Source organism: Oryctolagus cuniculus, chromosome 18 (assembly GCF_964237555.1).
Source record: "Oryctolagus cuniculus chromosome 18, mOryCun1.1, whole genome shotgun sequence".
Taxonomy (NCBI): domain Eukaryota; kingdom Metazoa; phylum Chordata; class Mammalia; order Lagomorpha; family Leporidae; genus Oryctolagus; species Oryctolagus cuniculus.
The window spans coordinates 65,979,586-66,115,609 of NC_091449.1; the positions used below are offsets into that span (position 1 = coordinate 65,979,586).

Consider the following 136,024-nt stretch of genomic DNA (forward strand, 5'->3'; position numbering starts at 1 on the left):
CCGGGAACCAGGCAGCGCCCTGTCTCCCTTTATCGCCTGGGGCAGAGGCCAGGAAGCAGGAGGAATTCGCCCGGGACAGCCCAGGGACAGCCCAGGCACACCTCGGAGCCCTGCGCCGCAGGTCCTGCTCTCTGCACGGGGTCCTCCGGCTGCTGCGTGGGGAGGGAGGCAGGGGAGGCCCCGTAAGCAAGGCCTCCCTGGTGCCCAGGAGGGCCACGCTAGAAATGACTGAGCCACGGGTCCCGGGGGCAGAGGGGTCTGGGGCTGAGTTCAGAACGCAGGGAGCGGAGACCACCCGCATCCCCGCTGCTGGAGGGGCTGCGCATGCGCAGCTATGGACACTGTTCTGCAGCCTCCCCCACGGGACAGTGGACCCTGTTCCAGGCAGGAATCCCTAGAGAGCGCGTGACCCACGGGGGGTGGAGGGGGCTGCACTGGCTGGAGTCCAGGGTGGGTTTCTGGGTGGTCTGGCCCTGCTCAGCTCGCCCTGGGGGCGGGAGCGCCCTGGCGGAGTGGGGGAGGGCGCGGAGTGAGCTCAGCGCCCCGCGGAGGCGGGGGCGCGGGCGCCAGGGCGAAGTCTGGCTCTCAGGAACCAGTGGGCCCAGGGGACGCCCATGCCGCTTCCAGCCTGGAACAGGGCCGCCCCCCCCCGGGGGGGGGAGGGACACAGGAGGAGAGGGAAGGCCCGGCAATCCCCCCCCCATCCGCAGGAAGTCGCGCTGTGTCCCCCAGGGCACGGCCCCTCCACGGGGGCCGGCTCAGGTTGCGGAGCTCACGCGAGCAGGAAGGGCCTCCGCGGCCTGGGACGCCAAGTTCCAAGCCCCGCTGACGCCGGACGCGCCCTGGTCTTGGCCGGCGGCCCAGGCTGCTGGGAGCCTCCAGCCTGGCCGTGTCCCCAAGCATAGCAGAGTGGCCCGAGCTGCTTGTCCTGTTTGTTTCTCCACTCAGGGCCTCCAGCCCCCAGCGCTGACCCTCTGCATCCTGAGGATTTGAGGGTCCTCTTGGAACCTAACATTTGCGAGAACTTGACTGGGGTCTCCGTGGTCCAGATGAGGCCGTGGCGCTCGGGTCTCACGCCAGAGCGACTGCTGCGTGCCTGACTGTGCTGAGCTGATGCGGTCGCCGCGGTTCGCTGGGCTGGGGAGGTGCACCTGCCCTTGACCGCCGTCTGCAAGCTGTGCTGACCGCTGACCAGCAGCCTTCTGGGCCGTCACTCCTGGGTGCCGGCGGGATTCGGGCACAGTGCCGCCGGTGCAGACACCTGCCCGGGCAGACTCTCTGTCTCGCTTGGGGGTGTCTGGCCTGCCCGGTGCAGCTGTGGCCATGAACTTGCCGACTTATGCACAGTCTTGCAGACGGGAGCCCAGCCAGCGTCTCCCTGGGCTGAGCGGGGGCTCCGGGGGCTCCGGGGCTCCTGCTGCTTTGCTTTTCCAGCTCCTGCAGGCACCCCCAGCCCTGGGCTCACGGCTCCATCCTCCCTCTGCAGGACCTCGGCGGAGCAGCGCCCTCAGCCGCTCCCCACCCCAGCCCGGCCTCGTCTTCCCTTCCCGTTCTCTGACCCTGCCCCCTGCGCCTCTTGTAAGGACCCAGGGACTGGGAGGGGGCATCGCCCAGGAGGTCGTTGTCCTGCCCGCCGCAGGGAGAGACGCAGCCAGGAGTGACCAGTGATAAGTAGCCCCCACGCTGAGCTGGGTGACAGGAAGCTCTGGCAACGCACAGTCGAAAGGGGGTTGAGACTCGGGGTGACAGTAAAGCTGCGGGTTGTGCCCCTCGCTGAGAACCTGACGTTTGGAGAAAGGAAGGGGCCAGCTAAGCAGATTCCTGGGGAGGGGGCACGGCCCGTGCAAAGGCCCTGAGGCGGGCGCTATGAGGAAGAAGCCTGCGGAGAAGGAGAGGAGAAGTGGGCGGCGCTGGCGGGGGGCAGCGCTGTGCGTGGCACAGAGCAAACGCTCAGCGGAGGTGGGCCCGGGCCACGTGCCAGGGGAGACCCGGGTCCTCGGCAGAGCTCCGCCTGTGAGGGCACAGGTGCCGGTCTCCTTCAACCTGTGGGGCAGCCAGGCGAGGCAGGTGAGTCGTTGCTCCCATTTGACAGATGAGAAGATCCACACAGAGAGGGTTTGTGACCTGCCCCGGGACACACAGCTGGGAGGGCACACAGAAGAGCTCAAGTGTGCATGTTTTATTTTTTTAAATTTTCTTTTATATTTGAAAGACAGAGACAGATCTTCCATTCCCTGGTCCACTCCCAGATGCCTGCAACAGCCAAGGCAGGGCCAGGCCAAAGCCGGGAGCCCAGGGCCCCATCCAGGTCTCCCGTGTTGGGGGCAGGGACCCAAGGACTTGAGCCATCACTGGTGCCTCCCGGGGTGGGCGTTAGCAGGAAGCTGGGATGGCGAGCGGAGCCAGGGCGCGGAGCCAGGCGCTTGGGTACAGGAGTCAGTGTCCTCGGCACCCCGGCGCTGCCCTCGGCTTGACGGGGGCTCGGCCTTGCCGTCTGCCGTGTCTCATACTCACACCTGGGCTACCTCCGGATGCTGATATGGGACGCAGGTGTTTATCTCTAGTCTTTCCTCTACTTTCCAAATCCTCTGCCAATGAGCACGGGCCACGGAGCAGGTCGCCTTGGTTAAAAGCGGAACGAGGGGCCAGGTGCGCAGGTGGGGGGGAGGGGTGGCGCTCAGGCGAGGTTCAGGTTTGGATGAGGGGGTTCCCGTGGAGGGGTGGGAGTGTTACAGGGGCTGCGTCCTAGACCAGCGCGGAGGTGACTCGAGCAGCCTGCGTGTGTGGGACTTCCGGCGGCCACGTAAAGCAGCGAGGAGAGGCGGTGCCGTCGGTGCGGTGCAGCCCCAACACAAGCGGGCCCCGGTGTGCATTCCGGCCGAGAATTCCTGGTGAAGCATGCGCCTTCCGGCTCCCCTGTAGGTGTTTGGCAGCCACGGTGGCGTTTGCCCCGGTATTCCGGGCCTGGGGGACGTGGGGAGATCTGAGCCCATCGGGCACTGGAGATTCCTGAGGGGACAGAAGCAAAAGCTGCCCTGTGGGACAGACGGGTGATAAAGGATCAGAAGCAGCAAAACAGGCCAAGGATAGGGCGGGGACTGCGGCCAGCGAGGGCCCTGGGGTCTCCTGGGGTCAGAGACGAGCACGTGCGCAAAGTGACATCTGCACGGAGGGCAGAGCGGGGCGCGGGCGAATGGCGCCATTGAGGGCAGCGGGCACGGCCGGGGTAGAAGTCGGACGACCGGCAGGGCCAGCCGGGGAGGGGAGGGGACAGCGGGGGAGGCAGCCCCCCGGGAGCCGTCCTGGGCTCAGGATGTAACAGGACAGGGATGCGTTCTGAAGGGGAGGGGCCGGGAAGTGAGCTCTGCCTCCCGGAGCCCAGGGCGGCGGGAGTTTCTGGAAGGGAGGCTGGTGGGGGAGACCTCCGTGCCCTGGGTGCTTCCTGACTTCTGAGTGCGCAGCCTTGGCCAAATGGGTTGGGGCTGGCATCAGCCCCTCAAAGCCTGAAAGAGCAGAGGGAGTGACCGGCCCGGCCTGGCCCCAGGGGCACTTGGGAGATACTTTCAGGAGGCAGGAATGTTCTAGAATCCAGGCTAAGGTAGCAACCGGAGCTGGGACTGGGTGGGGCCAGGGAGGTTCCGGGAACGACACTCTCACAGGTGGGCCCACAGCGGTACACGGCCCCCAACCCCGGAGTTCGTGTTGTTGGGGAGGATGACCGGGCAAGGCCTTCGCCTCCCTGGGCATGAGTGTCACATCCATGCTGTCCATGGGGCTGACACGAGACCCCAGTGCAGCCAAGGCACCACACACAGCCTGCATACACCCCTGTGGTCACCCACCGAGAGGCCGGGAGCCGCCCACGCACGCCCCCAGCACCCCGAGGGCAGGTGGCAGTGGGGCCCCAGGGAGGGAGGAGCCGACCTCTGCAAGCCAGCGAGGCCTGGGCAGGAAGGTGCTCTTGCGCCCATTTCCTTGGGCGCAGGGAGCCTTCCCAGCTGCGCCCTGACGCTCAGACACGGAGGTGGGCTTGAACCAGGTGCGTCTGTGTCTGGAGCTTGCGTCCTCCAGCTGCCCCTGCAGGAGCACCCCAGGGGTCAGACCCCTCCCTGCTACAGTGGTGCGACCCTGGGTCTGTGCGCTGGGCTGGGATACGGTGTCCGTGCAGAGTGGAGCAGAGCCAGTCGCATCCTGGTGCCGGATGCCTGCCCCCCACCCCCCAGCCCTCGCTCTCAGCACACTCAGGTCGGGTAGGAAGCGCAAGGTCACTTCCGTTCCACAAGAGAAACCCGCGGCGAGGACAAAAGCAGGGTGCCGGGTCAGGGGTCGCCCTGTGGCCGGCCGCACGCCCCCCACCCTGGGGGGGGGGCAGGAGCACCTGTGGCCCAGCCCCTAGCTCGTAGGAGGCAGCAGCTGAGCTCCGGGCAGGCTCGCACCTCCCGGGAAGGGGGACGGCCCAAGCGCGCCAGGAAGTGCTCACTGGAGGGGGGGGTGAGGGTGGCAGGGCCACTCCCGGCCACGTCCCCAAGCAGGCCCGGTGCCCCCTCCTCCTGCGGCCGCCGGGGGCTGCTCCGCCCTGGTCGGAGTCTCCGCCAGATGTGGTAGGGCCAGCTAAAAATAACTGCGGCGGCAGGAGGGGGCATGTGCCGGGCGCGGACACATGATCCCTGGGACCCCGCTGGGTGGAAGCTGGTTTGGCGTTGGCCAAGGCCCCGGCGCGCACTCGCTGGCCCGGGCGACAGGGGTCTGAGCTCCAGGCACACCCGTCCCCGGCCCTGCCATGAGCAGCTGCCTCGGGAGGAAGGGCCTCCGGGCTCTGTGCTTCCTGCTGCTTCTCCAAGCCGCCTTTGCCAACACCCTGTGGAAACGGGCGCTGCACGCACGCCTGGCTGAGCAATCCCGCGTGAGTGCCGGGCGGGGCGTGCGGGGCCGGCGGCTTCTGTCTGGTTGGGTCAGGGGCATGGGGAAGGCTCCCGGGCGGCAGGCAGGACCCCGCGCGCACGTGTGCAGGAGCCGGGAGCGTTTGCTGCCCGGGTCCCTGCGGGAGATGGAGCCCGGAGGCTCGGCCCCGCGGTCGCTAACCAGGCGTTCACGCGGTTGGGTTAGGGGCTCCATGAAGGAAGAGGGAGCCCGCTCTGGGGGAGGCGTCCCGGGGGTCCTGCAGGTCCCACATGAAGGGGACCCTAGCTGGGCGCCCCTCCGTGGCTGTGCCCAGCCAGGGCGAGAAGCAGGGGCCCTGGGGCCAGGTGTGTGGCCGGAGCCCGGCTCTGCTCCTGGCCTGCTCTGTGGCTCAGGGATCTTGTTTGACGTCTCTGAGCACCAATCATCTCTTCCACAAGCAGTGATGGAGGCGTTCCTTTCTTCTTTTAAGAATAACTTTTAAGTTTTAAGCCAGATCATGTTTTTTGCTGTTCTTTTATTTCTTTTCTTTTTTAAAAAGATTTACTTAAAAAATTAACTGGCGCTGTGGCGTAGGGGGTGAAGCTGCCGCCTGCAGTGCCCCATCCCCTCTGGGCTCCACTTTGAGTCCCAGAGCCCACATCCGATCCAGCGCCCTGCTGATGGCCTGGGAAAGCAGCGGAGGACGGCCCAGGGCCTTGGGCCCCTGTGCCCACTGGGAGACCCAGAAGAAGCTCCTGCTCCTGGCTTCAGCCTGGCCCAGCTCCGGCCCAGCCATCTGGGGGGAGAACCAGTGGAGAGAAGATTTTCTCTCTTGCTCAGTAATTCTATCAAATACATAAAATGTATCTTTAAAAAGTTTTTAAAAATGTTTATTTACTTGAAAGTGTTACACAGAACAAGGAGAGGCAGGGAGAGAGTCTTCCATCCACGGGTTCACTCCCCAGTTGGCCACAACGGCTGGAGCTGAGCCGAATCAAAGCCAGGAGCCAGGAGCCTCTTCCAGGTCTTCCATGTGGGTGCCGGAGCCCAAGCGCTTGGGCCGTCTGCTGCTGCTTTCCCAGGCCACAGCAGAGAGCTGGATCGGAAGTGGAGCAGCCGGGACTCAAACTGGCGCCCACATGGGATGCCAGCACTGCAGGCAGTGGCTTCACCCGCTACACCACAGTGCCGGCCCCAAATGGAGCTTTTTTAAAAAAGGTTTATTTATTTACTTGAAAGAGTTAGAGGGAGGCAAAGAGATCTTCAATCCGCTGGTTTGCTCCCCAAATGGCCACAACAGCCGGGATTGGGCCAGGCCAAAGCCAGGAACCAGGAGCTCCATCCGGGTCTCCCATGTGGGTGGCAGGGGTCCAAGCATTGGGCCATCCCGCACGGCTTTTCCCTGGCCGTTAGCAGGGCGCTGGGCTGGAAGTGGAGCAGCCAGGATGTGAACGGGCGCCCGTACTGGACGCCGGTGTCACCAGTGGTGCCGATACCAGGCACTGCCCTGGGCCATGGGGACGCAGACGTCGGGTCCTGGCCAGGGAGTTTGTGTTCCAGAGAGGGAGGCAGAGAGTGAGCGAGAAATGAGCGAGGACAGAGCCTGTTTGTTTTTGAGTGCCACAGGGAGGAAGCAGGGCGGGGAGGAGGAGACAGGGTGGGGGGGGCGACAGGTGCCCCCTACGCAAGGAGCACAGATCCCCAGGGAGGGGGCGCCCAGAGTGGGTGTGGACACTGGGCCACAGTGTCGCGGTCCAGGGGGCGCGGAGGCCTGGCTCGGTTTGCACAGGGCGCGCTGCGCACGTGCACGGCACACGGGCACGTCTGAGCCTCCCAGTGGCTTTTACTCAGAACTGTGAGCTCCCTGGCGCTGGCCTCCCTGGGGCCTTCTGTCTGTCCTAGCGCAAATCCCGGCGGCCAGCGCGTTCCCCTGGGTGGGCGGCGGGCAGATGTGGAAGCACAGAGGGATGCGTGCAGGTGCAGCCCTGCCCCAGGAGCAGCAGCCAGCTTCTCCCAGAGTTAGGGCTTTGAAGGATGAATAGGAGTCCGCCCAGTGGCTGAAGGAGGGGGTAATGGTGAGGACTCCAGGTAGGGTGGGGGGCAAGAGCCTGCACTGAGGCAGCCTGAGCTTCCGGGATGCAGCGGCGGCTGGGCAGGTGGAGGCCACAGGGGAGTGGGAACTGCAGGAGGTGATGGAGGCAGGAATGGCATCTCACAGGAGATGGGGCAGTCACCAAAGGCTTCCTGGAGGAGGCAGAGACCCTGCCTGGAGAGCTGAGGCCCAGAGGCAGAAGCCAGCTGGTCCTGGCCACAGGGGAGGGCTTGTGTGCGAGCGGAGGGGTCTTCCTGCTCTAGGTCCTCGCTGGTCACGAGGCAGGAGGCTGCGCCTGCACTCGCTGAACGAGAACTTGCCCCGTCTGCCGTCAGCACACACAAGGGGGGTGTGCAGGCAGAGGTGCCGCGGAGGAGCCTGGCCGGGCGCTGGGGCGGGGCGGGGCGCATCACCAGAGCAGCACCTCCTGTGGGCTGTGCTGCCCTGGCTGCCCGCTGCCCCTCTCTGGGCCTCATCGGGAAGTGAAGGCGGGACGGGGATCTTCAGGGTCCCGGTCAGCAAGGCAGGACTCCCAAGGGGAGCCCGGGGAGCCTCGGCCCTGGCCGCGGAGGGGCGTGGGGCTGGCCAGGCCGAGGGGGACTGTTAGTCGTCCCAGGAACCTGCCACTTCACAATGGAGCCGGTGTCCTTGGCAGACGGCTCCCTGCCCAGAGCTGCCGCCGCCGCCGTCCTCAGGGCCCCGGCCACCTCCGTGTCGGCTAGGGCAGCGCAGCCTCGCCTGGCCCTGGCTCCTGGTCCAGCGTCTCGCGGCGAAGGCCTGGACTCAGCCACGGTGCACTGATCGAGCGAGCGGCCCCGTGGAGAGCAGCCGCGGCTGCAGGTGGAGAGCGGGGCTGCCTGCATCCGGCCGCCGGCCCCTCCCTTCCCAAGCCCCCTCGCGGGCAGGGCTTTGTTTAGGGGTCCGGCCCCTGGGTCAGAGCGCGCTGGTTCATTTCCTGAGCACTGTTTATGCTTCACTGTCCAAGCCGCTGGGGACAGTGCCAGAGAGGGACGCCCTGCGGGGACTTCCCACGAGAGACCCCGGCCTGCCGCCGCGGCTCCGTGACCTCCAGCTGCTTCCTCTCACTGGGGCACCTGGCGCAGCGTCTGCTGCTTGGCTCCACCCTGCAGACAGGGAAGACGGCAGCCCCACCCCAAGGCGGCCAAAGGCAGCAGGGCAGGGCCCTTCGCCACCTCCCCCGGGGCTGGGGCCGGGGGCCGGGGTCAGGGTCAGGGTCAGGGTCAGGCTTCTGAGTTGAGCTTACCCATGAGAACCACGACTTAGCACCCACTGAGGCCAGATGCTGGCCAGGCCCACTCTGGGGAGCCCCTGGACAAACTGTGGGACCCCTGGGAGCTTGCGTGCCGGACTGGGGTCCCGGTTCTGTCCCCCGAGCGCCCAAGCAGCTTTCCCCCGACGTGAGCGGCCTCACGGGCAGCGTTGACCCCACTGCCCACTGCTCTGCGGGCGGCCTTGGCACACGCTGTTTGTCATCCGGGAAGCACCACGTATTCCAGCCAGCTCAGTCCCACAGCGGGCCGGGGCCCAAGACCTCGGAGGCCCCGCACGACAAATTTGGGGATGCGGAACAAATACACAGCAAACGCCTGCTGGAACCGCGGAGGGGGGGTGGAAGTTTCCAGAAGACTTTCAGGTGCACTGACGGCAGGAGGTGGTGGGGTCCGCGTTCCTGTGAGGTTCAGGGTGCCGGGCACCCGCAGGGGGCGCCCCGAGGTGCCTGTGGGGCAGGGCTCAGGAACAGGCAGCCATCAGCGGGCCGAGCCCAGTGCAGGCTGCTCCAGGGAGAGCTGTATTCTTAGACTTTTCACGTGGACGTAAGAGCGAGCGGGGCTCCGAGGGAAGTCGGCCTTCCTCCTCCATCCGGCAAGCCGGCCCTGGGCGCGTTGTCAGCGGCTGGGCCGCGGAGTCCCAGAACATTCCAGGCAAGGGTGAAGCGGGGCTGGCGGCGAGCGCCGGGGAGGGCCGCGGGGGAGGGGGCAGCGCACTGGATTCTTCTCCCCTACATGGGAGCAGCGTCAGTTGCTGCTGGCCATGAAAATAGTGATGTTTTCGGACCACACAGTAAGTCAGAGCCGAGGGCGAAGCGTGGGCGTCTGGCAAGGGGGAGCTCGGGCGGCACGCTGCGTGTGGCGTGTTCTGTGCTGCGTGTGGGGTTCCAGACTTTTCCACGAGGCGGTTATACACGGCGCTGTCATTCCTGCTGGTTAAACTGTTTTTATTGAATGGAGGTGAAATTATCGAGATAGAAGTGAGCTGTTTTAAGCAGACAGCTGGGTGGCACTGGGTCGTGCACAGCCCCCGCCTCTGTTTGCACAGGATCAACCCGAAAAGCCCCCCAGGCTGTGAGGCAGCTGCGCCCCACTCTCCTCTCCCCGCCCCGTCCCTGGTTTGCCTGTTGCCAACATTGCGTGGAAACGGAATCATGCGACGTCACGGCGCTCTGCGTCTGGCTTCTGCACGCCTGGGGCAGCGGGGGCTTGTGTGTCATCACGTGTGACAAGATGTTTCTCCGCAGGCTGCGTGATGCACCCGCGCCCGCCGTGCCTCCATGTGCGTGTCCGGCCCCCGGTGGCTGGAGAGCCAGGCTGGTAGGCTTGGGCGAGTCGGGACTCGGACCTGCAGACGTGGCGTCCCCCTGGCCGACCCCAGAGCTGGCGGTTCCGGATCCGGCTTCCTGAGGATGGCTCGCGCGGCGTTGCCAGTCCATGGGGGCCTCCAGAGAGCTGGCCCCGGGGGCATCATTTTTTCCCGGGGGAGGTCCGTGTGAGCTGCGCCACAAGGTCAAGGTGGCGGGCGGCTGCCCCGAGGCGGCTGCCCGCAGGCTTGGGGCAGGGACGGTGCCCCGGGGTGCTGAGCGGCCGCCCCTGGGGGTGAGCTGCGGGGCAGTTTCTCAGCGGGAGCAGGGCAGAGGGTGGTCATGTGTGTTGGGGGAGGGCCTGGGGGGGCTGAGCCTGGAGGAACAGGGGAGCCCCACAGGCTCGCCCTGGAGAAGCCAGAGAGACCCGCGTTCAGATCTGGCCCTCTGCTGCCGATGAGCTCGGACAAGTGTCTTCCATATTTCTGGGCCTCAATTTCCCCATCTGTAAAGTGGGCGGGGAGGGCCACAGTGGGACAAAGTGCCAGCGGGGTGGGGGTGCTCTGGCCTTTAGGCCAAGGCCCAGGGACTGTGACCATTCACCCCCTTACCCTGCAGCGGCTGGGAAGGCCATGACAGGTGACGGTTCTAACGCCAGCCCCTTCTCAGACCCAGGCCAGCCCCTCGGTGAAGCCCCACACGAGCCTCCCCTCGCCAGACATCCGGTTTCTCCCCCACGCTGCCGTCGGGGCTGGGGGAACCTGGTCATCACCCCGGCCATCTTCGTTCGGCCGTGCGTGGGAAATAACTCGGGAGGTTCAGCTTCTAAGGTGCTTCTCTCTTTTTGAGCTCTCCAAATTCAGAGCTGTGTCTGGCTGCCTCGCGTCTGATTCTCACCCCGCCCGCTCGGCCGGGGCTACCGCGGGGTGGGGGTCTCCGGGTGGGAGGCGGCGACGGCGTTCGCTTCTGATCTCCAGCGCCCATTAAATCCCATAAACGAGGCCCAGCGTGAATCAGGCTGAGCGGAAAATCGGCGGTGCCGTCTCCTGCCGCGGCGCCTCCTTAATCACCTCCCAGCCCAGCAGCTGTCGCGGCAGATTAGGGGTGCGAATGGCGGCCCCGGCCTGGGCCCAGCTTAGTTCATTCTGCAGGAAATGAGCGAAGAGCGGGTGGCGTGGGACTCGGCCCCCTGCTGCAGCTCCAAAGCTGAGGAATTTGGGGGGACTGGGGGGGGGTAACCGACATGGACCCCTGCCTCCTTGAATCCAGGGGAAACCACCCGCCTCTGCCTCCGCACCCACCTCCCGCCTCCGCACCCGCACCCACCTCCCGCCCCGCACCCACCTCCCACACCCGCCTCCGCCTCCGCACCCGCCTCCACACCCGCACCCGCCTCCCACACCCGCCTCCACACCCGCACCCGCCTCCCACACCCGCACCCACCTCCCACTTCGGCACCCGCCTCCGCACCTGCTTCTCCTTATCCCCCCACTCGGCCTTGGTGCCTGTTTCTCCTTTCCTGGACGCCATGATTGGCATACAAGAGGGAGAGATGAGTTCGCCAGGTGTCAGGGGCATAGGACAGGGGCCCACCCGCCTCAGGCCACCCCTCGCCCCATCCTGCCCCCAGGCTCCCCGGACCGGGGCTGAGCGCTGGCGCCCCCAGTCCGGAGTTCCCTGGTCGGGATCGGTTCCCGGTGACTCGGCTCCCCCTACTGGGCATGGGCAGCAGTGCATGGAGCTCCCAGCCAAGGCCCTGGGCGTCCCCGGGAAGGCGGCCTGGGAGAGGTCACTGATTCTGAGACTGAAGAGGGGGAGGGGGCATGAGGGGCAGGGTCTTCGGGCCCAGGGAGTGGCGGGGGCCGGGGCCAGGCACGTCCTGGCGGCTGCTGTCACGCTCTTTTCGGCCGCACAGAGCTCGCGGAAGGCGGTGCCGTTTGTCACCCGCATCTTAAGGACTGAGGTCCTGATGCTCGCCGGCGGCCCGCGGCGGTTCCCCCTCCACTGCGGGGTCTGAGGGTCTGAGGGAGGAAGGCAATGCCGTGAGCTGGCGGTCGGATGGTGCAGTAGGGGAGGGCCTCTCGGCGGAGGGGAGGTCTGGAGAGGGAGGGTGCTCCCCGCCAAGGCAGAGGCCTTCAGGTGGGACTCCTTGGAGGGCTTGGGGAGAGGAAGACAGGGTGCTGGCGCCCAGTGATGGGCGCTGGGGAGACGAGCGGTGAGGCGGGGCTGGCACAGACCTCGCAGGTCACGGCGGGGCTGGGGCGGGTTCTGGCCTAAGCTGCTGGAATCCACCGAGGGCTCAGCACAGAAGTGCCCGGGTCCACGGGTGCCTTCGAACACTCACACATGTGTGCACCCGGTGTGCAGACACGGATACACCCAGCATGTGTGCACACACTTGTGTACACCCAGCATGTGCACACAGATGTGCACCCAGAGTGCAGACACACACATGTAAGCCCCCTGTGCACATGCTCACGTATGCCCAGCATGCACACAAACACGTAAACCCATTGTGCATACACGTGTGCGAAGGCACACACCTGCACACCCAGTGCACACACTGTGGACACTCATCATGCGATACACTCGTAAACCCACCGTGTACACATGTGTGCACCCACTGTGTACACCCACGTGTGTACACCCAGCATGCACGGACACTCGCGTGTGCATCGAGGCAGACCCTGAGACGGACGGTGCACGCACACACGCAGAGGCGCTGGGCTCCGCTGTCTGGGACGTTCTGTGCCGTGCCATCTTTCACCCTCGGGGCGCCCCAGGGCGTCTCCCGGGTTCGGAGCGCGCAGCTCCAGCTCTGTGCAGTCCCAGAGCACTGACACTGCCCTCTGCCTCCTCTCTGCAGACCGAGGAGGGGGGTGCTGGCGGCCTCCGGCAGCCCCGTGCCGACCGCTGTCCCCCGCCGCCGCGGACACTGCCCCCTGGTGCCTGCCAGGCCGCGCGCTGCCAGGCTGACTCCGAGTGCCCACGGCACCGACGCTGTTGCTACAACGGCTGCGCCTATGCCTGCCTGGAGGCCGTGCCGCCCCCACCAGGTAGGCGCCCGGGGCCCCAGGGTGGTGGGAAGAGGGACCTGGGCGACCCCCACCAGGGCCACAGAGCGGCGTGTTGGGTGGCGCCCTGCTGGGTGCACTGAGGGGAGATGGTGGGCTGCCTGAGCTCTCTCCTGAGTCCATGTCAGCTTCCGCCCGTGGGTGCAGCCCCTGCGTCTCCTGGGTCTCCCAGGCCTCTCCACTGGTGGTGCCTGGCTCTGTACGGGGCTCTGGGTGCAAGTCCCTGTCCAGCCGGGTGTGCCCGGGTCCGCAGGGCAGGGCTGAGCGGCAGCGGCTGAGCAGTGCCAGGTGCAGAGGTCGCGGTGCGCAGCCGGCCGAGGGCGGAGCTGGCGGAAGGAGGCGCAGAGTCCTCCTGGGGAGGTCTGGCTGTGGCCAGGGCTGGGGCAGGGACAGGCTCCGCCCTGGGTGGGCACGAGGTGGGGCAGTGAGCCCCACCCCCCTCAGCTGTACCCGAGACTGAGCCGGCCGCTAACACAAGCCCCTGCGGCAGGCTGCGGCTTCCCAGGCTGCAGCCTTAACTCCCAGAGGGACCCAAGGCGGTGGCCTCCACCCCTGGAGGTGGGGGTGGCCGTGAGGTCACAGTGGTGCCAGGGCCCCAGCACCCTCCATAGGCTCCTTATGGCAGCCGGAGGACCAGCTCTGGGCAGCGCAGGGGCAGGCCGCCTCCCGCCAGCGTCCATGAGAAGGAGCGACCCTGCGTTCTGCCGGAGGAGCGGTGCAGGCACCCGCCTGGCTGGCCGATCGGAAGTGTGCCCCTTCCTCCACGGGACACAGCCTTCCCGGTGGTAGCTTTCTGTGCGTCTCCTGTTCACGCTTGCACAGTTCCATGGGGAGAGCCTGCCAGCTGCGGCACTTCACAGCTGAGACCGGGGGAGCTCAGAGAAGCCCAGTTGCTTGTCCTTGGTCGCCCAGCAGGCAGAGCTGCCAGGGGGTCCTGAGGTCTGACCATAGACAAGTGTGTGTGCGTGCTCCCAGTGTGGGGTTGGGGACCCTGCTGCCCCTGGGCCAGTGTTGGGGGGCCCTCATTGTCTGGAACACCCCCCCACACACACACACACACAGGGCTCACTTCCTGCCTCCCTCACGCCCCTGTGCCACTCTCTTGGTGGCAGCCCCTCCCCTGGCCACTCCCCACTGTCCTCGCTCTCTGGAGCCCCGATCCCGAATGTCTGTGTCCTGGGACCATTCTCCCTGCCCTTTGTCCCTCCCAGCCCCGCACAGGAGGTGAGAGAGCGGCCAGCAGGGGGAGCTGTCTGGCCGTGCAGCCGTCCGACCATTAGTAACACCAGGGACAGCACCGAAGACGCCCCGCGGGGGTCCCCCAGCCTTGACGCTGCCACCTGGGGGTTGGGCAGGGTGGGGGCGCGTGGGGGTCCCGTGCACTATGACGTGTTGACTGGAGGCCAGGAGGAAAATCCCACTCCCTAAGCTGGGACAGCGACACTGCCTGTAGGCTGTGCCCCGTGCTCACTCGGGGACCAATCTCCACTCCAGAGCCGCGGGTCCCGGGCGAGGCGACAGCTGGCAGTGTGCCGGGCTGCCCAGAGCTCCTGGCCGTCCTCACTGCCATCCTGCCCGAAGTCTTAGCTCCAAAGCGGGCCCCAGAGGGCATGGGGGAGGGGCGCCCACGTGGTTCCCGGGAAAGCAGGTGGGTGAGGCCCTGGGTGAGGCAGGGACAAAGAGAGGCCGGGGGCAGGGGCGGTGCTGTGACTACGCTCTGTTAGTTTTAGATTGGCTGGTGCAGCCGAAACCCCGATGGCTTGGTGGCAACGGCTGGCTCCTGGACGGCCCCGAGGAGGTGCTCCAAGGTAAAGGCCAGGCCCCACGGCACCGCCGTGCCTGCCTGTCCAGCCACGGCCGGGGGGCTGGCGGCTCTCGGGTTCTCCAGGACGGGAGGCGGGCTGGACTCTGGCCAGCAGCAAGTTGGCCTCTGCTGGTGGGGATGGGAAGAAAGGGGCGTGGGGCTGGTTTGCAGAGCCCTGAGTTTGTAACTGGGTTTGCTGCTGCCTGGTGACGAGGCCACCTTCCTGGAGGAGGGGCGGAGAGAAGTTTCTGGAATGAGCACCCGTGGGGTGCGGCTGTGTCTCTGCCCTCGTGGCTGGATGTGTGGCTGCACGTGTCAGCTTTGTGGGTGTGTATGCGTGTGACTGCAGGCCTGGGTGTGTGTTCTGGGTGGAGTTGGGGGTCACACTGCTGCCTGCCTGTGCACCTGTGAGGTGGGCCGCCCCTTGAGACCCCCATGCGTCCCTCCCCCAGCTGAGGCCTGCAGTACCACGGAGGACGGCGCGGAGCCACTGCTCTGTCCCTCGGGCTACGAGTGCCACATCCTGAGCCCGGGGGACGTGGCCGAGGGGATCCCCAACCGCGGGCAGTGCGTCAAGCAGCGCAGGCCGGCAGGTGAGTGTGGGCGCCCAGAGCCCGTGCCCACCCACTCTCCCCACAGCCCCGCCCCAGGGAGCACCTCCACATACACCCTGAGCCGGGCCTGATCCTGCCCCTCTGTGTCCTGTAGATCCCGGCTCTGCGCCTCCTGGGGGGGCCACGTTTGGTTCCATTCGTTCACATCTGAGCCTCAGTTTTCTCATCCGTAAGATGGGGCTACTCCATGCTGTTCCACGGATCCACTGACGTCATACGTGTGTGGCCCGCAGTACAGGGCAGGCCACAGGGGGTCAGCAGGCAGTGGCGACCTGACCTCCATGTCACACAGCCCGAGTCCCCCAGAGAGCTTCAGTCCCAGGACGCCTGCCGGGACTGGAGTTGGCAGACCAGGGCTGACGGGTTCTGCTTTGCACAGTTGTCCCCGGGATGGAGAGGGTGCAGCAGGGATTCCGGTAGCTTCTAAAACCCACCGCTCGTGGCTCGTGGAGCGGGAGAGGTCCGGCGGGTCGGGGCCTGAGCCTGCGTTTGGGCGCCTGCCCACATCGGGCACGTGCCAGGACTCTCGGTTCGCCTGGTCAGAGGCAGGCTTCTGCTGGTTTGGGGCTGCGCGTCCGAGGCCTGGTCCCACCTCTGCGAGTCGCAGCCCTGGCAGCTCCAGGAAGCCCCCGGTGCAGTCGGTGCCTGCAGTGACCGCGTGGGGCGAAAGGACACGGCAGGGAGCGTGGCCCGCCACCGCCCTCCCCGACCCCACCTCGGGCTGATAACTCCCTTCTCTGCGATGTTTCGGGAAAGGCACCGTGGTAGGTGATGGGGGTCCGTGGGCTGAGCCCCTGCCACCCACGTGGCAGACCTGGATTGCGGTGCTGGCTCCTGGCTTTGGCCAGCTCAGCCCCAGTGGCTGAGAGCTCTGTCTGTCTGTCCGTCCATCTGTCAGATAAGCAAAGAGTGCTTCCCCAGGTGCATTAGCAGGAAGCTGGATCAGAAGTGGAGCAGCCGGGACTGGAACAGGCACCCATGGAGGATGCTGGCACCCCAGGTTGTGGCTTAACCCGCTGCACCGCAGTGCCGGCCCCTAGACACATCTTGAATTCCAACAGCTTCCTTTAGAGTGAAAATCCCAGAGGGGAAGTGGAGTCCTCTTGTCCCAGCTTTGCCAAGGACGAGGCCTTTCTTTTATTATGATTTTATTTGTTTTAGAGGCAGAAAAAGAGGGAGAGCGCTCTCATCTGCTGCTTCCCTCCCCAAATGCCCACAACATCCAGGACTGGGCCAGGCCGCAGCTGGGAGCCAGGAGTTGCCTATGGGTCTCCCCCAAGGGTGGCCATCACCACTGCCTCCCGGCTCAGTGGTAGCAGGCAGCTGGGGTCGGGAGCTGGAGCCGGGTATTGAACCCAGGTACCCTAACATGGAACGCAAGCGTCTTAACCAGTAGGCTAAATGCCAGCCCCTACATTTTATTAGCTTTTTCTCTACATATTTGAAATAATTTCAGATTTAAGAAAAGTTGCACGAACTTGCTGTGCGTGCTTTGCTCCCTGTCTCCCCTCGTCCTGTCCCCACGCCACCGGAGCCCGCAGGTGCATCTCTGGGACTGTGAGAACCAGGTGCAGCCCCTGTGCCCACACCTAAGGTGCAGGGCTCCCCGGGAGAGGCCTCTGGGGTGCCGATGGTTGCTGGGGGTCGCTGTCCGGCAGCTGGCACAGGATGCGCGAGGATCTGGCTCTTCTCTGAGCGGGGAACAGACGCCGACTCGTGTGGCAAAGCTGGTTCTTTGGAGAGTGGGTTCAAGGGCATCAGTGCCTTTCTCTGTTGGGGTTGGGGTCTCTCCGATGTGGAAGGGAGGGAGTCTGTGCCCTTCCGGGCCGTGGCGGGATGCTGGGCAGGAAGAATCAAGTGGAATTCACGAAGCTCAGAGCCCAGGAAGTTCGTTTGCTAAAACCCCCACGAGATCACCTGGGGTAATAAATGATACTCAGCCAGGGGAGGAGGGCTCCCTTGGAAAACATCCCAGAGTCTCTCCGGGGGGCTCTCCCTTCTCGTGGTCATGGCCATGGGTGGTTACGCTGCTGGAGGTAAAGCTGAGGCAGTAAGATGCATGTGCACTTGTCACTTAAAATTAGCAGCCGGGGGCAGGCGTTCAGCCTCCTGGTGAAGACGCCGTGTCCACATGCCAGGGCCTGGGTTCGAGTCCCACTTCTGGCTCCCGAGTCCGCTTTTCTGCGATGCAGCCCCTGGGAGACAGCAGTGAGCGCTCAAGTACCTGGGTGCCTGCTGCCCGTGTGGGAGGCCTGGGCTGTTTCCAGCTCCTGGCCCCGGCACAGCCCTGGCTGTTGTGAAGGGAAACGCGTTGGCTCTCTCACTCTGTGTCTGTATCTCACGAATAAGTTTAAAAGGCATACAAACAGATATTAAACAGAAATAACATTTTTCCTAAAATAACCGTGTTTTCCCAAAGCAGGCACACAGGAGGAGGAGCATGGTGTTGCCCCCTCCTGAGAGTTTTCCCCTCTCGCGTGTTTTTCAGATGGGCGATTCCTGCGCCACAAATCCTACAAGGAGTATCCAGGTGAGGAGGTGGCCCCCTCGCCCTGCAGAGGGCGCTGACGAGGGGAGGGCGCGTTTCTTGGGGGAGGAAGAACCGTTCTGGCCCAGCACCGAGACACGCCACGCGGCGTGGACGCTGGGAGCGAGCAGTTCACAGAGCCCTGCGGTCTGCTGCTGGGCGGGGGAGGTCCGAGCCACAGAGGGGCTCTCGGTACACACAGCCTCACACCAGCGGCCGGACACGCTTAATCTCCTGCTGTCATCCAGGGAACTGGGAAACGTGGCCGGCACCATCTTTCCACCGCCCATCCGTTCACCATCTTTCCACCGCCCATCCGTTCACCGATCCATGCACCCATCCACCCTCCTGCCCATCCACCTACCACCCACCAGGCACCCAGAAACCTCTCCATCCACCCACCCAGGCACCCATCCATTCACTGACCCATCTGTCCATCCACACACCCCCCCCACTCACCCATCCTTCCTCCTTCCCTCCCCCCCAATCTGTCCTCACCTGTCCTCGCCATGGACTCACAGCACACACTGAGCGAGCGTGACTCCGTACCCTCTGCCAGAGGCCGCGACAGGCCCCGCCCCGTTACGGGGCTCACACCCAGCAGGAAAGCCAAGCGCTCCTAAAGTCACATGGCTGTCTCACGACACCCCGCGGTGACGTCCCGCCATGGGTGACACCGAGACCCCTTAGACACACAGACAGGATGGCTCGGACTGAGGACAAGGACGGCAGGCGGGAGACCCCCACTAGGCAGTGATGCGGGCTGTGCAGGACCAGGGCCACGTGTGGAGGAGGGGCTGAACAGCCTGCTCTGGGGTCAGGCACAGGGCGGTCAGCAGGCCAGGCTGCCACTGGAGTGGACGTGACCATGGCCGGCGAGCGTCCATCTAAGCAGGAGCGGTCGCCTGCCCCAACAGAGCCTCCTCTTTTCGCAGAGGGCGACTCAAAGAACGTGGCGGAGGCTGGCGGGCGGCTGCTGAGGCGCTTCCAGTAAGCCAGCGACAGGCAGGTGAGGGGCCGTGGACGGCAGGGCTGGGGCCCGGGGGGCCAGCTGGCCCGGGCAGCTTTTATCAGCACGAGGCCTGGCAGAGGGGGAGGGGGGCCGCGCCCTGGAGGGATCCCCAGGGAACCTGGGAGAGCTCTGCACATGTCCGACAGCCCTGGGAGACCCGGGTCGCTGCCCTCTCCAGTCCTCCACCGCAATGCCCACTTCCCCACTCTGTCGGACGCTGCTGACCAGAGCAGTGACCCAGTGGCTGGTGCCGGGCACCCGGTCACCCAGCGGCAGGGACTAAACGTCTGGTGTGCCCCCCAGAGCGGCAGGCAGCCAGTCTGATGAAGCCCCTGCTGTCCTGTGCTCGTGTGCTGGGAGTGGGCCAGCAGGTGCAGGACTGTACCTATTGTCAGAAAGAGAAGGAACAGGTGCTGTGGCTAAGAGTGGCCAGGCAGGGGGCCCTTTGCCGGGATCTGAAGACCAGAAGGTTCTGTTGGGGGGTGGGGGTGGGGGTGGAGAAGGCACTGGTGCCAGGCAGAGGGAGCCGGAAGCACAGAGTCCCAGGTCAGGAGCTGAGGAAGCAGAGGTGCGCCACTGCGGGAAGGACAGAGGCCACAGGAGGCTGCGCACAGAGGTGACAGGTGGCCCAGGTGCTGCCCTCGGCGCTCTAGAGTGAGGACCTGGGCTCACAGCACCCAGGGGTCTCAGCCTGTGAACCCAGCCCCTGGGAAAGCTGCCATGCGGGGCAAAGGAAGCCTGGACAGCAGGTGCCGCCTGGGGTGCCCTGGACAGCCGGTGACTCCAGGGTGCCCTGGACAACGGGTGCCCCCCGGGATGCCCTGGATAATGGGTGACCCCCCAGGGTGCCCTGGACAGCAGGTGCCTCCCCCAGGGTACCCTGGACAGCAGGTGCCCCCCCCCGGGTACCCTGGACAGCAGGTGCCTCTCCCAGGGTGCCCTAGATAGCAGGTGCCTCTCCCGGGGTGCCCTAGACAGCAGGTGCCCCCCCGGGGTACCCTGGACAGCAGGTGACCCCCGGAGTGACCTGGACAGCAGGTGACCCCCGGAGAGCCCTGGACAGCAGGTGCCCCCCCCGGGGTACCCTGGACAGCAGGTGCCTCCCCCGGGGTACCCTGGACAGCAGGTGCCTCCCCCGGGGTACCCTGGACAGCAGGTGCCTCTCCCAGGGTGCCCTGGACAGCAGGTGCCCCCCCGGGGTACCCTGGACAGCAGGTGACCCCCGGAGTGACCTGGACAGCGGGTGACCCCCGGAGAGCCCTGGAAATGCAAATGTCAGCTTTCGGATTCCAGAATCTTCAGGGCCGAGACCTCCAGGAAGATCTGGAACCCATGGGGCGTGCAGCGGTCCTCTATCCGCTGACGGCGGGGCTTGGGCGAGTCTGCCGCAGCCCAGGACTCTGAACTCTGAGCGGGGCAGTCGGGGCCCGGGCATGAGAAAGAGAGCGCAGGCGGGGAGCCAGCAGGGCCTGGGGTCGGATTCTCGCTCGACCACCCGGTGACCCGAGCACGCGGTTCCACCCTCAAGCCTCGGTTTCCTCCTCTGTAAAGTGGGGGAGACAGCGGGGGAAATGTGGGGAACCAAGTGGGGTGACAGCCAGGCTGACGGCACAGGGATGCGGCATCTGACCGTGGCCAAAGCTGAGCTCCTCCTGGGAATTAGGGGAGGGGTGAGCATGAGCGGGGTCGTGACCCCACATCCTGCCCCAGAGCGGCTCCTGCTCACCCCTCCTTCGCTTCCTTTCCAGCCCGTTCCCAAGAACATTCTAGAAGCCTCGGAAGCAGCTGGGGAACGCTGACCCCCGGAGGTCCCCCTTTCTCTGCAGAGCGTGGCCGCAGGGTCCCCGAGACAGGCACTGCTCCCTCCCAGCTTGGCCCTGCCTGGCCTCGGGGCCCTGTCACCATCCCGGGCACATGGCCTGTGGCCCAGCCAGTCTCCACCCTGGAAGAAGCCAGCCCCTGGAGTGGGGTCTACAAGCCTTCTCCGAGTTTTAAGCAGATGTCTTCCAGGCCGGGCTCTGGGAGGCCTTGCCCCCCACCCCAGATGTTCTCTGAATAAACGCGTCCATCATCAGATGGACATGGATCACCCCCTACACACAGAGGTGCATGTTGTAGCCTTACCCCCCTCCACAGGTTCATGTTGTAGCCATGGACCCCCCCCACACGGGTGCATGTTGTAGCCATGAACCCCCCCCACAGGTACATGTTGTAGCCATGAACCCCCCCACAGGTGCATGTTGTAGCCATGAACCCCCCCACAGGTGCATGTTGTAGCCATGGACCCCCCCACTCACAGGTAGGTGCATGTTGTAGCCATGAACCCCCCCCACTCACACACAGGTAGGTGCATGTTGTAGCCATGAACCCCCCCCCCCACTCACACACAGGTAGGTGCATGTTGTAGCCATGAACCCCCCCCACACAGGTGCATGTTGTAGCCATGGACCCCCCCCACTCACACACACAGGTGCATGTTGTAGCCGTGAACCCCCCCCACACACACACACAGGTGCATGTTGTAGCCGTGGGTTATCTTCCCTCTCCGGAGACGCACCTGTCGTCGCCTGTCCTGGCCGTCACTGGTTAGCCCTGGGGTGGCTGTGGTGGGGTGAGGTGTGAGTGGCTCTGCTTCTGCATGCAGGGTTGTCTGGGGCACCTGGGTGGGGGTGGGGGTGGGGGGGTGTTTGCCAACAGTGCTTTGTTGGCGGGGCCCAGGGCGGGCTCCAGGCTGCAGCCTGTGCTGTTACTCACGAGGCTTCTCCTGGCTTCCCGACCTGCTGACCCCTTCCAGAAACCCTGTCACTGTCATACAGGGCCCCACCGTTCACTCCGCAAACCTGCGGGTGGCCACGTTGCACGGCGGGGTGGGGGGGGGCAGGCTCCTGGGAGGTGACGCTAGCTTCCCAGAGAACTCCATGGGGATTGAGAGAATCGCTGTCGGTCAGGATCCCGCCACCTTAAGTCCCGTGCGCCTGTGTGGAGACAAGGCCGAGAGCCCTTCGCTTAAGACCCAGCGCCTCTCCTGCACCCTGTGCCCTGCCACCCCGCCCCCAGGCTTCCCGCAGAAAATACCCCAGGATGATGGCTGCCGCCCCTCGGTGGGTTCTAGCCTCGGTGCGCACATAGTAGGAGTTGTTGTCTTGAGCTGTACGTGGTTGGGGGAGACAGAACAGCAGCCTAGTGGGGGGGGGGGTGACCCTCACTCTGATGGCAAAGGCAACTGTGGGGCAAACACAGGTGGGGGCGGTCCCTGGTGAGGGATGCCGAGCCCAGGCAGAGGGAGGAGCAGTCAGAGGCGGCTTTCCTGGAGGTGGTGATACGGATCTGGCCATGACTAACGTCCGGACAGTCCTGGAAACCTTTTTACTTTGAGGGGATCACAGTCCCTGTTTGGTGAAGCCAGCGTTTCTCAGCCTGGGTGTGGCTGGCATCGCAGGCAGGATGGGGGGCAGCACGCTGGCCCCCACCCCAGGACACCAGCAGCAGCTCCCTGAGCTGTGTCGCCGGAGCCCCCGGGGGTTTGGGCCGCGTCGGGGAGGCTCTGGTTTGTGTCCTCAGCAAGCTCCCCCGGGGGCAGCGCCCCGAGCTTCCAGGGCGAGAAGCTTCTCACTGCTCGGCCGCGTACTCTGGCGCCTGCCCGGGACCATCCCGCCCTCGCCAGAGGCACCTGCCTGTCTCACTGTCTGCGGCTGCCACATGGCTGCCCACGCTTGAGTGCATAGAAAGGCACAGGTCAGGTGCCGGCCGCGTGGAGGAAGCTTCCAGAAAGAACAGAGGCGCCGCCCTCCGGAAGTTCTCATCGCCAGCGCTCTCGGGACCCCGGAGTGGCTGGGGTCCGGGGGCAGGGGCGTTCTTGCTGACACCTGTCGTGTCTCTCGCCTTCTCTCCTCAGTGCACGCACGGGAGTGACTAACGGGGTCTTTGGGAAGGGCTGAAAGCGTCCCCTCGCTCCTCCGCGGCCTTTTCCTCTTCTTTAGTTCAAGGCTGGACCCGGGCCCAGGCTGAGGTGCTAAGGAGCAGCCCGGGGATGGCCCCAGCCCAGGGTGCCTGTGGCCTCGGGGAGGTGGGACGTGGGATGTGGGGGAGCGGGATCTGCCCTTGGCCTTGCCACGCCCCCATGCACGGCCCCCCCCCGCCCTGGCTTCTGTTCTGGAGGGGACACACACAGAGTTGGGCGAGTGTGGTGGCGGCTGTGTGCCCGGCTGGTCTGGGAGGCGGCCCCTTCGCAGCCAGCCTGGCCCTCCCTCGGGCTCGGCTCGTTTGGAGCCAGCAGCAGCGCCTGGGGGCTGAGCAAGTGCTGGAGTCCCGGGGCTCCCGAGGGCTGAGGTCCGGGCCGAGTCCCCGGCCGCGGGCCCGCTGAGAGAAGGCGGCTGAGGCTTCCTTAGAGGCAAAGAGACGGTGTGAACGTGGCTGGGAAGCTCTGGGCTCAGGTGCAAAGGCTGACGGCTCCCTGGGGACCCCAGACCCAACCTGGAGGGGCCACAGGCCAGGGTGGCCGCTGCTGGGACACAAAGCCAGCTGGAGCCGGCTGGGCAGCAGGGCTGCGGGGGTGGGGGCAGGAGCAATGGGCCGTGCCTCCCGCAGGGCTGGGGGGTGGCAGTCCTGGCTCCCGGAACACCCCGTGCCCCTCTTTGGTCTGCCTTTCGTTGTCGAAGTCAGGTTGTTTCCCACACTAAGGGCATCCACTGGGAGGTGTGTGTGTGTAATGATTTTCAAAAACTTCTGCGAGGAGGGCCCTGCTGCCTCCAGCCGTCCTGCGTGACGAACGCGCCGTGTGAGACCATCCATGGCCCGGCTCAGTCTCTGGTTCCACAGGCACACGTGTGTGTGTGTGCATTTTGCATGTGTGTGTATTTTGCGTATTTTGTGTATATGCATTTTGCCTGTGTTAGTGTGTGTGTTTTGTGTGTCTATGCACTTTGTGTGTGTGTGTTTTGTGTGTTTGCATTTTGCATGTATGTTAGTGTTTTGTGTATATGCATTTTGCCTGTGTTAGTGTGTTTTTGTGTGTTTTGTGTGTCTATGCACTTTGTGTGTGTTTTGTGTATTTGCATGTTGCATGTATGTTGGTGAGTGTTTTGTGTATATGCATTTTGCCTGTTAGTGTGTTTTGTGTGTATATGCACTTTGCACGTGTGTGTGTGTGTGTGTGTGTGTCTCTGTGATCATGCCCGTGAGTCCCAGGTCCCACCGCGAGACTCAGCCTGCACCCTCACCTCCCGGTCTTCCTGCCCTGCTCTGTGGATGAAGCAGAGGAGCTCAGGGCAGGGGTGAGGCTGGGAACCGGCCGGGCAGGATGTTGGGGTGCCTGAGCCCCGCCCCTCCCCGCTTCTCTGGGTCCTCCCTGGACTCCTCCCTCTGCCACACGAGTCTTCCCACCGAGGAGGGCACTGAAGCTGTGGCCCCTTCTCAGGCCCCGGGACCAACAGCGGGAGCGCCCTGGGCAGCCCAGCCTGGGGGGAGCAAACTCATTGAGCTGGCGTGCCGATGGCCGCATTCCTTCCTGGGGTTTTCCATCCCTACTGCCGTTTTTTTTTTTTTTTAAGATGTATTCATTTATTTGAAAGGCAGTTACACACAGGGAGAGACAGAGGGAAATCTGCCATCTATCTGCCAGCTCATTCCCCATGTGGCTGATTCAAAGCCAGGAGCCAGGAGCTTCTTCTGGGTCTCCCATGTGGGTGCAGGGCCCAAGCACTTGGGCCATCCTCCGCTGCTTTCCCAGGCCACAGCAGAGAGCTGGATGGGAAGTGGAGCAGCCGGGACTTGAACCAACGCCCATATGGGATGCCAGCACTGCAGGCGGCGGCTTTACCTGCTACGCCACAGCTCCAGCAGTGTTCACCCCGCCCCAGTGTCCAGTGTGCCTCCTCCAAGACCACTGTCCCAGACATCACCTCAGATGACCGTGGGCGGAACAGGGCAGGTCCTTCCCTCGATTACCCCTGCCGTGGGCGTGGCCCCTGGTGGCCCTCCTGCAGGAAGTCCCGCCCTGGCCGTCACTGTTGTTGACAGCCCCGAGGCCTGGCGGTGATGGTGGTCAGAGGTGAAGCTTGTGTCCCTGGCCTGGAGATCACATCCCGGAGCCCGGCTTGGGGACGTGGGGGGATGGGCCCCTGGTGAGGGGAGGTGCGATCCAGGCCTTGTGGCCGTCTTTCCGTCTGCCTCCGTGTCTGCAAATGCCCCTCCCCCCAGGCCAGGGACGCTGAATTCAGGGCCACCCGAGTCAGTCTCATCTCAAGGGCCTTCACTCCATCACGCTCAAAAAGCCAATTTCCAATCAAGTTCATGTGCAGAGGTTCAGGGGACGCAGTCATCAGCTCCCCTGGGTGGGAGGAGCCGGGGAACCCGGGCCTGGGGACGAAACAGGCAGAGGCGTGGAGCTCCTGGCAGCTGCGCACGGCCGAGCAAGGGGCCCTGGGTGCGGCAGGGTGCAGAGCTGGCCGGCTCACGTGCTGGGTTTGAACTTGGTCCTGAAGACAGTGGGGAGCCCCTGGAGGGCCTTACCAGGGTCAGCGTCTCACTGGACTCTCCCCACGCCCCCTGGCGGTCGGCATCGTGGCCCAAGAGCAGAGCACTGGGCAACTGGCAGGGGCGGGATTCAACTCCAGGCCTCGTCCACCCCCACTGTGGGAATCCAGATGCAGCAGGGCGTTGTGTGTCCATGGAAAGCAGGGTGGGGTTGGGATACCCAGGAGGGCGGAAGCTTGCCGGGACCAGGTGCCAGGCCTGCGGTCCACCCGAGAACTGGGCTGGGGGACACCATACTGCTCCTCTGAGACCCACCTGCTTGGCCACAGCCACTGGGCCAGCAATAGGCCACCTCGCTCGGCTGAGCCAATCCCATCTCCCTCCCCAGGGTGTTCTCTTGAGGTTTCATTCATTCATTCATTTGTATGCCAGAGCAAGCCACGCAGCCTGGCCCAGGGCAAAGCCTGCACCTGTCGGCAGGAGCAAGGCAGCCCGACCGCCAAGGCCGCCGTGGGGTGCAGCGAGGTCCTGACCGTGAAGCCCCTCCCAGGGGCCCTGGCACACAGGAAGCGTGGGGCTAACGTTCGGGCCCCGGGGAACGCATGAACAAAGCAGTTGCAGCTCGCAGCTGCGGGGAGGCCCCTGCTTGCCCAGGAGAGAAGCCAGCAGGCCCCCTAAGCCATCCCAGCCACTCTCCCTGTGCTGGGGCTCGAGGCAGCCCCCCGTGCTCCCCAGTAGTCGGCCACCCCCAGGCTTTGGTTTGGGCTGGTGCACATTGGTTTCTGTTATTTGCAACCGAAACAATGCAAAGCACTAAGTCAAAGCAAGACAATCAAAAGTCACCTTGACCGAGCGTGTTCGGCAAGCCGGAGGCACCGTGCGATGTGTGGCAACCACCTCGGCCAAGCTGCCGGGGAATTCCTGCCCCCTCCCGGTTCCCACGCACGTCGAAACTCGGCAGGCCCAGGCCTCCTCCGGGGCCTCCCTGTGACGGCCCGGAGTGTCGGTGACCCGGGAGCTCTCTCAGCCCACCCGCCCCGTGACCCGCACCCGCCTCCTGCTCCCGGAGGGGAGGCTTCCGGCAAGTTCCACGCTCAGCCAGGGAACTCGCCGAACAGGTGCCTTGTGCCCGGGCAGGGAGGGGCAGCCCAGCCTGGAGAGGCCTGGAGGACGTGGGGCTGAGTGGAGGCGGAGCGGGCGATGGCTCCACTGGGGAGGGCCCAGCCCAGCACCACGTGAGCCGCTCGGGCTGGAAGCTGTGTCCTGACCACTGCTGGCAGAAAGAACTGACCTCCATCCCGCGGGTGCCAGGCGGGGGAGCCGGGAGTTTGTTTTCTGCACGAAATAAGGTTTATGGCGAACGTTTTCAAACACAGAGGGTGGAGAGTGTGCGACGCATCCTTGTCCTCGTCACTGTCATTCCATCTGACCCCTGCTGTCTACAGGGGGCACTGGAGATGCGACAGCAAGCCCCCGCCCCACAGTGCCACCTGCACCTGCCTCAGATCACGCCTCCCGCGGACGGGAGCCGCCCGTCCACTTGTTTATTCGACCCACAAGGGTCATGGAGGCAGGACCGCTGGTTGGCAACGCTGGGGTCGGGACCCCCACACCCAGTGTCTGGGGAGGGGGCAGCCCAGGCCTGTTCTTCCCTGGAGGTCAAAGTCTCTAGAGCAGCGGTTCCCAGAGCGGGGTCCTGGGACCAGTACGTTCCCGTCACCAGGGAACCCACACAAAATGCAGGTTCCCAGGCCATCATTGTCGCACAGCCAGTCCACCTGCCACTTAGGACGCCGGCACCCCCAGAGGACCTGGTACCCACAATGGGGTCCAGTCCCGGCTCCGCAGCTTCCCTCCGGCTTCCTGCCAATGCAGGCGGCAGATGGTGGTTCAAGTGATGGGAGTCCCGCCACCCACACGGGAGACCTGGATGGAGCTCCTGGTTCCTGGCTTCCGCCTGGCCCAGTCCTGGCTGTTGCAGGCATTTGGGGAGTGAACCGGCTGTCTCTTTCTCTCCCAAAGTTCTGATCCCGGCTCCACTTTGAGAGCTGCTGCTGCAGAGACAGGCGGACCGCGCAGGCCTGGCCCCTCCCCTGAGGGCGCCGAGAGGCTGGCCTTGAGCAGCATCGTCTTCCGTCTTCCGGTTGGGAGCCGTCAGCCAGGTGGCCCCCGAGCCCAAGTCCCCTCCTGCACAAAATGTGCAGAGCACAGCACCGGCCCTGCAGCCGGCAGCTGAGGCAGAGGCGCAGCGTGGCGGGCTCCTGGGGGCGCAGCTGGTGCTGTGCAAGGATTCGCATAGCAAACAGGGCCCGGGCACGTGGCCTAAACTATCAGGGGACCCTCGACGGGAGGTCCCAGCTGGTCCCAGGAGTCTGGTGCGCAGGAGAGGGGCTGGGAGAGACGGGGACGGTCGGTCACACAGCAGCCGCTTCTGCAGCTTTAGGGAGTGCAGGGCAGAGAGGGTCAAAGGGCGCCCTGGGCTCGGGGGTTTGGAAGGGCAGGGGGAGCCCCCTCCCGGGCAGGTGGGGAGGCTGCAGGGCTGCACTGCCCCCAAGGCAAGGAGCTCACTGTTGCCCCCGGTGACACCCCGGGCCGTCTCCAGGGACCTGCCCCCAGTGTCCCAGAGAGACGCTGAGAGGGGCTCTGGGCTCGCTTCCGGAAGGCCCCGCCCCCCGGCAGGAGCCACAGGGATGGGGGCCTGGCCCCAGCAGGCAGAGGGCCCAGCAGGCCGGGGTGGCTCTGAGCACGCCCCAGAGCCGCAGCCACCTCCATCTGGTTGGCTCCCAGCCAGGAAGGGAGAGTCACATACGGGGATGTCTCGGCGACACAGGCTCTCTATGACGGCAGCATCAGCAGTGACAGAGACCCGGGGCCTCTGAGGGGACAGGGCCACAGCCCACGCAGTGACACCCAGAGGTGGCTGCGTCACAGACCCAGGAGGAAGTCACAGTTCCAGATGCATCCCAGTCAGCCGGCTCTGCGCCCAGCACCCCACCCCCACCCCGACCCCACCCCGTGCCTGGCAGGAGCACAAGGCTTGCTGGTGGGAGGGTGGTGGGAGGTGGTCTGTACCAGTGCAGCGTGATGGTGGGCAGCTGGGTCCTGTATCAGACGCAGGGCCACCGAGCCCGGCTTCTCCTCTCCCTCAGCTGTGGGCTGTGGGCTATGGTCAGCTTACTCAACTCTGTGCCCAGATTCTGTCCCAGGTCAGGTTCCTGGAAGCGGACTCTAGACAAAGACTCGTGTGTGCAAGTCCCGAAGGAAGTGCCCCCAGCAGAAACCGGAGAGGGCACCCAGGGGGCGGGCCGAGGAGCAGCCTGGCCCACAGGGACTTGGCAGGACCAGCTGCACCCGGGGCCGGCGCGCCTATCCCGGGGCGGGGGGGGGCTTTCCAGGAGCTTCGGGGCTTGCAGAGCCCAGCCTGGCTTCCGAGCGCTGTGGGTGCTGGGGACGGGAGGGGGCCTGCAGCACTTGGGGGGGGGGTGGTGTCAGTTGGGAGTAAGGGTCTAAGGGCACCTGACCGGGTTGTCGGCCTCGACGTTGTCTCCCAGCGACTGTGGACACCGCGTGCACAGCAGGGGTCGGGAGGACGGAGGGCAAAAGCCAGGGTGGAGCCTGGTGCCCGCTGGTGCTGCTGCCCTGGGCGCTCCCCGTCTGCTCTCTGCCGGCTGTCACCAAATCCGTGTGCACTGCATGAGCCAGGCCCACTGGTCAGACAGGGTCCCCGTGCCACGCCCTCAGGGCCCGCTCTGTCGCTCAGAGCTCTCTGTAGGTGCAGCCTGGCTGGTGAGCATCACAGCAGGGGCCGGCGCTGTGGTGTAGCCGGTAAAGCTGCCACCTGCAACACCAGCATCCCATACGGGCGCCAGTTCGAGTCCGGCTGTTCCACTCCCGATCCGGCTCTCTGCTAATGCGCCTGCGAAAAGCAGCAGAGGATGGCCCGGTGCTTGGGTGAAGCTCCTGGCCCCTGGCGTCGCCTGGCTGCTGCAGCCACCGGGGCAGGGAACCAGTGGATGGAAGATACCCCACCCTCTGGTAAAACTTTCAAATAAATCTTAGAAAAAAAAAGTCACAGCAGACTCCACGGGGGCAGAGCGGACTCTGCACAGGCAGCGGTGGCGCCCGGTCCTGCCGCCCTGGTGCCTGGATGTGGCCGTTGTCCCCGTCCTGGCACTCATTCGTTTGTTCCCTTAACCGCACGTGCAGGCGCTCTCGCAGGTGCGGGAATGGAGCAGGAACCCAGCAGGCAGAGCCCCCTCCCCGCCCCCTCAGGGAGCCACAGCGGAGGTAGGGGGCAGGCAGGGAAGCTGCAGGGAGAGCAGTGCCAGGAGTGCAGCGCGACAGCGCAACAGGCAGGCACCGATTCTCTGCAGCTTTGGCTCTGGGGTAACCACAGAGTCCCAGGGACCCCCAGGGGTTAGGTCCTGGGTGCGTCGCCATCACTGTAGCTGCAGGAAGTTCATGGAAAACACAGAAGTATGAATTTATTTGGGCGAAAGATTTCTGAAATTCACACAAAGCTCTTTTTTTTTTTTTTTTTAAGATTCATTTATTTTGCAGCCAGCGCTGCGGCTCACTAGGCTAATCCTCTGCCTTGTGGCGCCGACACACCGGGTTCTAGTCCCGGTCGGGGCGCCGGATTCTGTCCCAGTTGCCCCTCTTCCAGGCCAGCTCTCTGCTGTGGCCAGGGAGTGCAGTGGAGGATGGCCCAAGTGCTTGGGCCCTGCACCGCACGGGAGACCAGGAGAAGCACCTGGCTCCTGGCTTCAGATCAGCGTGGTGCGCCGGCCGCAGCGGCCATTGGAGGGTGAACCAACGGCAAAGGAAGACCTTTCTTTCTGTCTCTCTCTCTCACTGTCCACTCTGCCTGTCAAAAAAAAAAAAAAAAAAAAGATTTATTTATTTTGCTTCAAAGTCAGAGTTACACAGAGAGAGGAGGAGAGCGGTCTTCCATCCCGCTGGTTCACTCCCCAGTTGGCCACAATGGCTGGAGCTGCGCCGATCTGAAGCCAGCAGCCAGGAGCTTCTTCCGGGTCTCCCAGGTGGGTGCAGGGGTCCAAGCACTTGGGCCATCTTCAACTGCCTTCCCAGGCCATAGCAAAGAGCTGGATCAGAAGTGGAGCAGCTGGGACTCGAACCGGTGTCCTTATGGGACTGCAGGCGGCAGCTTTACCCACCACCACAGTGCCTGCCCCAACAAAGCTCTTTCTTAACGAGGGTTTTCCGTGAGCTGTTTGAGCGCCCTGGTACAAAGACTGTTTTTCCAAATCCAGTTGCCGTGTCAGTTTCTGTGGGTCAGGGCGTGGGCGCACCCTCGGCACCCCCTGCCCAACCCTGATTTGTCACAGCCTGTGTCACCCTCTGGGGGGTGAGACCACGAGGCGGGGCAGAGTTCGTGGTGTCCCCAGCTCTCTCCACTGCCACACGGCAGGGCCTGTGAACATATCTGTGTGTGGAAGGCATCGTAGTGAGACGGATTCAGCTGGCTCTTGGGGTGCCTGTGCCCCTACTGGACAGCTGGTTCAAGTCCCAGCTACGTGGCTTCCAACCCAGCGCCTGCTAATGTGCCCGGGAGGCAGCAGTTAATGGCCCAAGGGCTCGGGTGCCTGCACCCAAGTGTGGTGACCAGATGAGGGTCCTTGGCCCCCGGGTTTGGCATGGCCTAGCTCTGGCTACTGCAGGCATCTGGGGAGTGAACTGGCCAATGGGAGATCTCTCTTTCTCTCCCCCTCTCCCCCTCCCTCTCTTCCTCTCTCCCTCCCTCCCTCCCTCCCCCCTCTCTCTTCCTTTCTCCCTCCCTCTTTCTCTCTCCCTTTCTCCCTCTCTCTCTCTCCCTCTCTCCCTTCCTCTCTCCCTCCCTCTTTCCCCGTCTCCCTCCCTCCCCCTCTCTCTCTTCCTCTCTCCCTCCCTCTCACCCTCCATCCCTCCCTCTCTCTCTCTCCCTCTCTCCCTCTCTCCCTTTCTCCCTCCCTCTCTCCCTCTCTCCCTCCCTCTCTCCCCTCCTCTCCCTCTCTCCTTCCCTCTCCCCCTCCATCCCTCCCTCCCTCTCCCCCTCCATCCCTCCCTCCCTCTCTCCCTCTCTCCCTCCCTCTCACCCTCTCCCCCTCCCTCTCTTCCTCTCTTCCTCCTTCCCTCCCTCCCCCCCTCTCTTCCTCTCTCCTTCCCTCTCCCCCTCCCTCTCTCTCCCTCTCTCCCTCCCTCCTTCTCTCTCTCCCTCCCTCCCTCTCTCTCTCTCCCTCTTTCCCTTCCTCTCTCCCTCTCTACCTCACCCTCCCTCTCTCCCCCCTTTCTCCCTCTCTCCCTATCTCCCTCTCCCTCCCTCTCTCCCCCCTTTCTCCCTCCCTCCCTCTCTCCCTCTCCCTCCCTCTCTCCCCCCTCTCCCTCCCTCCCCCTCCTTCTCTCCCTCCCTCCCTCTCTCCCTCTCTCCCTCTCCCTCCCTTTCTCCCTTCCTCTCTGACTCTCCCTCTCCCTCCCTCTCTCCCCCCTCTCCCTCCCTCCCCCTCCCTCTCTCCCTCCCTCCCTCCCTCCCTCTCTCCCTCTCTCCCTCTCCCTCCCTTTCTCCCTCCCTCTCTGACTCTCCCTCTCTCTCCATCACTCCACCTTTCAAATAAATAAGTAAATCTTTTAACAATGAAATGGTCTTACCTCTTCAAGTCCCAACGACTTCATCTATAAAATGATTTTATTACTGCCGTGCGCACAGGCGTCACAAAGCGGAAGACAGCCCTGAGGGCTCACGCATGGAGCCTAATATTGAACAATTCTGCATGGAATGCACTCTGGTCCACTCTGCCCCTTCAAGAGTGGGTGCTGTCGGTGCCAACCCTGTAACGTGCGAGTGGCATTTCTCCCCAGGCCAATGTCAGGTCCCCGGAGGCTGTATCACGCTTCCCAGCAGGCTGTGTGGAGGGAGGTGGCTTATGGGTAAGGAGATGACTGCTTTCCTACAGAGAGCAAATGGGCGGGAACAGCCTGACCTCGCTGCTCAGGGGTGCAGAGCAAACGTTGCAAGACGGGCGGATGCTTCAGGCTGGGACTCGCCCTGCACCCACCTCTGCCGCGTCCCAGAGACCCCGGCTCTGGAACGCTCTGGGCTGAAGGCAGAAACCACTCCTGAGGCCAGCGGGGATGGGCAGGACCCAAAGAAGAACCGAGCTGAGACAGCGTGCGGAGAGCAAACACGAGTGGCAGGTGTCAGCGCTGGGCAGGTGGGCCCCACCCAGCAACAGAACCTGCTCCCCACACGAGGGCTCGAGTAGCTGAAGCGAACGACTTAGAAGGTGGAGAAAACAAAAAGGAGAATGAAAACCACAGAGCCCCTCAGACCTGTGAGAGGAAGCCCCACGAGGGGGCTCTGCTTCAGAACGGCTTTGCATTTTCCTGTTCGAACTCTGAAGGGGATGTCTGTGCTGAAATCAAAGTTACAGGAAACGAGGAAAAACGGACAGGAAAGCAAGGACGCCGAGGCATTCTGAGCCCTGCATCAGATCAAGGAGTCAAAAAGAAACAAGGATGTGAACTGCGTGACTCGAGAACGGACACGGAACCAGCCGACAAAGAACGCGCCTCACAGAGAATTCACCAGCTGTCCTGGCGCCGTGGCGATGGCGACACGAATCGCACACACACCGTCACGAAGGCTCAGTAAAGAAGGCACAGGGCCGGCCTGCTGCTCCCGCGCCCCAAAGCCAACACTTGACCCCGCTCAGCTGCGTCCAATCACAAGCCCGCCCTCAGCTGCTTTCTCTGGGGTCCTCTCGGGTTTCCTTCATCCCGGCAGGCCCAGAACCCACCATCCTCCAACACCTCTGTGCTGGAGCCGAGAACGGGGTGGTGGACCCCAGAGGCAGGGCCTGTGAGGAAAGGCATCTGCCCCCCCGCCCCCCGCACAGCTCCTGGACGCCGCCCGCCTGGAGGAACCTCTCCCACCGCCATGCAGACGCGTGGCCTTCTCCGTGGACAAAGTTCTTCCCTGCGGCCAGCGCTATCTTCCGTCTCCCAGGACCGGGGGAGGGACCTGAGACACCGAGTTCCCAGGGATGCGTTGGTAGCAATGGGGGCTCTGCCTGACGACCTGCCAGGCCAGGCGCTGCTTCCCGGAGCTGCCACGCACCGACCCACTAGCTCAGCCTGCACAAAGGGACATGAGGCTTGGTTCCGGAAGCTTCTCAGACTCTGGGCCAGGAGGCCGCACCCATGGCCGTGCTGTCCTCTGGCTTCTGCTCAGAGCCGTTTTGCCCACTGATGCCTCAGCTCCCTCTCCACCTGACCACTCTCCCCTCGTGCCCGTCACGCTGGGACAGTGGGACTCCTGCTATTTTATTTTATTTTATTTCCTTCAGAGACTGAACTCCCATCTGCTGGTTCAGCCCCCAAATGCCCCCAGCGGCCAGAGCAAGGCTGCGATGGGAGCGGGGACTCCCGGGCACCTGCTGCCTCCCACGGTGCCCATGAGCAGGAGGGTGGAGCCAGGGGCACGGCCAGGACTCAGCCTAGGACACGCCTGAGTGGTGGCACAGTCCCGTCCGGTTCCTCAATGCCGGTCCCCACCTGTGTAAATCGTCTGTTCTCAAACTCCCCTCCAGTCGCTCCACCGGGGGCGCCCTTTCCCGCCGGGACTCTGACACCCCCACATCACAGTGAGCAAGCCCAGGTGGAGGAGGGCAGAGAGGTGGAAAAGACCAGGTCAGGAATCAAACCTGGACTGAGCTTTGCCCTGGGCCTGGAGAAGCCGGGGCAGCGGCCATGCAGGCTGGGGGGGGGGGGTCCTCTGATCCCTTTGTTTATTTTAAAGATTTTATTTATTTATTTGAGAGGTAGAGTTATAGACAGCGAAAGGGACAGAGAGAAAGGTCTTCCATCTGCTGGTTCCCTCCGAAGCCAAGAGCCAGGAGCTTCTTCTGGGTCTCCCACGTGGATGCAGGGGCCAAGCACTTGGGTCATCTTCAGCTTTCCCAGGCCACAGCAGGCAGTTGGATCGGAAGTGGAGCAGCCGGGACTCGAACTGGCAGCTATGTGGTATGGCAGCACTGCAGGTGGAGGATTAACCTACTGGGCCACAGGGCCAGTCCCTCTAATGATGCAGGGGAGACTCGCAGGGGCCCAGGAGCTTCCCCGAGGCTTGAGTGGGGCTGGGGGGCCCTGCTGGGGCAGCTCAGGCGCCCATGGAGCCACAGCCTCTCCGGGGTTCCGGCAAACTGCCCCTGCAGAGGGGGAAGCCACGGCCTCTCCCACAGCGCCCTGCGTCGGGGCCTGGGTTCTAACCCCGCCCCTCTCCAGCAAAGCCCTCAGCCTCCCCTACACGCCCACGCGGGGCCGGATCCAGCCCACCTGCAATCACTCAGGCACTCTGGGAGCCCTCAGCCCAGACCCCGCCGCGCTCCACGCCCTGCCAGACACTGGACCCCTCCCATTTTCACAGCAAGGTGGCCTCCCGCGGAGGAGACCACGCCCAGGTCAAGGCCGCCCCTCCCTGGAGGGGGGGGGCTCAGCCTTCTCCCTGGGGGGAGGAGGCTGCCCCGGGTGCAAAGCACCAGGCAAGGGTCTGACCCGCTCACACCGGGCGCACTGCGCTCACAGAGCCGGGAGAACTTGTAAAATCCATCTCCCCGCCCCGGGGCCCAGGGGCTCGAGGCAGGGAGGGCCCAGGGGTCGCAGTTCAAACCCGCGTTTGGAGGCCCTGCCCCACCCAGGTGAGTCCTGCGATCTGGCGACTCCAGCCCACAGCCCAAGCTCTGAGCCCACGCAGCCGCCCCAGGGCCTCCTTCCTCGGCCGCCGCCGCCCGCAGGACCTGGGGTCCTCGGAGAGGGGGCGGGGCGGGGCGGGGCCAGGTGCGCGGCGCCCCGCCTCGGGGGCGGGGTCTCACCTGCGGCGGGCAGGTAGGTGGCTGCCTGGTAACCCGGCCTGGCCCGGGAGGCGCGCGCAGGCAGCCCCGCCGCGCTAGCGACCGAGGGACGCAGCAGGGCGGCCGCGAGCCCGAAGGAGGCCGTGGAGGTGCCCCCGGCCGCTCGCCATGGCCGACAGACGCTTCTCCAAGTTCCTGCAGAAACTCCCGTTCTTGGGCGCCGACCGCAAGTACCAGGTGCTGGAGAGGAGCGAGGAGGAGGCTTTGGTGAGTCCGGGCGGCCCCTGCCCTCCACCGTAATCCCCCAGGACCTCACCTGATCGGCCTGGGCGCGCCCCCCTGCCCGCAGAGCTGCAGGAGCTCGGATGTCCGCTGGCGCCGCGTTTAACCCTCGCTTACAGACGGGAAACTGAGGCCGGAAGCGGCGCTGGCTGGACGCTCCTTGGGCGGCCGGTAAGTGCCTGGCTGGGGATTTAGCCTGTTTCCCTGGCTGCAGCGGAGGTGAGAAAAACAGGGTTGCTCCAGCCTCTTGGGGTAGTAGCAGGAATCAAGGCTGGAGTCGAGGGGCCGTCAGCTTGGCTGCCCGCATCACCAGTGCGTGTTGAAAACCCATGCCGAGTAGTGGCCTGGGACGGCCGGGCAGGGCCCTCAGGAGTAAACCAGCAGGATTCCAGAGCCAGGAGTCTATCAGGGACAAGGAGAGGACGCCGACAGAACAGCCGCCCTGTTGCTCTGGGGAGCAGCCCGGGCAGGGGTGACCCCACCGCGTCCTCCCCCGCTTATTAACTCCGTCAGCACACAAGGGCAGGACGCCCCTTCTGCAGGGGCTCCGGCCCGAAGGGGGATCGCAGATAAATCAGTGGTTCACAAATGCACTGGTTGAGGTTGGGTCCTGGGGTTGCTCTGGGGACATGGCGCCCTGCCCCCTGCCGTGGCCCCTTGAGCAGCGAGGGCAAACTTTTTAGACTTGGGTTTTGTTTTTTTAAAATGCAAAACAAAAAGCCATTCAGAAAGACTTAGATTCTTGTTCTCACAGAGAACAGCAACAGTTGCCACACTTGAGTTGCATGGTTGGTAAATACTTGTCCCTGGAAGCAAGAGTGTTTTCTAAGTCGAGAGTTGGGGGTCGGGGCAGCAGGCGGCGGGCGCGTGGCACTCGCAGGTCCCAGGCCCTGTCTGTGTCGGCAGCGCCGTGTGTGACCACGCAGGGGCTGCAGCCGGCGTGGGTCGGGGGAGACCGGGGCACTGCCGCTGCTCTGCCCTCTACCCAGTGTTTGAAGTGACTTGGCCACCACCGGTCACCCTTCCTGCTTTGCCTGTTTTTTTTTTTTTTTTTTCCTCTTTCCATCTCTGGAGTTGTGCATCAGGCTGGATACTTTATAGTCGCTCCAGATGTGTCGTTGGTACAGCCAGGTTGTAGGCAGGTGCGCCGCTCAGGTGTGAGGGTGGCGGAACCGGTGGTCTGCCGTCGGCACAGGTGGAGCTCATTCCTGCAGCCTTCCCGGAGCGCTCTGAAGGTCTGAGATCTCCACCTGTCTGCAGGTACGCTCTTCCACCTGGCTGAGACATTCCCAGCAGCCCCCTGGAGGGCCAAGCAAGCCTTGGGCTGTGTGATGACTTAGTGTGGGAGGACGGCAGAATCAAGGTGTGCAGTCCTCAAGCCCAGGTGAATGTGGGGAGGGGGCAGCCCAGAGGGGCACCTGCTCCTGCCCGGTCAGCCCTCAGCCCAAACCCTTCCTTTGCATCCTCTGATTTGAGTCCTTTTAAAAACTGTTTCTGGAAAGTTCTAAAGAGAGGCAGTGTTGGAGGAGGGAGCTTCCCACCCACTTGCCCGGGGGGCCAGGCATGGCAGGCGGTATTCTGGAGAACTCTGGCTTATCTCACAGGGGAGCGTCGTTGGCCTTGTCTGAGAAGTGCGGGGCGGGGGCTCGCAGGTGGGGCTGCTTCCGTTAGCTCAGTGAGGGTTGGCGGCCAGGTGCTGAGGATACAGGAGTGTGTACCAAACAAAGTTCACTGGCAGCTAACAGTCATCAACAGGACACAGGTAGTTTTTTTTAAGGTTTATTTAATTTGAAAGGCAGAGTTATTTATAGAAGGGGAGAGACTGAAAGATCCGACTGCTGGTTCACTCCCCAAATGGCTGCGATGGTTGGAGCTGGGCCAGGCTGAAGCCGGGAGCCAGGAGCTCCATCTGGTTCTCTCACGTGGGTGGCAGAGGTCCAAGTGCTTGGGCCGTCCTCTGCTGCCTCTCCAGGGGCGGTGACACAGAGCGGGGTCAGAGCAGAATGAGCAGGACTTGAGCCAGCGCTCTGCTACTGGGCGCCAGAGTCACAGGTGGCAGCTTAGCCCGCTGGGCCACGTCACTGGCCCGGAGACATTTAATATGTGACATGGTGGTCTTCAGTGTGACACAGAATGAAGACCAGAGTGACCAGGCAGGAGACAGGCGGCCGGGGTGCAGATGGGCTGGCCCCCGAGGGCTCAGTGGGCATGCAGAGCTGGGGTACAGCAAGGATGCTGTCAAGAGTGGCAGATGAGGCAACAGGCAGGGGTCGGCAGAGAGCTCTAGGCAGACAGAGTGAGGTATGGGGGCTGCGGAGGTGGCCACAGCAGCTACTTCCCGAGTGTGGCTTAGCCGGGTGCTCCGAGCTCAGGGTCTCGGGAGGTTGCAGCCGGGTGATGCACTGGGGCTGTGGTCTCACCTGAAGGCTCGGGGGTGGGAGGGGACAGGTGCACCTGCAGCTTCACTCTGGGGGGTGCCCACAGGCCTGGGTCTCCGGCTGCGTGGGGGGTCTCTGCAGGGTGAACCATCCCAGAGAGACCCCGAGAGAGCTTGCCAGGGAAGACGGGGTGCCACGGGGTTTGAGTCCCCATCCCACGCAGTTGTCCATCAAAGCGGGGAGGCAGCCGACGCAAAGCCCACTCAGGGACCTCGGAGATCGGGCAGCATGCTCCGAGCCACCTGCTGGGGTCAGGCATGGAAAAGTGCAGCATTGGATGGTGGTCTGAGGGCTAGACACAGACGTGACCAAAAGGACGTGTCCAGTGTCGGGAGAGTCAGAGCGCTGCTTTACTTCCCAGGTGCCTGCGACAGCCAGGGCTGGGCCAGGCTGAAGTCACAGAAGTCGGAGCCTGGGTCCCCGGTGTGGGTAGCAGGAACCTGGCCGCCCGAGCCGCACCACTGCTCCCTGGGTCCTGCGTCGGCATAGACGGAGCCCAGGCAGCAGGGTATGGGACGTGGGCACGCAGCTGGCATCTCAACAGCCTACACGCTGGCTTCCTGAAGCAAGGATTTTCAAACTGGGAACGAGGCATTGGAAGAAGAACCGCCAGCGAGTACCTGTCGCTAGCGAAGGCGTCTCCACACCACAGGCTCCTGTGTGGGTCCTGTTCGCGTCCTACGCGTTTGTGGTCACCCAGTCGCGGCCCCCGGCGCGTTCCCGGAGGGTGTGGTTTATGAGAGTCCAGTGGACGGCCTGGGCTGCCCAGGTGCGAATTCTGGTTCTGCCACCTGCCAGCTGGGAGGCTGCGGGCGCTTCCTTGGTTTTCCCACACCTCTGTGTGCTCATCTGTACAATGGGCAGTGTGTGTGTGCCCAGGAGGTGGAGGCAGTGGGATGGACAGGTCGCGGGTGTGTGGAGCACGCGGCGCCTGGTCTCGGCCGTCCGTGCCCCTGGGTGGTCAGTGAGGAGCCTGTGCGCAGCATGGAGGTGGTGACGCTGTGGACATGCACGCGAGGACCCAGCCTGTGGCTTGGACTCCAGTGCTTTCCTGCCGGAAGCCATCGCACACGTGGCAGAGTCGAGGGGCTGCCCGGATTCCGCTGTTACCTTGCCCCCGCTGGCTTTGTGAGCCGCAGCATGAAGCAGGAGCCGGGGCTAGGAGTCTTCACAGCGTGCAAGGGAAAATTCCAGAAAGACGTCCTTTGTCAGCCACGCTTTTATTCTGGGAATACGTATTCCCACAGCGCCCGGTGCAGGAGGAGCCCTCGGCTGGCTCACTCCACAGACGCCCGCCAGGGCCGGGGCTGGGCCAGGCCGAAGATGGGCCCAGGAACTCCGTGCGGGTCTCCCAGTGGGTGACAGGGACCCAACCACTTGGGCCTAGCAGAGAACTGGATCGGAAGAGGAGCAGCCGGGACTTGAACCGGCGCCCACGTGGGATGCCGGCACCGCAGCCAGTGGCTTTATTCACTACACCACAGCTCTGGCCCCATAAGTGTGATTTTTTTTTTTTTTTTTAATTAAGAATCCAGCCCTGCCTAGTTTTCTGACCTTGGGTCATGTGCTGGGCTCTGTGGCCGCAGCCGGTGTTCAAGTGGTGGCTGCAGGGCTCGGGAGCAAGGCGGCCCCTTCTCGAAGCTCACCGAGAGCTCGGCAGTGCCAGCAGGCGCCGGCTGAGGCCCGGGGCCCATTTAAGCCAGCCCGGGAGGGGTCACTGCGGGGCAGTCCGTGGCTGGGGGGACGCCAAGGTCTTCCTTCCCGGGTTCTGTGCCCCTCCCTGTGGGCCAGGCCTCTGACCTTCAGGGACTTGGGCTGGTTCTTGGTTTAGAGCAGCCGCCTGCAGGGGCTCTGGGGACGTGTGACAGGGTTGCAGCAAGCTCCCAGGTGCACCTGCTGCTCTCCTGTCTGCCAGACCCTCCTGCAGGCACGGGAGAGTGTGCTGAGCACCCATCCTGCTGGGTGGAGCTTGCTGTCTGGGGGGGAGGCACACGTCCGCCATGTAATTAGCCCTGTGAGTTACAGTCACACACTGACGTAAGCCCCGTGTCGGAGAGGAGCTGTGCTCAGCCTGGGTTGGGGGACTGCTGGGTGACGGCCAGGTGCAGTCCGGGAAGCCTCCCTGGACGAGGTGGCAGGGCTTCGGAGAAGCGAGAGCCACTCAGCTGCAGCAGCTCCTGTGTTCGTTTTTGTGTTCTCCCTCAGTCACGTTTCACACATGCCCCGGAGCCCGCGGCAGGTTTCGGCAAGGATGAGCTGGCCGCCTCCCCTTGGCTCTGGGCGGCGCCCGTCTCCTGGGGGAATCTGTCGTCCCTTGGCAGTGCCCTGTCTGCACAGTTGCAGCCCCTCCCCCGGGCCCAGCAGAGCAGGCGTGGTGCCCCCCGCCACCGCCGGACCCTGCATCGCGCAAGGATTCCGTGCTTTTGGCGCGCTGAATTTGCTTCCGCTTCTGTCCTCGGCGTGTGTCGACTTTCCCAGAAACAGCCAGTAGTAAGTGCGCAGTACAGCGTTCCTCCTCCTGCCCCCAGCCTTGGACCCCGTTTTTTGTTTTGTTTTTCTTTTCCTGCTTGGCTGAGGTCCTGTTTGCGTCCTACACACTTGTGGTCACCCGGTCGTGGCCCCCGGCGCGTTCCCAGCCCCCTTCCTCTGCACCTTCCCGGAGGGTGTGGTTTATGAGAGTCCAGTGGACGGCCCGGGCTGCCCAGGTGCGAATTCTGGTTCTGCCACCTGCCAGCTGGGAGGCCGCGGGCACTTCCTTGGTTTTCCCACACCTCTGTGTGCTCATCTGTACAATGGGCAGTGTGTGTGTGCCCAGGAGGCGGAGGTGGTGGGATGGACAGGTCGCGGGTGTGTGGAGCACGCGGCACCTGGTCTCGGCCGTCCGTGCCCCTGGGTGGTCAGCGAGGATCCTGTGCACAGCTGGCCCCTGTGGGCCGTGTGGATCCAGCGCGTTCTTGAGTGGCTGCCTTGACGCTCCGTGCGTGTTCACCGCGGACAGGTTCAGGTGGCTCCTGTGTGAATCCTAGAGCTGTGTCCCAGCGGCCCTCTAGGGCGGACGGCGTCCTCGTGGATCCGTGAGATCCCCGGGAGGGCCGCGGCCTGGGGCGTTCAGGCCCTCGTGCACAGCTCCGCCGGGGCTCGGCCGGTCTGCTGAGTGCGCTCCCCCCTCGCTGCTGTTTGCTCGCTGTTGAAGTTGCAGTTAGCACTGTGCCACGTGCGTCTCCTACAGATAACTGCCTCCGCCTTGCTTATTGTTCATTTGCGTCTCTGTGGAAGGCAGGGGCGCGGAGAGGCGCAGAGAGCGCGTCCATCCACGGTGCACTCCCCAGATACCCGAGCAGCCGGGGCTGGGCCAGGCCGGCGCCAGGAGCGGGCCTGAGTCTGGGTCTCCGGTGTGGGTGGCAGGGACCCGCGTACTTGAGCCGTCGCCTGCTGTCCCCCCACGATGCACCTTTAAGAGAGCCAGGATTTGACCCAGGCACTGCCGCGGGCTGCGTGGCCGTCCCAGGAAGCAGCCTCCACGCAGTCCCCAGGCTCCTCCCTCCTGGCCTCGGGAGGGGCAGCCGGGAGCCTGCAGCCGGCACAGCACAAGGGCCCGACTCCAGGAGCACAGGGGTGGTGCTCCCTGGAGCTGCTGTCCCTGTCACCCTGAGCTCGGCTCAGGGACCCTCTGCTCCCCGCCCCCAGACCAAGCCCCGCTGCTGCCCAGCTCCATCTGAGAGGCGGCAAGGTGGACCATGGAGATAGCACCGCCCCACCTTGGAATCCTAAAGCTCTCAGCTCTCGGGCCTCAGTTTGTGCATCCAAGGAAATGGGCACAGCACCTGTCGAGTCAGGTTTTGGGTCAGATCGAGGAGCCGACGTCCACGGGAGGAGGAGCAGCGTGCCTGGGCCGTGTCTGGCGCTCAGCGAATACGGATGGAGCCTGCACGTAGCCGCGACCCTGAGAAAGGGTGCAGTGGAACCGCCTGGGAGAGCCTCACTCCACGCCGCCCCCAGCTGCTCGCGCTGCGCCGTCGGCGTGTTGGCGGCACCTGCTCTGTCACCCTGGGTGCTTCTGCATCTGGCTGGAGCTCAGGACAGCCCTTCCCAGCCGCAGCAGGGACCCCCACATCGAGAAAACAGTGCCCCCACCAATGTCACCATCACCCACGGCCTCCACTCAGAAGTCGCCCTCTGCCGGCTGCGGCCGCAATCAGGACACCCCGGCCTCTGGCACTCACGTGCCCCTTCTCCCTGTCTGTGGAGCCCCCAGCATTTTGGGGAACCCAGGCTCACAATTTACAGATGGTCCCTCTGCTTGTTTTGGGCCCAGGCTTCCTTCGGCTGCCGGGAACCTGGCGAAGTGACACCGTGTCCCCCCTGGGTGTCCTGGCGGGGCCCGGGGGCTGTCCTTGACCATGGAGCGTTGCTGCTGTGCTGGGAGGGGGAGCTTTCTTCTCCCTCCTATCACTGATTCGTTCTTCAGTGAACACGCGGCGTCCTGCTGCGGAGGTGTGTGGAGCTCCATGGCACCTGTGCTGACGCTGCTGCTCCGGTCGTCCCCTGCCACACGGGCAGCCTCTGAGCTGGCGCCGGCGTCCTGTTGGGTCCCGGCACCTGGGAGCACCCCCCAGCCTCGTCCCGTACTTTCCCTGCGGCCTCCCCAGGCAGGATCACCGGCAGAGCCGCATTCCCAAGCCAGGCGCTGGCGCTGGGTGTGCTCCTGGCTCCTGGGGTGCCATGGCTCCAGGCCCCTCGGGCCGGGGTGTGCACGCTGCGAGGTCTCCCCTGGGCCTGGTATCCGCCCCCCTCTGTGTGGGGATCTCTGGATTCCAGCGCAGTGACCCCCAGTGTCCCTAGCGTCCCATGTGGCTCCCTACACCGGCTGTGTGGCTCCAGGGTGTTTCCTTCTCGCCCAGCCCCCGTGAGCACCCAGGCTCCTGACTGCCAGCTGCCGCGGCCCCCACCCCGCCCAGCTGTCTGCTCTTGGCCCTGCCTGCCCGGGCCGCCCTGAATCACGCCCACACCCCGTGGACGGCTCTGTGCCCTGCCGTGCTTCTTTGTTCTGTGGTCACACGGCCGCACACATGGGGTCTTCGGAAAGTTCGTGGACTAAGTGGGCTCTGCGGAACTGTCCGTGGGTTTTAAAAATGTTGCACCCAAATAAACTTACCTCGTTTTTCCATTTTCCTGTGAACTTTTTAAAGTGCCCTTGTACACACACACAGACATACATGCATACACACATACTTAAACACAGACACACACAAAGACACACATGTACACACAGACACCCACTGACACATACGCACACACATGCACACAAATGCAGACACAGGAACACATGCGCACAGAGACACACAGACACTCACAGACCTGCACACGCAGACACCCCCAGGTGTGATTTCAGGGACTGGACAATGGCTTTGAAGCCCCCAGGCCTGAGGCTGGAGCCGTAGGTCCTCCTCCCAGCGCCCCTAGGGCCCAGACACAGGACCGCCCAAGGGCACACGGCTGGGATGGGGGCGTGGAGCAGAACCAGGGCCCAGCACCAGCGGACTGGGCCCGTGACGCCCTCTGTCTCCCAACACCTGCCTTTCGGATTTTCCTTTCGCATTTCAGAAACGCTGGGCGGGAATAGCACTGTGGTGCGGCAGGGTTAGCCGCTGCGCGGGGCGTCCGTGCCCTGGATCGGAAGTGCTGGTTCCGTTAGCTGGGAAGGTTTCATCGCCTGATGTTGTCGGGCGGGGTGACCTGTGTGGCGCTGAGCAGAGAGGATTCCCCCGCGAGCACTCCCTGGGGAGGCTGAGGCCGCCGTGAAGTCCCAGGTGCGGGCGGGGCTGCGTCCGAGGTGGGCGGGTCGTCCCCTGGCCCCCGGACACACACGGGCCGATTTCTGACTTCCTGCCTGGCAGCCCACGAGCCAGCTGCCCCTCCCAGTGCAGCTTCCTGCCAGTGCACATCCTGGGAGGCCCTGTGTGGCCGCCCGGGCTCTTGGGTCTCTGCCACCCACGCGGAGACCTGGACGGAGTTCCCGGCTGCTGGCTTGGCTGGCCCAGTGTTGGGCCATCTGGGGAGTGAACCAGTGGATGGAAGATATTTCTCTCTCTCTCTCTCTCTCTCTGCCTCTGTCTCTGTCTCTCTCTAACTCTTTCCAATCAATCAATCAGTCTTCAGAAAACCAAGCCCCACCGGGGGAGCCCCCTGACCACGTGCCCGTTCTTCCCCCTGCCTGCCCGTGGGGTCTTCAGCTGTCGGTGGGTGTGAATCCCCCAGGCCCCCACTGTGCTCGGAGCCGCAGTCCCCCCCACAGTGCCCTCCCAGCTCCCTGAACCCCGCTGCATTCTGGGCCTTTGGGGCTCCCTCCCTGGAGGATTGTCCTCCTCCGGACCAGTCCGCCGTGGTCCCCTTGGTCGGGACGCCGCTCCCCTTCCACGCTGGCCCGGCCCCAGCCTTGGCCAGGGCGGGGTCTCCCTGTGGCTCAGCAGCTCAGGCTCAGGATCCAGGCAGGCATCGCGTGGCTTCTCCCGCGGTCTCTGTCCTCAGCCACGCAGCTGCCGGCTGCCCAGTTTCTGGTGGGTGCTGCTCGAAGTGCACCTTGCCCCGGCGAGCGCGGCCACTGCCCTCCCTGTCGTGTTGCTTGTCCATTTGCTGGCCACAGTGGTCTCTTGTTTGTGATCCTGCCAGTGGGCTAACGGCCACACAGTGTCCACTGTCCCAGAACACGCGTGTGCCCCACGAGCCGGTGGGTCCACTCTGGGTAGGTATTGGCCTCACATCTGCTACAGGGCTGCACGGCACTGGCCATGGCCAAGGCCGACTGGCCACAGCCTCGGGCCAGCTGTGTGCGGACAGCTCACAGCACGTCGTGCAGCAGGTGCGGGATGCTAGGTGGCGAGGACGGATGGTGAAGTGTGGTCGCTCGTGTTTGAGACGTGAGTCTCCCTGAGGTGACACTGATCAGGTGGAACCAGACCCGAGCGTACGCACGCGCAACTTCACTCGTGCCGGCTCCTGTGCCGGGCAGACGGATCCGTGAGGGCAGAGTGGCAGTGACAGGGAGAGGCCACGCCGGAGTCAAAAGTCCTCTGGTTGGTGGCCACGCAGTGTCCACGGATGTCGCCGGGGACACACTCGGACATGTGCGCGTGTGTAGGTGGTTCCACGTATGAACGTGTTCCACGCAGGTGCAGAGAAAGCTTTCCCGCTCGCTCAGGGCAGCACGGCGCCCCGTGAATCCACGCCCCCTTTTGCAGTGGGCATGGGTATTCCCGGTGACTGCAATGGACGGCCTCAACAGATGGCTGCCGCAGCCAGCTCAGCTAGAAGTCGCTAGAACCGAGCGTTTGCAACTTGGGTGGCGGCAGATGGCCCGCAGCTGGGGTGGGGGTTACGGAGCAGGGGAGCCACCCCGGGAGGAAGGTGGAGTGGGGGCCTGAGGCCTCGGAAGAGCTCGTCTCCTGTTTAGGGTGCGTGTTCCTGCCTTCCGGCAGGTCCGAGTTACCGGCCGTTCCCTTTCCAGGAACTCCTGGTCCAAAGCCTCACTGACGATGTAGTTATTTAGAAAGACAGAGATCTCGCGCCTGCTGGTTCAGTCCCCCGATGCCGGCGGCCGCCGGGAGCCAGGAACTCCATCCAGGTCTTCCGTGTGGGCGGCGGGGACCCAGGTACTTCTGTCACCGCCGCCTCCTGGCGTGCGCATGACCAGGAAGCTGGGTCAGAGGTAGAGTCGGGACTTGAACCCGGGGACTCCGCTATGGGCTGCAGCCTGTGTCTTAACTGCTGCGCCCAACACCCAGCCCTGCCCGTTTCTTAAAAAGATGAGCTGGTAGCATTGTTCCGTCGTCGCGTGAAAGCCCTCGTTTATTTGGGACGTCCCCCGAGCACCCCCTATGGGGGCCGCAGGGGTTCTCCCGCTGTGGCTTTATCTGTGGACCCCACAGCCGGGGCCTCCTACCCCGCCTCAGCCGACCCCGTGCCATTTCAGGCTGTTGTCACCCTGTCTTGCCCTCCACGGCGTCTGGCTTCTGTCTTGCATTCAAAGTCCCTTCTCGCTCTAGACTTTGTTCAAACGTAGTCCGTGGTTCTAGAACCTCTGGTTTCTAGCGCGCTCTGTTCTTGGCAGAGACCTGCTGGTGGGATTTGCTGACGTGGGCGGGGCTGTGTCTGCTCCCCCAGGCAGCAGGCGCAGTTCTTGGCACAGGGGGAGGGGTTGTTTGGGGTGTGGGGGGATGGAGTGAACCAACATGGGGTTCGCTTCTGTGCAAGGGGGCCCTGCAGGCTTGGTCTGCACGTCTCTCCCAGGCCAGGCACCCTCAGCTCAGCTCTGGGTGAGCCTAATGCACACTCGCAGCTTCTTCAACTCCCGATGGCCGGGCCTAGCTCCTGGGCTTGTCTGGGAAGAAGCCGTAGCAGGTGCGTTTTTCCAAGAGGCCAGCAGCGGTGTTGGCTGCACGGGAACCCCTGGAGAACAGGCTAGAACAGGTCCCGGCCCCCTCGGGGCCTCTGACATGTGAGGACCATTTGTGGCCCGAGGATCTGCATTTCTGGACTCTTCTGGGCAGTGCTGGTCCGAGGACCACACTCCGAGACCCACCGGGCTGGGGTGACAGCAGACAGCTGGGAGGCCGTCCGTGGGGGGAGGGAGGGAGCAGGTGTACTGGTGGCCCTGGTCACCTGCGTTCTCAAACCTTCCCTCCTACGTGAAGGACACCAGGTTGCGCTTGTGTCGCTTTGAGTCTGGCATTGACCTGACCATGGCGCCTGCCGTTCCTAGAAAGTTCTAGGGAGGTCGGCGCTGCGTGGTCCACGCGGCCCCTGGCTTCCTCGCCGCCTCGTGTGCCCTGAAACCCGGGGCGTGCGGAGGTCTCAGGCGGGCGTGGTGGTGCTGCCTGCATCTCTCCTTGGTCTTGCCGGCAGGCCTGGCCTGCGCCCCTCCGGGTGCCCACCCAGTGCTGCCCTCAGCTGCTGGCTGCCTGCTCCTGGGGCCCCTGTGCTCTGAGCCGGGCCCCCCTCCCCTGGGGTTTGCTGCACCTGCTGGGGGTTCTGTTGCTTCAGATCACAAGGAGCAGCTTCCCAGAACACGTGAGTCGCACGCCACCTTGCACACTCCCGTGCCCCAGGAACCCGGTCGTTACCTGGAGTGCAGGGCACCTGTGTGTTTGCTCTTCAGGCCCCCAGGGGTCTCTGTGCTGGAGGACGAGGACCCCTCCCCTTAGCCACCCAAGCCTCTCAGCTCCTTGGCACATGTCTGGGGCTGGAGCGCCCCGGGCCCCCTCACCCCTGGGGCGTCTGTTGATCCTGGGAATGGGCCCCCCCCCCGCCGTGGTCTGGACTCCCAGAGGCAGGGGAGTGGCCCCATTGATGCTTTCTTCTTGCATTTTTTCAGTTGTGGTAAAACACGCGTAATAAAACCGAGCACTTGAGCCACTTCTAAGAGTTTCCAGGCACCGAGGACTTGCACCGCCGGCCTCTCGGGGGCGTCCACCTTCCCCGGCTGAAGCCTGCCTCCTGCAATGCTGATGCCTCCCCTCTGCCAACCCCTGGGGTCCCCCAGCCCCCTTGGTGTCTGGGGGCCTGGCCCTCACGGCACCTCCGGTAAGGGGGGTCCCGGAGGCCTGGGCTCGTGCTGAGGTGGTCACTTCACTTGGCCTGAGGTCACCTTCAGGTCCATCCATGCGGCGGCCTCTTCCCGTTCAGGGCTGTGTAGTATTCCGCCGCGCGTGCACTACGCGTGTTGCCTATCCATTCATCCGTGCACGGCTTTCTCTACAAAGCTGAAACGTAGAGAAGTTATTTGCAAATGCAGATCAAGGGAGGTTTTTAGAAAGGGTGTGCACACTTTCCCGCAGGCGCGTGGAGGTTTGGCGACACACCAAGGATACAAAGACTCTGGTGTCTTTAGGACTCGGTGGGAGGCCCACCCTCGGGGAACAGCCGGGGGGGGGGGCATGGGTCCCCAGCATGACCAGGCTGGAGGGTGGCTGGTGCTGCCTGGGTCTGCCTCCTTGTGGCTGCTGGTACTTTCTGGAACGTTTCCTGAACGCGCCTGCCGTGTGCAAGCTATAGGCACGCAGCCGCTTTTCTCTTAATCCTGAAACACCTGGGAGGCTGGGCTGCCGTGCCTGGCCCCAGCAGGATGGAGCCCAGGTCTGTGGCCCTGGCCCCTGGGCTCCTGGGCTCGCGCGCTGCACCTTCCTGCTCTGGAGTCTGAGCACGGCTCTCCCTCTCCCGTGACGGCACCCTCTCCCCGTGACGGCAGCCGAGGCTGGAGGCCTGGCCCAGCCGGCGCTGACTCCCCCTGGGTCTGCACCTCAACACGCACCAGGTCTCTCGGTCTGAGGTGGGCATCGCTGTCGCCACACGGGCATGCAGGTGGTGTGGCTGGGCTGGCTCTGGGCGGCGCTGGGGAGGGTGGGCTGAGGCCTGTGTGCGGAGTTTGTGGGGTGGCCGTGCTGAGAGCAATGGCGGGCCCTCCAGGGGGTTTCAGGCATGCATGTACGCATGTGCACACGTGCATGTGTGTTCATGTTACATGTGTGATGTGTGTATGCAAGTGTGCGTGTGCATACATGTGCCTTGTGTGTGCATGTGTGTGTGCGTGCTGGGGGGGGGCTGGCCCTACCTGTCTCAGACTTGGGTGTAGTCGTGCCCAGATGGGAGGCCCCGACCGTGAACCCCTCGGCGCTGGGCTGTCCCGGTGCCGTTTGTGGCCTTGGTCTGTGGTGTGAGCCACCGTCCAGTGCCGTATTGGAACAAGGGAGCCGGATCGTGGAAATGGGAAAAGGAGATCTGACTGTGTCCTGTGCTTCCTCCTTAAGTTGACAAAGCGTGTGGTGGCGTTGATTGAGGGAGCGCCCAGCAGACGGGATGGGCGAGCCTGGGGAGTGACCTGGGAGGGCGTGGGCACAGGGGGACCCAGCCTCGGGGGCAGCGGTGAGCAGAGCCTTGCTCAGCGCGGCGGAGGCGGCTGGCAGCTCCTCTGGGCCGGGGGCGTGGCTGGCGAGAGCAGGAGGGGGATTCGCTTTCCGCCTTCCAGCTAAAGGAAACCACTGAGCAACACCCGTGTCTCCTCGCGCTGCCCAGCAAGCTGCCGGAAACGAAGATGGTTATCAGTCCTGGTATCTGAGTACTGGGAAAAGCACCTGGAGTTCTCCTGGTGCCGAGGTCTCTGTGTTAGCTCAGCCTCTCGGAGCGTCCAGGTGTTTCGTGTGGCTTCCCTCCAGGTGTGTGGGGCTCGGCGAGGACGCCCTGCCTCGCACACAGGGCCGTGCCCTCTGCCCATGGGGCTCCTCCCTGCACCCACCTTGGTTATTTGAGATCTCCTAGAACGGGGGTGTGATACCACCTGTCGACAGCAGGAGGCGCTCTCCAAAGGTCAAGCCTCTTTCCCTAAGAATCCCTGAAGTGCAAGGTTCTGACTCCGTACAGCGCCGCCTGCTCCGTCCGCCTGGCAGGTTCCGGGTCTGTTCAGTGAGTTTGCTGCACAGCGAAGCGTCCACAGTAGCCCAGACTGGAAGCCGCCCGAGTGCCCTCCCGCAGGAGGACAGAGAAATTAGTTGCGAGGTGCTCGTGCAGGGGGCACTGGCAGCGCCCGTGGCAATTAGGGAGCCTTGCGCCTGCACCTCAGGCGTGGACCTCCCAGCAGTGAGCGGGACAAGAGGGAGATGCACAATCATCACCATCTTGGTCCCATTTAAACCTGACAGCAGTGGTGGGAACCACGCCCCTCAGAGCGCGGTGGCGCGGGGAGCTTGCCGGCAGTGTGAGGTCTCTCGGGCTACAGCGGCACGTCAGCTGCGACCGTGGGAGCTGTGCACCTCCCACGTGGCGCTTCCTGCGTGTCTTACGTCCCCAAGGTGCACCTGTTCCAAGCTCTGACTCGCCCCTCCCCTTTCCGCAGATCGATGGACACTCTGAGCTGCAAGCCGTTGAGAAGGCCGTGGTCGCCCTGCCACCCGGGGAGGCGTGCAAGTACCACCGAGAGGAGCTGGCCCGGGCGTTTGACGTGAGAATGCACACCTGCTGCCAGCGTGGCCGGGGTTGTAGGATCCGGAGGAAGCAATGCCCCGCCCCGAGGCTGCTTCACGCGTGTGCTGTGGCTTTGCTGTTGTCACCGGGAAACAGCGCTGACAGCGAAGTTTCTGATTCCCGGGGGGAATCTCCCTGCGCCGTTGTGCCTGCAGCCCCCCTCACGCCGCAGGAACCCCGCATCCACACGCGTGTGCCGTTCCTCGTGGCGAGGGCGTCGGAGCGCAGGCGCCCGCCGAGTTGGATCTGATTTCTGCATCCCACACTGGGCCATCCGCTGCCAGCGACTTCGCTTTTATGACTCCCAGCGTGGCAGTTACTGAAAATCAAATCCCCACCAATTTTTAACAATGTTTATTTTGTTTGTTTGAAAGGCAGAGTGGTGAGGCGGGGGCGGGGCCGGGGCCAGGAAGAGGGAGAGGGAGAGGGAGATCTTCCATCTGCTGGTTCACTCCGATGGCCGCAACAGCCAGGGCTGGGCCAGGCTGAAGCCTGAAGCCTGGAGCTCCATCCGGGTCTCCCACGTGGGTGGCGTGGCCTTGCACTTGGGCCATCTTCCCTGCTTCCCAGGTGCATTAGCGGGGAGCTGGGTCAGGATCGGAGCGGCTGGGACTGGAACTACTGGTGCCCCAGTGTGGCGCGCCAGCTCACAGGTGGCTGCTTAACCCGCTGCACCGCAACACCGGCCCTTCCAAAAAGGTTTGCAGGGAGTTTGAGTTCCCGGCAATGCAAGGGAAAAACCCCATCCCACGAAGCACCCGTGGACGGTGCCTGCTTTGATTTTAATTTACTTAGCAACCTGGACAGGTTGACCCGTGTGTGTGTGCCAGCACATGTGTGCACACGCGTGTGGGCACTCAGAACCCTCCAGGCTTAGGAGGAGCGAGTAGAAAGGCGGCGGCACCAGGATCTCGGGGAAGCTGGAGTCGGTGCCTCAGGCCGGTCTTGCCTGGAGAGTCCACGGAGTTGCTGTCCGACTTGTGGGCATTCAGAGACGGGGAGGGAACGCCTTTTCCCTGCCTGGGCGATGACTTGGTCTTGCTTCCCTGTTTGGAAGAGTCCGGAAGTCAGGTCGGCGTTCCCCGGCGCCTGCCGCTGACTTGGGGAAAGCCAGAGCCGCCGGTTCCAGATGGCGGCGCTTGTCTGGGGCGCCTGGCCCCGCACCGGCCCCGGTCACAGTGGCAGCCGCTGCGGTTTCTCAGCCCAGGCCTGCTCCGCCCTGCGACAGCCGGCTCTGACGGGCGCCTCCACATCTTCCCCTCCTGTAAAACCCAGCCCCCCGCCTCAGCCGGCCCTGAATGCCCTGGAAGTGGACTCGGACACACGCGTCCTCCTGTGGCTGTTGCACGTGACGTCCTGTGCCTAGCACGGCTCGGAATCTGCCTCCTCCTCGGGGCCGAGGGCCGTCCACGGCACCGATGCCCCCCGTGCACTCCCTGCCCGGGGCTTGCCTGGCGAGGTCTCAGAGCCCCACTTTCAGTCCCTAATGGTGCAGCCCCAGCGTTGTTCTCTGTTTAATTTCTTGAGGAGCTGCTGGACTGTTTTACATCCTCAAGGCCTAAGTAAATTAAAAAGAAAGGGGCTGACATTGTGGCGTAGCGGGTGAAGCCACCGCCTGCAGTGCCGCCATCCGTATGGGTGCTGGCTTGAGTCCCAGCTGCTCCACTTCCAGTCCAGCTCCCTGCTAACGCTCCTGGGAAAGCAGCGGGAGATGGCCCGTGCCTGGGCCCTGCCACTCACAAGGGAGACCCGGATAGAGCTCCAGGCTCCTGGCTTCAGCCTGGTCCAGCCCCAGCCAATCTGGCCACTGAGGAGTGACCCAGCGGATGGAAGATCTCTGACTGCCCTCCCTCCCTGCCTCCCTCTCCCTGCCTCCCTCTCCCTCCCTCCCTCCTCCTCCCTCCCTCCCCCTCCCTCCCTCCTCCTCCCTCCCTCTCCCTCCCTCCCTCCCTCTCTCTCCCTCTCCCCCTCCCCCTCCCTCCTTCCCTCTCCCCCCCCCCCCCTCTCTCTCTAACTCTGCCTTTCCAATAAGGTAATCTGGGGAGGGTGGGAAATGTGTGGTCCTGCATTCCCAGAATTCCGTACTATAGGTCCACATGGTGCGCCTCAGGCCGGGGCCGCCTTAGCGGCTGTGACTGTGGGGTGGCCCTGGGGTCCAAGTCAGAGCTGGCTGCTCCTTTCCCTCCCCACTGCCGCCATCTGCCCCCGGGATGTGACCCTGCCACACCGCGGTGGACGCGCCCTGTCCCCTGCAGTGGCTGCCTGAGTGGAATCGGCGACTCGGGCGCCTGCTCCTGGCAGGTGCACCCTGAGCTCGCGCCTGCCCGTGTCCCTCCAGGTGGACTTGCGTACCGGGCTGTCCGAGTCCTCAGTGACGCAGCGCAGGCTGGTCCACGGCTGGAACGAGTTTGTCGCCGACAACACCGAACCTGTGTGGAAGAAATACCTGGAGCAGGTAGGACCACAGGTGTTGTCGTTGGTATTACCCAGCGGCCGCCAGGAAGGGCAGGGCGGCACTCGCTCTTTCAATATTGACCGAGGGTGTCCCCCGGCAGGTCCCGCCCGTGTGGGACAGGTGCACTAGGGACAAAGAGGCTGCCTCCCGCTTCCTGCCAGCGAGAGGAGCCAGGCGCCGGCCGCGTAGCACCCAGGCAATCATGGTGACTCGGGGCACTCGCCATGCGCCCGGCACATTGCCGGGTGGTCAATCAGTGGGGAGGCGTTAACCTTGGCCGGCTCCTACTCCACGTCTGCCCGTGAAGAGGAAGCAGGGCATGGGAACGCCTCCCGGGTATCCCAGTGCTGCCTGGGCTCCTGATGCCAGCTGCCCTGCTCGCCTGGGTTCAGGCGAACGAGAAGTGGGTTGTGAGGATGAGTGTGGCCCGGTGCTGCCCTGGCGTCCAGACTGAGCACGTCCTGGGTGTTGGCTGCAGCCCACGCCCCAGGTCAGGCAGCAGCAGGTGACAGCGCCGGGCGGCTGACTGCAAGGCCCCCGCCTCCCTCGCACTGCCTGGGGCGCGGCGTGCTGCGGAGTGGGCAGCGGACACATCCACTGCCTGGAAGCCGTGGGGAGGAGGAGGGACGGGGCAAGTCCCACCCACACTCAGCACCCCGCCCCCGCCCAGGCCAGTTCACATGGAGGAGTCGCTGGGCAGAATCTCCCGCACGTAGAGTGCCGCAGTTTCCTGACCTGGCCGCCATCCCTCTGTGCCTCTGACCTGCTCCGGTCTCCAGCTGCCTTCCTGTCGACTCCTGGGGTGAACTTTGCTGAGTGGCCTGTCAGGGACCCATCACCACCCTCCTGAAGCACCCTCTCTGTCCAGTCTCCGGTCTCCCTGTCGTCCCTACCCCCTCCCCTCGGAGCCAGCGCCCTGGGGCCTTATAGAAGCAGCGTAGGCATCCCGGTGCACAGGGGCCCTGGCTGGCCCTGCGGCTTCCTGAAACCCAGTGTTGGGCACAGCCAGTGGAGGCTCAGCCCTGAGGCCCAGCCCCGCCCCTCCCCCTGGATGTCCCCTCCCCCCTGCCACCCTTGGTCCTGTTGGAGCTGTTCTGGGCCTCCCTGTGTGCCGAGGGCTCTTGTCCAGCCCCCAGCCACGGCCTCCCCAGAGCGCGTTCTCTCCAGTTTCTTGTGCGCGGGGACGAGTTGGTTTGCCTGACGCCTTGTGGGTTCAGCAGGATCGGAAGGGTGCCCCTGGTGGCTGGGTCTCCTGGTGCAGGTGTGGACAGGGCTCTGGTCTGTGCTGCTCGGCTGCTTCCTGGCACTCGGGCCCCTGCAGGGGTCATGACTCTGTGGCTGGCTTGTCCCGTGATGGCTTGCCACACACCCGCGGCGGCCTCACCATCTGCTTCCTGGGGTACCTTTAGGAATGCCACCTCACTCGGGGCCTCAGTCTCGCTCTCCACCACCCCACCCCTGCCCCACATACTGCCCCTGTTAGGGTCCCGTGGCCTGGCTGTGTGACCCCGGCGAGGAGCCGACACCCTGGAGCTCTGAGTTTCCTGACCGGCACATGAGACCAGCAGGTGGCGCTGCTGGAAGCTGGCCCTGTGGAGGACGCTTGGCACGCGGCGGTGCTTAGCCAGCGCCGGCCCCTCCCGCCATCACCCCCAGTGCCTGCCCTGGGTCCTTGGTGGCGTGCAGCCGGCAGGAGCTCAGCTCAGGGCCCTGCTGACCCGGATGAGGATCTGCGGGCAAACCTGCCGGCGCCTCGCTCAGCCTTCACGCGGGAGGAGTCGGCGTCCCCGCGGCTGCAGTCGCTTCTCCCGCCTGACTCCGTGGCTGCTGTGCAGTTTGCACAGCGCCGGCCCCTGCTTAGGATCAGGGTGCGAGCACACACACACGCACACGCACACGCACGCACACACATGCACACACTTGCACACACGCATGCACACACCCACGCTGCAGCGGAGACTCTGAGACATTGTATCCTAAGCGCTTTCACACAGCAGCTCACAGACAACGCCAGGGTTGGCTGGTGGTCTCCTTGCCCGTGGGAGCCCCTGCCCTCGCCAAGAAGCCCCTGGCGTCCCTGGGCCAGCTCTGTCCTGGGGGCTCGGGTGCAGGTTTCAGGGCGGGGCTCTCCTGCAGGCCCCTGGGGTTGACCCCCCCCCCCCGTGTCTCAGACCCCCCGGGCCTGGCTCCCCACAAGCCGGCTTTGAGCTACGCTCCTTCCGCAGGTGTGACAGCTCCCATCCTACCGCCTCTGGCTCCGGAAGGGCGCGGGTGGGAAAAGGCCCCAGGGGACGGGCTGCTGTGCCTCGAACCCTGAGCTGGCTGCCATCCTCGTCTGACGGTGTTCACTAGTGCCTTCCGTGTGCTCGTGGCGCCCACCGACCAAGCACCTGCTGTGTGCCGGCCCCCGCACGAGCTGCTTCCCCGTCGTCAGGGCACTGAGTGCTCACAAAGGCTTGGAGAAGCTGGGGTCTCCGAGAGCTTTCAGGATGGTGGAGACGGAACTGGAACCCCGGTTCATGAGCTCCTGCCCGTGTGCCCCACGGTGAGGCCAGGACCCCGGGACAGCCACGGTCCATGTCTTGGGAAGGTTTAGTTCCAGCCGTCAGTGGAGAGAAGTTGACAGAATCGTGGCAGATGCGTAGCTCAGAAGTAGAGCCGTCTCTGGGCTGCTGGGTCTTAGAGAGCTGGAGCGATGGCTGTGGCAGAATCGGGGCCAGCGGATGAGTGCCACAGAGCGCGCCATCCGTCACTGAGAGGAGTCAAACCTGGCGGTGCGGGGGATGGGGAGGGTAAGCCCCTCCATGCGTGGCACCAGCACGCTGCTCGTGTGCTGAGTTTCCTGAGCGGCGTGCGTCACGCATCTGACCACATTTCCCTCTTTGCCTTGGTTGCTGGGAAGCTCAGAGCCCCACACACAGCCCTGCTTGAACAGCTGTGACTCGTCTGTTGATACTTTGATTCCGTCCCTCATCCCGATCAGGGGTGGGCGCTCCCTGATCCTCCCTCCTCCCGTGTGCACCTCCCTTCAGTTCCCTGTCACTTGAGCCGCCAGCAGGTGTGTGTGTGAAATGAACAGGCAGATGGAGAAAACAAGGCCGTAGACCTCGTTTGTGGGAAATTGTCCTAAGAGGGGAAACTCGGAGGCCCCGGGCTGCTGCGGGAGCAGGGGGTGTCCACGTTTGTGTGGTTGCAGGGGACGTGGTTTGAGGGGCTGGCGTGGCGAGAGTGAGCCCCGCCCGTGTGGGGCCAGGGCCGCCTCCCCGGCTGACCTGAGCCGGAGCGCATGGAGGTGTGGCCTGGTGGAGGGTCAGCGTCCTGGTGGGAACGGTGCCAGGATGACCGTGGGAGGCGCGAGGACCCACGCCCTGCCCGTCGCCTTGCAGTTTAAGAACCCCCTGCTCCTGCTCCTGCTGGGCTCCGCCTTGGTGAGCGTCGTCACCGGGGAGTACGAGGACGCCGTGAGCATCGCCCTGGTGAGTGCCGGGGCTGCCCGCGCCTCTGCTCGCTGCTGCTGTGCCGGGAACAGAGTTCGCTGTAGGGGGAGAAAATGTAGCACAGTGGGGCCGGCGCGGTGGCTCACTTGGTTAATCCTCCGCCTGCGGTGCCAGCATCCCATATAGGTGCCGGCTTCTAGTCCCAGTTGCTCCTCTTCCAGGCCAGCTCTCTGCTGTGTCCCAGGAAGGCAGTGGAGGATGGACCAAGTGCTTGGGCCCTGCACCCCATGGGAGACCAGGAGGAAGCACCTGGCTCCTGGCTTTGGATCTGCGCAGCTCGCCAGCCATAGCGGCCATCTGGGGCGGGGGGTGGCCCAACGGAAGGAAGACCTTTCTCTCTGTCTCTCTCTCTCACTGTCCACTCTGCCTGTCAAAAGAAAGAAAGAAAGAAAAGAAAATGTAGTGCTGAGACAGAAAGTCAGAAAGTGCGTCCTTGGTGATGACTGAGTGGACCGGAGAGGTGGGTGGGACTGAGAGATCCTGCGTCCACCGCCTCACTCCCCAGATGCCCACAATAGCCAGGACTGGGCCAGGCCGAACCCAGGAGCTGGCAGCCCACTCTGGTCTCCCACGTGGGTGGCAGGCAGCGTCTCAGGCACGGGAGCCACCGTGAGCAGCAGCAGCCGGAAGCCGGGGAGGTGCTCGGAGCGGCGCTGCTCCAGCGTCCACCGCACACGCTTCCTGTGCCGGCCGGAGGCAGAGCGCGGCTGCCGCTCTCGGGGATGCCGCTGGCTTCTGCTTGGCTGCTGCACGCGGCGTTGCAGGCAGTTCCTTTCCCGCTCCCGGGACGCGGGCTCTGTGGTGTGCTGTGCACATGCACGTAGCAGAGCCCGAGGTCCTTAATGCATCGCCCGGGGAAACCCCTGAGCACCTTTCAAGCAAGCCCCTCAGCTGGACTGCCCCCATAAGACGGTGACGGTCTTTGGGCCGGCGTTTGGCCTCGCGGTGAAGCCACCGAGTCCCCTGGGTTTGAGTCCAGCTCCGCTGGCCGCTCCAGCTTCCTGCTATGAGCAGGCTGGGAGGCAGCGGCCATGGCTCACGCTGTGGGTGACTTGGGTGGAGTTTCCTGCTCTCAGCCGGCCCAGCCCTGGCTGCTGGGAGCACCTGGGGTGTGAACCCGCAGGGGAGCGCGCTCGGTCCTGGCTGGCTCGCGCTCTGCCTCGCAAATGAGCTCGCTGATGTGCACGATGCAGCGGAATCTCCCACACGCGTGCAAAGGTCTGACAGCCGCTTCTAAAGTCCCATCACCCCAGAAGGGAACCCCGTGCCTGTGCAACAGCAGGCGCCCCTCCCGGCAGCCCCCGGCACCCCCATGCCGCCCTCTGCCTGGGATCTGCCTGCTCTGGGAGGTACAGCACGGGGCTCCCAGGGCCCGGCGTCCTCTGAGCACCTGCCGGCGCTGTGTGCCCTCCCCTGTCTCGCTGAGCCCCGTGCACAGTCCACACAGCAGGGCTCGCAGCTTCTGCTCCGGGGTGGGGGGTGGGGGTTCCGGGGCTGCCTCTGCTGAAGCCGGGTGACACTGCCTGCGAGGGGTTGAGGGCACGCGGCTGATACAGGGCCGTGTGTGCACCACACAACGCCACGTGTGCCTGCACGGAAACTGCTCAGCCGGCGCCCACACGCGCGACACTGGGGAGGGGAGCCTGGGCTGGATTTCCTGCCCCGGCCTTGGCTGCTTCCAGAGTGTCTGTGCCATGCGCTGCTTTTGCGTGGAGAAGGGAGACAGACCCTCTCACAGGTGCACCCGCCCCTCCCCAGGCCGTGCTCATCGTGGTCACTGTGGGCTTCATCCAGGTGTGTATTCCCTGGGGTCCCGGGCATGGGGGCTTTGGGGAGCGCCCACCTGGAACCGAGTGTCTGCTGTGCTCCCGCCAGGAGTACCGGTCGGAGAAGTCCCTGGAGGAGCTGAGCAAGCTGGTCCCTCCCGAGTGCAACTGGTAAGGCACAGCCCCGGCTCCCGTGTCCTCCAGACTTGGGCCAGGGTCTGGCTGGAGGGGTGTCCTGGGCGGTGTGTGTACTGGAGGGGTATCCTGGGCAGTGTGCGTACTGGAGGGGTGTCCTGGGCGGTGTGTGCACTGGAGGGGTGTCCTGGGCGGTGTGTGTACTGGAGGGGTGTCCTGGGCGGTGAGCACACTGGAGGGGTGTCCTGGGCGGTGTGTGTACTGGAGGGGTGTCCTGGGCGGTGCGCGCACTGGAAGGGTGTCCTGGCCAGTGTGCACACAGGAGTCCCGATTCCTCCTGGTCTCTGAGGGGTCGCACGGTGCTGTGAGTCCTCGGGCCGCCGCTCACCCTCTCTGGGCCCCCATTCTGTCAGCAGGGTCTACGTCAGGGCATGGGGTCGGGGAGCCAGAGCTTCCCGTGGGTCCTCAGAGGGTGTGCTCAGAAGAGGGGCGGAGCCAGGGGTGGCAGGGGCACAGCCCAGATCACCAGCAGGTGCCAAGAGAAAGCCGCCAGCAACGGCTGCCTGCTCTGCCCCCCCAGCGCCGGCTGAGGTGGTCTCCGGCCAGGCTGCCTTTCCCGAGGACGCGCTGCTTCAGATAAAGCGACGGGCGGACCCCGCGGCCGTGGCCCTCTGAGGGGCGGGAGGGCCGGCGACTCCCCGCAGTCTGCCTGAGGCGCCCCCGAGCCCGTGCTGGGCAGGGGCAGGGGCGCAGGGACAGGAAGTGCTGTCCTCACGGAATCTCAGCCTGGAGGGGCTTGTGCATGTGTGTATCTGTGTGTGACTTGGTGTGCATGTGTGTGTCTCTGTGCTTGTGTGTGCATGTGTGTGTCTACATCTGTGTGTGTGTATCTATATCTGTGTGTCTCTGTGTGTTATATATCTGTATATCTGTGTTCCACACAGAGGGAGGGGTCTTTGCTCCCGGTGGCTCCAGCCTTCGCCCCCTCGTGTGGCTGCACAGGTGCCCGCGCTTGGCGGCAGCCCGGGACTGGTGCAGGACTGCGCGTGCGTGCACAGGTCCTGGTGCTGCTTTCTCCTCGCACACGCTGAGCCTTCGGCCGTCCTGCAGCGTGGGCACCACCGCCGCGCGCAGGCAGACAGGGAGCGTGGCCGAGGCGTTCGTAGGCAGGCGGGGACGACCGCATCCCGTCTCCAGGGCCGGCGGCTGGGTCCCGTGTGACCTGGGGAGGCCTCCACCACAGCCTGTCTTGTCTGCTAGAAGCCCCGCTGGGGAGGGAGCGGCCCCACGCTGAGCTCCCTGGTTGGGTGGGAGGCCACAGCGCGATTGACATGGCCTGAGGAGCCCACCTGCGGCTGCAGTACCGCTCCGGGCCTCGCGGGGGCGCTGTCTGCATCGGTCGTGTCCCCCGGAGCCGCTGTGAAGGGTTTGCAGAACTGGGGCGGGCAGCACGCAGAGCCTGGCCCCGCCGCTCCCTGCCGCCCCCACCCTCTACGGGGTCGTCAGATTCTCGGCGGGAACCGGGGAGGTTGGACCCCTGGACCAGTGGGGAAGCTTCGGCTACCTGCAGACTGGAGGTGGTTTTGGAACGCGGCAGGTGCATGAAATCCAAAACTTAAAGCCACACAAAACTCAGAACGAACAAACCTGACCCCAGCCTGCGGCCAGTGCCGCAACACGGGGGGGCTCCTGCCTGACATTGCGACAGGAGCTGAACGCGGGGTGTGTCTGTGACAGGAGCGCTAAGAAAGGGCTAAGATAACGCAAGATGGCGCCCAGGGCCCGCTCCCATCGCCCCGTACCCTGCCGTCCTCAGCTCGGCTGTTTAGTTCTCTGGTGGCTCCCCTTCTGGTCCCCCGATGGCTGCCACAGCCGCAGGCATCCCAGCCAAACCTGCAGAGAGCCTGCAGAAGACAGTGTGCGTGTGCACGGGCAGCGTGAGGAGACCTTTGTCACACGCCCCCATCTCATAGGCTCGTGCTTAGGCCCATCACAGGCAGAGGGCGGGACCATGCTGGTGGTCTTCTCTGGACACGACCACTGCCTGCAGCCCGCGGCTGTGGGTTCAAGGGGGACGCCCGACCGAGGCTGTGTTCCATGGAGGAGGAAGGGAGTGGGAGTGTCCATACCAGCACTGCGGAGACCCTGAGACAGAAGGGGCGGCGTGTGGCGTGGGGCAGTGGCAGGAGGCCGGCCCCGCCCTGCAGCGGAGCCTTGGGGTTTGGCTCCAAAGTCACAGAAATCCACCAGGGCTTGCAGTGGCCAAGGCTTGATGTGCTCTGGGTCCTGGCCGCCCGGGCAAGGTGAATCCAAGGAGCCGGCAGGGTCGCAGAAGTCCAGCGGGCATGGACAGGCTGGCACTGAGCCCGTGCCGTTGGGCAGGGTTGAAGACAGAGGGGTGGCCTTCAGAAAGGGCGTCCCGGCCTTCCTGGGCGTTCCAGGCCTGGCAGGCTCTGTCCCCCGGCTTCCGCGGTGGCTCTGCACCCCAGGGCCGCTCACTGCCAACTCCCTTAGGGCCGTCAGAGCCACTGACCGAGACCTGCAGAAACTTCCAGAAGGCATATGGCCCAGCCTTGTGTGCCCAGGCCGGGGACACAGCCTAGCCCTGCTTGTCAGATGAGGCCCAGGTCGCACGCTTACCCCCAAAGTCTTGTAGAATGTGTGAGTTTACAAGTAACCCCCCCGTGACAGCTCAGGGGCTTGTCGGTGATTGCGAGGAAGCAGCGTGTTTTATCTGCCCCGAGTTTATCCCAGTGCGTAAAGTGGGTGTCCGCAGGGCTGCTTTTGCCTTCCATGCCTTCCGGTGCAGCCTGAGAGAGGGGAGGCTGCAGCACCTGCTGGCACGAGACCTGGTTCCCGGGGACATCGTGTCTCTCTCCGTCGGAGACCGGATCCCTGCGGACATCCGACTCACAGAGGTGAGCAGCCGGGCTGGGCGGGGGCAGGACGTGCACGCGGTGCTGGGCTCACTGCAGGTATGCGTGTGCACACATGCATGCAAGCTTGCGCACAGGTGCACATGTATGTGCACACACGTGCATGCACACACACACATGTGTACACACAGCAGCCAGGAAGCTGGCCAGAGCGCTGGATTCACGCGTGCGGCCCTCAATCAGCATTTCGCACGTTCGTTCTCACGTTCACCGGAAGCCCAGCAGATCTGATTGTGTGATTGTGTAGAGTGGGTCGCGGCAGCCCCTCACGCCGGAGGTTCCGTGGCCCAGTTAGCCAGGTCCAGCGGAGCCATGCATGACAGCGATCTGCTCCGTGCGCCCTTCCAAGAACGCGGCAGTGTTGCTCGGATGCTTAGCGCCGGCCGGCTGAGCCCGGTTCTCCTGCCGGATCGGTACAGAGGTGAGCCAGGCCCGCAGGTCTCTGCTGTGGTGCTCAGGTGATGGCGCGACGGGTGGAGGCGCAGAGAGACCTGGGTGTGAGGCAGAGATGGGGGCCCGAGGGCCGGCGGCGTGCAAACCTGACATCCAAGCCCCAGTCCCGGCTGGCACGTGTCTGCCCGGCCCCCGCCTCCCAGTGTGGGGCGCGTGGACGCAGCTGTGGAGAGCCGGCTCTGGAGGACGGCTGGGCAGCCGGCCTGAGGGTCCCCAGGCCTCTGGGAGCTGGGCTCCGCCTGGTCGGGGAGGGGTGGTTCTGCAGGCCCAGGCTGTGCTCCAGGTGCCGGGCGGGTGGCTGGAGGGATGCAGGCTATGGAGGAACAGGCGGCAGTGCCCGGGCCGAGCCTCAGCCTGGGTTTGAGCCCTGGGTCCATCGCTCACTCTGTGGCCTGGAGTGGGCCACTTATCCCCTGAGTGCCGCAGTTGTCATCTGTAAAGTGGAGGTGACAGTGCCCACGGGGAGCTGGTAAGATTAAATGGCTGCTTGTGTGCCGAGTGCTCAGAGCAGCTCCCGGCCTGGCAGGGACGGTGAGTGCCCGGTGTCACGGCCGTGGCGTGTGCAGGGCTCTGAGGATCCCTGGTTGGGTGTCCTGGCCCTGCGTCTCCGAGGGCGCGGCTGGGGCAGGGGCTCGCCTGGCGCAAGAGCAGCGGTGGCTCCGGGTGGCTCCCTTGCAGCCTGCACGGGCTTCCCGCGCCCTCGGCCTCGGTGACGCTGGTGGCGCCCCGGGTGCTGGTTGCACGCGTGTGCGGCCTCCCTCCTGTGTTCTGCAAATGCCTCTGAGTGGTTGCACCTTTGTTTGCGCCCGGGAACCCTGGTCCCGGTGAGGCTCTGGGGCCAGGAGCTCCCTGTGTCCCTTCTAAAACCTCTCAGGTCCAGGAAGCAGCAGATTTGCAGGAACTCTTAAAATCATCGCCCGATGTTCCTCGTGGGGAGGTGGGCAAGCCAGGAAACATTGTTTTATCTTTCCCGGGTTCAAACAGGGCAGAAGTTCTCGGCCAGACGCCAGCCTGGCACTGCCGTCCTGGGATACCACTCCCTACCGTTCCCGAAGTCAAAGGGGAACTGAACTGGGGCTCTCCGGGCTGCAGGGATGCTTTGTCTCGGATCTGGGTGGCGCCGGCTGTACGCCCTGCCCAGGAGCACAGGAGGTGGCCTTGGGCCGTCTTCAGCCGGCCGCCTCCTTGGCACCCCGAGAGCGTGGGTTCTGTGTCTCCCTCCTGGCCTCCCTGGCCCCTCCTCATCCTTATGTCAGGAGCCCCACTTGCCCGCTTTGCTGTTCCTCGGCCCAGGAGCACCTGTGTGGAGCCTCCGTCTCCAGCCCTTACAACCCCAGCAGGGGGCGCCGTCACTTCTCCCACGCAGCCCCTGGGGTCCCAGGGCAGTGGTGGAGGGGCCTGAACCGCGCCACCTGGCTCCGCCCTCAGCGCGGGGTTTCCCACGGCTGCCCCTTTGAGGGGCTGGACGACAAACTCACAGTTCCAGAGGTCAAGGCCAAACCCCAGCTGAGACAGAGCCCTGCTCCCCCCAGGGACTCCAGGGAGAGCCCCTTCCTGGAAGCCGCCAAGTGCACGGCTCACGGGCCAGCTTGCTGCGGCTGCCAACGGCTGACACCTCTCTGAGCTCCTCCTCGCCCGATGAGGACCCTCGGGATTCCCCTGGGCCCCGGGAGCGTGCAGGTCACCTCCCGTCTCCCCGCCCTTGCTCGCGCGGAGACCTGCCAGCGAGTTCTGAGGACCAGGACACGGGCGTCCCGGGGTTGGGGGCAGGCAGGGTGTTTCCAGGTGTGTGGACAGACAGGCACAGAGCCCAGCCCCACGTGCAGCCCTGCGGGGCCCTCCCCGCTTCTCCGCCTGCCAGCTGCCCCCCGGCCACTCGCCTGTCCCCACGCTCCCTGCTCGCTCATTCAAACACGAGCTTTTAGGCTTTAGACTCACCCAGGGCTCCAGCTGCCCCACCCCGGCCCCTCCGTGGTTAACGCCCTGCCCTCCTGCATCCCTTAGGATGCCTGGACCGGGGGTGCGTGGACCAGCAGGGACCACGCATGCAGGTCAGACAGCCATGGTTTTCCCTGCTCCAGGACTCCCCGGGATGGGAGCAGTCTCCCTCGGCACCTCCCACTGGGACAGCCTCTGACCCCCTCATCTCGACGACCTGGATGGTGTTGGGGTGCCCTGGCTGGGGACTTTGTAGAATGTCCCCCAAGCCCCCTCCTGTGGTCTCCCCCAGTGGCTTCTCTGGGCCCCTCCTTGTCCCCAGAGGGAGCCACGTGGGCCTCAGGGGCGGCCTGGAATGCAGGTTTGCAGGGGACACGGCCCCTCCCCACCCCCACCCCCAGGGGGACTGCCCGGGAGGACGGGTGAGCTGGCGGCTGAGCACGTGTTGGAAGCTTGTGACTGAGTTTAGAAAGCTTCGTGCTCTAGAGCACCCCCAGGCCCAGTGGGAGAGACGCTGGCCCACGCTGGCCCTCTCCAGATGGGCCTGGACCCCGTGTCCTCGTGGTTCTCGGCATGGTCTGGCCACGGGTGGCTCTGGCGCCGGTGTGTTCCCCAGGCCAGGTCTCTGCTCGGCCGCCAAGCTGTGGCACCTTCATAAGAAAGTTCCGTGCCTCCGTCTCCCTCTTTGCACGGTGAAGAAAATGCTGGCAGCTCCCACGGGGTGGGGAGCGAGGACCACGGAATGAGCCGGGGGTGAGCCCAGCCCCGGCCTGATGCTCCCGGCGCCCCCTTCTCCTGCCTGGTGGCGGCTCTGGTGCTGCACTGCCCCACATGGCCGCTTGGTGACCGCACCCCGGAGGCCCAGGCGGGGCCAGCCGGCATCCCCGAGCCGGTCCACGGTGGTGAAGGGGAAGGCGTGGGTGCCGAGAGGCAGACTCCAGAGCGGCCCTGGCTGTAGTGGGGTGAATTGGGTGTAGACTGATGAGGATGCGGGAGGAAGGTGTGCGAATCCGTGCTTCTCGAGAAGGCCCACGCATTGGAAGGTGTGTTTTTTTAAAAAAGATTTATTTATTTATTTGAAAGGCAGGGTGACAGAGGGAGACAGAGAGGCAGGGGTATATAGAGACACCCTCCATCTCCTGGCTCACTCCCCAGATGGCCACAATGGCTCCATCCGGGTCTCCCACGTGGGTAGCAGGGGCCATCTCCTCGGCCTTCCCGGGAGCACTAGCAGGGAGCTGGATGGGAAGTGGCGCAGCCGGGACTCGAACCGGCCCTGCGATCTGGGTCCAGTGTGGAAAGCAGCCGCTTAGCCAGCTGCACCACGGCGCTGGCCCCAGAAACCACAGTTCTGACACTCGTTCCATGATGGCAACGCGGTCCTTGTTTGGTGCCCACGAAAGCTGCCGACGCCCGAGTTCTGTGGCTGAGAGCCCACGCCCGCGGTCTTCCCCCTCGCCGAGCTAGGTCACCGACCTCCTGGTGGACGAGTCCAGCTTCACCGGCGAAGCCGAGCCCTGCAGTAAGACGGACGGCCCCTTGGGGGGCGGGGGCGACCTCAGCTCCCTCAGGAACATCGTCTTCATGGGGACCCTGGTGCAGCACGGGAAGGGCCAGGTGAGCGGGGAGGGGGCTCCCGGGGGTCCAGGCTGCCGCCGCCTGCGGGCTCCCAGCCTCAGACCTCGCACCTGTCTGTGCCGAGCAGGGCGTGGTGATCGGAACGGGCGAGAAGTCTCAGTTCGGAGAAGTATTCAAGATGATGCAGGCTGAGGAGGTGAGAGCCCGGGGTTTGAGACCTCCTAGGCCGCGGTCCCAGCCCCACCGGCCCACCCCCGTGTTTGCACGCGTGTGCGCCGTAAGCCCAGGCTGTTACTGTCAGCATTTCTCCACGTTTCCTCGAGGTGCAGCCCGGGACAGCAGCACACGTGCACCTCGGGTGCGGCAGTCGGCACTCGGCCTGCTGGTGGCCCCTCACACTGAGCCGGGGTGGGGGGGGGCACGGCTGGGCTCTTGTCTCTCAGACCCCCCCTTCCCTTGCAGACGCCCAAGACCCCGCTTCAGAAAAGCATGGACAGGCTGGGCAAGCAGCTCACCCTCTTCTCGTTCGCCATCATTGGTGAGTGCCTAGCTTCCTGCCGGGCTGTGCGGACGGCAGGGAGCCCTGTGCTGGGGCCGCTGCTCGGCCTCGTGAGGAGCCGGCTTGGGGCCAGGAGACTCCGACAGCCACCGGGGGGCTCTGAGTGAGCCCAGCTGCAGTGAGCGGCAGGCAGCCCCCACCCTGCGGAGGCTTCCCACGGGACCACATGCGCCTTGCTCCCCCCATATCCCATATGGGATGGCGGCATTGCAGGTGGCGGCTTTGCCCACTGGGCCACCACGCCAGCCCCAGCACAGAAGACCTCGGATTGACCTGGGAGAGCTGGCATCGGCCTTGCTGCCCTGGCCCGACCCAGCCGCCACTTCCCACAGTTCCCGCCTCCTCTGGTCTCCTTCCTGGATTTATTGCCCAGTGTTTGCTGAAACATGAGGCTGAAGCTCTCTGTCCTACCCGGTCCTGGGACAGCGCGGGAAGCGGGCTCCTCGGAACCCACCCTGCTGGACACAGCTGGTGCACTCAGTCCAACAAGAGGAGCCATGCTCGCTCACTCTCTCTGTGATGGATTGCTCATGTCTGCCGTGGACACAAGGGGGGCAGTGGCCGTGCCTGGCTGCTCGTTCGCTGTGGTTGGGGCAACACTGGCGGTGCAGAGAGCCCTGCCTGCCGCGGCCTCCTCTGTGTCGTGTCTGGTCCCCGGCCTGGCTTGTACAGCCGACAAGCCAAGAACACTTCTTTCTTTTTTTTAATGGCTTTTTAAAAAACCAAAGAAGGTAGTATTCACGTGAAACTTACCTGAAATTCAGGTACCAGTGTGGGTGAGCCACGTGTCCCTGTGACACGGGCCTGCCCGTAGCCATGTCGGCTACGGCTGCCTTTGAGCTCCAAGGCTGAGCGGCACTAGGGAGCATGGGCCCCAGAGCTGGCGCTGGACATCCACCGCGTGGGCTGGCACACAGCGGGCTGCTCACCTCTGCCGCGGGCCGCTGGGGTTGCTGGAAGGAGGCGGCGCTGTCCTAACTCTGAAACGAGAGCCTGCAGCCCTGGGTGAGAGCAGGGAGCGCCAGGCCCGTCCGCAGGCCACTTCCCTTTTACAGCCGGGGCCCTCAGGACGCCCGCGGTGTGAGCCCTGCGGCCTCAGGCTGACCAGGAGCATGGCCGAGGCAAGGCCCAGCCGCACCCCGAAGTTCCCGTGGCGACATTTCAGCACCTGCTCTGCAGGGCGCATCCCAGCCCGATCCGTCCTGGGGAGGCGCAGAGCGCTGGCCCCACTCAGCCTGGCCCCTCACAGGCGCCAGTGTGGACGGACAGGTCGTGGACTTAGGCGGACCTGTGAGCGGGCCCAGTGTCCCGCAGGGGTGAGGCCGTGGCGGGTATGGGCCCACTGCCCCGCCCCCAGTTCTCCTGGGGCCCCTCCTCTAACCTGTGTTGTCTGCATTTACGAGGTTTTCAGCCAAGATTTCATTTGACGGCTGAGTTCTGCGTTGATCACAGTATGCCAGAAAGTGAACTAACGATCAGATATTGTGGCGCCCCCTGGCTGCATACGCCTACACACGCACCCACACCCACAGGTGCCCCGCATGGCTGAGTTGCTCTTTTCTGTGTTTGTTTTTAAAGATTTATTTATCTGAGTTACAGAGAGAGGGAGAGACAGAGAGGTCTTCTATCTGTTGGTTCACTACCCAGGTGGCTGCAGTAGCCAGGACTGGGCCAAGTCGAAGCCAGAAATCTAAGTCCATACGGGTCTCCCACATGGGCACAGGGCCCAGGCACTTGGGCATCTTCCGCTGCTTTCCCAAGCACATTAGCAGGGAGCTGGATCAGAAGTGGAGCAGGTGGGACTGGACCCAGTGCCCACGTGGGATGCTGGTGTGGCCGCTGGCGGCTTTACCCCCTGTGCCACGGCAGTGGCCCCAGAGCAGATGTGCAGCCTCAGCCCCCTGCCCTCACTCTCGCTGCTTCCGACAGCATCGGCAGCCCTGGTTAAGGACTGGGAGTTACAGTTAGGACTGTGGCACTTTAAACCACGGGACAGCCCCAGGAGGGCTGCATGGTCGTGATGCCCATTTCACAGGTGAGAACACAGAGGCCACCGGGTGGCCCCGGCACGTGTCCACAGTGCTGGGTCATCTCGTGATGACCCAACACCCAGCACATCTAGGACCACCGTTGCCTTGAGGGTCCATGTGCAACAGCTCCTGGGTGCCTGGTGTTCGGTAGACATTTGGTAAATGATTGGTGACGGAGAAAATGCAACACTTAGGAGCACACCAGGCTAAAAGGATTTGAGTGGCAGCTGTCATTGGCCTCATCAGATATCGCAGTGGGGGGGTCCTGGTTCCACGACAGATGGTGACAGTTTGGGAATAATACATAAACCCCAGCTGTGAACTGAACTTGGGGCCAGCGCTGTGGCGTAGTGGGCTAAGCCTCTGCCTGCAGGCTCAGAATCCCCACGGGTGCTGGTTCGTGTCCCAGCTGCTCCCTGCTGTGGCCTGGGAAAGCAGAGGAAGATGGCCTAAGTGCTTGGGCCCCTGAACCCGTGTGGGAGACCCAGAGGAAGTTCCTGGCTTTGGATCAGCCAAGCTCTGGCCATTGCAGCCATTTGGGGAGCGACCCAGTGGATGGAAGACCTTTCTGTCTCTCCCTCTCTCTGTCACTCTGCCTCTCAAATAAATGAAATCTTTAAAAATATGTGTAAAGAAATAAGCTGAATTTGGACAAGCTTTAACCTTGCCTGGAAAGCAAGGCCAGGGTTTTTCTTACGGCTGTAGAAGCGACTTTCCTAAGAAGGAAGGAGCAGTGGGGGGCGCCCGAGGTCGGCCGTAGGCCGGTCATCCTTTCCTGCAGGGGCGTCGCCTGTCGGGGCCACGGCACTGCCGGGGCCCGGCTGAGCCTCGCGTCTCCCCCAGGTCTCATCGTGCTCGTGGGCTGGTTGCAGGGGAAGCAGCTGCTCAGCGTGTTCACCATCGGGGTCAGGTAAGGGTGCGTGGCCGGGCCTCGCCCGTCACCGTCACCGCGAGCCCTCCTGCAGGGGGCGGGCGGGGGAAGATGGCAGAGGCACCCGGACCACCCCCCCACAGCCGGGGGTCTGAGCGGTCAGTTACTGAATGAACAAAGGCCAGCGGCTGGGAGTCCCCTCTGCCCTGTTGGCCTGCGGGTTTGGCTCTTTCTGGCTGAGAGCCTGGGCCCCCGGCGCACCTGTCCCTGCCGCCTGCTAGCTAAGTGCCACTTGCGTTAGGCCCAGCTGCACACCCTGACGCCCGGGTCGTCACCTGATTGTCACTGCCGAGAGCTGCTCTCCAAACCAGGTCCCATCTGCATGAGCCAGCGTCTGGGACAGGGCTGTGTCTTGGGGGGCAAGGGGGTACAGTGCAACCCTGAAGCTGCCGTGGGAGGTGGGGGCTGGAGGACGGGCAGAGTTGAGGTCCGGGAGGTGTGAACCGGTTCTCTGTGCCGAGAGAGATGCAGGTAGAATTCAGGGCTGGCATCTGTGGGAAGTGGGGGGCAGGGCACTGGGACGAGGGTGGGATGGGAGACCCCAGTTCAGCCGGCCTGGCTCGTGGGGGCAGGCTGGCCTCCCCGTCACAGATCAGGGAGCAGAGGTGTGGGCTGACATGGCCCCCAGGCCACAGAAGGAGGGCGCTGAGGGACAGGCCCCATGCTGCTGCAGCCGTGGGCCACGAGTGCACCTGCTGGCCGTGCACCTGTGGACTGAGCGCCCTTGACCGTCCACGTACGTCATCCCAGCACTGGCCGGCTGGCACCAGTCGCCGCTCTCGTGGGGTCCTCGGGCCAGTGAGGAAAACCTGAGAGTGCCCGCTGATGGAAGTCACTGTGCTGGGCAGGCTGACGGGCAGGAGGGGCTGTGCCCCGCAGGGGCGGCCGGGGGGCGGGTTCTCTGAGCAGTAGGAGGCGGGGTGAAGGGAGACAGCAAAGGCATCCCAGGCATGGGGGTGGGGACAGGAAGGTGTGGGGGTGGGGACAGGAAGGTGTGGGGGTGGGGACAGGAAAGGCTGGGGTGGGGACAGGAAGGCGTGGGGGTGGGGACAAGAAAGGCTGGGGTGGGGACAGGAAGGTGTGGGGTGGGGACAGGAAGGTGTGGGGGTGGGGACAGGAAGGCATGGGGGTGGGGACAGGAAAGGCTGGGGTGGGGACAGGAAAGGCTGGGGTGGGGACAGGAAGGTGTGGGAGTAGGGACAGGAAGGTGTGGGGGTGGGGACAGGAAGGTGTGGGGTGGTGCAGGAAAGGCTGGGGTGGGGACAGGAAGGTGTGGGGTGGGGGCAGGAAGGTGTGGGGTGGGGACAGGAAGTGTGGGGGTGGGGACAGGAAGGCTGGGGTGGGGACTGGAAGGTGTGGGGGTGGGGGCAGGAAGGTGTGAAGTGGGGGCAAGAAGATGTGGAGTGGGGACAGGAAGGCGTGGGGGTGGGGACAGGAAAGGCTGGGGTGGGGACTGGAAGGCGTGGGGGTGGGGACTGGAAGATGTGGGGTGGTACGGGAAAGGCTGGGGCGGGGACATGAAAGGCTGGGGTGGGGACAGGAAGGTGTGGGGTGGGGACAGGAAGGCGTGGGGGTGGTGCAGGAAAGGCTGGGGTGGGGACAGGAAGGCGTGGGGGCCACGCCTGGGGTCAGGGAGCAGGAGACTCCTCCTGGGGTAGGCGGTTGGAGTCGGTTGGGTTGGGCCGTTCATTCTTTCTCCCTGCCCTGGCCGTGTCATTGGCACCCTCATCTCAGCATGGTGAGCCTTCCCCGAAGTCTTCAGGCTGTCCTGCCTTTTTTATTTGTTTTTTTGATTGATTGATTTGAAAGGTAGAGTCACAGAGAAAGAATTTTCCATCCAGTGGTTCACTCCCCAAATGGCTACAATGGTCAGAGCTGGGCCAGGCCAAAGCCAAGAGCCTGGAACTCCACGCAGGTCTCTCAAGTGGGTGCAGGGCTTGGGCCATTTTCCACTGCTATCCCTGATGCATTAGCACAGAGCTGGATCGGGAGTGGTGCAGCCGGGATTCGAACTGGCACCCAAATGGGATGCCAGCATTGTCAGAGGTAGCTTAACTCACTGCACCGCAGCACCAGCCCAGGGCTGTCCCACTTCTAAGACGGGCAGTGCGGGCTGGCCATTGCATCGAGGCAGAAGCGGGAGAGATGGGAGCCCTGGAAGGAAGAAGCCGGCGGACAGGCGTGGGCACCGCAGCAGGAGAGGTCAGCAGCGGCAGAGTGACCTGCACGAGGAGACCACCAGCGAGCCGGCTCTCAGCCGTGAGGGTCCCCGGGAGAGGGCATTAAACACGCGTGGCCAGCCCCTGCCTCAGGGACTCGGGGGGTGGGGTGGGTGGGCTGAGTGTGTTTCTAAGATGCTCCCAGGGCCGCTGATGGGAGCAGTGCCAGGAGCAAGCACAGCCTGAGCCCTGAGGCTGCCACAGCGCAAGGTGGGCAGGAACAGAACCAGGGAGGACCCAAGGCAGGCGGACGGCCTGCTCAGGTGGGGAGAGACCCGAGAGAGGTGGACGGCTCGCTCGGGTGGGGAGAGACCCGAGACAAGTGGACAGCATGCTCGGGTAGAGAGGGAGCTGAGACAGTTAAACGGCTCGCTTGGGTGGGTGGGGGGGGACCCAAGACAGGTGGACGGTTTGCTCAGGTGGGGGGAGACCTGAGACAGGCGGACGGCTCGCTTGGGTGGTGGGGGACCTGAGACAGGCAGACGGCTCACTTGGGTGGGGGGGGACCCGAGACAGGTGGACGGTTTGCTCAGGTGGGGGGACCTGAGACAGGTGGACGGCTCGCTTGGGTGGTGGGGGGGGACCCGAGACAGGTGGATGGTTTGCTCAAGTTGGGGAGACCTGAGACAGGTGGATGGCTCGCTCAGGTTGGGGGGACCTGAGACAGGTGGATGGCTTGCTCAGGTGGGAGGGGGGAAGAAATAGGCAGATGGCTTGCTTGGATGGGGAGGGACCTGAGACAGGTGGAAGGTTTGCTCGGGTTGGGAGGGAGCTGAGCCAGGCAGATGGCTTACTCGAGGGGGGGGGCAGTAGGACCCAAGGCAGGTGTGGCAGTGCGGAGTGAACCTAGAACCTTGGGGAGGCACCCAGAGAAAGCCGAGCTCTCGGAAGCCAGAATGTGGAAAACCTCCCTGAAGTAGCGCCCGTGTTCCGCCTTGCAGCACGTGACAAGTTCCACAGGCAAGAGAGGGTTGACTGTGTGCAGAATAAAGAGTGAGACCTCTCTGCCCCCTGCCCTCCCCCATGCTAGCTATCTCCTGTCCTGACTTTCCTTTTCATCCACTCTCCCCACTTGACCCGTGTGGCACACTTGCCCTTGAAAGAAAATATGTGCTCCGTTGAGTTGTTCCAGTTTTTGTCAGGTTAAAGTCACCCCGAAATCATGGAATCAGAAGGTGGGAATGGCAGAATGGCCAGGAAGGAGATTTTATAAAATAACTAAAATGAGGAGACTTTTCTTTTTGAAGATCTGTTTATTTGAAAGGTAGAGTTGCAAAGAGAGAGAGAGACAAAGAGGTCTTCCGTCCACTGTTTGCTTCCCAAATGACTGCAATGGCTGAAGCCAGGAGCCAGGAGCTTCTTCCGGGTCTCCCACGAGGGTGCAGGGGCGCAAAGACTTGGCCGTCTTCCACTGCTTTCCCAGGCGCATTAGCAAGGAGCAGATCAGAAGTGGAGCAGCCGGGATTTGAACCAGGGCCCATACGGGATGCCAGTGCCGCAGGCGGCAGCTTAACACACTCTGCCACAGTGCCGGCCCCGAGAGGATTGTTCTTTTAGAAACTTTGTCCTAATTCCCTGTGACACTGACGATGATCCGAGGGACTTTTCCTGGTCACTGGGGATCAGTTTTTACTGCTGTGAGCATAAGGAGGTGCCTGCCGGGAGGGGGCGCATGCCCGCCCCACACCCTGCGTGTTTGCCAAGCGCATCTGGCCAGCCTGTGCCGTGAAGCCGCGCAGAGGGCCTGAAGCCGGGCACAGCCCCTTGGCCAAACTCTGTAATCTCGGCTTCTGGAGCTTGTCTCTGCGTGTCCGTGGTCCCGGAGCCAAGGCTCAGCGTCTGGGCACGGGGTTTCTTCCGATTCCGAGACGCGCGATCCTGGTCACTCCTCTGGGATCAGGCTGTGCTCGTGAGTGACGTGGCAGGCAAGCACGGCACTGCGGGCTACGTGGCCGTGGTTGTTGGTTGTGTTCTTTCTCAGAGCTGTGCTAAGCGGTGGCGGCTTCCCTGGCCTGCACCCCTGTCTTGGTTCGTCCCCGGGGGGGACAGTTACTGCATACCTACAGTGCCTGGCTGGGTGTCCGAGTGCCCAGGGGCCCCACGGGGAGCTGTGGCCAGGAAGCAGTTGTCTGAGCTGTGCCTCTACTAAAATAATTGGAGTTCGCGTGTGAGAGGTGCTGGGTTTCTGGTTCCTCTGGGTCTCCAAGGAGTGGAGCTCTCCTCTGTGCTGTGGGCGGGGCCTGGGCACAGCCCTACCCCAGAGCCTTGTGCCGGGCAGGCTTGGTTCTCTGGGACACATCTCATGGGGCTGCCAGGGTCCCCGTCCACAGCTGGGAGTGGCCCCAGGAGCAGGGGCGGCGTGAGGCCCCTCCTCCCGGGACTTTCCTGATTGTTCTTGGACAGCGGAAGTGCCCGGTCACTTCCAGCCTCCCAAACAGGTGATCTGTAGAGAGCAGTTCTGCGCAGTGAAAACACTGGAGGTTTGGCACCCCCAGACCCGGGTGTGGCCACCGGTCAGAGGCTCGCTGGGGAGCGGGGTCCAGCGACCTCCCCCCGACCTGCCGACACCTCTCTTCTGGTCCCTGTGGCACCGGCCAAGGTTTAGGTTCCTTTGGTTTGAGAGAGAATTCGCACGGCTCCGACTTGAAGCCCGCACGACCGTCGGCTTCGACGCCTTTTCTCCCTCCCTCAAGGAGAAGCCCCACCCTCTCCCGCGGCAACCCCGTCTCCGTGGCTGAGGTCGGGGTCCCACACCGGCGCTCTGGCCCCTGCTTTGTCTCACTCGGCATCATGTCTCCAAGGCTCCTCCGTGCCGTGGCGGGTGTCCACACTTCCGTCCTTTCCACGGCCACGTGACGCGCCGCTGGCTGCGTGGCCACATGTGGCTCAGCCGTGCGCACACTGATGGACGTTTGGGTGCCAGGGGTTTCTTTCCAGAACGTTGAAAGGCGATGTTGAGGCACAGAGACGAGCAGAGTGCAGCCCAGTGATCGCCCACATGGTGGACAGTGGTGCTGCCAGCCCCGCAGGTCAGCTCACGGCCACTCTGTGACGTCATGGGGTCACGGCCACTCTGTGTCATCACAGGGACCACGGCCACTCTTGTGACATCACAGGGGTCAGCTCGCACCCCCACCCCCGATCACTGAAGAGCGGACCCTGGGCCCCGCCACACCACTTCAGCCACGGCGAGGTCTCAGCCGGAGCTGAGAGGCAGGAGGGCCCTGCTCACCCCACCTCGTGGGATTCCTCCACCCCAGTTCCCAGCCTCGAGAGAACCTCCCTGGCTCGGCCTGGGTCACGTGTTCTCCAGGCCTGGTCACGTGTGTGTGTGGGGAGGGGGTCCCGAGGTACAGGAGGAGCTGGAGGGCTGTCGCCCAGGACAGAGCGACCACGGGCAGCTGCGCCGGTTCCCTCCCTCCCTCATTTGCATCTGCGTCTGCTTCTCACGGGAGCGTCTGAGCTGGAGACCCCCCTCCCGCTGACGTCCCTCTTTCTGGAAGTTGCTTTCGTGGGGCACAGGCCTTGTCTAACAAATGGGAACAACGGAGAGTCCACTTCCAGCAGCAAAACACGGGCGCTGGTTCCCACTGGGATGTGAATGCCTGGGGGAGGGTCTGCGGGGGGGGAAGGTGCACCCCTGGTGGGTGCTGACAGGGGAGGCAGGTGCACCCCAGGTGGGTGCTGATGGGGGGGCAGGCAGGTGCACCCCAGGTGGGTGCTGATGGGGGGGGAGGGAGGGGGAGGCAGGTGCACCCCAGGTGGGTGTTGACCGGGGAGGCAGGTGTGCCGCAGGCGGGTGCTCACCAGGGAGGCAGGTGCACCGCAGGCGGGTGCTCACCAGGGAGGCAGGTGTGCCGCAGGTGGGTGCTCACCAGGGAGGCAGGTACACCGCAGGCGGGTGCTCACCAGGGAGGCAGGTGCACCGCAGGCGGGTGCTCACCAGGGAGGCAGGTGGGTGCTGACTGGGCAGGCAGGTGTGCCGCAGGCGGGTGCTCACCAGGGAGGCAGGTGGGTGCTGACTGGGCAGGCAGGTGCACCGCAGGTGGGTGCTCACCAGGGAGGCAGGTGCACCGCAGGTGGGTGCTCACCAGGGAGGCAGGTGAGCCGCAGGTGGGTGCTCACCAGGGAGGCAGGTGCACCGCAGGTGGGTGCTCACCAGGGAGGCAGGTGAGCCGCAGGTGGGCTGTGCTGCCTGGGAGGGGGATTCTGGGGGTGCAGCAACGTGCTTCACCCCATCGTCCCCGAGTCCATGGTCACAAGGCCTCTCTGACCTCCCCCAGCCTGGCCGTGGCAGCCATTCCTGAGGGTCTGCCCATCGTCGTGACGGTCACCCTGGTCCTGGGAGTGCTGCGGATGGCCAAGCAGAGGGTCATCGTGAAGAAGCTGCCCGTGGTGGAGACTTTGGGTAGGGCCCTGCCGAGGGGGCTGGATGGGGGTCCGGGGCCGGCAGTGGGGGTCAGCAGTGACGGCCCCCTCCCCCTCCCCCGCCAGGTTGCTGCAGCGTCATCTGCTCTGACAAGACGGGGACCCTGACAGCCAATGAGATGACCGTGACCCAGCTGGTCACCTCCGACGGGCTCCACGCCAAGGCCAGTAGCAAGCGTGTTTGTGAGGGTCAGCCTGGGGGCACCTGCAGAGCCTCTGCTTGCTGGGTGATGAGGAATTAGCTGGGTGGTTGCCCCCCCCCCCCCCCGTTACCTGCACAGGGCACAGGGTCCCGCTGGCTTCTGCCCCTCCCCCCTGCTGTTACCTGCACAGGGCACAGGGTCCCGCTGGCTTCTGCCCCCACCCCACCCCCGTTACCTGCTGGAGCTGAGCGCATGGCACAGTTGGAGTGCTCACAGCGCCCCCTCTGCTCCTGGGGTGACTTGACCGTGACCTCCCTCTGCATCCGTGAGTCCTGAGTGTGGTTTTCTGTCCTGGTTGGGTTTTTTCCCCACAAAACTTTGCCGAGTGAGGGGCCAACAAACGATGGCCGCAGGCCGGTGCTTGTTTGTGGAAACTGCATCTTGTGGGCGCCCTGTGTGGACACATAGCCCGGGGCTGCTTCACTCTGCTGCTGCGGGGTTGAGTGTCACCGCCCGCGGGGGCTGCACCTGTCTGCCTGCCTTCTGGCTCTGTGAGCAAACGCTGGCCCCACCCTGCTCTGGGACTCGGCGCTCTCCTAGGCCAGGTCCCCGTGCTGCTCACGGCCGCCTGTGCTACCTGCGGTGTCCAGCTGAGTGACCTTGCTGCCGCTCACCAGCGGCCCCTGCTGGCCAGTGAGGAACCCTCTCTGGGCGACGCCTCTGATCCTCGGAGGGTGTCCTTGGGCCGCATCCCCAGGCCGGAGGTTGTGGGCCCCACGGGAAACACGGTGCTGGCTGCTGGTGACCCCGCTTCCCCCGTGTGCTCTGCAGGTCAGCGGTGTTGGGTACAGTGGCAAAGGGACCGTCTGTCTAGTACCGACCAATGAAGTACTCAAGGAATTTTCCAACATCTCCGTGGGAAGACTGGTGGAGGTAAGCGTGCAGTGCACCATGGGAGGAGATGGGGCTACCGCCAGGGTCGCAGGGAGACGCAGTCAGTCCCCCTGGACCACCCCCAGAGTTAGGGTGTCAGGGCTGGCTCATGGCCCCTAAACAGGTGGGAGGGTGGGGGTAGGAGGGGAGCCAGGGCCCTCTGTCCTCGTCACCACCTGCTGGGGGTGCTGCCGAGTCACCTGCTCAGGAGCTGGGGGACCGTGATGGACACTTTTTGTGTGAGCTCCGCCCCCTCCACCCCATCCTGGCAGCTCACCAGGGCCCTCCCCGCTGGGCCCCGCCTCTCAGGGCCACTGCACCCTGCCCAGTGCTGTAGGTGGAGACGTGGGGGCTGGGAGAAGGGGTGTGAGTACCCGCAGCCAGGGTAGGAGGAAGCCGGGAGCCCCTGTTCTCTCACTGCCACTGCTTTTCATTTTCTGAATGTTGATGGTTAGTTGAGATGCACTCCATCCCCAGACCGCCCTTTTTGAAGTCTGCGGTTGGGAGGGGAGGTTAGCACACTCGTCACACAGTGCAGTCAGCACTACTCTCCGACTCTGGGGGGCTCTGTCCCAGGTGGAGACCCCGCGACCCCCGCCCACACCCAGAACCCCGGCGCAGCTGCCCGCAGCCCGAGTGGGAAGTAACTCCCCGCTTCCCGCGGGCACCACGGCTGTCCCCGGTCCCCGGGCCCAGCTCGACAAGCAGGCCCAGCCTGCAGATCTGACCTTCCCCGCGCCCGGAGGGCTGCCAGCTCCCCGCGCTAACTGCACGCACTTGGAACTTCCCTCCTGCAGGCCGGCTGTGTCGCCAACAATGCCATCATCAGGGAAAACTGTGTCCTCGGGCAGCCCACGGAGGGCGCCTTGCTGGCCCTGGCCGTGAAGGTAGGGGAGCCGGGGCCTGTGCGGGGCGTGGGGAGTAGGCCGGAAGCTCCCAGCTGAGCCCGGAGGAGGGCACCCTGGGTGCTGTTCTCTGCAGGGCTCTGCCCCCTGGACCTGGGTTCCAGAGAATCCCTGGCAGGTGTGGGGGAGACAGACGAGGGCACCTGTCCTCACCTGTCCCGAGGGCCTACCTCCTTTGGCACATCGGACACCTTCCAGCTCTGTGGCCCTGCACCCAGGGCTGGCACCAGCAGGTGGGCGCCCGTGGTGGGCCAGCTACGCTTACAGGAAGAAGGGGTGGGCAGACACCGGGGCGGGGAAACGCAGGGGAGAAGGGGAGAGAGGAGGCGGGGAGGCACCTTAGGAAGCTCGGTGCCTGTCCACACTGCACCTGTTTCCATGGCCGGCCTGGCACGGACCCTCTTTCAGCCAGGCCTGTGGGCTTTGGGATGCTGGGCTGGGGCGGGGGGCGGCTCAGCTCCCCCTGCCCGGCTCTGCCCCACCTGTCATCCCCGCTGCCCGGTGACTTGTCTCTGGCACAGCTCCTACCCCTGCCCATTCTCAAGGTCGACCGAAGCCCGGCTCGGGTGCTCGTGCTGAGTTACCTGAGCGCTGGCCAGCCCAGGGCCCGCCTCCCGCTGTGCTGTGAGCCCTGTGTCCTCTGCCCGGCCACCTCCAGCTCCCTTCACCTTCACTTCACTGTCCCCTGCCCCTGTTTGAATCAAGCCCTTGATTGAGGCCTGGATGCCACACAGCTGCACGCAGCTGGCGTTCACCTCTGGGCAGTCCTGGGGACCCTCAGGTGGAGCCATCGCCACCAGCCAGGCCACACATAGGTTGTCACCCTGCCTGGAACCCCTGTGTGTGTGTGTGTGTGTGGGTGTATGTAACACGTGAGCGTGAGCCAGGCTCGTGTGCACTGCGCCGTCTGGCTACCTGTGGGCACCACGTGGAACAGCAGGTCTCAGGCACGGTGTGTCACTGTGACCTCAGCCCATTGGACACAGCCCCTGCCCGTCAGCCCACCCCCCGCCCCCAGACCCCAGCGTCTACCTCGTGCGTCACCTCTGCTTGCTCTGCCACTCTGCCGTCCTGGGGCCCTCACCAGACCCTGCCTCCTTCAGCCCCGCCTCCCAGAAGCAGGTGCCGGGTGGGTGGGCGGGGACAGTGGGGTCGCCCCCTCCCAAGTCCCCACAGGGCACACAGGGCGGGTGCCCCAGTGCGAGGACACAGGAGCAGTCCTTAGGGCGGCTTCCTTTGCCTCTGCTGCCTGGACCTGGGGCAGTGTGAGTGGAGCCGGCAGCCCCTGTGTGAGCGCCCCGGGCGAGCCCACTCAGTGCCCGCCCACGCCCGTGGGGCACTGCTGGCCCTGCGCGTGGGGCAGGATCGCTGCCCTGCCTCGATCAGCACACGGCCTGAGAGCACACTCGGAGCCCCGAGCCCTGTGTGCTGTGTGCGTCCCGGGTGTCCCTCCTGAGGGTGCTGGGCTGTACCTGTTGGGATCAGATCGGTGATGGCCGCCGTGACCGACGGGCACTGCGGTGTCTGCTTCTCGCCCATCCTCCATGGCAGGGCCAGGGCTCAGCCTGTCCCACCTCTGCCCCCCATGCTGCTGCCCCAGGGTGGCTGAGCCGGCATGCCACACACGGGGGCTTTGGGGTGACAGCACTCAATGAACCAAGGTGCTGTGGCCAGAGTCACCGTCCAGGCGTGGGCGGGGCCAAGCTCCTGTCCACTCCTGGTTCTCAGGGGTGTGGCCCCAATCCCCACCTCCTGCTGCAGGGCCAGGCTCAGTCTCCATGTGATGTCTCCCCCTTCCGATGCCTAGGCATTATGTTAGGGCCCCTGGCGACCCCATCGTGACCCCAGGGTGACCCCATGACCTCTGTGAAGACCAGGGCTGGGGTTGGGACTTCAGCATGCAAATGTCTACGTGGGGGCACAGCTCAGCTCCCGGCACCCCTGCAGGGCTCTGCTGGACGTGTTGTCCTACCCGCCCCTGGGAACCTCTCGTGGCAAGGTGCATGCTGTGTGCGTGCTGTGTGCATAGCACAGGTACATGTGTGTGTGTGCGTGTGCATTCCAGATACATTCTGTGTGCGTGCATGCTGTGTGCATAGCACAGGTACATTTTCTGTGTGGGTGTGTGTGTGTGTGTATAGACTTGTTCTTGACATGCAAAGTTCTCAAAGTTCATGGAAAATTCATAGTATGAAAACACTGCACGGATTTCAAACCATTTTTGCACTAAAGAATTTATTTGGAAGGCAGAGAGACAGAGATCTCCCATCCACTCGTTTACTTCCCGAATGCCTGCAGCAGCCCAGCCCAGGCCAGGTTGAGGCCGTGAGCCGGGAACTCAATCCAGGGCCCCACATACTTGAGCCGTCACCTGCCGCCTCTTAGGGCGTGCGTTCGCAGGAAGCTGCATCGGAGGTGGAGCTGGGACTTGAACCAGGTGCTCTTGTGGGGTACAAGCATCAGCTGCTGTGCCCAGCACCTGCACCCAGCACCCTCACCCGACACCTGCACCCAGCCTCCTCACTGAGTCTTCCTGGGCACCCTCGTCTGTATAGGAATGGTTTCTCGCTCCCTGGAGGCCGTGGGCTGGGTTCCGGCCGGCGACAGTCGCGGAAATGGAAGGTCTGAGCTGCTGGGCAGGTGGCCCAGGAGCTGAGAAGGAGCAGAGGCCGGGCCTGGCCAGGTGCCCGGGCTGTGGCCAGCAGGAGCCCCTTGCTGCCCCGGGGTTTCTGTAGACACCTGCCGTCTCCCCCTGCAGACAGCGCACCGCTGTGTGCCACCACGCGACTGTCAGGTCGCAGCCATAGCAGAGGTCGTCACTCCGCCCCTTGCTCTTTCTGGGCGGGGCATTGAAAAACGGACGGCCTTCTGCTCCAGTGAGCCGAGTGCTTGGGTTTCCCGGCCACTGGAGACGGTGTCCGCCGTGGGAGACGTGCGTGGCCACAGACGGAGAGTGGCTTCCAGTGGCTCACGAGCGCCCGTTTCCTGACCCAGATGGACCTGGGCGACAGCAGAGACGCGTACGTGAGGAAGCAGGAGATCCCGTTCAGCTCCGAGCAGAAGTGGATGGCGGTGAGGTGCAGCGCCAAGAGCGGGGTGAGCCTGCCCCACCCCCAGGGCACGGGACCCCCCACCCCAAAACCACAGATGGCGGCCATGAGGTCTTTGACCCAGCTGGACCTGTTCTGGGCGGTTCTCAAGTTGGGGTCCCTGGAACCAGACCCACAGAGTCAGAAAAGGGTGCGACCCGGCCACCTGGGTTCCTGGTGCCTGCGCTGTGGGCCCAGGTGTGGCCGACCATTCGGCTGGGTGGCTCTTGTCCCCACCATCGACCTGCCCCAGCCCGAGCTGACCTGGGGGCGCTTCCTGTGCCGCCCATGCTAAGTTCCGTCCTTGTCCTATTGGCTCAGTTACCAGTCGCATTGGGGCAGGCTCCTCCCTGCCGACAGGCGCCCGCAAGTGGTGTGAACCCTGAGCCCATGTGTGCGGGCACAGACACACGTGTGCGTTGGGCAGTGACTGCCGGCTGCTGTGTCCTCTCCCTGCCCTGGCCGGCTGTGGTCTCGCGTCGTCGGGAGCGGCCGTCGGCAGCCGCGAGCCCCTGCCCCCGTGCCTCCTAGGACCAGGACGACGTGTACTTCATGAAGGGGGCCTTGGAGGAGGTGCTGGGCTCCTGCGCCGGCTACAACCACGGGGGCATCGCCCTGCCCCTGACGCCGCAGCAGCGGGCCTTCTTCCTGCAGGAGGAGACGAAGATGGCGTCGCTGGGCCTGCGCGGTCAGTGCGGCCGCGGGCAGTGGGCAGCCCACGGGGTGGGAGGGGGGGTGCTCAGGCAGAGCAGAGCAAGCTTGGGAGCCGGGGGTCAGACAGCCCCTCCCCCTACGCACGCACACACGAGTGCTCCGCAACACCTGTTCGTCCCCTCACCTCCCCCTGCCCCACCAGGGGACCCCCAAGTCCCCAGAAACCAAGGAAGACGATGCCACTCCTGGACCCACGCTTCCCAGGGTGTCATCGTCCCCCCATTGGCACCGCGGTGACACTCACACCTCCAGGGGAGACGCAGCCACTGGGCTTCCAGATCGGCCAGCCTGCCGCAGGCTGGGCAGGGCAGTGGTCCCTTCCCCAGGGTGGGGTCTCCCCGAGGCAGGGGCCCTGAATCGGTCAGTGCAGCGCCAGGTCTCTGCTAGCCTCAAGCCCCTTGGGCAGGCCCGATGGCCGCTGTGTGCCACAGAGGCAAAGTCAGGGTCAAGGTCGGAACCGCAGCCGGAGTCCTCTCAGCCACCTCGCTGTCCTGGGCGATTTCTTCAGGCTCCAAGCGGCGGGCGCACGTCTGTGAGAGGTGGCGCCATGAGCGAGCCCTGGCAGTAGTAGGCGCTGTCCGCAGTCTCTCTCGGCTGCCCTGCCCGTGGGGCCCGGCTCCCGTACCCGGAGTGGGCGGTGCTGGGTTCTCCCCTGCTCAGCAGCCCGCAGGAGGGATCTCCACGACCCCTGGTGGCCCAGGAAGGTGGCGCCCAGGAGGACATGGGCTCCCCCCAGCTGGCCCACTGACCCCTGCTTGGGTCCCGGTCTCTCCGCAGTGCTGGCCCTGGCCTCTGGGCCCGAGCTGGGGGCTCTGACGTTCCTGGGTCTCGTGGGCATCATCGACCCCCCGAGAGCCGGCGTGAAGGAGGCGGTGCAGGCGCTGTCCGCCTCGGGCGTGGCGGTGACCATGATCACGGGGGACGCACTGGAGACAGCCCTGGCAGTAGGTAGGCAGGGTGTGGGCAGGGCTGAGCCCAACACACACACACCAGGGAGCTGCTACAGCCTTCGGGGCCGGGTGAGCCGGGCCCGGAGCGCTGACACAGGATTCTGAGATTCAAACCCAGACCGCATCCCACCTCCTGGGGGGCTTTGTTCCCCACAGGGGCGGTGTTCTCTGCAGCCAGTGTCAGGGGTGATGCTGGCACGTGGCGGGGTGGGTGGGGCAGGCCTGGGGACCACCATCTCCACCCAGGGGTGGCCTCAGACCTGCTTCTCCCCAAAGGCAGGAACATCGGGCTGTGCGGTGAGAAGCCACAAGCCATGTCCGGTGAGGAGGTGGCTGGCACGGAGCTGGGCGAGCTGGCCGAGCGCATCCGGCAGGTGCGGCTCCCGGGGCGGGGCTGGGGTGGGGCGGGGCGGGGGCTCCGGCGCCGACCCTCTGACCCTGCCCCTCCTGTGTCCCTGTGTCCAGGTGTCTGTGTTCTTCAGGACCGGCCCGAAGCACAAACTCAAGATCATCAAGGTGCGTGGGGGAGGCAGGCGCGCCCTGGACGCCGTGGCCGGCAGCTCCATCCTGGTCTAGGTCACGGGCGTGGCTCCCAGGGTCCCCTTCCACCACGTTGGCAGGAGGCTGAGCAGGGCGGGGCGGGAGCTGCACGGGCCTCTTGGATCACACCCCGCTGGCCGGAACATTGGCCACGGCCTTCTGTAGCTGTGGGGGGTGCCGGTAAGGCGACCGGGGCCCTGTGAAGAGGGGGAGACTGTGACTGCGGCCCCTGCCCATTGAAAACGAGGGACAGGAACGGAGAATGGCACACAGCAGCCGAGCCGCCAGCCGAGTGCTCCCAGTGTTGTTATTGAACTCCCTGCCTCAGCTTCCCCATCTGTGAAATGGGGGTCCTCCTAATGACAGCCGCTCACCCACAAGGCTGGAGGGAGGACCCCAGGCTTGCATGGCACCTGGTACACGGCTGGGGCCAAGAGCCCCTGTGGGGGTGTGTGCCCACGTGCTGGCTGTGCCAGAGTCGGCATCTACGCACACTACCTTTTGTAAACTGTTGGTGTTTGTTGGGCACTGCCCTGTTCCGGGACGCTCACAGAGGGCAGCGGCCACCACTTGGCCGCTCCTGTGCTCAGGGCCTCAGTGGCCCAGTACCGTAGGCACTGCTCTCCCACTTCTCAGATGAGGAGACTGAGGGGAGGGCTCGAGGGGTTGCCGGTCCCGCTCGTGCGGCTGGAGCTGGGGTTCTGCCGGGGCTGGCTGAGTCTGGCGTCCTCTGGATGGAGTCCTCCACGCTCGGCCACTCCGCCTCTCCCCGCACAGGCCCTGCAGGAGTCAGGGGCCGTCGTGGCCATGACGGGCGACGGCGTGAACGACGCGGTGGCCCTGAAGTCGGCCGACATCGGGATCGCCATGGGGAGGACGGGGACAGACGTGAGCAAGGAGGCCGCCAGCATGGTCCTGGTGGACGACGACTTCTCGGCCATCCTGTGAGTGCCCCCGCGGGCCACGCGGGCTCCTGCCGGGACAGTCCCGCGTCGTCCCCGGCCAGCTGCAGGCCGAGACGCGTCTCAGGACAGGGCCGTCCCACCCCAGGACGAGCCGCTCTTGACAGGCGCTTGCCGCTCCGCGGTGGGACCTTTAGTTTCATTTATATGAAGGAGGAAACGGGGAGGAGGAGAGAGCGAGCGCTTCCGTCCCCTGGGTCACTTCTCAGTCGGCCGCCGCGGCCAGGCTGAATGCAGGACCCCCCCCCCCCAGCTCTCAGTGTGGGTGCAGCGGCCCAAGCGCTTGAGCGCTGCCTCCCAGGTGCACTAGCAGGGAGCTGGACAGGAGGCGGAGCAGCGGGGACTCGAACCGGCGCCGATACAGACGCCCGCATCACCAGGAGGGGCTTAACCTGCCTGCTGCCTCCGTCCCACCACAGGGGTTTTTGACGCATTTTTAGTGCAAGCAGGGGGCAGGGCCGAGAAGGTTCTGCACGGGGCCCCCAGGGCAGGGATGCTAACTGGGGAGGGGGATCTGCAGAAATCCTGGAGACCCCGGCAGGCGAGGTTTCTCAGCCCCGCTGCGCTGCCCGCTGCTGGCCACGGGGCTGTTCTGAGCTCACAGGAGTGGCGGCCAGGGTCCGGTCGCAGGCAGGACCAGGGCCCGGCCCCAGCCGCCGACAGCGTGGGGACAGCAGGGGCGTCCAGGCCCAGCCCGCGTGTCCCCTCTCGCGCAGGAACGCGGTGGAAGAAGGCAAGGGCATCTTCCACAACGTCAAGAACTTCGTGCGGTTCCAGCTGAGCACGTGAGTCCACCACGCGCCTGCTGTCCCCGGGCCCCGGCCGGCCGGCGGCGCTGACCGGTCCCCGTGTCCGCCCGGCAGGAGCATCTCCGCCCTCAGCCTCATCACCCTGTCCACGGTCTTCAACCTGCCCAGCCCCCTCAACGCCATGCAGATCCTGTGGGTCAACATCATCATGGACGGGCCGCCGGCCCAGAGGTGAGGCCCACCCAGGTCCCCAGGGGCAGTGAAGGGGGGCCAGCACCCTGGGCTCCGGCAAGGCTCATTCCTGCTCTGTACTCAGGTCTCTGCTTCCGAGAAGTCCTCCCTGATCACCCCCAGAGCAGCCTGCTCACGCCCCTGCTTTGTTTCTCTGGAGGGAAACTGATCCTAACCCTTAGTCTGCCCTCGGCTGCACAGAGTTAGGCACTGGTTTGTTCTCTGCTGTCCCCTGGCTCCTAGGATGGTCCTACAGGGGACCAGGCTGCGTGGATGTCACAGCAGGGGGCTTCAGGCGAGCCCAGGGGTGCAGGACCAAGCATGGGCTTCAGGGGCAGCAGCGAGACCGAGGGAGGCACGCGCTGAGCTCAGTGTGCGGCGTGTGCAGTGGGGCTGCCCAGGGAGCACATGTCACCCCCTCTTACAGGCACCTGTGGGAGGGGTCTCGGCTGTACCGTGCACAGGGGCGGGCAGAGCCCAGTCCTGATTCTCTGGGCCACCAGGGTGAGGCCAGCCCCAGCCAGGGCCCCCCTGTGGCAGGTGCCTGAGGAGGACCCAGGGTGGCAGCCGCAGGGGTGGCCTCTCCCACCACCCGCCTTGGTCTGAGCAGCCTGGGGGTGGAGCCCGTGGACAAGGACGCGCTCAGGCAGCCTCCACGCCGCGTGCAGGACACCATCCTGGGCCGCGCCCTGCTCCTGCGGATCCTGCTGTCGGCCGCCGTCATCATCAGCGGGACTCTCTTCGTCTTCTGGAAGGAGGTGAACGCCGGGCACTCGGGGAACGGTGTCCGGGCTCCACGGGCAGAGGGGGTGCAGCAGCAGATGCCGGGGCCAGGGTGTCCCTGCCCACCCCCGGGGCTGACCCTGCGGGGAGCTGGGAAAGGAGGCACCTGCCCCCCCCAGCGCCAGCAGAGACGCTCCCTCGGGGCCAATGCCCCGCTTGGCCCAGTCTGTGTACTCAGCCGCAGACCAGCCTCACCCACCCTGCTGTCCCCCGTGGTCGCCCACCAGCTTGTGAGAAGTGCAGCTGCTTAGGCCCCTCCCCTGTCCCGAGTCAGACTGCGTGAGCCCACACGTGGGGCACTTGGGCCCTGCAGCTGGGCTCAATGTGGGGGACAACAGCCCAGACCCCTCCCTGTGAGCCCCTCGCCCCTGCCTCTGCGGCAGCAACCCCGCCGGGGCTGCTCTCTGTGTGCCCACCAAAGCCACGGCCGCTGCCCCAGCCTCCATCTTCCCTGCAGGAGGTGGCACCAGGTCACCTCCCAGGGGCTGCTTTCTGCCGGAGGAGGGGCCTCTCCTGGACTGTGCGCCCACAGCGCTGGGGCTGCCTTGTCCCAGGCGCCGGGGCCTCGGGGGACAGCCAAGCAGCACATGGCCAGGGAGCACTTCCAGCTGGCCTGTGTGCTTTGAAGGCTGCGAGAGGGAGAGCGCCGAGAGCCTTCTTCCATCTGGAGAACCCCAGGCAGAAGCCAGAACCGGGACTTCCACGCAGGGCTCCCCCACGGGCGGCAGGGACCAGTCCTGCAGTGCCCGCTTCCTCTCCGGGGCGGCCTGAGCAGGAAGCTGCACGTGGAGCCAGGCCCGGAACCCAGACATTGGACAGGGGACACAGGGGTCGACAGCGGCAGCAGCCACTGTGCCGCACACTCACCCGGAAGGAAGCCTTTTAAAAAAAAAAGTATTTATTTATTTGAAAACCACAATTGGAGAGGGCTTCCATCCACTGAACGACTCCCTGATGGTCACAACAGCCAGGCTGGGCCAGGCAGGAGCCAGGAGCTGCATCTGGGTCTCCCACGTGGGTGCAGGCGCCCAAGCACTGGGGGCATTTGCTGCTGCTGTCCCCAGCGCATTAGCAGGGAGCTGGATCAGAAGGGGAGCAGCTGGGACCTGAACCAGTGCCCAGCTGGGACCTGAACCAGTGCCCCTCTGGGATGCCGGCACTGAAGGCGGCAGCTTTACCTGCTTATGCCACAGCCCTGGCCCTGGAAGGAAGCTTTTAACATCAGTTCCTCTCGGCCCCTCGTCTGGCCCGTTGGGGGGGGGAGCCCATACCACAGCTGCCCCTGCAGGCTGACCAGGAACTGCAGGTAGGGGCAGCTGCGGTGCGCCCTCACCTGGCCGTGCGCTGTGTTGCAGGTCCCTGCGGACGGAGCCAGCACCCCCCGCACCACGACCATGACTTTCACCTGCTTCGTGTTCTTCGACCTCTTCAACGCCTTGACTTGCCGCTCCCAGGTGAGACGGCTGCCCCGGCCTGGCCCACCCCGCGCGCTGCGTCAGACACAGACTGGCGGCAGCCCCCACCCCACCCCCCGCTTCTCCTCCCCGCAGACCAAGCTGGTCCTTGAGCTCGGCTTCCTCCGGAACCGCATGTTCCTCTACTCGGTGCTCGGCTCCACCCTGGGGCAGCTGGCCGTCATCTACGTCCCGCCGCTGCAGCGGGTCTTCCAGACCGAGAACCTGGGGGCGCTCGGTGAGCAGAGGGGGGCAGAGTCTGACCCGCGGGGAGCTCAGGGCGAGCCCCAACCCTGCTCCTGGTCAGGGAGCTCTGAGGCTGCAGACACAGTGCGCTTGCCCTCCTGGCCAGAGCAGGCACGGTCAGCTCTCTGTGCGCCGAGGTGGACACTGGTGAATAGCTCCCACCAGCCCTGCGTTCAGCGGTGCCCCCATCGGGCGGGCGGGCAGGCGGCAGCTTCCCAAGTCTCAAGCGCCTGAGCTTGATGGACCCGTCCAGGGAGCAGTGATGCCGCCACGGGAGGGACAGGGCGGACCCCAGGAATGAACCCGGGGCACTGGCCAGGCAGGGCTGGGAGCCTGAAGCCGTGGAGGGTGGGGTGCACGGTGCTGGGCCCTGGGACGACCCCCGGAGACAGGCGCTCAGCGGGGGCACAGCTCCCCTCTGCGGCCAGCGCGGGCCCTGAGCTACCCGAGTTTGCTTCTGAAGCCGTGGGCTCCCGGCTGGACGGCCCTCTGCCCCGCCGGGGGAGGCAGCAGGGCTGGTCCTCCGCTCCCGGGAGCCCCGTGCCCCGCCGCCTGTGGCTTCCTTGGGACAAGGCGGAGGGAAACGAGCGTCACGGTGCATGTGGGCTCCAGGGCGCTGCAGGCTGGCCCGGGGGGGGGGGGGGGGCGTGGCGCGCTGACCCGCCTCTCTGCCCCCCTTCCGGCAGATCTGCTGCTTTTAGCGGGCTTGGCCTCGTCCGTGTTCATTGTCTCGGAGCTCCTCAAACTGTGTGAAAGGTACTTCTCGGCGGCCAGGAAGGGCCCCAGGGACACCGAGGACGGCAGCCCGCAGCCGGGCCCCTAGCTCGTCACGCCCCCTGCCGGCTCCGGGACCGACCGGGGGCAGAGCCGCCCTCCCACGCTGCGCCGCTTGTTAAGTCACTGGGAGTTCTGAGAACTGCGTCCACCCCCCTCTCGCGTACACTGCCCACTCGTGCCCAGGCAGGAAGCGGCCACCACGTCCCATGGTGGAACGGGGCTGCCCTGACAGGAAGACCCCGCGGGGCACGTCTGAACCGTTCCACCCAGAGGAAAAGCCAGAAGCAATCGATCAACCCAGAAACAGAGGCAGATGGAAACCCATCAAGAGCGAGAGAGGAGCCGGAACATCGTCACCTGGGGCGGGGCTCAGTCCAGGAAAAGCCAGGAGAGAGGAAGGACCTGCTCGGAATGACGGGAGACACTGTCCCCTTCCCCGCCCCCAGGGCAGCCGCCATCACAACACCCACCTGCCTTGCACAGCTGGTTCTCGGAAAACCACACCCACCAGGTGCACTGTGGCCCTGCCAAGCCGAGGCCGGAAAGGGGGTCGCCCAAGGCAGGCAGCCCCACCCAGCCTTCCTACAAACGTCTGAGCCAAGAACCAAGGGGAGGGGATGCGTTCAGACCAAGCTGGACAAAAACAGCCCCCGGCCCGGGACCCCTGGTGACCGTCAGTATGAAACCCTGAGTGTCGGATCTGGCCCTGGTCACGCGGGGAAGCCAGCCGGGGCTGGGACCGGGCGCCGCTCGCTGTCTGGAGAAGGGAAACCATGGGCTGCAGGGAAGGCGCTGGGGAACCCGCCTCCCTCCCGCCGCAGGCCCGGGAGGCACAGCTGCGGCCTCTGCCTGAGAGACTCCTGCCCTCCCTGCTGGAGGCGGCCCCCACCCGAGACCCCCGTTCCGCGTCGGCCGGGGTGCCCTCAGTAGAGCCATTCGGCAGCGGACGCGCCTGCCTCCACAGCGAGTCCCACAGCTCCTCCAGCGGAACAGAACAGGCGAGGGCAGACGGCCACGGAGCCCACGGGTGACAGGCCACGGCAGCACTTCCCCACCCCGCAAGGAACTCCCACGGTCAGGTGGAAAACTGGAGCCATCTCCTAAGAACCAAAAAATATTCAAACACGGAGGTAGAAACCATGCAGGGTTCGTGGGCTGAAAACCACCCGCTGCTGGTTTGAAACCTGGAAGACAGAGGGCAGCCGGGGTCAGGAACTGGAGGACGTGACCTCCCCGCGCTGGCCCACGGGCGGGACACAGCCAGCATCAACGTCCCGCACAGCTCTGTGCAGCCTCGGATGAGCTTGTTCTGAAACGCGGCTGGTTGCACGGAGAAACCGAGATAGCTCGAACAGTCGTGCCCGGAGGAATGGAACCCAGCGTCACAGCGTTCTCACAAGCAGGGTGACGGGGGCGCAGGCAACACGAGGAGCCGTGGCAGAGGACGGAGTCCAGCAGAGGCTCCCGCACACGCCCGCAGACGGCCGACAAACACCCAGAAGTGACTCAGGCAAAGACAGATGCTCAGCCAACAGAGCGGAAGCAAGAGGACACCCGCAGAAACCAGAATGCCCCGAGCCAAACCTCACGTCTGCAAAAATTAATCCGGCACAGGCTGTGGCACACAACAGAAGCAAACCCAGAGAGTCCATGGGACTCCGGAAGCGGCGCCCACCAGAGGAACTGCTGACCCGAACTGCCTCAAAATCAAGAGACTGAGCCCCGCATTTCTGACTTCGAGAGGTTGTTCAGAAATGAGCCGCAGCCTTGGACTGCCTCCACCCAGAGGGACGTGCAGACAGATGGCAGGCGCAGGCCAACAGTCTGGCCATCAGCCCGGAGGGAAAGGCGCCACCCGCAGCCGCAGTGAGCTGCCTCTCCCCCGTCGGCACGGCTGCGGAAGATACGCCGACGATAGCACCAGGGCAGGGCCACTGGCGGGAGCCGGCACGCACTGGGCACGTGGGATTCAGAGGCGGCGCTGGGACAAGCAGCTCAGATGCCCGCACCCCCTGGGTCAGGGGCCAGCCCCTGCCCCCGGCTTCCCACCAACACAGACGCGGGAGGCAGCAGCAGTCACTCAGGTACTGGATTCCCGTCCATGGACCGAGTCCCCAGCCCCGGGCTTCTGGGGCATAGAACAGTACCTGGGAGCTCGCTCGCTCGCTCGCTCGCTCTCTCTTTCTCTCTGCCTCTCACGTAGATAAATAATTTTAAAATAAAAAGTTTATTTTGATGCAAAAAAATTTGGAAGTCGCATGTGTTTTTAATGATGCGTATTTCCCATGAATCTCTGATAACGTCTTCCACGGGTGAGAGCTAACTGCTAGCAACAGCCCGACGTCCTCAGGTGGACGAATGGATTAGACAGCCACGTGAGGGCTGGCCCTGTGGCGCAGAGGGTGAAGCCACCACCCGCAGTGCCAGCGTCTCGTGTGGCCTAACAAGAGGATTAAAGAGCCCTCTAACTCTGCCTTTCAGATAACTAAATGAACGCAGAGGCTGCCAGTCAGCCCCATACAACAGAGCGGGTGACACGGAGTGACGAGAGGCGGCCCTGAGAGGTGGCACGCCGTGCTGTCCACCGCCACTCTGCGGGAGCCGGGGTCAGGAGGGTGTGCAGATGGAGGGGTGACCCGGGCCGCATCTGGGAAGTGATGGGACCATCCTGAGTGCTGCCCATGGGGGTCAGTACCCAGACCACCACGTCCCTGCACTTCCTCCTGGACTCTGGGCTGCGCCGTGGGGCTCCCGCACTCAGTCCCGGTGCTGGGTCGGCGCCCTCCCCAGCCTCGGCACCATGCACTCCAGGGGTTCTGCGGGGCTGACAGGTCAGTGGGCAGTGCCAGCAACACACCAGCAACGCTGCCCACGCTGACGAGATGGAGCCCGAGGCCAGGCAGGCTTCAGGGAGACGGAGAAGGGAACGGAACGGGGACCAGTCACAGCCCGGCTGTGTCCCAGCGCAGCGTCCGAAACGCAAGCACGAACTGCAGGCGAATCCTCGGCAGGCTCCCTGGGAGGCACGGCTCAGGCAGGGCAGGCAGAACACCAGCCCCGGGGGAGCAGGCTCCTGCCACTACCAAGCGCCCCGAGTCGCCAGGAATTGGACAATCGGTGCGCTGCCGGCGAGGCACAGCGGCGCTCAGAGAGGAGCTGTCACTAACCGTGTGCCTCCACCCTCCTCTATTTAACAACCAACTCCGGCGTTAGAAGAACACATCTAAGACCATGCCGGGCAACCCGATCCGGGGGCGGACCCTCAGAAGACGTGAAGCAGCCGCACCGATCCCGCCCAGGCGCACAGAGGACGAAGCTGGACACGGTCCGGAGAAACAGACTCAACAGGCAAGGCAGACGCTTCGGCCCTTGCCCTCCACGCCCCGAAGTCCCAGTGCGTTCTAGTGAATTCCAGGCCTTCCGCTCGTCTCTCCTGGGACGTGCAACAAGGGAAGGCCCAGTGTTCATATTTGAGGCCAGAAAAATGAAACCGAAGCACGATTTACAAACTCGGACAAAAGCAGAGGCTGCAGACCGTCCCTGGCTCCAACAATGCCGCGCGGGCGGAGGTGACCGAATCCCGCTGCGCCAGGACGGCAGTCAGAGCGCAGAGCCCAGCGCTTAGAAACCGCACTTCCTGTTCCTCATATGACTCCGAGGAAGGAAAATGCAGGTGCTAAAAACACCCAGCGCGATCTGCAGGAATTTCTGCGTCTAGCCCGGCGCAGACTCCCTCTGGCATAGAGACGAGCAGGCACTTAGCACAGCGAACCCACACGCACCACCCCAAAGCAAGCGCCAGCACGTGCCCCCCGACCACGCTCCCCCCGACCACGCTCCCGGCTCCCGGCTCCCGGCTCCAGCCCCGCCCAGCCCTGGCCGTTGCAGGCCGCTGGGGAGAGGAACAGCAAATGGGACTTCTCCGTCTCTCTGCCTTTCAAGTAAAAATTGATGGAGCTATTTCGGAGTTGGCCAGTCGACGCCGTCACAGCCGCTGCAAATCCGCTGTGGCCTGGCCAGCGCGTCGCCGTGCAGTCAGACCGGACCTGGCCTCGCCCAGCAGGGCTGACCTGTCTCACCACGCGCTCATGCTCCTTTTTAACTGCTTAACTGCTGGGGGGGAAACAGCAGCCCCGTTGGCACCATGGGCCATTTGTCTAACCTCTTCCTTCCAGCACTTTCTGGGGGCCCCATCGGTCTGGCGGGGAGACCTCTTGTCCTTACCCTGCCTTCTTCCGGATCACGGAAGACCCAGAGTTCCCGTCTTCAGCGGAGCACTGCCGGTCCCTCAGGCCCAGGCCTGGCACCATTTGCCAGCCAGGTGTGTGTGCTCCCGCGAGAGAAGTGCCCCACAGGGCAGCCTCCTTCCCGGGGTGAGCACCGTCCCGGGTGGCAGTGGGGGGCTCTCTGCAGCCTGCACTCCCGTTAGAACGAGGTGGGGAAGGCACGCTGCTGCCACAGCAGCCATCAACAGAGGCGGCCGCCAGCGGTGGTCAGGTTCACACGCCGCGGCCTGCGGTGAGGTATTTAATCATAGATACACACATGTATATGTAACTCCAAACCAGCCTGACGCAGGGCTCTGGTCCTCTGGGTGTAGAATCCCCATTCTCCCTGTGATCGGGCAGACGACACGACGTACCCAGGCACTTAGAAAACCCGGCTTCAGGAGCGCAGTCCGTGCTGACGGGTCCCTGCCGTCACCTGCAGCCCACGCACCGAGCGCATGCTTCCCTTCTACACCAGCAGGCGGGAGCTCTGATGAGCCTCTGGCCCGGTTTCCTGGGCTCTGCCCTGGTGAGTCCATAAGAAAAGGCCCCGCTCATCGCCCAAGACCAGAGGGAGAGGCGTGCGGGTGGCTTAGAGCTGACCCAGTGCGCGTGTGACTCGCGGGGCCTGCAGAGGTGGGGGGAGGCCCAGCACACACCCCGCCCCTTAGCGCCTCAGGAACAGTGGAGCTTGTTCACACGCGGTCTGCACGGTCCACTTCCCCACGACTCCCACAAGTGGTGAGACGGTGTGCCAGGGCTGGGGGCCCGGCTCCGTGCGTGCGCATCAGCCGCAGCGCCGGGGACACAGCACCGCAGCAGCAGACACAGAACCGCGCTCTGCGGCGCCGCAGGTCGACCTCCTTTGGCTTTTGGCCGCAGCACAGGTTCTGTAACCACAGCTGACTGCAGGACCACGGTGACACGGCCCTGCCGAGGGCCCGGGTTACGGAGACCGTGGCCCTCTGTGTCACACGCTGTCCCCACTGGGTGTGTACAAGCACACGTCCTGCAGGGATCTCAGGCTGCCGGAGCTGTCTGCAAAGCTGTCCAGGGTCCCGTCCAGTCGAGAAGAACCATCGAGGCACGCTTCCACCAGAACGGCTCCGGGCGCAGGAACCGTCAGCAGGTGCAGCCCCGCCGACAGGCCCCTCCCAGCCGCTGCGTCCTGGCCTTCACTGATAGGAAGCGCAGCAAAAGGTTCAGCTGCTACAGGGACACTGGGACCTCTTGGGGACACTCGAGTGGCTCCAGCGGGGTCTTTCTTGACGCCAGGTGTGCGCTGATGGAGCGTGTTCAGGACGGCCCAGACGTGACCCTGGGGGCCACGTTCAAGTTAAAGCAGTGCGGGAGGAGGAGAGGGTCCGCGGACAGGTGCACGGTCCCCGGAGTCCACGCGCAGCTCCACGCAGGCCCCCTCACTGGTCATCCTCGGGGACTTGGCGGAGCCCCTCGCTGTGGCGGGCTCGCCCAGTGATCTCCAGCAGTGCCTGGGCCTCGGGGTCCACGTCCAGGATGCTCTTCTTGCTCTGGGCCTTGGGAGGAAGAGGGGAAGGGGTGACGGGGCCGGGCCAGGCACACAGAGAACAGCGGCTCCCCGAGGACCCGGGACAAGCAGTGACTCCTGTGAGCCCTCCAGCTTCGCTGTCTGGCATCACCGCCTAGGCCCTGCCCACGGTCAGATGCCATCATGGGGAGGGGTCCAGCGAGAACTCAGCTGCAAGACCAGAGAGGCCCTGGACCCCGGCACGGAGAGCCTACGCCTTGCCTACTCTGCCCAGCCATTCTAAGTACCCAGCATGCCATGCAACCGCAGCCATCCCCACCGCCAGCAACAGCTGCCAGAAACCAACCCAGCACAAAGCTGTTCCAGATGGAGGAACCAAAGGGGTGAAGCCCGCAGAGGTGACAACCCCCCCCACCCAGGGTCCCTGCGCCACTCACCAGCTGCAACTCCTCGGGGTCCCCGACTGCCCACACCTCCATCTTATCAAACCGGAAGTCCTCCTGGGCCGACAGCTGCGGGCTGCTGTACGTGGTGCACGTGGGCTTGGCTTTGCTGTGTCCCTTCCCAAAATCGGTGTCCACCCAAAGCCCAAAGTAGTGGTGCTGCCCGCCCATGCCCTGCAGAGGAAGTCGGGACAGCACCGGGTCGGCCGCTGCGCCAGGCTGCACGCGGCAGGCGCCCGGGCCTGCGTCTCGCCTTCACACGTTCCTCTCTGCCTTACCATGAAGGGGCCAGCCGGCTGCAGCGTGGTGACCACAGCAGCCACGGCTGGCGGCCCACGCCCACCTGGGACTGTTTCCCCGGGCCTGTGCTGGCTTGAGGCACAGTGAGAGCCAAGAATACGAACGCACGGGAGTGTCAGGGCCCATACGTAGGCCCAGACCACGAAACCAAGAGAAAAGACGGACACGCCACTGAAGTGGGCCAGCCGCCCCCTGCCCCCAGCAGGTCCTCTCATTCTCGCACAGGCCGAAGTGAGCTCAGGGCGTGCAGGTCACACACCCGGAGCTCCTGGCTGCAAGTACAGAAAACGGAAGTGGACCTGGAGGGGTGACCCCCACACCGCTCAGCTCAGCTCCGGCCGCTGGGGACACGTGAGCAGCTTTGACTCTCCCTCCCCAAGCGTGCACGTGGGCGCCTTCAAGCCCTCTGTCGCTTGGCCCGTGACCGGGCACCTCAGGGCTCCGCTCAGAGGCCGGAGCCCCCACCCTCTCTGGGAGGTGGCCTCAGGTAGCCGGGCCACATCCTCCTCGCTCCCGTGGCAGCAGCCTGGGAACCCTGGTGTCCACAGGGGCCCGGTGTCCCCTGCTGTGGCTCTGCAAGGCTGGGGTGCCACGTTCCCTAGAAGCACTTTGTGGGCAGAAGCAGAGAAGAGGGGTCGCGGGCGTCAGCGGCCTGTGCCCCAGCCCCTGCCTGTCCCCTCTCCCTGCAGAGGCCCAGCGAGCCCTGGGAGCCCCCTCTGCAGCCTCAAGAGCTACCCAGAGACCACCCCAGCAGTCCAGGGACCCCAGCCCGGGACAGCCCCACCATGGTTCATTCCCCAGGGCGGGACAGGGCAGTGGTGTCTGGTGACAGTCTGCCGCTGGCCACAAACCAATTCTATGAGACAGGAGAGGGCCATGTCCGCCACCTGCACACAAAGCCCTGAGGGGCCCAGCAGAGACCACGCCCCTCCCCGCGGGATGCCCGGCCCTGGCCACCACGCTCCCGGCACTGCGTGCCACACACCCGGCGCCCAGCCCTTACCAGTCCGTTGGGGATGGTCTGCTGGCCATGGTTGAGGTACATGTAGTGGTCATTGTAGCCCGTGTGCGTGTACACGGCCATGCTGGGGCAGACAGAGAACAGGAAGCACCTGCTGTCCCCTGAAAGTGACCAGAGAGCAGCACACATGGGGTCTGCGCGGGGCCCATGAAGAGCTCTGACCTGCAGCCCAGGGGCCAAGACCCAGAGACCCCGTCGCCCCTCCCCCAGGCCCACCCTGAACCCGCCGCACACCCTCCCTCAGCCCCACGGATGGGGGGAGGTGGAGGTGGGGGCAGGCGTTGGAGTGGCGCCACTAGGGACAGTGGCGTCTCTTACGCGGATAGCATGGAGCTCTGGCTAGGGAAACGGAGATCAGAACTCCGCCCTCTGTGCCTGGATCAGTTCAGGCCGACCAAGGCCATGATGCTGGGGAAAGCACATCTCTACCTTCCCAGGGGGCAGCAGGCTCAGGCAGGCCATGGCACTGCCTCGGGCTGTCCCCAACCCCCCACCCAGAAGGAGAGAACCTCCAGGCGCAGAGCTGCCCCGAGGCCCCCAACCTGTGGGAAGGGGGTGGGGGAGGGGCCGCCCGCCTTCCTCCGAGGCACAGGTGTGGGCACACGGGCTGTGGAGGAAAAGGTGCCAGCCGAAGCCGGGCCGTGCCCAGGGTCTGCAGTCTCGGGATCCCCCCCTGTCCTGAGCTCACTCAGCACCAGGGACCCCACGAGGGCTGCCTTCCAGAGTGAGCCGAGCTCCTGGCCCAGGGACTGCCTGCCCAATGCTTCTGGGTACTACGCGCCAGGGCAGGGCAGGGCAGGCTGTGCAGCCCCGCGGGGGAGGCCGTGCCCAGGGAGGGAAGGAAGTCACGGGCCGCAGACAGGGCATGGGTGCGGGCAGCACAGAGCAAACAGGCACTGAGGACAGAGTGGCCTGCATGCCCGTGACCCCGAATCCACCAAGATCCACTGGGGGGCAGCCAGCGCTCCGTGGCCAGAGGCAGGAGTCCTGGAGGCAGCCGTCAGCCAGCACCCGGGTCAGGAAGGCGTCCTGAGACACAGCCACCGGGCAAGAGCCACTCCACCGCGGGAGGACCCACCCAGGGCCCGGCCTGGAGCGCGGCAGGAACACGGGGGCCCTTCTGTCCTACACGGGGTTGGAGTATGGGGCTGGGGTGCGGACAGCAAACACCAGGGGCTCAACCAGGGCCCAGCAAGAGCAGGGCCTCCCCCCACGAGGCACAGGACGAGGACAGCCCCACCCTGGGCACTGGCATCCCTGCCGTCCCAGAGCTGTTGTCTGACCCAAAGCCGCTGGGGCCCTGGGCTGGGTGAGGTCAGGGCAGACTGTGGGCCCCACGTCCAGGCCTCCCCCACCGGGGTCTGCTCGCCACGGGCAAGGCCACGTGCAGGGCCGACGCTGCCCACGCAGCCGGCGGCTCCTCCCACCACACGGTTTACTGTCCTGCAGGGCTAGCAACCCGCGCCCCGGGAGTTCGGCACCGCGCCAGGGCCACGGCAGGGCTCCAGCTCCCACCGGCTCAACCCGACCTCGGGTCTGCACCACAGAGAACCCAACCGAAAAGGAAGCAGCGGCTGGCCGCTGAGCTGCTCAGGGTGCGGACGCCGGATACCAGAGGCGATTTCCAGGACGAGCGGAGAGGACCCCAAGGCCAGGGACTGGCAGCCCCTGTGGTGCGAGGCTGCCCTCTACTGGAGTCCCCAGCCCACGCCTCAGAAGAGAACTCCAGGGAACACTTGTTAAGAAAACTTCAAGACCCAGCAGTGGAATCTCAAGTTACAGGAAGATGCTGACGAACCCGGATCCCTGATCCCTGATCCCTGATCCCTGGGGGTTCTCACAGCCTGCTGGGGGGGGGGGCAGGCAGCTGCACTCGGCCCTAAGCCTGGGTGCTGGGTGGCCACGCTGGAGGGGAGGGGCCGCGGCAGGCCTGGGAATGCTGTTAAGGACCCTCAGCTGGCATCTGAGAACCTGGATCTGGGGAGAGTCCCTGCCATCCCTGGAACTGAACAGCCCAGAGAGAATTCAAGCCCTGAAATATTGGGCCCCAGGGGACCAAGCACCCACCCCTCCTGCACCAGCTGCTTCCACCCAGCCCTGCAGGCGCTCCAGAGTGGGGGCCCCCAGACAAGGAGCAAAGAGCTTCCGCATCCCCATGCGGCCACACAGCCAGAAAGGCCACAGCGGCAAAGCACTCGCACACAGCTCCCAGGGAAGGACGCCTGCCGGCAGCACCCGGTCCATTTACCACCATCGGGCTTCCGCGTCCTCACCCGAGCACTGCCAGGGTCCAGCCCGTGATCCCAGACGTGAGAGACGCCGGGAAAGCAACATCCGCGTCCGGAAGCGGCCGGCGAGGCTGGAGCCCCCGCCCGCGGTCAGCGCAGCTCCCTGCCGGCCCCCAGGTCTTACCTTGGAACTGAGGCTTGACCTCCCACGAGCACGAGGCGAAGCCCCCGAACACGTGGCCGTCGTGGTCCTCGAGGACAGCCACGCAGGGCCCACGCTGGGTGACGCGCCCGCAGAGCTGGGAGAAGCTGTGCCCGTGAATCTCGGCCGAGAAGAGCAGCCGCCAGCGGCGCTGCCACTCGCGGGGCAGGTGGGAGTTGACGTAGATGACCGACAGGACGTCCAGCACGCTCTCGACCTCGCGCCCCTGCTCCACGAGGCGCTCGGGGACCAGCGTGGCCAGATGGAGCGAGGAGCAGAGGACGAGAAGGCCTTTATGCACGACCACGCTCAGGAACGTGGCCACGTGGGGGACCCTGGACACCCAGTCCTGGATCGCGGCTTGGTCACACTCGCAGTCCAGCCACTGAGGGCTCAGAAATGCCTCGCCACCTGTCGGGGGGGGGGGGGTCAGTGTTAGCTGGGCTGCCGGGCACTGCTACCCGCACCTGTGCTGGCCACAGGTCAGGAACCACAGGGCCCTGGCGACGGAGTCCCGGCACAGTGGCCGGCCTGCAGTGAGATGCGCTCCAAATGTGAAATGCACACCCGAATGCAAAGACTCGCGTTGGAAATGGGGATGGATGGACAGCAGCTCCGTGATTTTTTTAATATCAATTACATGTTAACAGTTTGGAGGGAGACGCATTAAAGTGAATCTCACTCATTTCTACTATTTTCACGTGGCTACTGGCAGACGCAAAGCCCTCCCGGGGAGCCCATCCAGAGCTCCCTCAGCGGTCGCCACGTGCGATGCCGCACCAGGAGCGGCGGCTGCTGGGGGGGGGGGGGGGGCTCGAAGTGCACGGCTCCTCGCACGCAGCGGGCTGTGGGCCGCCCACTCACGGGGCCCCCAGCTCGCCTGGGAAAGTGAGTTTCATTAGCTACAAATTGCACGTGCTTTTCACGCCCACCTGCCACCCCCTTGGCCGTGTCTCAGCCCAGCGAGAACAGGGCAACATCAGCACTCCAACAGCCCCGGCCGCCCCCGTGGGAGTGGGGGCGACACGAGGACCCAGCCCGTGTGGCTGCTGCGGGGCAGGGGAGCTGCCGCTTGGATCTCGGGCTCTCGCAGACACGGGACGGCTCAGGGACGGCTCCTGCTGCCCTCAGCCCACGGGGACTCTGGCTCTCGGCGCTGACGCCCCTCAAACCCAGGCCCAGGCACTAAGCGGACAGGGACCTGGGCCACCGAGTCTCTGCCTGCCAGCCGCCGAGCTGTCTCACACCAGCCAGCCCAGCCCCGTCTCCCAGATGCCTCCCGTCTCTGGCTGGGCCATCCCGTGGCCGAGTTCTTTCTATCTTTATGATTTGTTTTAAGCACCGACCTACACTAATGAGAGTAGCCACCCACGGTGCAAACCCCGGATACTCATCTAGTTTTATTCTGTCCAAGTTCCAAATTCCTCACCTAAATGTTTGAAATATAACTTACTTTCACATGGTGCTTTAAAAATCTGGCTTTATATTAAAATACATTTATAAAATAAGTTAACTGTGCAGAGACCTGCCAAAATGTTTTTTTAGAATTCCAAATATATTTAAATGTACACTTGTCCTCCTCTGAGAGCAAACGGATTCTTCCTCCACTGCATGCTGAATAAGACGCCATATTTTAGGCCTCAGCAAATTTTAAAAGACTGAAAACCGACAAAGCTTGTTCTAATGCAAGAAAGTTATAAATCGATAACAGAAAACAATTTGAGAAAAATCTCAGGCATGAAAAATTGAGCAGCACACTTCTAAACAGCCAGAAGCCCCAGTAACACCGTGAGGGCATCAGTTACACAGTGACGGAGAACGGGAACACGGCCGAGACGCGCGCGATGCGGCTCACGCAGGGCTCAGAGGAAATTTACAGCCATAAAGTGAAAAAGAAAGGCGACCTCGGGCTGATGACCTCAACTTGCACTTTAAGAACTAGGGGGACAACAACTAGAACAAGGGCCGGTGCTGCGGTACAGCAGGTAAAGCCGCCGCTGCCAGCATCCCCTATGGACACCGGTTTGAGTCCCGGCTGCTCCACTTGCAGTCCAGCTCCCTGCTAATGCACCTGGGAAAGCAGCAGAAGATGGCCCAAGTGTTTGGGCCCCTGCGCCCCTGTGGAAGACCCCGAAGAAGCTCCTGGCTCCTGGCTTTAGTGTGACCCAGCTCTGCCCACTGGGGCCATTTGGGGAGTGAACCAACAAATGGTAGATAGACCTCTCTCTCTCTCTCTCTCTCTACCTCCCTCCCTCCCCTCCACCTCCTCCCTCAGTAACTCTGCCTTTCAAAAAAAAAAAAAAGGTAAAACACAAACATTTAAAAAAAAAAAAAAAAACAGACAACCAAATCAAATCAAATTGAAAGCAAGCAGAAGGCAGGAAATAAAAGGCCAAAAGAGGAGAAATCAAGAGAAAAACCAGTAAGAGCCAAAACTCCTTCTTTGAAAAGACAAGAACACACTGAGGAACCTTTTGTTCCACCAACCAAGGCGGAAACGGAGGTGGAGACACTGCTACTGCTCCTGTGGAGACGGGGAGACGGAGATGGGGGGACGGAGATGGGGAGACGGGGAGACGGGGAGACGACAGGGAGATGGAGATGGGGAGACGGAGACGGGGAGACGGGGGGACGGAGACGGGGAGACGGGGAGACGGAGAGACGATGGGGAGACGACAGGGAGACGGAGACGGGGAGATGGAGACGGGGAGACGGAGATGGGGGGACGGAGACGGGGAGATGGGGGGACGGGGAGACGGGGAGACGGAGATGGGGAGACGGAGATGGGGGGATGGAGACGGGGAGACGGGGAGACGACAGGGAGACGGAGATGGGGGACAGAGACGGGGAGATGGGGGGACGGAGACGGGGAGACGGGGAGACGACAGGGAGATGGAGATGGGGGACAGAGACGGGGAGATGGGGGGACGGAGACGGGGAGACGGGGAGACGGGGAGACGACAGGGAGATGGAGAGATGATGGGGAGATGGGGAGACGGAGATGGGGGACGGAGACGGGGAGACGTGGAGACAGGGAGACGGGGAGACGGAGATGGGGGGACGGAGACGGGGAGATGGAGACGGGGAGATGGGGAGACGACAGGGAGATGGAGATGGGGAGATGGAGACGGGGAGACGGGGAGACGACAGGGAGACGGAGATGGGGGACAGAGACGGGGAGACGGGGAGACGACAGGGAGATGGAGATGGGGGACAGAGACGGGGAGACGGGGAGGTGGGAAGATGGAGAGACGATGGGGAGATGGGGAGATGGAGATGGGGAGATGGGGGGACAGGGGGACGGGGAGACGGAGATGGGGAGACGGAGATGGGGAGACGACAGGGAGACGGAGATGGGGGGACGGAGACAGGGAGACGGAGATGGGGAGATGGGGGTACGGAGAGACGACGGGCAGAAGACGGGGAGACGGAGACGGGGAGATGGGGGGACAGGGGGACGGGGAGACGGAGATGGGGAGATGACAGGGAGACAGAGACTGGGAGACGAAGATGGGGACACACCAGAACAGGGGCCGAGCAGGGCGGGGGGGCTGACACCTTGCAGGCTGGGGGCTGACACCTGCCCGCGGGAGCGGTGGCCGGGGCCAGGCCGGGGCCCACTTGCCTGGAAGCTTCAGCTCAGAGAGCAGCCGTGCAGCCAGCGCCCGGACCCTGGGCGAGGCCCCCGAGGCCTCCTTCGCCGACCAGCCTCTCAGCTCCTGCCTGTGCGCCAGCACGTGCGCCACGGAGCCCACCAGGTCCTCTGTGAACTTCAAGAGCAACACTCGGTGTCAGCCAGCCAGCGGCGGCAGGAGTCCCGGCACCGCAGCACAGCCCGGCAGTCTCTCAGACAGAGCCATGGGAAACACGCTGCCCAGCGCACAAGGCCATTGGTTCCAACCAGGCACCCTGCGGGCTTCCAGGCCCATCAGCTGTGCGGAGTGGGGTTCCCCACGGTGGGCGTCCCCGCCACTCCACCATCAGCCACGCAGCAGTCCCAGGTCCCCCCGCTCCACCCCAACCCGGGGTCTGCTCAGGAGGGGGGGGTCCAGCAGTCGCAGGTCCCCGCCACTCCACCCCCACCCGGGGTCTGCTCAGGAAACCTGCCCGGGGCTGCAGCCTGCCCACCTTGAGGATGTCTCGGGCCCTCACGGGACCACCTGCCTCAGACACCATCTTCAGGATCATGGCGCTCTTTTCCTCGGAGTCTCCCTTCAACAGGTGCGACAGGGACACGGTGAACTGCTCCTGGGAGACGTGCTGGCCGGGCGCCTGCGCCTTCCCGGCCAGGTCAACCCTGCGCATGCCCTGGTACAGCCTGGTCACCATCCCTGCGGGCAGCGCTTCCCCGACGTGGCTCTGTTGGAGACAAGGCCGGACAGGAAGGCAGGGTCAAGTCAGCAGGGCCTAGAAACAAGCCTGTCTCACACCCCCGAGGGCCTCCCCGCCCCCACTGCAGGGCCGCACGCTCTCCAAGGACCTCCCAGAAGCAGCCTGGTCAGGCCCACCTGGGCCACGGGAGCCTTCCCGCTGCTGCCGTCCTGCCCTACGCACTGTCCACTCTCCCCGCCTCTGCCATCACCTACGCATCACACCTTCGTTCCGGGTCCCGACAGCCGCCGTGCGCGGGTCTGCATGTGTCGGCAGCCGCGCCACGCGTCCCTGTACAGCTGTGGGGTCCCCCGGGCGTTCCCAAATGCTTGCCTGTGCTTCTGCTGCTTACCCGAGTGCTCTAGGCTCCGCGCACATCTTAATGAATTTGTATGTTTCCAGCTGTTTGTACAGAAAGGCGGGCTCTCTTACTTACTCATTAGAAAGGCAGAGAGGTAGAGACAGGTCTTCACCTGCCAGGTCGCTCCCCTCCAAACCCTGCAAGCGCCCGGCCTGGGCCAAGCTGGCGCCAGAAGCGAGGAGCGCCACCCAGGTCTCCTGTGTGAGTGCAGGGACCGAGTGCAGGAGGCATCCCTGCTGACCCCACCCCAGGGTGCACCAGCAGGGAGCTGGACCGGAGGCAAAGGCGGGACTCGATCCAGGCGCTCGAGTGCGGGGTGCGTCTCCCTCTTCCCAAGTCTGACCCTCCTAACGCCTTGTCCGTGACCTTCTGTGAATACTGTTTTCCTTTTTGACTCCAGCATGAAATCTGATTTGAGGTGGGATTACAAGCAATGGAGGGAGGGGCCGGCGCCGTGGCTCACTTGGTTAATCCTCCACCTGCGGCGCCAGCATCCCATATGGGCGCTGGGTTCTAGGCCCGGTTGCTCCTCTTCCAGTCCAGCTCTCTGCTGTGGCCCAGGAGGGCAGTGGAGGATGGCCCAAGTGCTTGGGCCCTGCACCTGCATAGGAGACCAGGAGGAAACACCTGGCTCCTGGCTTTGGATCGGCGCAGCGCTAGCCATGACGGCCATTTTGGGGGGGGTGAACCAATGGAAGGAAGACCTTTCTCTCTGTCTCTCTCTCTCACTGTCTGTAACTCTATTTGTCAAAAAATAAATTGAAAAAAAAAAAAGTCACGGGAGCCAGACAGGCTCTATTAAAAAAAAAAAAAAAAAAAAAAAAAAAAAACAAGTAACGGGGGGAGAGTGCACACTGTGAACCCATCACAGACTGCCAGGGCGAGGGCCGAGAGCCGGATTCTGACGCAGCGCCATGCAGGCCGCCTGACGTCAACGCCGAAGTCCCTGTAAGGCAGCGCCGCTTGGTGCCTCTGAGCTTCCCCCAGAGCGCAGCCTCCAGTCCCTCCCAGGGGGGCCCGAATCCGGCGCTCAGGTCCCTGACCAATGTTTAACCACCTTTATCTGATGATGCCGGAACAACGCGGCCTCCCATTCCACACAGCAGTCACCTGTCTGCTTCCGCTGGCCCCAGCCCAGCCCAGCCCCAGCCAACTGGGGCAGACACACAGGCACGCACCACGCATGTACCACCCCACCCCCACGCCAGGGCTGTGACCCCCGCCACACACAGCCCCTGCCGAGAGTTCCAGAGGAGGCTGGCAGGAAGTCCTCACGGCTGGGGCCCTCCCCACTTCCCAGCCAAGGCGGTCACTCTACCCGGGTCCCACCTCATACCCTAAGAGCCCCCAAGGGACAGGGCAAAGGGCGAGGCAATGGCTGGTTTTAACTCCTCCAGTGACGCCGAGCTCGGAGCTCCACTGTTCTGCTTGGAGCTCCGTGACGCCCCTCAGCCATCAACACCACCGGCACAGGCGAAGGTGCCCTTGAGGCGTCCTGGGCAGCGGACCCGAGTGACGCAGGCCGCCCCCTCCTGCACGCGGGGCCCAGAGGTGGGGCACAGCCTGGCCCCTGGTGTCAGCCTCAAGATGGCAGCGTTCCCAGCACAGTGTGCGAGTCGCTCACCATCAGTCCCAGCTCCCTCTTAATATAGATGAGGCCCTCCAGGGATTCTTCTCAGAGTCATGGGTTTCATCTGAAAGGCGGGGGGGGGGGGGAGAGGGAAAGGGGAAGAGGGGGAGAGGGGGAGAGGGAGGCAGGGAGGGAAGGAGGGAGAGAGGGAGAGAGGGAAGGAGAAAGAGAGAGGGAGGGGGAGAGGGAGAGAGAGGGAGAGGGAGGGAGGGAGGGGGAGAGGGAGAGAGAGGGAGAGGGAGGGAGGGAGGGAGAGAGGGAGAGAGAGGGGGGGAGGGAGGAAGAGAGGGAGAGAGAGAGAGAGAGAGGGAAGGAGGGAGGGAAGGAGGAAGAGAGGGAGAGAGGGAGAGAGGGAGAGGGAGGGAAGGAGGGAGGGAGGGGGGAGAGGAAGGGAGAGAGGGAGGGAGGGAGGGAGAGAGGGAGAGAGAGACAGAGGGAGGGAGGGAGGGAGCTCTGTCTTCCATCCACTGGGTCACTCCCCACATGGCCGCAATGGCTGGAGCTGGGCTGATCCAAAGTCAGGAGCCAGGAGCTTCTTCCCGGTCTCTCACGCAGATGCGCAGGGGCGCAAGGACCTGGACGATCTCCACTGCCCTCCCAGGCCACTGCAGAGAGCCAGATTGGAAGAGAGGCAGCCAGGACTCAATCCAGTGCCCCTGTGTGATGCTGGCACTGCAGGCAGTAGCCTTACCCACTATGTCACAGCACTGGACCCACTACTGATTTTAAAAAGGAAGGTTGGGGCCAGTGCTGTAGTACAGGAAGTTAAGCCACAGCCGGCAATGCCAGCACCCCAAATGGGCACTGGTTTGTGTCCCGGCTGCTCCACTTCTGCTCCAGCTCTCTGCTGTAGCCTGGGAAAGCAGCAGATGATGGCCCAAGTCCCTGGACCCCTGGACCCATGTGGGAGACCTGGAAGAAGCTCCTGTCTTCAACCTGGAGCAGGCCTGGCTATTGCTGCCACTTGGGGAGTGAACCAGTGGATGGAGGATCTGTGTGTGTGTGTGTGTGTGTGTGTGTGTGTGACTCCTTCTCTCTCTGTAAATCTAATTTTCAAATAAAAAAATAAATTTTTTAAAATAAATCTTTTTGTAAAAAAGGAGGGAGGAGGGTTGGGGCTGGCGCTGTGGCGCAGTGGGTTAACACCCTGGCCTGAAGCTTCGGCATCCCATATGGGGGCCGGTTTGTGACCCGGCTGCTCCACTTCCGATCCAGCTCTCTGCTGTGGCCCGGGAAAGCAGTAGAAGATGGTCCAAGTCCTTGGGCCCCTGCACCTGCGTGGGAGACCCAGAAGAAGCTCCTGGCTTCAGATCAGTGCAGCTCCGGCCGTTGCAGCCGACTGGGGAGTGAACTAGCGGATGGAAGACCTCTCTCTCTCTCTCTCTCTCTCTCTCTTTCTGCCTCTCCTCTATGTAACTGTGACTTTCAAATAAAAATAAATAAATCTTTTTTAAAAAAAGAGCAGTAGCTCTGTCTAAAAAAAGGGCGGGGGGGGCCGTTTAGCTTTGGCTTTGTCTCCTGCTACTTTTCCCACCAGAACCTCAGGCAGAGCAGCCGCCTCAAGGCCACCGCATGTACTCCCCGGCCCTTTGCAGGCAGCAAACCTGCCCGCAGCCCAGTCTCAGCCCTTGGGCCACCATCTCCAGGCCCCATTCCCACCGCGCAGAAGCCACGGCTGCCACACTTGCCTGCAGCGCCTGCAGAGAGAAGGCTCGGGCTGAGCCACCCAGGCCGCTTGCCCCTGACACCAGAGCATCGAACAGCTGGTCGACCTCCGCCTGCTCCTCGGGAAGAAGCTGTGAGTGGCCCCTCGGCCCAGAGCGGCTCCTGCTGTTGCCCATCCCGTCTCCTGCCTGGCCGGACTCTGCAGAGGGAGGAGGAGCAGGGCTGGGGAGAGAAGCCAGGGTGTGATCAGCACGGAGAATAAACATGACAACCCCAAGGGCAGCTCTCGTCAACGCCACTTTACTGGGAGAGGCGGCTACACCGCATCGGAACCGTGTGCGGAACGGTGTTCCAGCGTGGTGGGTCCCACGTCCACGCAAATCCAGTGCCAAAGCCCCATCTGCCCCCCAGGACCTGCCCAGGTGCCTCACAATGGCCAAGCGACCGTTCGGGTCTATCTGAAAACCTAGCTCCCAAGCGAATGGTAACTAGGTGTCGGAGAAATCTCTCATGCGTTTAAATAAAGCGCACTGCTGGAGACACTTCTCCTTTGTGATCCTGGTCCCAGCTGCCAGCTGTGTAACCTCGGGCCAGCGACGCACACTCTCCGTGCCTCAGTCTGCTCATCTGTAAAATGGAACAACCACGGCTCTGCCGCAGGGGGCTGTTGTGATAAATGAACACAGAGCCCAGCAGCACGCTGGGCGCTGCGGGTGCCGGCCCTGCCCTGTCTGCCTGAGCAGCGGGAGGGGCAGTGGCACTTTCTCCAGGAGGCAGCAGCGCCAGGGCTCAGGAACAAGCCTGGGGCTGTGGCCGGAATTCAGGAGGGGACCCCACCTCGTCTGGACGGCAGGGCGACCCTGGGAAGGCACCTGCGGGGCACAGACCGAGTGACAGGAAGGGGCGACTCTGAGTGACTCCTCCCTTCCCCCCTCCCCTGTCGGGTGCCACTCCTGCCCCGAGTCGCCCCCTATCCTGGGGCACAGATGGGCGGGGAGGGGCAGAGCCGGGGCCACTGGGACACAGTCGGCTCCGGTCCCCACCCGAGCCGGGCCTGCTCCCCGCCCAGCCGCCGCGTCCCGTCCAGCTCACCGCAGCCCTGGCCCCAGCACCGACCCAGAGCCGCCTTCCGGTCGGCAGCGTCAAGGATTTTCCCCCGGGAGCCGCCTCTGTCCAGGTCCCAGGCGACGGCGCTGACGGATGGTCCCTTGGCCCAATTGCGGAAGCAGAACCCTGGGGCGGAGCCCTAGCGAGAAGTCAGCCAATGGCGATGCCCTCACGGAGAGTGGGCAGGGCCCGGCAGGAGGGGGCGGAGCTGGGGACCCACCGGGAGGAGGTGCTGGTGCCGGGTCCTGGCAGCAGCCAGAAGTGAACACTGGGGGCGTGGGGGAGTGCCTGGGGGCGGGGCCGTCTGGGCTGGGGACGACCGCGGAGTAGCTGGGCTACAGGAGAAGCTGGGAGAGGCTGGGGGTGTGGGGGAGGCAGGGCCTGGGCCTGCGGGAGAAGCTGGGAGAGGCTGGGGGTGGGCTTGAAGCCCACCAGGGGAGGAAGTGAGTGGGAGACCATGCTCTGGGCACCCGGCCCTGCTCTGTGATGCCCCTAATCTGGAGCTTCAGACCGCCCCCTGCACACCCACAGCCTGTGCCCCACCCTCAGCTTCCCGGGGTGACCGTGGCTCACCCCTCCAGGAGCCCACACCCCCTTCGCCTTCTGATCACCCTTCAACCCCTCAAAAACCTGGTCTGGGCCCCCCGGGGAAAAAGGCCAGCGGCACTGTCAGCCCCGACACATGCGGCTGACCAGGCCTCCGCCTCCTCCTAGCCCTCTTTCCTGGGCTTCTGGGGGTGCCCCTCGGGGTTCCGTCTCCCAGGCCCGCCCTGGAGTTCCTTCCCTCTCCCTCAGATGACACCCCTTCTCTCTTCCACCTTGGATCCCCACCATCGGCTGAGCCGACCCCGAGCACCCAAGCCTGGACCATCACGACCTGCGCTGTCCTCTAGCCTGGACCATCGTGACCTGCGTTGTCCTCTGGCTCCTCAGGGGTGTCCAGCAGCACCTCAGCCCCCCCCCCCTTCCCTGCAAACCCGCCTCCCCGTGCACCCTCCCTCCGCACCCCTCAGCGCCTCCTGTGGCCGTGGCCGGGAACGGTTGCTCTAGAAGCCTCCCCAGGCTTGGACCCTGGGTCTGCTCTGCCCCCCGGATGTGCTGCAGGTCCTCGGGTGCCTGTGCCCCAGCCGGGTGGAAGTGAGGGCCCCCAACCCCCTGAACCATCTCCCACCCAGGGCCGACGCTACTGGGCACACCAAATCGGAGACCCCTTTCCTGTCCCCCAGAGCACAGTAGCACCAGCCAGGACCGTCAGAGTCTGCCTGGCCACTCGCCAAACTGAGATGACGGACAGACAGAAGCAGCCACTCAGCCACTGACTTCCTAGGAGCCGCACCCCCAGGACTCGCGGCCGCAGACCCAGCGAGCGCAGCAGAAACTCCCTCAGCGAGGAGGACGCCGCTCGCTCCCACGCAGGCCTGCCGCGGCTCATGCAGCAGCCTGGGTCTCCCACCCAGGTGTGGGGCGGCACAGGTGCACCCGGCAGGCCCGCCCTGCTCCCGCGACCCCGAGGAAGCACGGCCAGGCCCATGCTCAGTCCAGGCCAGAGGCTGGGCCTCGCACCCAGGCCCTGCTGGGAGCCCAGGAGAGCCCTGCCTCCTTGCACCGCCGCCCTCCCTCCCCCCACCCCGGGTCCCCCAAGACTCTGTACCTGCGCCAGGTGAGCCTTGCAGGGTGAGACTGCAGGATCGGTCTGGGGGCGCCCTGTCGGCTGGGTCTGAGCCTGTGGGCTGCACCCTGTTCAGTGCCAGGCACGGTGCGGGGCACATGAACCAGCAGGGAGCCAGGGGTCCCTGCCCCCAGCACACGCATCACCGAGTCCCTGCCGGGTCAGAGACTGAGGGAGCGCGTGGCTGGGGATCGGTGGAGGTTGGCAGGGCGAGAGGCTCCGAGGCTAAGGCAGATGGGACACAGACGCCGGTGGCCACCGCCGGGCACGGAAAGAACGCCGAGGCCATCTGCGCATCTTCTGTTCTCGTGTCAAGGTTGCCTCTCCAAACCCGCTCACACCACTAACCCCACCCCACCCCCATCAGGGAGGCCACACCCCATCTCAGAGCCCGCGGTTCAGAGAAGCGACTGTCCTGGGGCACCCCGTGGACACTGGGACTCCTGAGCCCCAGTCAAGGGCTCTGTCCGGCGGCGGGTGCACCTGCCCCGGGGGAGGAGCCTGTGTGCACTTCACAGCAGGCACCTGGTGGGGGTGGATGCCCAGCCCACAGCGGGCTCCGCCCCTGCAGGAAAGAGCTGGACCCCGCAGGACAGACTCGTTTCTGAGCAAGTCTGGAGCCTGGCGAGGCCCGATGCTCACTCCGCACAGAAAGGCTGTGACTGCGCACGCCGTCCCCCTGCCGGCATGCCCTGGAGAGAGGGACTCTGTAGGCGACCACGGCACAGCGCTGAGGAACTGGGTCCTTGTCCTCACACCCCTCCTCTGCCCTGCCTGGACCACCCACCACGGCCCGGTCCTGGCCACCATCTGCACTGGACCTGCAGCTCAGCACCCAGAGCCATGTGCCCAGCACCAGTCAGTCACCCCTTCTGACAACTCACAGCCCCTGGGAGCCCCCACACTGGCCTGCAGGATCCGGGGAAGGGGCGCAGCCAGAGAGCTGTGCTCCGTTGTGGCTCCCCCGGGCCTGATTTCTCAGCAAGACAGGCGCCCACCAGCAGAGCTTTGCAGCCAGTGGGGCCACACTTGGGCACAGAAAGCCAGCCGGTGACAGACCAGGGGCACAGGCCAGCTGCCTCTGCTGGCCACCCACCCTCCAGCCCACCTCAGGACACCTACATGCCCTGCCAAACAGGCACTCCCTGGCTACTTTTTCAATTGAAACGAAGAGAGAAGCCATTCAGGCCGAGCGTAAGAGAAGCAGACCTGTTAGTGATGGGTCCCTAGTACGCCAGCGTCTCAGAGCAAAAACCACTGGACGGCTATGCTGCCGGAAAGCGCAGGTGTTGGCGAGGTGACAGACAAACCGGGACCATCTAACTGCTGCCGATGCAGGGGGGTGCATGGTGCAGGCACTGTGGGACACAGTCCTCAACTTCCCCAAACCTCAGCCACACAGCCCCTGGACACAGCGCAGCCCCTGGACTCTGCGCACCCTCCAACTGGAAACACACATTTGAGCCAAGGCTGGCTTGATCACGCAGCACCGTTCACAAACACGGTCCGACCCTCTGGTGACAGGAGGGTTGGGAAGTACCAGAACACTCCTTGAGACCACGATGCCTGGACCGACGTCCACGTGAACCACAGGCAGAGGGCAGACCGGGCGGATGTTCGTCACACCATAGCAGGTGCTTGTCTTCCCCGACATGAGCCAGAGCGGTCAGCGAGGCTTCACGGGGCAGGGACCCCGCAGAATGACGGGCACCCATGCAGCCAGATGTGGGAGAGCACCCAGCCACCGAGCGGGACAGCAAGGTTTCAGGGAGCGCACCGCTGACGGGCAGGTGGGCGGTCAGCGGGGCGGGCGCTGTCTGCCTTCAGCCCGGGGCGTCTAAGTGGGGTCCAGTCTTTCCTCTGCGTCTCCTTCTCCCACCCTCTCCCGGACAAAGGGCTTGCCGGGTGGGCAGCAGGTCAGAATCCTGCCGGGAGGCCACTCCCCAGTGCCATCCGCCAGGGTAGCCCAGGAGCGGGGCAGGAGGGCTCTCCTGGGAGCCCTCCCTGGGTGGGGGAAGGCTCTGGGAGTGGGCGGGACTTTGTAGTGTGCAACCCCGGGGCAGCTTCCAGGCCCCCCCCCCCCCCAGGCTGCTACCTTCCTCCTCCACCTGTTCTTTTTGTTAGGCCACACACACACACACACACAGGCTAACTTCTATCTTCCCACCTAACAGTAGCAGGGACAGGGCCTCCTGGATAGGGAATGGGAGTGTTTCAGAACCAGACATGACGGGAAGATGACATGATGGCGAAGATTAAGCCTGCGGCTGCAGTGCCGGCATCCCCTGTGGGTGCCAGTCTGAGTCCAGCTGCTCCTCTCCTGAGCAGCTCCCTGCTCATCCCTTGGGATAGCAGTGGGAAATGGCCCGAGCGCTTGGGCCCCTGCACCTGCGTAGGAGACCTGGAGGAGGCTCCTGACCGGATCAGCCCAGCTCCGACCACTGCAGCCATTTGGGGAATGAACCAGCTGATGGGGGATCTCTTTCTCTACCTCTGCTTTTCAAATAGACAAATCTTAAAAAACTAGACATTTCAGGTGCAGAAGTGGTGAACATCACTGAATGGCATACTTTAAATTGCTTAATTTTAATTGATATTACCCAAAAAAATTTTTTAAAGAGTACATAGCCCTTGGAACCCTCATCCAGACAATGGTGTAGGAAGGTCAAAGTCATGGGGCTGCGTGGAGCCTTGCTGGAGGGCCAAGTCCCATCTCCCCTGAGGGCAGGTGGGTGTCTATCTCTCAGCTCAGGCCAGGCAGGTGCCTGGTGGCCCCTGTCGGAGCCTCAGTCGATGTTCATGTCCCAGGGAAGGCAGCGGAGGGGCAGGGCCTGCTCCTGGGAAGTCCCCCACCCCGCGCCCCAGCAGCAGGGCTGAGGGGCGGAGCTGGGGCAGGTGGGCAGAGGGGACACTCTTCAGGGCCCAGCAGGGAGCAGTGGCACTGCCCGGCCAGGCAGCTGCACGGGCCAGGCCCACCAGGGCGGTCTCCACAGATGCACAAATGTGCCCACGAGACCAAAGTCAGCTGGGAACACGGGTCCAGTCACACAAGCCAAAGCCACACTGCCACCCATGGCAGATGTCCACGTCCTACTCCTCAGAACCTGTGACTCCGTGACCCACCTGGCCAGACTTGGGCAGCATGATTGAATGAAGGACCCTGAAGTGGGAGAGGACCCCGGCTCCTCCAGGTGGCCAGGGGAATCCCAGGGGTCTTGCAGGAGGGAGGAAGAAAGGGAAGCAAGGGGCTGGCGTCGAGACCCCGTGAGCCAAGCCACCACCTGCCGCGAAGCAGACCACGCAGACACTGCTCCCAGGCCACCTCAGGCCCAGCTCCCTGCTAACGTGCCTGGGAAGGCGGCGGGTGACGGCCTACGCCACCCACGTGGGAGACCCAGGTAGAGCTCCAGGCTTGTGGCTTTGCCTGGCCCAGCCCAGACCATTGCAGCCATTTGGAGATCTGTCTCCCCTTCTCTGTCACTCTGCCTTTCAAAGGGGGGCGGGGACTGAAGGAAGCAACATAAGACGGAGCGGGAAGGGATGAGAGGATGCTCGGTGGGCCGGCGCTGTGGCGCTGCGGGTTAACGCCCTGGCCTGAAGCTCCAGCATCCCGTATGGATGCTGGTTCGAGACCCGGCTGCTCCACTTCTGACCCGGCTCTCTGCTGTGGCCTGGGAAAGCAGCAGCAGGTGTCCTTGGGTGCCTGCACCTGCATGGGAGACCTGGAGGAAGCTCCTGGCTTCAGATCAGCTCTGCTCTGGCTGTTGTGGCCATTTAGGGAATGAACCAGTGGATGGAAGATCTCTCTTTCCATCTGCCTCTCTGTAACTCCCCCTTTCAAATAAAATAAATGAGGAGGAGGAGGAGGAGGAGGAGGGAGGAGGGAGAAGGGAGAAGGGGGGGAGGGGAGGAGAAGCAGCAGCCCAGCCACCTGCCCGGCGCAGTGGGAAGGAGCCCAGAACCCAGCCCTGCTGACCCTCCGACTCTAGACTTCTAGCACACAGCACTCTAAGAGAACTGTGTAACATGTCTTGTTTTTATTTTTAAAATTTAACTTGTAAATTAATATGAAATACAGGCCAGCGCCGCGGCTCACTAGGCTAATCCTCCGCCTTGTGGCGCCGGCACACCGGGTTCTAGTCCCGGTCGGGGCGCCGGATTCTGTCCCGGTTGCCCCTCTTCCAGGCCAGCTCTTTGCTGTGACCCGGGAGTGCAGTGGAGGATGGCCCAAGTGCTTGGGCCCTGCACCCCATGGGAGACCAGGAGAAGTACCTGGCTCCTGCCATTGGATCAGCGCGGTGCACCGGCCGCAGTGTGCCGGCCACGGCGGCCATTGGAGGGTGAACCAATGGCAAAAGGAAGACCTTTCTCTCTGTCTCTCTCTCTCTGTCTCTCTCTCTCATTGTCCACTCTGCCTGTCAAAAAAAAAAAAATATATGAAATACAGAGAGATCTTGCATCTGCTGGTTGGCTCCCCACATGTCTGCCACAGCCAAGGCCGGGCCAGGTCAAAGCCAGGAAGTTCAACCTGGGCTCCCCCAGGGTGGCAGGGACCCAAGTGTCTGAGTCAGCCCCTGCTCTCTCCCAGGATGCACATCGGCAGAGCTGGGCGTGGAACCCGGTCCCCTCCTAGGGGTGCACACATGCCCAGCGCGGCCCAGCGGCTGTGCCCACCGCCTGCAGCCACTCCGGCGGAAGCTGCAGCAGTGGCAACCTCCTACACCACGGACCGGGCGAGGGCAAGGGCTCTGCCTCCACCTCCTCCCTCCTGAGCCCACAGCGCCAGAAATCGGGCGTCAGACACAGCCAGCGCAGAGACAGGATGCCCAATGAGGTGTGATGTTAACATAAAAACCCCCAAATCCTGCACGTGGGAAATGAGCCCGCCTGAGAGCCCTGCCCCCGAAGGACAGACTCGAACGTGAAGGAGGCAGAAGCCAGGCGTTCATCAATACCCAGCTCGAGCGCCGGGACAGCTGGGGGGTCAGAACCCCGCCTTTGTGTGAGCGAGGGCCTGGAGCCACGTCTCCTCCAGCAGGGCGGCGGCAGCCTGGCAGCAGCCCGGGTTTTGCCTCGGCAGTCCCGCCCGAGCCCCGGGAGCTCTGCGAGAGGTCCCCGGCCTCCCCTCCCTCAGGGGGATCACTGCTGCCCCCAGTTGCTTGAGGAATTCCACCCAATTCACACTCAGCAAATCCTTCGTCCAGGAGGGGGGAGGAGAAACAGCGGGAAGAACGGGCCCCCATTCTCTCAGAAACCCTGGGCCCCCCCGCTCTCAAACCCTGACCCGCTAGACCTCACCTTGCACAAAGACAAGCTCCCGTCTCACTCATCGCTTCATCAGCTTCGGGGTTTGGGGGTTCCCCCCACTCAGCCCCCCTGCAGCTGGGGACCAGGCCCGGCACACGGCTGTGCTCTCGCTAAGTTCTTGGGAAAACATTCGGGTCACTTCTAACGCTGCATTAAGCATAAAAGGGCTTTAAAATTTACTGTTCCTCTGAAATTCAAACCCAGCTGGGCATCCAGGCCTTGCCAGGACAGCAGCTGCCAGGGATGCCAGGGGCAGTGCAGACCGCGGTCCCCAGCGCCACCCCCACGCCTGTCCACAGCAGGCTCCGAGGGACGGGGGGTTCCCGGGAAACTGAGGCCCACGTGTGGTCAGCCGGGTTTCTGTCCCAGCAGCCCAGGGGCCTCTCCCCCTAAGAACGGGCAGGAAGAAGCCGGGAGCAGGTCTGGGCTCTCTCTCCTCAGCCAACAACCAGGGCGCCTCCCTGCCCGTCACCCAGACAGCAGGGCCAACACCGCCCACTCCCCGCCCCGCGTTCCCCAGCCCAGGGACAGGCGAGGACAAGGCTCGGATCAGGAACCCTAACTGGGATACCCCACCCCCACCCACAGGGCAGGAAACCTGCTGCTTCCTTGGCCTAAGCCGGGAACTTCCACAGCTCCGGGGTCAGAGGTCACTGGTGAGCAAGTTCCTCCCGGGAGAGGCCACACAGCAGTGTAGCCAGCTGCCCACAAGGTGGCGCTCACCGTCGCCACAGCCAGCTGCTACAGTCTTGTTTTACACAAACACTTAGTTTCAGAATAGCTTTCGATCTGCATGACTGCTGAGGGCATGGCACAGATGCACCTGTGTGACCACGCCCCTTTCACCTCTCCGTGTCCATCACTCAGGGGCACTGGTCAGCCAGCACTGGCATGCCGTTGCTAAGTTTTCCCAATTTCCTGTTTCCGTTCCTGGTCCTTTGCCTTCTAGAACACCAGGCGACATCCGGTCACATCACCTCAGGCTCCTCTGGGCTCTGGCGGTTGGTCAGAACTTCCATCTGAAAGGCAGAATGAGAAAGAGAATCCCCCATCTGCTGGTTCCTCCGCACACGCCCACGGTGGCCGGGGCAGGGCCAGGACAGGAGCTGCGAGCCCCATCTGGGTCTCCCCTGCGGGTGGCAGGCTAAAGCTCTGGGCCATCGCCCGCTGCCTTCCCCGGCACACTCGCAGGACGAGGGACAGGAAGCAGTGTCGCGAGGGCAGCGCAGCATGCTGGGCCACGCCGCGGGCGCCTAGCTGCCTCATTCCTGCCGACCTGCACGGCTCTGGGACGCACTGACCAGGGGCTTTGCAACAGGATCCCTGAGATGCTTCTCTCACAGTCAGACCAGGCTCTGGGGTCGGCAGGGGACCAAGGCCACTGAGACTGAGAGCCTTGGGCTGGTCCCCGCCACGGGAGCCGCCGCACTGCCGCCTGCCAGCTTCCCCACGCTGGGGCGGCTCCCTCGTCCCTCCCTTCTGTGCCACGGCCTTTGCCTGTGGTTTTGGAGGTTTGTTTTACATTTGCTCCAGTCCCCGTCCTGCCCCCTTGGCCAGCAGGGCCCCCTCGGTTCAGTAACAGCAGCATGGGGAGGAGGAGGGCCCCTGGGTCTGACCCTCGCAGGTCACCAGGCACAGCCTACCCAGCATGCCTCTCGTGGCCTGGGAGCAAAGGCAGGGGGAGGCAGGGCCGAGGGCAAGGTCACGGCATCCCGCGGGCACCCCAGCTGCAAAGCCCGGGGAGCGCCCTCTGCGCCTGTGCCGGCCCCAGCAGGCGCTCCAGACGCTGTCCACACCTGCTCAGTTCCGCCAAGCCTTCAGATCCCCCCTGGCGCGGGCCTGCCCACCCTCTGGTCGCTGCCCAGTGTCCGGGGCACAGCCCACCCTTGGGTCCCGGAGATCCGGGCCTGACTCCTCTCCCCTCCCTCCGCCCCCCCCCCACACTTCCCTCACCCTTTCCACCGTGCCTGGAACAAGCTTCCCCCTCCGTCCCACTCGCCCGCCCTCGGTCAGCTCCAACTCCACCTCCCAGGAGGCCGCCCAGCCCACGCTCCACCCTCAGCTCAGATTCAGGGCCCCTGACCCAGCCTGAGAGGAAGAGACGGGGCAGGGAGACTGGCAAGGCACAGGGTTCAAGGACAGTGTGGGCCCCTCACCGCGGGAAGTAGGGAAGGCCCTGCAGCCAAGCCCCGAGGCTGGGGAGGGCGTGGCGAGGGCCCCCTCCCAAAAGCAGCACCATCTGCCTTTCCCACGGTGACCCCTGCACACACAGCTGACTTCCCCGCGCCAGGTGCCCCGGGTGTCGCCACACCTGGGCTCCTGGGGCGGAGGTGGGTTTCGTGGTTAGTGTCACTGCGCGTCCAACCCGCCAGTGGGGCCCCCCTCCAGAACGCGGCTCTGCGTCTCTGCTTTCTTCTCCTCCTACCACCACGAAGGCGCCAGCATCTCCCAGTTGCTCAAGGCCCCGGTGCAGGGCTGGGCTGGAGGAGCCCCTGTGGTTTCCCTGCGGGCAGCCGCCTGCTCACCTGCCCCTGCCTGTGCAGGGATCGCCTTATACGGTCAAAAGCAGCCACCAGCCGCAAGGCGTAACCGGGCCTCGGGAGGAAGTCCCCTTTCACAAGAGGCTGTGCAAGGCCCTGCAGGAGGCCTGTGCCCTGGCACGCAGCCAGCAGGGGTCAGGGCACCAGGAGGGGCGCCCACGCCGCTTCCCACGCAGCAGTGAAAACGAGAAGCGAAGCCTGTGACCTTGGTGTTGGGAGAGTAACAGGGCAAGGCAGAGGGGCCATAGCATCTGCGCGGCCAGACGAAGCCATGGCCTTTGAGTTCAAGCACAGTGAATTCTAGCCAGAGCCAGCCACCAGGCCCACGCCAGGACGCAGGATCCCACGGAACGCCCCGGCTCGGTGTGGTGGGGACACTGTTGTCCCCACCTAGCAGAGAGGAGAGCCGAAGCTTGGAGCAGTGACTGCCCTAAGCCCAGTGACTGACCATGGCCCCCAGCAGGTGAGGAAGGCCGTGCTGGAGGCACAGAGACCGGCCCCGCGTGGTGCCGGGTCCTGCAGGTGTGGGTGACCATGACACCAGGAGTCCAGACGCGGTGGGCTTGCTTTCTTCTGAATGTAAAATGTGTCAACTTCTCCAGCTATTCTGCAGTAAGTATAGGTTTGCAAAAGTCACAAAGACAGCACCCAGAGGTCTCATCCGGCTCTCCCACAGCCCACCGGCAGTGACACGGCACCGTGCGCGTGTCCAGTTCCGTGTCCGTCCTCCACGCAAGATCAGGTGTGTTGCCACACCGCCCCACAGCCCTTCCACCAGTGCCCGCCACACAGCCCGGCCCCTCGCTCTAAGATCTCAGACGCCGGTCGCATGTCCAGATACGGCCCCGGCTGCATTGAAAGCACACAATATGATGCTAACGGTGACGTCACTCACTTCTTTTTCCTTTAGACAATCTGAGTCCCGGCAAGTCTGGGTTCCACGTGGGGTTTCTCTACCAGGCAGCACCAGCTTCCAAGTGCACACCCCAGCTCGGCTCCCTGAGAGCGGCCGGGGCCCTGGCAGTCACCGCACAACTGATCGGTGCCCCACTGAGCGCTGGGCACAGGGGGTCGTGAGAGCACAGGCAGCCGAGATGCCCCCGGGGAGTCACACACAGGCTGGCACCACGCAGGGACCCTGGGAGGGAGAGTGCCCGGGGGCCGAGCCCTGCACAGGTTCACCCAGAGCGAGAACAGAGACACGAGGAGATGCACCCTTAGCACGTACCGAGTGGAGACAACCAGCACTGTGGGAAACCTCGGGCGTCCTCGTGGCCCCAGAGCAGGCGACCCAGGCAGGGGAGCCCCGTGGGACCCCAGAACCCCCCCTTGATCCCTCCCAGTACTCACTCGGGCCAGCAGAACAAAGTGACTGGGAGAGAAAAGAGTAAGCGCCTATGGGCAGGCGTATGGCCTCGCAGGTAACACGCCCACGCCCCACATCAGCGCCTGGGTTCCCTAAGTGCCTGCAGCTCCTACCGCAGCTTCCTGCTGACGCAGGCCCAGGAGACGGCAGCGGGCTCAGGTAGCCGGGCCCCGGCCACCCACGCAGGAAACCTGGACTGAGTTCCCAGTGGCAGGGACCCTGGGAGGGACCCTGGCCCTGGTACAGCCCCAGCCATGGCAGGCATTCGCTACGAGAACCAGCAGACGGGGGCTCCCTGTTTTTCAAATAACAATAAAAAATAAGATAAAGTGCCCGACACACAGTCTAGACCCCGGAGGGTCTGCAACCCTGCACCCACCCCAGAGCAACGCTGTCCGGGGTGCCCAGCCCCGTCCGTGCCCAGGCTCACCGCAGAGCTGTGCTTCAGCTTCTGTTGACTGGGGAAATCCACATGTGACACTCACGTCCCCGCCCTGGGGTGCCCTCTGCATTTTGCCAGGAAGGGGGATCTTCAGGACACTTCAGCCGTCAATGGGCTCCCTGCATGTCTTTTTAAAACCAACACTTCCTGGGGCTGGCGTTGTGCAGTCGTAGGTCAAGCCTCAGCCTGCAGCACCAGCAGCCCGTGTGGGCGCGTTTGAGTCCCGGCTGCCCCACTGCGGATCCAGCTCCCTGCTGATGCGCCTGGGGAGTAATGAAGATGGCCCGAGTGCTTGGCCCCTGCACCCTTGCGGGAGACCTGGAAGGAGCTCCTGGCTTTGATCTGGCCCAGCCCCGGCCGTTGTGGCCATTTGGAGAGTGAAAGGCAGATGGAAGATAGGTCTCTGCCTCTCCTCCTAACTCTGCCTTTCAAATAAATAAAAATGAATCATTACCAAAAACAAACAAACAAACAAACCTGGGGCTGGCGCTGTGGCACAGCGGGTTAAAGCCCTGGTCTGAAGCACTGGCATCCCATATGGGTGCCAGTTCTAGTCCCGGTTGCTCCTCTTCCGATCCAGCTCTCTGCTATGGCCTGGAAAAGCAGTAGAAGACAGCCCAAGTCCTAGGGCCCCTGCACCCACGTGGGAGACCTGGAAGAAGCTCCTGGCTCCTGGTTTCGGATATGCACAGTTCCGGCCATTGTGGCCATCTGGGGAGTGAACCAGCAGATGGAAGACCTCTCTGTCTCTACCTCTCTCTGTAACTTTTTCAAATAAATAAAATAAATTAAAAAAAAAAAACACCTAACACCTCTTTCCCAATCACAAACCACCCCACCCCCCCAGTGACTCAACCGTGGCTCTCCCTAGCGAGGCAGAGTCCCGGGCCCTGGCCTCCGGAATGGGGAGCCCGCATCTTCACAAGGTCCCTGAACAGCCCCCGTGCTCAGCAGAGCTGCAGACCAGCAGAGGTGGCTGGCTACGGAACGCCAGCTGCAGTCTGGCCCCCGGCACCTCGGGGTGCCTCCCGGGACCCGGCCCCAGCGGCTGTGACTGCACTGGGGGCTCTGAGCCAGCAGGACTGGGGTCCTCATCAGAAAGTCGGCTGGGGAGGGGGGGTCCCCGGGAGGTGACACCAAGGACAGGCGCCTCGGGAGCCCACCTGGCTCCAGATGCTGGTCTCCAGGGCTGAGAACATGAACATCCGTGGCTTCAGTGGCCCGGCTGGTGGTGCCCATTATGGCCGCCCCAGGACACGAATGGACTCAGAGTCGCCTGCCGCGCTCTCGAGAGCATAACGCCTTGGCCGAGCCCACGCTGGGAGGCCCTGACGCGAGCATCTGGGCAGGGCTCAGGGGTGGCAGCTTTTAGGCCCCCTCTCCCCCTAAGTGACCCTAAACCACAGCCAGAGAGGGAATTCGCACTCGGCTTCCTGGTCAGGCATGAGACACCAGGGCCGCTGCATCTCCCAGCTGCCGCCTGCTGGTTGGCGGGCAAGGGCTAGTGATGGGGACAAATACCCAAGCCCAGGGCCCTCAGCGTGGGATCCTGGACCAACAGCACCTGGGAGTGTGTTAGAAACGCAGGTCCTGCGCCCCACCCCCACCCTCCTGGGTCAGAGATGCTGGGAGGAAACCTCCTGGGCCCCCGGACCCCCAAGGGTCCCCTGAGCTAGGTTGGCAGTTCCTTCCTAAAACACGCAACACTAGCATTTTCCAGACGGCTGGAACGACGTAGGAAACGGAAGGAGCTCTGCACGGCGGGCCCCAGCCCTGCCCGGCTTCCGGGCGCGGCTCCTGTGTTCTGCGAGACGCCCAACAACGCTGTCCCAGGGAGGTGGCTGCACACACGTTTCTGGGGTCTGGCCCCCCAGTCCCTGATGCTGGAGATCGGGAATTTATTCCTGGGTTTCCCAGTTTTCCCACCGACATCCCAGGTGGCCTGCTGCTCCTGGTCCAGAGAACCACCACCCCCAGGCCCCACAATGCAGCGGGGGTCCACAGCCCAGCTACGCTGCCCACCCAGGAGCCCGTACCACAGCTCCCAGGCCAGCCTGGCACGGGGCTAAGTCACTGCTTAGGACGCCTGGGTTCAAGTCCTGGCTTCCCCACTGCCACTCCAGCTTCCTGCTGACGCACGGCCGTGAGGCAGCAGGTGACAGCTCAGGCACTCGGCCCCTGCCATCCCCATGGGAGACCCAGATGGAGCTGCTGGCTCCTGGCTTCAGCCTGGCCCAAGCCTTGCTGTGGTGGGCATCTGTGGAGTCAACCGGGGGATGGGCAACCTCTGTCTCCATCTCTCTCTCTGCCCTGCAAATAAATAAGTAAATAAAAATAAAAAGTGAAAAAGGATAAAAACAGGTACAGTACTGATGAAAAATAAAAGATGGAAAAGTGGGCTTGGGTCCTCCCCGACCCTGACTGACTCGGGATGGGCGTTTTAACAAAATCTCGGCTGTAAAGTTTGCAGGACAGCACCCCAGGGTGGCCCACAGGCCGGGGCGATGTGAGATGTGCCCAGGCTCTGGGGGCCACCGCTGAACCCAGGGCAGAGCTGCCCTGGGGGGAGCCAGGCCACAGCTCACACGGGGTTCACGCCCCCCTCGCCTCTGCGCTGGCAACCAGGGATTTCCTCCCCCTGAGCCCTTCCCACAGGGGTGCCTCCATCACAGCGCCACGCAGGCTGTTCACTCACTGGGAAGCCAAGGGCTGGAGAGGGGCAGCCAGGTGGCTGCCGGGCCCAGCATCCCTCACGGTGGTGGGGACGCCACGTGGGGTGCCACAGCCGGACCACCCTTGAGGCACAACCCCGCCCGCCAGCCTGCAAACACACTGCAGTAATCTGGGGTCCCAGCACACAGGGGAGGCCCTGGGGAGCAACCTGGCCCCACATGAAAAGCTGTTCACCTGGCTGAGACCTTCAAACACCTGACCCCCGACACTGAAGGGGCGAGGAGCTGGCTTGGGGAGGCCCACCGGAGTGGGTGCCCCAAGTCCCTGGGGCTCAGGCTTCGCCGCAGCCCTGGAGGCCCCCTGGGCTGACCCACGTGACCCACGCACTTGGCCAGTGCACGCTGCCCATCAGATCCAGCAGGCAGCGGAGCGCAGACAGCAGTGTCCACCCGGGGAAGCTGGGCAGCTCCTGGGACTCAGGCTGCGCCCAGACCCACTGGGCTGGAAGTTCTGGGAGACAGGGCGCAGGCGCCCGGGTTCCTCACGCCCACCAGTGGCCACTGCTGCCAGGCTGCCTGGGGCTCCCAGGCACACAGGGCTTTACAGAGCCTACAGGTTCAAGGGCTTGCCCGTGGACCGCCTGCTTGAAGTGGCACTGAGACTGGCCCCGCCCCCAGGCCCCTATCCCTCCCGCCAGGCCCCCCCTTCCCGACTGCCCTGGAAGAGCCCCCCCTCAGGGGTGCTGTGTCTGTGCTTGTGGCTTGTGCTGGCCTTGGAGCTGTGAGGCTCAGGCCCGGCGTGGGGCACAAGCCGGCAGGGCCCCTGCTCCCAGTCAACAGCCGGGCGCACGCAGAGCCCCAGCAGGGGCTGTCTCAGCTCTGGGTTCCCATGGCCTGGCTCACTCTGGCTGCCACTGCAGCCGAGCCTCCTCCGCCCTGCTCTGGGGGCAGCCGGCCCCCCACACACGCAGGGGGCTGAGCTCCCCACCCTCACACCATCACAGCATCACAGCCGGTGAATCAGGCACACATCCCTCCAGCTGGGGCTGGACTCCGCCTGCCACGGGACCAGGACAGGCAGAGCTCGGCACGGCTTCTAACTCAGGACTCGTGCGATCCCCAAATACGGGGAATGAGAGTCAAGGGACAGTGGCCTGAGACAGGACACCGTCCACAGCACGCATGCATGGCCCCAGAGCCCCCCAAGCCTCTCCTTCAGATCCCCTCCCCCTTGCAGGCTCTCCTTTCTCCCAGAGTTAACTGAGCCCCCAAATGACACAGATGCAGCCCATCTCCCTGAGCAGAAAGACAAGGACCCACGAGCATGCCTAGTGACCCACACACCCACAAGGACCCACAAGTGTGCCCAGTGACCCACGCACCCACAAGGACCCATGAGCGTGCCCGGTGACCCATGCACCCACAAGGACCCGCGAGCGTGCCCGGTGACCCACCCACCCTGCCAGGAGGGCAGAGGGACGCGCGAGCTTCCTCGTGGACACCCCTTACAGATGGCAGAGAGGGAGTGGACGCCCCTTACAGATGGCAGAGAGGGAGTGGATACCCCTTACAGATGGCAGAGAGGGAGTGGACGCCCCTTACAGGAGGGCAGAGAGGGAGTGGACGCCCCTTACAGGAGGGCAGAGAGGGAGTGGACACCCCTTACAGATGGCAGAGAGGGAGTGGACGCCCCTTACAGATGGCAGAGAGGGAGTGGACGCCCCTTACAGGAGGGCAGAGAGGGAGTGGACGCCCCTTACAGGAGGGCAGAGAGGGAGTGGACACCCCTTACAGATGGCAGAGAGGGAGTGGACGCCCCTTACAGATGGCAGAGAGGGAGTGGACACCCCTTACAGATGGCAGAGAGGGAGTGGACGCCCCTTACAGGAGGGCAGAGAGGGAGTGGACGCCCCTTACAGGAGGGCAGAGAGGGAGTGGACACCCCTTACAGATGGCAGAGAGGGAGTGGACGCCCCTTACAGATGGCAGAGAGGGAGTGGACGCCCCTTACAGGAGGGCAGAGGGACACGAGCTCTCGTGGACGCCCCTACACCAGGCTCTCTCCCTGCTGCTCCCAGGCACCCTCAGGTGTCTGTAGACTCGGAGTCCAGGAAGCTGCAGGTCGCTTGCACAGGGAAGCCGGAGGAAGGAAGCTCTGACACACCCCAGCCCACACCCCACTTCACATGCCTCGGGGCTCCCGCTCACACGGTCTGCCCTGGACAGTCCCCACCCGCCTACCCCGCCCCAGTGCCCATACTGGGAAATCGGACAAAGGCAGAAGTGGCCGGATGCGTGCCGAGGGCACCCCTCCCCCGCTGCTGCTCCTCACCCCTTCCCCGCCTCCCGCAGCCCAGCAGCCCCACGCCTCTGCCTCTGCCTCGTCTTTTGTTCAGCGGCACAAGCAGACTGTGCACAAACCCCCGCGGGGCATCTCCAATCCACGCCCAGGCGGCCCCTGCACAGTGACAAGGCCTCCAGGAGGGGCTGAGCGGGCGGGGCCCTGTGCCAGCTCGGTGGAGGCTGCGGGCACGTGGGCTTCTCTTCCTGCCGATCCCACCGCGGACACCCCAGTCCCAGCCCCACATCCGCCTGCCCGGCGAGGGGGACAGCAGCCAATGACCGTGGCTGCTGCGCAGGACCCCAAGGCTTCCCGGGGGCCGCGCGCGCAGAAGCACAGCTGTGTCCGAGCGCTCTCAGCTCCCGCCTAAGCCTCAGCTTCATCGGTCTTAAGAGAAGAGACTCCGATGCCGCTACTGGCTTGCAGGCGGGACTGGTTTTCTCGGAATTCCTGTGGGAATCTTGTGGACAAAGACTTCACAGCCGTGAGAACTGGGTTCAGGGCGTCCAGCAGCTCTCCCGGGGGCACACGCAGTGCCAGCGGGGGCAACACCACACCCTGGGCTTCGTCTTCCCTACGCACAGCACACTGCCTGGCTGGCCACCCAGGAGCAAATGGTGAGGATTCCCACACGGCTGTGCAGTTATATGGAGGCAGAGTAACAGCAGGCACACAGATCACGCTCCCTCCACGCGGAGCACGCAGCCAAGCCTGGCACTGGCACTGGCTGCACAATCCCACGGTCAAGTGCAGGGCTTACACAGAAAGGTTAGCTGGCTCCCCTGAAGCACAGGCAGGGCTGAGGCGGGATTCTCACCTTGGCTTCGGATTCCACAATCCAGGCACTCAGCCCCACCCCGGATTACAGACGGAAGAAAGGAGGCGCAGAGAGAAGAGAGGCAGGCTGGGTTACCAGTGCAGGACCCAAGGTCAACGCATGGAAGAGGACGCATCCCACAGCCTGCGGCAGGGAGCGGCTGGGGTGACCCGCCCACCTGTGACCAGAGGCAGCAGAGCCTGGGGTCACCAGGCCTCCTGGGCTGGTGGGTGTGCACCTGGTGTGCAGTGTTCCATCAAGATGGGACAGGGAGAGGAACAGGTGTTAGCTCTGCAGCTTCCTGTCGCTGCAAACGCTGCCGATTCCACAGTCGGCAGAGGCAGTCGAAGCTGCGGACACAGCCTTGCAGTCAGTGCACTTCCTTCACCTTCCCCGCGTGGAGACGGGCGCTGGGCTGGAGGCCACATTCCCCCAGAGACTGGGCGCGCAGCGCTCCAGTGTGGGCTGCTAACACGTCCAGGGGCCCCCGGGGCTGTGCCCGCCCTCTTGCCGGGACTGCCAGACCTTGCACTGAATTGCTTCAGTCGCTCTTACATCCCTCCGCCTCGGGGCCCGCTGTCTGACCCACGTCCTGTCACGCGCCCGTCAGAAGCCATCAGGGCTGGGAGCAGAGCAGGGCTCTGGAGCCACACCGACTGGGCTGCCTCTCGGCCCATGTCCTCACCTGTGAGACAGGCACAGGCGCGTCGCCTGCCTTCTCCCTGTCGGGGCCCAGCCGCACTGGCACCCCCCGGAGACGCTGCCGGAAATGCGGGTTCCCGCCCCACCCCCACCCCCACCTGCTGAATCGAAACCTGCATTTTCCCAGACCACAAGGAGCTCGTGGGCACGGCACAGCGCGGAACACCCTGCCCGCCTCCAGAGGACACTAGGATTAACAAGACGGAACGTTCCTGGCACCTCACCCATTCCTGCCCCTCTGCCCTCCCCCTGCGACCCTGGGGCACCCTGGCAGCCAGCACACACAGCTGCCCGAGCGCACGCAGGCTGCACGCATTGTCTGCTGGCGCTCACGCCCTCTGAAGGGGAAAATCTCACAGCAACAGCGGACAAGCAAACGGAGGCTCAGAGGAAGCCAAGGTCACGGTGCCAGGGCAGGGCCAGGGATGGAGGCCATGTGACACGGCAGCCCCGGGCCTGTCCCCATCTCTCCTGGGGTCTGTGCAGCTGGGATGCCAACATGGCTCGCCGTGTCCCTGAGAACCGCCCCCGCGTGTGCGTCCATTCAGCCGCTCGTCCGTTCACTACCTCCAGAGGCTGGGAGATGTGGCCTCCTCCCCCACTCCCAGGGAGAGAGGCCCCCAGGGCTGTCTGTGACACTCTGGCCAGACCGGAACCCACGCGGGAAGCACAGATGTGGGCAGGCTCGGCTGTTGGGTTTGCGACAGGTTGCGTCCTTCTGTCCACTCTGCTGCCCGAAGCCACTGCATTGTCAGTCACTCCGGGTTTGGCTGGCAGCGGGCGGGGGATGGGTGACCTGGGCACTCACGCCCAGGGGCTCCTGCAGGAAGCCGGCACCTTTCCTGAGGTGCATTCCTGGCCGCTCAGGGGCCCACGTCTGCACCTGGCAGCTTTGTTCCGGGCGGCACTCACGGTCAGTTCCCTTTCAGGGACGCGGCCTCTCCGGGTGGCGCTCACGGTCAGTTCCCTTTCAGGGACGCGGCCTCGGCTCCCGGACATCCCAGCCATTTCCTGCCCGCGGCCCAGGGGGCAGAGAAGAGGTGATAGATTCTCCCTTTGCGTCCGGAGGGGACGCGGGAGCCCAGGGCGCGGCGGGAAGGAAGCCGCAGCGAAGCAGCTGCCGGAAGCTCTCGCTGACCTGCGGCACCAGGACCAGCCCTCCCCCCATCCTGACTCAGGCTGCAGCCACGTGGGGCCACAGAGAGGGGCGGCTCCACCTGTCCCCAGAAAGCCACACGAGCCCCCCGAGGAAAGACGCCGTAACGGCACACGGCCACGCTGCGTGCTGGGTGCCCCAACCACCCACACGGGCCGTGAGCACTTGAGGGCCTCGGCTCAGGGGCTTTCACGCTCCTGCGGTCATTTTAGGGCAAAGTGCAGAGGACACAGTGCAGGAAGCAGGAAGCAGTGAGCAAGGCCTGCAGGACCCACTCGGGCCCTCCTGCGCCCCTTTCTCCAAGCAGGGGAAGTCCACGTTCCTGGGCACCCGCCCTGTGAGCACCCCCTGCCCAGCACCTGCCGAACCCCGGACGTGTGCAGGAAGACACGCGTGTGGCAGGAGCCTCATGTCTGTGGTCGAGGCCTGGGAGCCACCCTCGTCACCCGGGCCCAGCTCCCAGATGCCAGCCCAGGCCAGCCCAGGGGCAGCGCACTCGCGGGGCAGGCCCAGGGCTGTGGCGTGAACTGTGGCCTGTGCTTGCACACACATCGCCGGCAGCCCGGCCACCGTCTTCCTTCTCTGCACTTGGGATACTGATGCATCTTAGCCATCGTCTGGTGGCATGAAGGGAGCGACACCAAATCATACAGCTTGGCATCCTGCCCTCCTCACCGACACCGAATGTTAGCGGGTCTGCGACGGCTGGACGCACGCCCTCACCCCACCAATGCCTGCTATGCAACAGTCCCTCTACTGCAAGTCCTGTAGCTTAGGACAGTGCTGGCTTCTCTCCCAACAATCACTCCTTAGGCACCAACTGTTTACTCTTTCAAATAAATCAATCTTTTTTTTTAAATAGCTGAGGAAAAAAGGGCCAGTTCCATGGGGTAGTGGATTAAGCCATTCGCAGTGCTGGCATCCCATACAGACACCAGTTCGAGTCCCGGCTGCTCCACTTCCCGTCCAGCTCCCTGCTAATGTGCCTGGGAAAGCAGTGGAGGGGTGCTTGGGCCCCCCCAGAGGAAGCTCTTGGCTTCGGCCTGGCCCAGCCCTGGCCGTGTGGCCATGTGGGGAGATGGAAGATCTGCCAGTCTCTGTCTCTCTCCGCCCTGCCTCACCCTCTCTGTAACTCTTTCAAATAAAAAAATCTCTAAAAATAAATAAAAGAGTTGAGGAAAATAGCATCATTTCATGTGCAATTAACAAACCAGCTTGATTCAAACAGGATTTGAACAGGGGGTCTGGAAGCAATTTAAGTACTGTCCACCCAGAAGTAGTATAGCCAGTTAACAATCCCCTCACTACCCACGCCCAGCTAGCACCTCGTCTCCTGTAACCTCCCCACCATGGGGGAGGGAAATATTATTCCCGTTTGACAGCTGAGGGCAAGCGAGGCCCAGCACGGGTCAGCGACGTTCCCGGGGCCACATGGCTGGGGGCTCGCACCCACACACGTCCACACCTGCGGCCTAGGCTCCCACCCCGCGGAGCCCCGAGCCGGCTCCACCCTGCTTCCTGCTTCCTCAGAGCCCAGCAACGTGCAAAGGGGAGCGTGAACCGGGTGACCGCGACAGCTGTCAAGGTCTCGTGATTGGCATTTCCTCCAACCAGGCAGACTCCGAAGTGTCGCCCGGGAGTAGGGCCGACGGCGACTCCAGGGGGCCCGAGTCGCAGGGCTGTGGCTTGGCACGGTCCAGGCTGACCAACAGCCTGACGAGTACCTGGAAGAAAGCAGTGAGGGGGCCACTCCCCCGACCCCCATGGGATCCCAGGGCGGTGCCAGAGGGGGCGGAAATGAGCCCATGCCCTGACCTGAGTCCACCAGGGCCCAGCAGCTCAACTGCCACACACGGACAGCTCTGCCCACTTGGGGAGGGGAGGGGGGGAGGGACCTCTTCTTTCTCCACAGTTTTGTTATTTATATTCGACAGAGAGAGAGAGACAGAGCTCCCGTCGGCTGGGTCACTCCTCAAATGCTGGCTGGGCCAGGCCAAAGCCAGGAAGCCGGGAACTGCATCTGGGTCTCCCATGTGAATGGCAGGCACCAAGCGCCTGAACGACCACCTGCTGCCTCCCGGGGTTCACACTGGCAGGAAGACAGGATCGGGAGCGGAGCCGGGACCGGAACCCAGGAACTCCCATGGCCCAACCAGCGTCTTATCCACGAGGCCAAAGGCCCACCCCCTTCTCTCATTTTCACTCGGATTTTTATGAAGGACTGAACGGGGATGAAGAATGAAAACAGTAAAAGTAACTGCAGCCTGGACCCCCCCCACACACACTCACACTGTGTCTGGCGGAGAGAAAGGCCTCCCGCAGCACCCAGCCCCACCGCCAGGCACCGTGTGCGCCCCTCCGGGGTTCCCGGGCTGTGCTGCCTCCCCCGCGACGGCCTCTCCCTGGACCTCCGGCTCTGCGCTTGCAGCAGCAGCGAGGGATCCTAAGGGGGTCACGCCCAGCCCCGGCGCCTCTCCTCTCCTTTTACTCAGTGTCTCGGCCTTGACCTGCCCTGGAAACTCCCCGTCCAGTGGCTTCCCCTCGGGTGTGGCTCTGGGCAAGACCGGGAAGGCCCTTGCCCTGAGCAGGAAGGTCGGGCTGACCACGAGGCCACTGCTGCTCAAGGGCTGTGTGGCGGCCTCAGCCCGGACACCCCTGCCTGGTGCCTGCACGGCGCCCACGCAGAGGCTCAGTCCTGCTGCACCGCATTGGAATTCTCGCCGAAACCTGAGCCGGGCCTCAGCTCTGCCCTCTGCACTGAACCCCCAGATGACGTCGCTGGCCCGTGTGAGGCTGCACTGACCACAGCCGAAGGGGCATTTGCTACAGGGACATGGGGGTGACAGGATCCAAATTCAGGGATGTGGCTGGGCTGCACAGGCCTGGAAACAGGACCTAGAAAACCCACCAAGCCCAGGCTGCCTCTCCCCTCCTCCCCCCTTCTTACACGCGAGCGCACACACACACACGTGTATTTTCCAAGACTCTCTAAGCAAGCTATGCATCACAAGCCCTCCAATGTCTGGCCCTGTGCCACGCTCCGGGCCCTCGCTGCTCCCCCGCAGAGGAAACCCGCCAGACTGTGGGGATCAACCCTCCCACTTCCTTCCTCGCCGTGGTCCGTGGTCCATGCAGTCCGCCAGGGAACAAAGGCCCTGTGTCCCGCGGGCGCCCACAGGCCTCGCATGCATTATGGATGGCCATCTCCTGACCGGCCCATGCATGCATTATGGATGGCCATCTCCTGACCGGCCCATGAGCCTTCCGCCTGCAGCTGCTCCCCACCCAGGGGCGCCGCAGCTGCAGGAGAGCCCTGGGCCCCTCAGGGCTGCTGTGCCCCACCCGTGTCCCTCCCCCCCAGCCCCAGGGGCCCGCCAGCCCCCTGGCCACCAATGCTGGCCAAGCCGTCTGCTGAAGCTGCCCCGGCCGGGGGCAGGGTCCACTGTCCCACTGGTGAGATGATAGAGTCCCAGGATGGTGGCCAGTGAACAGAACGTGCCCGGCACGGGTTTAGAGCCCTGGTGACAGCCACGGTGGTGCCTGCGGCCTCAGCACGTGCATCACCCGATTCTGTGGCTGCTCACACAAATGCTCCCACTCCCAAAGCTGACCGACAGCCGTCATCCAGATCCCCTCTCCTCAGCAGACACCCCACTGTGAAGCTGGAATGCACTGGAATGTTCTGGAAGGTTCTGGTAGCGTGCTCACAACAGCCCCTTGCTGGAAGCTGCCCAAATGCCCATCCTGGGATGAAGCACACAGCAAACGAGCGTCCTGGAGCACGTGCCCGGCAGCATGGCTGGCCCCAGCACGGTGACAACAGGAAGGTGCCACGGCCGCGTTGGAAAACACAGCACTGACCTGCACTCTGACGTCAGGGCAACGCTCACCGCGGGGCCACTCACAGGGCACATGGTGGCCGGCATTCCGCGAGCCAGTGCCCGCCAAGCCACACACCTGGGATGCGTGCACGCCTCTGTGAGCTCCTGTCTCAGTAGGGAGCGGAAGTACAAGACTGTAAGCAGCATTTCCCGAAGGCCCCCGCAGGAGCAGAGGCGGGGAGGGAAGGGGCCGACTCTGCGCCCTTCCCCCGGGCAGCCCCTCTGAGGGCCAGGGGTTTCTCCGACCTGTTGCCCCTGAGGGTGAAGGGGCAGCCTTGGAACACACTTGGAGAGCAGCAGGCCCAACGCCGTGAGACATGGGGGCTTGGTTTCCTCCTGCTTTGATTTACGGTCCCTGTCAGGAGCAACCAAGCGTGGCGGGCACCTGCCACACTGCCAGGTCCCAGAGGTGCAACGTCCAAGACCCCGCCTCCGAGCTCAGGGTCTGCAGTTAGGCGCCAGGTGGCTGGGGGGAGTCTGGGGAGGTTCAAAGGAGAGGGGGCGAGCAGTCTCGGGGGGCCCCTCACGCCGCCCCCCGGCAGGTCTGATTTCTGGAGCGGGAAGGCTTCACTACAATGCCCCTTGTCTGAAACTGAAAATACCGCGGCGACCTCTGCTTCCTGCAGAGACAGGTTGGCCAAGGAGTGGACAAAGAGCCCCAGGAGGACAAGCACACAGCGCCTGGGGACTCCGCCCCGGAAGCCAGCTTCGCGCCTGCCGAGGACTGTGGGGGGTATTTGAGAGTTCCCACTCCGTGCACGCCAACAAGGAAGCCCCCACTGTGCCAGGCTGCCGGCAGCAGAGCCGAGACTCCCGGTGGAGAGACAAAGGACCTGGTTGCTCCCCGACAGCAGGCAGCACACACCGCCTGTGCGCCTCAGCTCCCCCTGCACCCGGGGCCCCCGCAGGGAGGGGGCTGACAGATGCTGCGCGCACAGCAGGCCCTGCCAGGGCGGGCTGGAAACCTGACCCTTGCCCTGGAGGGACCTGTCTGGGCCCATCTGGCAGAAAACAAGTGTGCCCTTTGCTCCCGAGGGGACGCTATCTACAGAAGCTGTTTGCTCTACCCAGATCCTTGAGAGACGCTGACGTGGGGGGACGGGGAGGACTGTCCCCAGCCAGCCCAGGAGGAAACTGCCCTGTCCCGGGAAACAGGTCGCACAGCACGGTGAACGCGATCCTGACTACTGGGTGCGCGTGTGCAGACTGCCTGAGCACTAAGGCGAGATGGGTGGCACACGGCCCTACGAGTTCCTAGAGGCGCTCTCTACGGTCCCAAAGAACAAACACAGGGCCGGCGCTGTGGCCTAGCAGGCAAAGCCGATGGAAGACCAGCAGATGGAAGACCTCTCTCTCTCCTCTCTGCCTCTCTGTAACTCTGCCTTTCAAATAAACACATAAATCTTTTTTAAAAAAGAATACTATTTTTATAGAGAAAAACAAACAAAAATAACGATCATTGCACCCAGGAATAAACAGCCCTTGCTATATAGGAGGGGTCTTCAAAAAGTTTGTGGAAAATATGCATTCTAGAAAAACTATCCAGAGATTTCAAAAACTTCTACACCAAAATAAATTCATCTTTTTTTAAAAAAAGATCTATTTTATTTGAACGGCAGAGTTACAGGGCATGGGAGGAGAGAGAGAGAGAGAAAGATAACCTTCCATCCTCTGGTTCGTTCCCCACAGCTGGGGTTGGGCCAGGCGGAAGTCCTTGGGCCCCTGCACCCTCGTGGGAGACCTGGAAGAAGCTCCTGGCCAAGCCCCAGCCATTGCGGCCATTTGGGGAGTGAACCAGAGGATGGAGGACCTCTCTTCGTCTGTCAAATAAAATAAATCTTAAAAAAAAAAAAAAACTCACTTCCTTTATGATTGACTAAAGCCATATTATTATAGGAGGAAAAAACCCTCCTACCAGCAACTTTTTGTTTATAGATTCAGTGATAAATCTAAAAATACAGAAAGGGCTCCTTTTCTCTAAGAAAACTAGACGAATCTGGAACCGCCTACAGTGGGACACGCAGACGGCGAGACTAAATGCAAGAACGATTCCGCTAAGAGGCAGGAGTTCTAACTGAACACGGTCACTACTGCAAAGCCGTTACTGCAGCCCAGAGACACACGGCAAGCGTGCCAGGATGAGACACCCCGGCCCCGCCGTGCAGTCGCTCCGGGGCCAGGCTTTCCGTTTCTCCACGTTCTGGGTTCTCTGCAGCATGGTGGTCTCTCAGGGCTGGCAGGGAACACAAGGGCCCACCTGGGCCCCGGCCAGGCTCCCCTGAGCAATGAAGGCCTCCCCTGGCTGAAAACCTGCCTAAAAAATACGAGGACGCGCTGCGGTGTGGCAGGTGGGGCTGTCAACGGTGACCGGCATCCTGTACGGGTGCTGGTTCAAGTCCTGGCTGCTCCAACTTCCGATCCACCTCCCTGCTGATGGCCTGGGAGGGCAGCAGACAACGGCCCAAGTCTCTGGGCCCCTGCCACCCACAGGGGAGACCCGGATGAAGCTCCTGGATCCCGGCTTCAGCCTGACCCAGCGCTAGCTGTTGCGTTCATCTGGGGAGTGAACGAACCAGCAGGTAAAAGATCTCTGTCTCCCCTTCTCTGGGACTCTTCACTCAAAACAAATGAGGAAAAATGCACGGGGCACTGCTGAGTCTCAGTGGGCTGCGGCTTGGGGGCTGGTTCAAGCGCCAGCTACTCCACTTCCAACCCAGCTCCCTGCTCACGTGACTACTCGTCCACGTGACTCAGTCCTTGCCACCCACGTGGAAGACGACACGGGTGGAGTTCCCGGCTACTGCTCTGGCCTAGCACAGGCCCAACCTTCGTGGGAATCTGGGGAGGGAACCAACGAATGAAAGCTCTCTCTGCCCCTCTCTGTCCAATCCTACCTTGCAAAAAAATTATTTAGAAAATAAGCACTGGGGCCTGCACTGTGGCACAGTGAGTAAAGCCATGGCCTGCGATGCCAGCATGCCCTATCAGCAACAACTGGAGTCCCACCTGCTCTGCTTCCCAGCCAGCTCCCTGCGAATGCACCCGGGAAAACAGTGGAAGACGCCCCAAATGCTTGGGCCCCTGCACCCACACGGGAGACCCAGAAGCAGCTCCTGGTTCTGGGCTTGAGCCTGGCCCAGCCCTGGCGGTTGTGGTCATTTGGGAAGTGAACTAATGGGTAGAATATCTCTTTTTTTTTTTTATAAAGATTTTTATTTACTTATTTGAAAGTCAGAGTTACACAGAGAGAGGAGAGGCAGAGAGAGAGAAAGGTCTTCCATCCGCTGGTTCACTCCCCAACTGGCCACAATGGCCAGAGCTGCGCTGATCTGAAGCCAGGAGCTTCTTCCAGGTCTCCCATGTGGGTGCAGGGGCCCTAGGACTTGGGCCATCCTCCGCTGCCCCTCCCAGGCCACAGCAGAGAGCTGGGCAGGAAGAGGGGCAGCCAGGTCTCGAACGGGCACCCATATGGGATGCCGGCGCTTCAGACCAGGGCGTTAACCCGCTGTGCCACAGCATTGACCCCAAATATCTGTTTTCTCTCTATCTCTCCATCCCTCTAACTCTGCCTGTCAAATAAAAACTCTTAAAGAAAAATAAAGCAACAAAAAAAGCAGCATCGAAACTGAGAATGACTAACACAGCTACACCCAAACCCGTGTGGTTTTCAGGCAGAATGGGAAGGCAAGACGGCAGACGCGCAGCCCACCCTGTGAGCGGAGGGACCACGAGCGCCCAGGCTGGGCTCCAGGGTTTCAGGGCTCACAGCAACCAGTGGGGGTGGGCACTGGGCAGCAGCATGGGCACGGGGAGGGGAAAGGCAGGATCCGGGGTCTGGTGACACAGTGTGTTCACGCTGCAGAAATCCATCTACCAACACACTAAGACTTTTTAAATATTTATTTATTTATTTGAAAGGCAGAGCAACAGAGTACGATGGAGAGGGCTGCTCTCTGCTGGTTCACTCCCCAAACAGCCCCGCAGCCAGGCCTGGGCCAGGCCGAAGTCAGGAGCCAGGAGCTTCATCCTGGTCTCCCACATGGGTGCAGGGGCCCACGCCCTGGGCCTTCCCCCACTGCCTTCCCAGGCGCATTAACAGGGAGCTGGACCAGAAGTGGAGCAGCCGGGACTCAAACTAGCGTCCAACAGGGGATGCCGGTGTTGCCACAGTGCCGGTCCCTACCCTATGCTTCCGATTTGCACACACATTTTGGCCTGGGTGTTACAGTTCCGTAATTTACAATGAAAGGATGACAGACTTGTGACATTAAAACCGCCCGAAGGTCTGGATTCCTGTGAAAAATCAGCGGCTCTGGAAACCCGAGTCCCGGCTCCTGCGGGGTCGGAGCTGCCCAGCCTCCCGCTCACAGCCGCCTGACCCTGCCTCCTCACGGGGCTGTGAACACGGCCACGCTTGGCCACGCATGGCCACGCAGCTGGAGAAGACAGGAGAAGATGGCAGTAGACGGGCAGGGGCAGATGGGGCGGGGACACCAGGGGCTTGGACGCCCCTCCCCCGCGTCAGCATCACCCGACTGACGGCGGGTTGTACCACCAGCACCCCTATGCCTCCCACGCTCCTCAGGGGGCTCCCAGAACCCAGACACTCGTCACACTCAGCAGGCGGCCGGATTCCAAGTCGTCTGGGCAGGTGCCCGGGGCCTTCCCCCTGGCACAAGGTTCTTGCTTGCTACCTGGCAGGCCGAGGGGCTCACACTGCCCAGGAACCCGAGGCCTTGGGACAGAAACAGCAGAGAGGGGCCAGGGATCAGGTTGGCAGGGGGAGGGGCAGGTGGACTGCGGGCTGTGTAGCCTTGGACCTCACTGGCCCACTCTGGGCCTACCGGGAAGTGAGGGGTGGTCCTAGCGGGACGCTTCTGGTGGTACCGTGGTCCCAGAGGAAGGCCATCCTCAGCCACGCTCCTCCTGGCACCCACAGGCAGCGTTGAGCCCCCAGGCAAAGGGAGAAAGGGCAAGGGGCAAGCCCATCTGCCCCGAGTCCCACTCGCCCTGCCTCGGGGGCTCCTCCTCACCCAAGTCACAGCCACTGAGTGTCGTCATCGCAGCCGTCCCTGTCACCTGACAGTGTCGGGCCCACGTGGGGCTTGTGTAGTGTGGGCTCATTCAGAACTGGGAATCTCCTACCCGCACGGGATGAGCTGGCAAAGTGAAGCCACGCTCCTGCACAGTGGAGTCCGCCAAGCTCGCTGGTGACCCGCCCTACACCTGCCCTACACCTGCCACTGTCCCCGGGGGCACCAGCTGTCCTAAGATGCAGACCCTTCAGCCTTCAAACCGCAGTCCTGAGCAAAGCTGGGCCCACCCCGCCCCTGGCCCGATGGCCCATTTGGTCCCATCTGGCTCCAGAGTTAAGGCCTGGGCTATTAATTGTTAACCCTGTGTTAAATATACGCTAGCCCCTTCCCCCATCTCTCTTTCCCCAGTGCAGCCCTGCCCCCTCCCTGCACCCCAGCACCTGCAGCCTGCGCCCGTCTGTGCGGCCGGCCTCCTGCAGTGTGTGCGTGGCCTCGCTGCTCCCGTGCCGGCCCGGCACCCCGTCCCTCACTCAAGGACCCCGAGCCAGGCTTCCCACTAGCAGGTCTTTCCAGGGGCAGATTCTTTCAATCTTGTGTGTGTGTGTGTTTTTTTTTTTTTTTTTTTTTAATTCACATATTGGTAAGCCCTGCAAGGAAGGCACAGGCCAGGGTGCAGGCCCAGGGTGCTGGCCCGGGGGTGCTGGCATCCCTGCCTGCCTCAAAGTCACACTTGATCAAGAAGCCTCCTCCGAAGGTGTGGACCCCGCCCCCGGGCAAGCACTGCGACCCCTGACCTCCAGAGAAGGGCACACGGTCCCTTCTCCAAAGGAGGGTCCTGGCCTCGCAGAGAAGCCCCTGGAGCCACACACGCTGTTCCTCAGTGTGCGTCTTGAAGTTGACCCACGGAGGCTGTTCCCGCGGCCAGCGTCCCCCAAGCCGGAACACCCATGCCATCAGGTGTGACGGGCCCTGGGGCTCACTGGTCAGCAGCAGACCATGGACCTGGAACGGTCCTCTGTGGCCGTGTGACCCTGGGCCTCAGTTTCCTCACAGTGGAGCATCACAGGGCGGCTGCAAGGGTTACGGGAGCCAACAGGTGCGCTCCCCAGCGTGGGGCTGCGAGGGGCGGGCACAGGCGGCTCTGGGAGCCAATCTGCGCCTCCGAGTGCGGTGAGTGCCACGGCAGCCAGCGATTCTCAAAGTGGGGCCCTCGGACCACCCGTGCGGAGTACTCACAAAGGCGATTCGGGGGCCCCGCCACACCTCCTGTCAGAGGGCTGACCAGCCGTGCACTGCGGTCATCACACAGCGGCTCCAGCAGCCGCCTTCCCTCCCGGCCCCACCGCAGTCTGTCCCTGTGGGAACCACGACCTGGTCTCAGGGCAGCGGGAGCCGGGAGGGGGGAGGGACCGCCCCAGGACCACGCACCCCCAGCCCTGGAACCTTCTCTGTGGGTGAGCAGGTGGGGCTGGGTGTTCTCAGAAGCCGGGGGTGACGCGGGTGTGCTGGGACCAGACAGGCGGCGTTCCTCCTGCCAGTCCTAGCGGGGCCCGTGTGGCCATCAGCAGGAGCCTGGCTCCATGCGCAGCAGATGGGCCTTTGGATGCCCCACAGAGAAAGCAGCCAAGGTGACCCCGGGGTGAAATGGGAAACCAGAGCCCAGGTGAGGCTTGGAGCGCAGACGGGGGATCCCCACGTGCACGGCTGCTGGAGTCAGCTTCTCAGAGACTCAAATCACGGGCCGGCCAGCCTGTCCTGTCCTCAGGACGGACTCCCCGAGTCCCCCAGGCACGGGGTGCTCACTGTTAGGGGCCCCGGCATCCGACACCAGTTCCTCCTATGGGAAGTCAGGGGGGCTCGTTAAAGACTGCCCCACCACCAGCATTTCCAACAAAAACAGCACCGGGACAGGCATTTGGCTGGTGGTTAAGACACCAGCG

At 64.0% G+C, this 136,024-nt stretch overlaps 3 protein-coding genes and 1 long non-coding RNA gene across 10 annotated transcripts; 2 read left to right on the plus strand and 2 right to left on the minus strand.

Annotated features, from left to right (window-relative positions):
- Positions 1-1,738: 1,738 nt before the first annotated feature.
- Positions 1,739-20,696, plus strand: WFDC1 (WAP four-disulfide core domain 1). Of its 2 annotated transcripts, none has more exons than XM_051847357.2 (7): positions 1,739-2,067; positions 12,436-12,625; positions 14,368-14,451; positions 14,900-15,040; positions 17,550-17,591; positions 18,524-18,597; positions 20,349-20,696. In XM_051847357.2, exons 1-6 carry the CDS (start codon positions 1,867-1,869, stop codon positions 18,580-18,582), a joined length of 717 nt encoding a protein of 238 aa, XP_051703317.2. In that variant the 5' UTR covers positions 1,739-1,866; the 3' UTR covers positions 18,583-18,597; positions 20,349-20,696. The 2 variants fall into 2 exon arrangements, with proteins under 2 accessions (XP_051703317.2, XP_051703318.1); XM_051847358.2 differs by lacking the exon at positions 1,739-2,067 and adding an exon at positions 4,485-4,903.
- A 14,354-nt stretch (positions 20,697-35,050) lies between these two features.
- Positions 35,051-90,108, plus strand: ATP2C2 (ATPase secretory pathway Ca2+ transporting 2). 3 transcript variants are annotated; one of them, XM_051847332.2, is made up of 27 exons: positions 35,051-35,186; positions 49,524-49,628; positions 51,990-52,106; positions 55,493-55,582; positions 57,362-57,397; positions 57,479-57,540; positions 60,314-60,422; positions 64,299-64,448; positions 64,537-64,605; positions 64,872-64,947; positions 67,842-67,908; positions 74,432-74,556; positions 74,643-74,740; positions 75,551-75,652; positions 76,450-76,539; positions 79,552-79,653; positions 80,178-80,334; positions 81,138-81,308; positions 81,587-81,684; positions 81,776-81,826; positions 82,628-82,794; positions 83,529-83,597; positions 83,676-83,792; positions 84,403-84,550; positions 85,931-86,029; positions 86,126-86,267; positions 86,962-90,108. In XM_051847332.2, the coding sequence occupies exons 1-27, from the start codon at positions 35,088-35,090 to the stop codon at positions 87,096-87,098; spliced, it is 2,853 nt and encodes a 950-aa protein (XP_051703292.2). In that variant the 5' UTR covers positions 35,051-35,087; the 3' UTR covers positions 87,099-90,108. The 3 variants fall into 3 exon arrangements, 2 of the variants coding, with proteins under 2 accessions (XP_051703292.2, XP_051703293.2); XR_007920058.2 differs by lacking the exon at positions 86,962-90,108 and having other exon boundaries at positions 84,461-84,550; positions 86,126-86,262; XM_051847333.2 differs by lacking the exon at positions 57,362-57,397.
- LOC138846368 (uncharacterized) lies at positions 50,025-52,139 on the minus strand. The gene is made up of 2 exons (XR_011383850.1): positions 52,004-52,139; positions 50,025-50,697 (listed from the first exon to the last, which is right to left on the minus strand). It is a non-coding gene; the product is annotated as an uncharacterized lncRNA (long non-coding RNA).
- A 1,437-nt stretch (positions 90,109-91,545) lies between the features above and the next one.
- On the minus strand, positions 91,546-106,300 carry MEAK7 (MTOR associated protein, eak-7 homolog). Of its 4 annotated transcripts, none has more exons than XM_070061851.1 (8): positions 106,165-106,300; positions 105,072-105,270; positions 101,150-101,380; positions 100,647-100,791; positions 97,004-97,432; positions 94,574-94,692; positions 93,265-93,444; positions 91,546-92,855 (listed from the first exon to the last, which is right to left on the minus strand). In XM_070061851.1, exons 2-8 carry the CDS (start codon positions 105,222-105,224, stop codon positions 92,739-92,741), a joined length of 1,374 nt encoding a protein of 457 aa, XP_069917952.1. In that variant the 5' UTR covers positions 105,225-105,270; positions 106,165-106,300; the 3' UTR covers positions 91,546-92,738. The 4 variants fall into 4 exon arrangements, with proteins under 4 accessions (XP_069917952.1, XP_051703306.2, XP_069917954.1 ...); XM_051847346.2 differs by having other exon boundaries at positions 106,141-106,294; XM_070061853.1 differs by lacking the exons at positions 105,072-105,270; positions 106,165-106,300 and adding exons at positions 101,745-101,794; positions 102,217-102,548 and having other exon boundaries at positions 94,574-94,655.
- Positions 106,301-136,024: the final 29,724 nt, after the last annotated feature.

Excerpts from the sequence above, each read along its gene's own strand:
- WFDC1 (XM_051847357.2), top strand. The coding sequence starts at position 1,867 with ATGAGGAAGAAGCCTGCGGAGAAGGAGAGGAGAAGTGGGCGGCGCTGG. Across the intron at positions 2,068-12,435 it reads GGGGCAGCCAGGCGAGGCAG|ACCGAGGAGGGGGGTGCTGG; the intron begins GTGAGTCGTTGC and ends TCCTCTCTGCAG. Across the intron at positions 17,592-18,523 it reads ATCCTACAAGGAGTATCCAG|AGGGCGACTCAAAGAACGTG; the intron begins GTGAGGAGGTGG and ends CTCTTTTCGCAG.
- MEAK7 (XM_070061851.1), bottom strand. The coding sequence starts at position 105,224 with ATGGGCAACAGCAGGAGCCGCTCTGGGCCGAGGGGCCACTCACAGCTT. Across the intron at positions 101,381-105,071 it reads TCTCTCTGCAGGCGCTGCAG|AGCCACGTCGGGGAAGCGCT; the intron begins GCAAGTGTGGCA and ends TGTCTCCAACAG. Across the intron at positions 100,792-101,149 it reads GGGCCCGAGACATCCTCAAG|TTCACAGAGGACCTGGTGGG; the intron begins GTGGGCAGGCTG and ends TTGCTCTTGAAG.
- ATP2C2 (XM_051847332.2), top strand. The coding sequence starts at position 35,088 with ATGGCCGACAGACGCTTCTCCAAGTTCCTGCAGAAACTCCCGTTCTTG. Across the intron at positions 76,540-79,551 it reads TGCTGGCCCTGGCCGTGAAG|ATGGACCTGGGCGACAGCAG; the intron begins GTAGGGGAGCCG and ends TTCCTGACCCAG. Across the intron at positions 86,268-86,961 it reads CGAGAACCTGGGGGCGCTCG|ATCTGCTGCTTTTAGCGGGC; the intron begins GTGAGCAGAGGG and ends CCCTTCCGGCAG.